The 144,179-nt window shown below is 46.7% G+C and overlaps 1 protein-coding gene across 5 annotated transcripts; it reads left to right on the top strand.

The window, feature by feature from the left end:
• Positions 1 to 26,944: 26,944 nt before the first annotated feature.
• Positions 26,945 to 143,132, top strand: Ablim3 (actin binding LIM protein family member 3). 5 transcript variants are annotated; one of them, XM_028890128.2, is made up of 24 exons: positions 27,148 to 27,563; positions 70,032 to 70,169; positions 84,036 to 84,219; positions 85,921 to 86,033; positions 92,049 to 92,175; positions 96,073 to 96,166; positions 102,162 to 102,249; positions 117,452 to 117,510; positions 119,885 to 119,956; positions 121,910 to 122,071; positions 123,644 to 123,667; positions 124,093 to 124,222; positions 124,926 to 125,024; positions 126,847 to 126,894; positions 129,546 to 129,680; positions 130,241 to 130,305; positions 132,123 to 132,270; positions 134,668 to 134,697; positions 135,187 to 135,245; positions 136,108 to 136,168; positions 136,972 to 136,979; positions 137,475 to 137,546; positions 137,987 to 137,995; positions 141,134 to 143,132. In XM_028890128.2, the coding sequence occupies exons 1-24, from the start codon at positions 27,551 to 27,553 to the stop codon at positions 141,245 to 141,247; spliced, it is 2,052 nt and encodes a 683-aa protein (XP_028745961.1). In that variant the 5' UTR covers positions 27,148 to 27,550; the 3' UTR covers positions 141,248 to 143,132. The 5 variants fall into 5 exon arrangements, with proteins under 5 accessions (XP_028745956.1, XP_037053061.1, XP_028745958.1 ...); XM_028890123.2 differs by lacking the exons at positions 121,910 to 122,071; positions 123,644 to 123,667; positions 137,987 to 137,995 and adding an exon at positions 26,945 to 27,113 and having other exon boundaries at positions 27,464 to 27,563; positions 137,475 to 137,554; XM_037197166.1 differs by lacking the exons at positions 121,910 to 122,071; positions 123,644 to 123,667; positions 126,847 to 126,894; positions 137,987 to 137,995 and adding an exon at positions 26,945 to 27,113 and having other exon boundaries at positions 27,464 to 27,563; positions 137,475 to 137,554.
• Positions 143,133 to 144,179: the final 1,047 nt, after the last annotated feature.

Here is a 144,179-nt window from a genome sequence, read left to right as displayed (position 1 = left end):
TCTGCCTCTGGAGTGCTAGGATTAAAGGCGTGTGCTACCACTGCCTAACCTCTATGTTTAATATTGTGGCTGTCCTGTCTCTGACCCCAGATAAGTTTATTAGCATGCACAATATTTCGGGGAACACAATACCACCACATTTCCCCTTTTTTGTCTAAAATTTTAAAAAAAAGCTTATAACTAATACAAGAAAAACTATCCAATAAGTATATACAATATACATAGTCAAGAATTACATTAACGATATCTAGTCCATTAACATTTGACAGACTCAGATAAAAAACTCCATTATATATATTAACAATGTCCAGTCCAGTAACATTTAATAAACTCAAACAAAAAATTCTCATTACTTACCCTATTTAAAACAAGTAGTTCCTTTTTAAAAGTAGATTCAAAAATTGACCTTTTTATCTTATCATATTCGTATTCTCTCTTTTTCCTTTTCATAATAGGTTCAGTAATCTTCCGTTTTGTCATTTTTATATCTTCCCCTTTTTCTTTTTAGAGTAGATTCAGTGATCTACCAATTTATCCTATTATTTCTTTATCTTTTTTTCTCAGAGTCAATGATCTACCTCATATCTATATTCTCTTCTTTTTCCTTTTTTTAAAAAAAAAAAAAAAACCTCTGAATCTAATCTCCATGTTAAGCTTTTTTCCTGACCATTAACAATTAACAACTTGTAACTAACCATTGTAAACAATGACAATATCCAAAACTCATTAAACAACAAAATAGCACCCACCCCCACCTCTTGGGAATGTGGGCGTCGTGTTCTTAAAATTACTTCCTACTTTCTGGAAGTGAAGACATCTTTAGGGGATCCTGAAAAGAAAATTTTGGGTTAATTGTCAAGTCCTGTATCATTTGTCCAGTCACTGCATAATGAGAAAGTGCAGGGCTTGTTTCAAGTCCTTGCTAGAGGAGTCTGTCAGGCTGGATCATCTCAGCTAGCCATCTCAAAATTGTCCTGAGTAGTTTGTAGTCCAGAGTCAATCTTTCCGTGGTGTTAATCGGCTTAATGGCTTTACCATAGTCCATGTGGAATCATCGTTGTGGGATCCTGTCATCTTTTTGAAGATTTCGAAGTCACTGTTAGGTGTGGTCATGGTTCCCTGAAGACTTTTTTTTTTTTTTTTTTTTTTTTTTTTTGCCTCCTCTGTGGTTTGGACTAATCACAGTCTGATAAATGTCTGTCTCTCAGAACCACGAACATTCTTTTCTAGAACAGAAAATCTTCACAGCAATTTCTCCCCACGATTTGTCTTGCCAAACTTTTCCAAACTGGCCTTTGCCAATATTTTCTTGTAACACAATGGTCCTGGCAATTCTTCTCTGAACCAGCAGCAGTAAATAAACCCTTCATCCCAGGTAGCAGTATCACCTCAGTCACCAACACAATGAGAAGAAGCCAGCAACTCAGAGCAGCAGCCGCTGCCTCCATGGTTCCATGGCCACTGTTTGTAGTTTGTCCCTAGGCGAAACTTCTCCTTAGCAAGCCTCCTAGGCTGGCCTCAAATTGGGGATCCTCCTGCCTCTGCCTCCTTCAGTAAATCCAATGGGCCTGCACCACCACAATCAGCCTAGTGTAGCTCCTGCCTGAGCCGGGCACGCAAGGCCACAGGCAAGCAGCTTTTTTGTGAATTCATACTACAAACGTTGGGTGCCAACTTGTGGTTTGAAAGAAAATGGCCCCTAAAGGGAGTGGCACTATTAGGAGGTGTGGCTTTATTAAAGTAGGTATGGCCTTGTTAGAGGAAGTGTGTCACTGTGGAGGTGGACTTTGAGGTCTCATGTACGTTCAAGCCACGCCCAGTGTCTGAGACCACATCATGTTGCCTGCAAGCCAAGATGTAGAACACTCGGCTATTTCTCCAGCACCCCGTCTGCCTGAATGCCACCATGTCCCACCATGATGACAATGGACTAAACCTCTGAAAATGTAAGCCATCCCAATTACATGTTTTTCCTTTATACAAGTTGCTGTGGTCATGGTGTCTCTTCACAGCAGTAGAAACCCTAACAAGATGTAGTACCTCTTTGGATACGCAGGCAATCAGGAGAATGCAGTTGGCACATGAGCTGAACTCACAAATGAGACAGAAAAAAATATGGGCTGAGTACAAACAGGAGAAGAGAGATTAATGACAGATCCAAAGACCTTAATAAGTCACTCAGTACATGCGTGGGCACTGTTTCCTGAGCAAACTCTTAGGCTTAATTCTAATTCTATTGCTGTAGAGGGCCAAAAGTGTTTGTGCACACAGATAAGCACGGGAGAAACCAGGAAAGTTAAATACACAGGTATCCTTCAAAGGAAGGAGATGTTTAACCTTTCCCTCCTGGAATCTGGAAATGGATGGAGTTTACAACTTGGTAATCCTCTGCTACCTGTTGAGCCACGCCCCACCCACATCCCCCAGAAGAATATGTTTGTTTACCCAGACCCTTTCCCCTAAAACCTTGAGTATTGCTTCTGGACCATAAAACTCATCCTTGTGAGTGACATCACTTGCGATTTACAATAGTAAAGTGACTTCTCAACAGTAAAGTCACTTCTCATTGTCTTAGGACCGGACCAATCTGACAACCAGGGACATTATGTTTACCTTGGTCATTCCCCCCAGACCCTTGAGCATTGTTTCTAAGTCAACAAGAATCCATCTTACCGACGAAGCTATGTGTACTTTATAAAGAGCTTCCGTATAAACATGTCTTAAGCTTTACTATACTCAAGGACCGAGTTAATTGTTATCAGAAAACTTTTCTCCAAAATTGTGCTGTGCTTAAATACGGCAAAAATAAACTGGTGGTCAGACTCTCAAAGTCCCAGCCCAGCACAGGTACCTAAAAGAGGGCTAAACCAAGTTTCATTCTTGTCTCTTCACAGATCATTTCCTTGACTGCTGTAAAACCTGCAGGAACCTCCACATACTCCAAGCCAAAACTTCACAAAATCTTAGGTGAGGGTCCAAATTCAACCTTGCATGGATATTGAATCTCTGTCCTGGCACTAGACAGACTGTTGAGAGAAGCCATGTGGACCCACATCATCCTAGGAACCTGGGTGTCAGACAAGCTGTGCCATTGGAGGGGGGGGGCTGTATTTGATGCCATAAGACCATACAGGAGGGGAGCTTCATCCTACAGAAGCCAGTATTTGCTGGGTACCAAAATCAGATGAGGAGAGAGACAGAGACAGAGAAATGAGAGGGAGACAAAAGAAGAAATGCAGACCAATTTCCCTGATGAATATATATTTAAAAATTCTCAGTGATGCTCTTGTGAATTATATTTAAAAATATATTTAAAAGATCATAGACCATGACCAAGTTTGATTCATCCCAAGGATACACGGTAGTTACCAAGCGATACATGCAATATAGCAAAAAGGGCAGAAATCACATGATTATCTCAATAAACACAGAAAGTTATTTGACAAAGCATAATGTTGTAAAAGCCCTGTAGAAACTAGAAGTGAACGGAATGTGGCTCAGCACAATAAAGCTATAGCCAAAGTATATTAACGGAGAAAAACTGAATAATGTTTCCTAAAATCAAATACATGTTAAGGTGCCCATTCTCATTTCTATTGTTCAATATAGAATAGTGGTTAGAGTCTTTAGTAGAGCAATAAGAGAGAAATAAATAAAGAGAATTCAAATAGCAAATGGAGAAGTCAAGTCTTCAGATGACAGGTTCCTACACATAAAAGAACCCAGTACTGGGGCTGGAGAAATGGTTCATTGGTTAAGAGCACTGGCTGCTCTTCCAGAGGACCCAGGTTCAATTTCCAGTACCAACATGGCAGCTCACAATTGTCTGTAATTTCAGTTCCAGGAGTTGAGACACCTTCACACAGATAAACTTGCAGGCAAAACACCAATTTATATAAAATAAAAATAAATAAATCATTTTTGAAAGTTAGCCAGCAGCAGCAACAAAGACCTATGGAACCATGAAGTCGTTAGAACAGCTACATAAAGGATCCCAATAGTGCCATCAGAATACTCTTAGATCAGCTAAACACTTTCAAAAAAAAAAGTAGCAAAATACAAAATCAACATACAGAAATCCACAGCATTTCTACAAACCAATAGTGAGTTTGCTGAGAAAAAAAATCCCATGCACAATAACTTTTTAAAAATACACGGAAATAAACCTAGCCAAGGAGGTGAAAAATTTCTACAGTGAAAACCTGAAGACACTGAATAAAGAAATTGAAGAACCAACTAGAAGATAAAAGATCACCTTCATTCGTGGACTGCCAGAATCAATACTATAAAAAAAAAAACACTTTAATACCAAAACTCATCTATAGATTCAATGCAATTTCCATCAAAATTCCAAGGACATACTTACATTCTTTTTTTTTTTTTTTTTTTTTTTTTTTTTTTTTTTTTTGGTTTTTCGAGACAGGGTTTCTCTATGTAGCTTTGTGCCTTTCCTGGATCTCACTCTGTAGACCAGGCTGGCCTTGAACTCACAGAGATCCGCCTGCCTCTGCCTCCCAAGTGCTGGGATTAAAGGCATGCGTCACCACCACCCGCCCGGCCCATACTTACATTCTTAACAGAAAACTTTTAAAATTCTAAAATCCACATGGAAGCAGGGGAGGGAGATAAATAGCCAAAGCAATTTTGGCTTTGAGCACAAAGAATCATTTTCTAAGCATCCAAATATCTGATTTCTAACTATACTACAAAATCATAGTAACAAAAATAGCATGGTACTGTCATAAAATAGACACACAGACCAATGGACCCCAAAATAAACCCATATACTGTAGCCACTGTGATGGCCATTCTTGTTTGTCAAATTGACTACATCTATAATTAACTAAAACCCAAAATGGGAAGACACACCTGTCAGAGATTTTTACTTTGAAGGGGAAAATCCACTTCTAATCTGGATCTTTGAGGTGGGAAGATAAACTTTTAATCCAGCTCTTTTAAGGTGGGAAGACTCATCTCTAATCTGGGCCACACCTTCTATGGGCAGCCTATATAAGGATATGGAAGAAGGAAGCTCTTGCTCTTTGCCTGCTTGTTCTCGCCTCACCAGCAAGACCGTTCCTTCACTGGCATTAGAGTCTAGTCCTTTGGGGTTCCAGTGTTCACTAAAGATCAGCTGAGACATACATTCTCAAGGACTGAACAATTACTGGATTCTTGGACCTTCCATTCACAGGCAGCCATTGTTGTACTAACTGGACTACAAGCTGTGAACCATTCTAATAAATCCCCTTTCTACATATATAAAGAGATGCATTCTACAAGTTCTGTTACTATAGAGAACCCTGACTAATACAGCCAACTGAATTTTTAAAGGTGTCAAAACACACTCTTCAGAACATGGTACTAACAAAGATGGATATCAGCAAACAAAATAGTAAAACTCAGTCTATACCTCTCACTTTGCACAAAAATCAGTTCAAAGTGGATCAAAGAATTGTATGTAGATTTGAAACCTTGAAACTGCTAGAGGAAAACACTTAGATGCAAGGACTTTCTGAAAGGGGTTTTAATAACTTAAGAAATAGTTCTAAGAACTAGCATAAGAGAATATGTTAAATTAAGATTACACAGAAAAGGAAAGCATAAGCTGAGTATCTAATTTAGTGTTCTATTGCTATGAAAAGGCATCATGACCCAGGCAACTTAGAGAGGATAGCTTCAGAGGTTAGTCCATGATCATCATGGTGGGGAGCATGGCAACAGATAGGCAGGGATAGAGCTGGAGCAGCAGCTGAGAGCTTTACATCATGATCCATAGGCAGGAGGGAGAGGGCAAATGAAACTGAGCTTGGCATGGTCTTTTGAAACCTCAAATCCCACCACCTCTAGTGACACGCCTCCTTCAACAAGGCCACACCTCCTAATCCTTCCTAAACAGTTCAACTAGGAACCAAATATTCAACTATATGAGCCTAAAGAGTGTCATTATTAGTCATACCACCACACAGAATGAAAAGGCTGTCTGTAGACTGTGGGAAAGATATCAGGCAGGAGATTAACACCTAGATGTAAAGAAGTGAATGGCATTCTGCAGAGAAGAGATACAAACTGTCAATAAGTACTTGAAAGGATGTTCAACATGCTTAGCCATTAAGTAAATGAAAATTAAAACTGCTTTGAAGGTCCACCTCACCCCAGTCAAAATGGCTATGATAAAAATAAAGAAAAGAAAAAAAGAAATGCCAGTGAGGATGTAGAGAAGGAGGGATCCTTATTCATTGCTGTTGGCAATGTAAACCCAAGCAGCCACAATGGAGATCAGTGTGGAGGTTCTAACAAAACTAAAACTAAGACTACCATGTGCCTCAGCTGTAACACTTCTAGGTACATGCCCAAAGAACTGGAAGTCAACCTACCAATACTTAAAAATCCATGTTTATTGCTGAACTGTTCATAATCTCTAAGAAATGGCAACAGCCTAAATTTTTGCCTACCAATGAGTGGATAAAGAAAATATGGTACATTGTGGAAGCCCACAGAGGCTTCCTAGTGAGAACTTATTCACGACCAGAGAATCTGAACTTGCTTTGCCCAGCAGGCCTGGATAAGGAGAGGATTTGGCCATGGGCATGTTTACCAGGTGTTTGGAAGAGTCTGCATTTGGCTGTATGGTGTGCTTTAATCTTGCAAGGGGGAGGTCTTTTGCCTCTCCCCTTGGCATATTATAAAAAGACCTTTTCAATAAAGAATGAGGCTGTTGGGCATTGACTCCTGAAGCTATCCTGTGTTTCTGTCTTTCTTCTCATCGGCTAGATCTCTCTTTCTATCTGATATTTCCTCATTCCTCTCTCCTCCACCTAAGAACCCTTCAAAAAGTGGGAGCAGGTCAGAGCTCATCTCCCCACAGACCCCCACAGTACATATGTATACAATGGTATCATATTCAGCCATAGGAAAACAAAATCACTACCTCTGCAGGAAAACGGATACATTAAATTAAGAGAAGTAAGTCAGACCCACAAAGATAAATATTACATACTTTTCTGATAATGTGGATTCTAGGTTTAAATTTGTGTGTGTGTGTGTGTGTGTGTGTGTGTGTGTGTGTGTGTGTGTTATGAAAGTAAAAGGGGAGGAAGAGAGCTTAAAGGAGGGGAGCAGAGAAAAAAGGAGGACTAATAGAATATACGTGACATAAAAGTAGGATGGGGAACTACTTGGGGGAAAGAAGATGTGCACAAAAGAGGCCAATGAACAGAGAAGGAATAAATACAAGGTCTAGTGAACCTATGTGTGAAGACGCCATGGTGAAACATTACATTATCAGGAACTTGTTTGTAATATACCTTCAATAACCTTTTAATTCTCCCTCGCATGTGAGTGTGTGTGTGTGTGTGTGTGTGTGTGTGTGTGTGTGTGTGTGTGTGTGTGTGTGTGCAGGAGTGTGCATTCCATAAAGTGGGGAGGTCAGAGGACAGTTTGGGTACTAGTTCCCTTCCACCTCATTGGAGACAGGATTTCTGTTGTTCTGCTGTGTGCACCACACTAGCTGGTCTGTGAACTCCCAAGTATTCTCCTGCCTCTGTCCACCATCCCTCCACTAGCAGTGCTGGGATTATGGACACACACACCACTATGTTCAGCTTTTACAGGAGTTCCTGAGACTCGAACTCAGACCTTCATGCTTGCATGGCAAGTGGTTTTCTCAGTCATATTCCAGAACCTACTCTTCCCATTTCAGCATGAGCTATAGTTAATACTTCTTTCTCTTTTGCTGTCCTCTCTTTTTTCCTGAGACTAGCTAGAATTTTATGAGTTACTTTATTTATAGAAGTTTATAAATTATTTCTTCTTCTGCCTTCCTGTTCTCTATTTTATTGACTTCTACTCTTACCTTTATTTCTTTATATCTTCTTGCTTTGTATTTAATCGTTTTTGATGTTTCTAAAGCTGGTAGATAAGTTTATTGTTATAAGATTTTTCTCCTTTCATAAGTATTAATACTACATATTTTCTCCAGGCTATTCTTTGGCTATAATCAAACCAATTTTATAGATTGTGGTTTTACTCCTCAGTGTAAAAAAAGACCTTGAATTTCCTTTATGTTTTCACCTTTGCTTTATATAGTATTTATAAGTGTAGGATTTTTATTGTCTAATTATTTGGAGTTTTCCCTCTGTCATTCCCTCATTCACCTCTGGTTTAATGGTCAGAGCATATGCTTTGCATTGCTTCATTCTTTATAAAGTGGAGAAAGTTGATTTCATAGTCTGGAATATTATTTCTCATGGTATGTACTACATATATACTTGAAAAGGATCACATTTGGTGAATGCTAACAATAACCTTTAGGTTTGCACCCAAGTTGGTTGAAGGTACCTTCAGAGCCCTTAGATTTTTCTTTGGGACTCACACAACCTTAAATATGTATGCAATTAATAACCATACTTAGGAATACAGAAAACAGAGCTGAGATGATTGGAGAAACCCATAACTGTGTTTGGAGACACCAGCATTCATTGCTAGAATGAGTAGCTAAGGAAGAAAACGGAGTAAAAGCAGAACTCAACTCAACCCACATTTCTCCTTTGTCAATATCACATTATTACCATTATCACAGGCGCGTTGCCCCCTTCGTGTAGAGTTGACTAGGGTTTGCACACTCCTGTGTCTACAAGGGGCAAGCCAGCAATGCACAAGTGAAGTCACCTGGGTGACAATCTGCTTTAGAGAGCTGGAAGAGGCATATCCATGTTACAAAGTATGAGATACGCCTAATCCAAGGATCGGCCCCCCCCCTCAGTTTTTAGGGGGAAATGACCTAGAATAAAACTAGACCTTTCAATTTCTCATGAAAACCAGGAATCTACACCTGCAAGTGAAAAATCCTAATTCCTGACATTGGAAAGGTAACTCAGAATGGAATTGAAAACTAAGAGGGCTGATGCCTAAGTGCAAACAAAGTCGCCTACAGGCCAGGTCTTAATGGCCTTTGCTTTACAATGGCTCCTCCCCTTCAAGATCCCACAGTCTAATTAACAGAATGAGATACACATCTAGACTCTCTGGGTTAAATGAGCATGCAGTTATATCCACTGAAAGATGAGGGCAAAGGATGTGCTTTCTTTTCTGTTCCAACAAGCGTGCCTGCATCGCCTAAGTAAAATACACCAGCCATTTCTCTAGTATAGAGGTCCATCAGGGAACCAACAGACAAATTCCTGCTCTCAGACGGTGAAAGTAACAAGCAAATGGGGTATGCTGAGTTACAGGTGATGAGTAATATTTTTATAAACATAGTTGGAGTGTATTACATGAAGAGCCCTTGGGTAAAGTTAGTCAAGGGTCCTGCCGTAGCTGGGTGACTTTAGCCTTGTCATTCCAGAAGGGGGCAGCAGAGAGCAAGATTGCTGGCACCTGGACAAGCGAGCCCGCTGCCAAGGCAGGAGGTCTGCTGTCAGGGGCTGTTAGGTCAGGTGCTACAACTCTGTTAAGGGGACTTGGCCGGGCTCAGCAACGCCAGGCTGCTAGCAACCATCCCACCCCAGACTAGTACCTGCTATTGACTGCTCAGCTGCAGGGCATGTTCGAAGCCTGTTAAGAATAAGAAAACAAGGTAAGGAAGGCTGGAAGTAGGCCCTGCAAGGCTGAGGCAGGAGGATAATGAGTTTGAGGCCAGATATGTAGCAAACCCCTATTGAAAGAAGTAGAAGAAGAAGGACATGGAAGAAGAGGAAGAGGAAGAGGAGGAGGGGAGGGGAGAGAAGGCAGCTCAGAATGCATAGAAAGAGCCAGGGGTATAGTAGGAGGCAAGTCGTGGAGTATGTGGTTTATGAAATGTGGTTGTCTATGTTCCGGGCACTGGCTTTCACTCTGAGGGAACCGTGGACCACTTTGGCAATCTTAGCAGAAGACTGATGGATCTGATGCACGTTTCACAAGGAATCACTCTGGTTGCTCTGAGGAAAGTGATTGTGGGTAGAGGGGGCGCAAAGGTGGAAGTCACTGGCCCTGACTCGGGCTGTAGTGGTAGCAATGGGTTAGTAAGACGTCACAGAAAGATCCAGCAGTGAGGATGCAGGGTAGACTGCACCGGGGTGTGAAAGACGCCAGAGCATCCAGAGCGGTTTGAAACATTTCAGCCTCAGCACTGAGAAAGACGGAGCTGCAGTTAACTGAGATGGGAGAAGCTGGGAGCGGGGCTGGCTTAGCTGAGGGGAGGGTGAAGAGTGGACACGTCAACGCCAAGTCTACTGGGTGTCCCAATGGAGAGACTGAGTCCATGGTGCAGACGTCACAAGGAAGACACGGACTGAAAATGTAAATGTGGGATTCAAAGAGCAGAGAAGGATCCTGGGAATACAAAAAGGAAGCCAGTCCTTCTGATTGGGATGAAGGGTGGAGTTGCAGCAGCAGGCAGGTGAGGAGAACATTCCAGATGAGGGAATTACTACAGTAAGTGGCGGGGCAGGAGGCTGGAGGCATGGTTGGGGAAGGCCGGCAGAGTCCAGAGGAGCTGTAGGCTTGGGTTTTAAAGGCAGTTAGGCAGAAATAAACCAGTCCTTAGCGCCAATCCCCCACCTGATGCTTTCAGCTGCCATCTACTTGGCACACATCTATGGGGCACCTGCAGGACGGTTCTGCTCCAGATGCTGATAATAAAAGCGCTTATTGAACACTGTGCATGCAATAAAAAGAAGAAGACTTCCTTTATTCCTTGCACCACACTCTGAACGAAGAGTCTCCCCAGTGGAAAGGTGAGAAAACCAAGAGGCAGTGTTTTCCCGTCCTCTTAGCCAACGGGGGAGAACCGAGTCAGAATCCGAACCTGACAGTGTGACCCTGGGGCCTTTGTCCCGAACACTCTTCTTCACTGCTGGGACCGCTTAACCCGGCCAGGCATCTGCCAGGTGCGGGCCAGCAGCCAGTTGGAATACTGTGGGGTGAAGAGCCTGCTGCCAGCTCGGTTTTCAGGACACACCCTCCTCAGAGGTCAGCTGAGGAGCCAGCAGCAGCTGTTCCCGGAGGAAAGGTGGCTGCTGACCAAGGCAGAGGTCACCGAGCCTCACCCAGAAGGGCCAGTTGCTCCTTCGAAACTGTCGGCTCCCCATTGTTTGGCTCCACGAGTGAAGCAGGGTGAAAGGATGGACAACTGACGTTCTTCACAGGAGTAAGCATTAAAGTGGCCTTCAGCAGCAGCATATCTGACCTTCCTCTCCTCTTCCTCTTGCATACCCATTTAAAGATAGAGAAACTGAGGCCCATACTTTTAGGCAATGTCTGTATGAGAACATGTATCTGAGGACTTGGTTCGGCATCCTTGGTTCACAACACACTAACACTATATGATCCATGTTAAAGATTAGGCTCCCCACAGCAGGCTGAGGTAGTAGATTTGTGTGTGTGTGTGTGTGTGTGTGTGTGTGTGTGTGTGTGTGTGTGTGTCTGCATATGTCAAGTTCATGGCCCCAGCCCAGGACTGACACTCCCTAAAACTCCCAGGCAAAGGAATTTCTCTTCAGTTCAGCTCAACTTCCAGAGGAATTTAGGACTCAGGCCTCAGACTCAGCAAAGGGGACAGGGAGGAGGGACCTGATGGCCAGTAAGTCCACCTGGGTGTCCTTCCCCAAGGGGCGTTCACACCTGGGCCCCGGGAGGCTATGTGAGGAGACTAACCGACTGCATCATCATGGAAACAGTGAGGGTGAGGGATGAAAATGCCCGTTGAGATGGAGCGGTTGTCTGCCTGTGAGAAACAAGTGGGTGTCGAGAATAAAGAAAGGAATCCAAAGATAAGACACATTATGTAAAGAGAAAGAGGAGGAGGAGAAAGGAAGAAGCTGGCAGTACCATGGAGTCAGGATGAACCCATTTATGGAAAAGTATATGTACATATGTGATGTGCACAGGAGGCTTCCTCGGCCTGACAGCTGACATGCATCTGTTCCCTCCAAGAATGCCACGGGGACCCCCTCCTCTGCTAGAAGAGGGCCTGGCAGATAGAATGGGCAACACCCCACCTCTCACAACTGTGCAAGGAACTGGGGCCAGGATGGTGTTATTGTCAACTCTGTATCACCATGGAAACAAGTTTCTGGGCTTGTCTGGGAAGGATTATCCAGATTGGGTTAAGTCAGGTGGGAAGACCCACCCTAGAGGTAAGACCGTTCTCACTTGTAGCAGGAATCTTAAAGGTACTTATTAATAAAATCAAACCCGAGACGAGTTATTGGGGTCCATGCTGGTAGATCAGAGAGACAGAACAAGCCACAGCTATCTCACCTCGCCGGATCCTCAGCTGGTCTTGTCTCCTCAGACTGGAGGCCTCTGAGTCCTCATCCGGAATGGGTCTCAGCTGAATTACTGCTCAAAAGCCTGAATGCTTAACCAGTCAAATGCTTCTCGTTTCTGGTCCTCACGCCTTATATATCTTTTTGCTTTCTACCACCACTCCCTGGGATTAAAGGCTGGCTTTCTGGGATTAAAGGCGTGTGTCACCATGCTTGGCTATTTCCAATGTGGCCTTGAACTCACAGAGATCCAGAGGGATTTCTATCTCTGGAATGCTAGGATTAAAGGTGTGAGTGCCACCATTTTCTAGCCTTTGTATCTAGTGGCTGTCTGTTCTCTGACCCCAGATAAATTTATTAAGGTACACAATATTTTGGGGAACACAATACCACCACACTCACTGGCTGGAGTCTTGGACTGAATCAAAAGGAGAATGGAACAGGAACCCTCAGCCTGTCCTTTCTGACTGCAGATGTTCTGTGACCAGCTGCTTCACGCTCCTGCCGCCATAATGGACAGTACCCTTGAACTATGAGAAGAACAAAGCACACCTTGTTCCTTAAGTTGCTTCTTGTCAGATAGCTTGTCTCAACAATGAGAAAAGTAACCAAGACAGTCAGGGTTGAGAAGAGACACTGTCTTTCTTTTTTTTTTTTTAGCACTCTGTATTATCTGTAGCTTTTGCAAAGTGATTTTTTTGTGAATGTGTCATTACAGACATTACGTAAGGGGGTGGGGCAGTTATCACTAACTAAGGACCGAGGGTCAAAAGAGCTCTTAGAGGGGAGGCCAGTGTCTCCTAGGCTACTACAACCCAGCAGGCAAGCACTGCCCCCCACTGACACCCCCTACCTCCCATCCTACCCCCCATCAGAAGCACAATATCCAGTGTCTGGGAAAGAAGAGGAAGTCCCATGATACTGTGTATCCCACAGCAAGTGGGCTCCAGTAACTGCAGAGTCCATATTCTTCCTGCCCTTCTTGTTGCTGTGATAAAATGCCATGACCAAAAGCAAGGAGTTTATTCAGGCTTATGATTCCAGAAGAAGAGTCCATAACGGAAGAAGGGGCATGGGCAGCAGGCAGCTGGAACAGGCAGCTGAGAGATCACATCTCCATCCTCAGAGAGCAAACTGGAAATGCAGCAAGACTATAAACCTGCAAAGTCCACTCCCAGGGACATACTTCCTCCTGCAAGGTTCCACCTCCTAAAGGTCACATAACCTTCCCAAATAACGCCACCAACTAGGACCAAGTATTGAAATACCTGATCCTGGGTGGGGAGGAGGCATTCCTCATTCAAACCACCATACATGCCATAGTCTCCTGTGGGCTGGCACAGACCCCTGCCCAGAGGGGCTCTATGGAAAGATCTCAGGGAAATACCTCCATCTTCCTCCATGAATGTCACCAGATATGGTCATACTATCGTCTTCCTGGTCACAGACCTCCTTTCAGTTGTGTTCTCTGTAGAACCAGGCTTTTAGAGAGCCCTTCCCCATCCTCCTCAAAGGTACACTCCCCCAACACAGGCTACCCAAGAGCGGATGGGGGAACATAACACAGATGATACAGAGGGACACACCCTTCCAACCTGACTCCCACCCTGAGCTTAGCTCTGTCTTCTGGCCTGCATAGAAAAACCAACAAGATCAACCGTTGGCCAATAGGATAGCAAACATTTTATCCCCAGTCCGTAGGCTCTGAATACTGTGTTACACTGGTCGTTAAGTCTGAGGTCAAAGTTCCCCCTCCAAACCCTGGCTCTGTCAGTTTCAAGCAACATTCTTTTACAGGTAAATATAACTATATGACAAATATGATTTATCATCAGTATTATTTTGGATGGGGATAATTAAAAGGTTTGTCTTACAGAAAAGCTACAGAGATTCAGAAAGGTTCACAAGTGCTTGAGTTTTGTTGCTCAAAGCTTGTACACGTGTGGGGGGGCAGTATGGCAGGTTTCAGGGGTTGCCTGTGCATCTAGAATGGGCAAGAGAATGAGGAGGAAAGGGTGCCCAGGTGAGCAGAAGGTGCCTGCAGCTAGAACGGAGATAAAATCGACTTCAACAGGGAAGGCTGCAGGGAAGTGCATCCAGGTCAAAGCAGACCTGCCTGTCCTCAGAGAACCAGGAAGAAGGTCCCTTCCCATTGCCTCAGACCTAGATCAACTTACCTGCTTCTCTCCTCATGCCCTTGAACTGTCTGTCATTTTCCACAGATGACTTTTGCAAGTTATTTACCTCATAAGCAAAAAAAAAAAAAAAAAAAAAAAGTGATGCTATGTACTCAGGACTTATCATTATGCCATTAGGCTTCATTCACCTATTTTTTTATGATAAGAAATGTCCTGGTGTCTATCTTACCTTGGGTGTTTTTAGTGATAAATTTCTGTGGATGACCTTGAGCAAATCAAGCATTTCTCTTTCAGCTTCTGGCCCTCTCCTTTAGTTCCTTCACACCTCTGCTTTTCTTTGGAAGGCCTTTGGCCAACTCCTTCAGGGAGTTGTGTGCCCAGATCCTCATCCAGGAGTTCAGGTGTGTGAGATCGGAGACACGGCTTAAGTGCCCAGTGCTCTCCATGTTTCGCTCATTATCTTCTGGTGTAGCATCCACCAGCCAAGGTCCTACCAGCATGCTTCAAGCAGCACTCGGGGCTGGCTGCACTCCTGGATCATTTGGGCAGGTTTAGCCAACACACGGATCCCAGAGCTGACTCTCATGTGGAGAATCAGAACCTCTGACACTAAGATCCTGGGAATGTTCCAGTGCTTCCTAGGAAACTCTGATGAGCATCTGTATTGGCAAGCACCCCCATGTGGTTCTTCTTACAGACTTGAGAGGGCAAGGTAACAATTCCCAGCTCTTGGATTTGTTTCCGACTCTTCTAATCCACACTGCTTAATTAAGAACTTCGCCAACAGGGGGCAGCATGGGCAGAGCAATTGGGCTTCAGAGATTTACTTCATTGTGATCCTTTTCATTCCTGCTAGCAACAGTTATCACAAAAAAAAAAAAAAAAAAAAAAAAAAAAAAAAAAAAAAAAAACCCCACCATTGACTGCACAGAGCTGCCAGTTTGGGAAGCGTCTCCAAAGTCACAATTTGTTCCATCCTTCACCATGCCTTCAAAGCAGGTGTCCCCACTGTGGTGTTAGTGGGGAGGAAATCTATGGTCTGAGAGATGTCTGATGACTTCTCTAAGATTTTATGTCCAATAATGGCAAGACAGGAGTCACATAGATTCTGGGAGGGGTTTGGCTGAAATAGGAACCACACGCGGATGCTTCACCGTGTAAAACTTAGAAGACAGAGGATTGGAGAGCTAGCCCCCAATCGGTAAAGTATTTGCCTTAGAAGTATGAGACTATGACTTTGCTCCCCAGAACCCATACAAGATAAAAACAGGAATGTAACCCCCAAGGTTGGGGTAAGATATGTGTTATTTGGGGCTCACTGACCAGCCAGCCTAGGCTACTGGGATAGTTTCCAGCCAATGAAAGAACTTGTCTCTAAATAAATAAATAAATAAATAAATAAATAAATAAATAATAAATAAATAAATGATAAATAATAAATAAATAAATGAACCAGAAACACAAACCTCACCTTTAGAAGCTTGGCTCATTAAGGAAGTCTGAGTGCTTTTAACCTGCACAGAGCCACGTTCCTATGAAGATCAGGCATATCCACACACTGTACAGTCAACAGACGTGAGAGCTGGTGAGAGGGACCCAGGTAAACGCCACAGACTATCTCTCTGTTCTTAAAGCACATTTGCTTTAAGGTCTCAAGCCTAAAAGAGAAAACAAGCTACCTGGGGTCTTATCAGAATGCAGGCTGCATCTGGAGGGCTGAGCCAGGGCCCACTGCACTTTTTAGCTAGCTCCTCTGGGCTAAGCCAGCAGGAGGGCCACGACCTACACCCCGTCCAGCCTCTGCCCTTCCTCTGCATGAGTGGAGGCCCCCAGTCAGGATGATGTGAACGGCGGAGCTGTGGACCGCTTGCTTCTAGACCTCTGCCCACTGGGGATAGCTCTAATAGACACATCGCTCTTCCGAGCTCATCACTTTATACTCCCCTGAAGAAGCTGTGATAATACCAACGTTGCAGGCTCCTAAATTTTGAGTCACTAATCCCAAATGTGATGGACGTGCAATGTATGCAGCCTTTGCTTGGAGCAAAGTAGGGGTTGGTTGTTTGTTTGGGTTTTCTTCAGTACATGAGACAGGAGTACACAAGTTGCCAAGGACTCCCATTGACCAGCATAGCACCCACAAGAACGCTCTGCTCACAATGGCACAGCTGTAGAGAAACCCTGCTGCATTCTGGGCAACTCACACCCAGCAACATCGTTGGCACCTGGGTTAAAGAGATTTTAAAATATTGTCCCAGATCCCGGGTAAGAGAAAGATGGCAGGCAAGCCATCTGAAATGGGAGCCACAGAGGCCTCCTGCTTTCCATGAGGCAGGGCAATGGAGCGGTTGAGGGCCAAGTGACTAGGCCGCCTCAGCCGCCAACAATCTGAATGGAATTGGATGTGTTCCCCCACAATCTCTCAGCCTTTATTTTCTCAGACACCAAACGACTGAGTCTCTGAGCAAGCGCTGTTTCAAAAAGCCAAATGCGTGAGTTTGGCTGGGTTCTCTAGCAAGGGCTGCTCACTCAGAGAAAATGAGAGGTCCTTGATTCACACCCTAATTCTCTTGATGTTTTAAAATGTACTTGTTGACACTTTCATACAGGTATATGGTGGCTTTTGATCATATCCACTGCCCCAGTTAACAACTTCTTCCCAAGTCCCTCTCCTGCTTTTATCATAATTCCCTTTAAAATCCAATGCAAACTATGCCTTTTAAATGTTGGCTACGGAGATGATTGAGTCAGTAAAGTGCTTGTCACATAAGCTTGGAGTCCTGAGTTTGGATCCTAGCACCCAAGTAAAAGCTGGCCTCCTAGTCCCAGGGCAGGGAAGATGGAGGAGATAGATGGATTGCAGGAGGTCATTGGCCAGCCAGACTAACCAGACACATGAGCTCCAGGTTTCAAAATGCAATGGAAAACAATTGAGGAAGACACCAGTGTTAACTCCCGCCCTCCATATGCTTGTACACACACACACACACACACACACACACACACAAGAGAAGAGAGAAGAAGAGAAGAGAGAAGAGAGAAAGAAGAAGAGAAACAACACAAGTGTGGATTAAGGCATGAATATTAGGGATTAATGTTACTTGGAGCATCTTCTGGCACAACCAGACTTGCATTGATATATTTTACTTTGTATCATTATAGGGGAGACAACCATGATATGAGCTAAGATATTTGATTTTCTGTCTCAGGCTTAGTGTCTCCGTGTGAAAAATAAACAGTAATAACCTCTATCCCACAGGCCTCCCGAGAAAATTAAAATCCAATGAGATAATGGATGCAAGGCCTTTTGCACAGTGCTGAGCTCTGTATAAAAGGAGGCTTTTTATGCTCTTGGCCTTCGGCCCCCAGATCAACACCTGACCAGTTACCTCTCTGCAGACAAGAGGAAGAGGAGACAGTACTGAAATCTGAACCTGACCTGAGACCAAGCTGACCCAGCTTCTTTCTACTGGACAGAAATTCGGGACTTCGGCCATCTCCACCTCTGTTCCACGGGAAGAACAAGGGGGTTGGAAATGAATATTGCATGTTCTTCAGCACAGCCATGTCGTCAGATTCATAACGCACCCCAGTGACTGGATACCCAGTGTTTTTTGCTCTACCACCAAGCCAAAGACACTAAAAAAGATGGCAAAGCTGAAGGTTATTTGAAGAGCAAATAATGATGAGGACTTAAACTCACGCGCGCGCGCGCGCACACACACACACACACACACACACACACGCACACACACGCACGCACGCACGCACACAACCTTTGACTACATTTTGCATCAAGGATTCCACATTACCGTGCACCAGAGACCATGCTTCTTCATATTCCATTTTTTATGAGAAAGAAAAAGAAACAGGAAACATCCAAACTAGTATCAGGACAGGTTTCAAGAAGGTAAGTTCCATCATATATCTGTTTATACTTTATAACACAGGGAAAGCTTGGAGCTGAGAAGAACCATCTCATCCAATCCCTTCATCTTCCAGATGAGCAAACTGGGGCACCTGGATTAAAGTAACTGATCCCATCCTTCAACCTGCAGTGACTGATTTGGGAATCCCGGCATAGATCGCTCGTTCCTGTTTGGCGAGGAGACTACACTCCCAGCATGTAGGGCTAGAAGGAAACTCAGAGTTCTACCCTAAACTGTTAAAACTCACATTTTCATTCAAGTAGTGATTACTAGCCTTTACCACATGCCAGGCACCGTCCTCAGTACTTGGGCTAAAGGGGAGACGGGGAACCTCCTTTTATGTCTGAGTGTACAACCCAGTCCACAAACAAGCGCAAATTGTACAAGATGGCTTCAGATAGCTATGGCCGAGAAAGAAGGACAAGTTAGAGAGGGTCTCCAGGAGGCAATATTTACTAGACATGAGACTTGATGGAGCCGGGCGGTGGTGGTGCACGCCTTTAATCCCAGCACTGGGGAGGCAGAGCCAGGTGGATCTCTGTGAGTTCAAGGCCAGCCTGGACTACCAAGTGAGTTCCAGGAAAAGGTGCAAAGCTACACAGAGAAACCCTGTCTTGAAAAACCAAAACCAAAAACAAAAAAAAGAAAGAAAGAAAGAAAAAAGGAGACTTGATGGATAAGAAGCCACTGGTGGTGTGGCATTTGGAGGAAGAAGGGGCTGGGGAAGGGCATGTCCTAGTTAGGGTTTCTATTGCTGCAGTGAAACGCCATGACCAAAAAGCAACTTGGGGAAAAAAGGGTTTATTCAGCTTACATTTCCACATTGCTGTTTATCACCAGGCAGGAACACAAGGCAGGAAACCGGGAGGCAGGAGCTGATGCAGAGGCCATGGAGGAATGCTGCTTACTGACCTGTTCCTCATGGCTTGCTCAGTCTGCTTTCTTATAGAACCCAGGACCACCAGCCCAGGGATGATGGAACCATCTATCATGGGCTGGGCCCTCCCCCATGGATCACTGATTGAGAAAATGCCTTACAGCTGGATCTCATAGAGGCATTTCCTCAACTAGCTCATGTCAAATTGACACACAAAACCCTCAGTAACGGACTGCTACCAGGAAGTGTAAGCGACAATAAACTCTTCCTCCCATGTTACTTTTGGGTATGGTATTTTATGGCAGCAGTAGAAATCCTAAGACATCATCTCTCCAGCCCCCTCCAATTCTTTCTACATTACAACTAATGCCGCTGTGACACTTCTCCTTTGTGCACTTTTGTGAGGGTTCCTCTCAGAATGATGGAAGACTTGACTCTGAATGCAGTTACCCAAAGGAAACTGAGTCAGCTGTGGACATTTCTCAGCACCTAGTGATTGCCTGGACTTGGGAGACCCATCCTCCTTATCATTGCGGCCATCACAGCCTCACCACATGACATCCCCCACCGCTTTGCAATCCTGTACAAGAAAGAACCACTGGACGACCTCTCAGGTTCACAGTTCTTACCTCCTACAACTCTGTGGCTCCGTGAGTTAAGCCTGTGGGGTTCTCTCACCATCAGAGGTTTGATTCCCTTGCAGAGGTCACACGGCACATCTCTGTGTGTCTCAGCACACCAAGATCACAACGTGCCATTCCCTTGAGAGGAATGCATGTTAAGGGTGTTCCTAGGAACATAACTAGCGCATGCATAATCACTGGCTTCTGTGGTCCCTTTGTTCATGCTGTCTTAGAGACTCCATTGCTGTGAAGAGACACCATGACCACAGCAACTCTTACAACGGAAAACATTTAATTGGGTCCTTACAGTTCAGAGATTCAGCCCATTGTCATCATGGTGGGACATGACAGTGTGCAGGTAGACACGGTCCTAGAGAAGGAGCTAAGAACTCTTCATCTTTCATTTGCAGGCAACAGGAAGTGAACTGAAATACTGGGCAGTATCTTGAGCCTAGGAAACCTCAAAGCCCACCCCCACAGTGACATACTTCCTCCAGTAAGGCCACACCTTCTAATAGTGCCACTTCCTATTGTGTGAGCTTATGGGGGCCAATTACATTCAAACTACCACACATGCCCTTCTTGGGGTCTCACTTTGGCAATTCTGTGGTAATCCTGGGCCTGAAGAGTTAATCTATAGTGATATGGGACAAAAGTGGCCACACGAACTTTGCATATACTTTAATTTACAAGACATACTTCTCATTTTACTCCTGGATTAACCCTGAGACACACCTCATAGTATAACACAATGGAATAAATACTGTTGTTCATTGCACTTGAATAGACCAAGACAAAAATAATTCACTGCTTTCCCAGGGTTAGATAGCTAAGAAATAAAGGAGAACCCACAACCCATAGGTTCTGAGTCCTTATTCTTTCTTCTTCTACAGGACAGCATTGGTCTTCTACTGCAGTGTAGGAGTGGAGACCCATTTGTAACCCTAAGTGATTAGGGGAGACATGCATCCTCAGCAGCTAAAGGTCTTAGCAGAAGACTTCATCCAGAAACAGAACTTAGATCCTAAAGAGCAGCCAAGTGGATGAAGAGGAAGAGAGTAAATTTGGAGAAGAGGGCGTAGTAACTAATTAACTGAACTCTGAGGAGCAATGGAGAAGTCCGTGTGGTGTGGGAAATGTTGACCCCTCTAACTGAGGACAACTGGGCAGGCTACCTACTTCAGCCCTTGAATCAGGACTAAGAGGATGAGGCGGCTCTGGCTGGGCAGACATGGGAGAAGAGCAAACCAAGTATGAGAGAAGAGGGAACAGGGCTCCCGAGGGGATGGACACATCCACTGAAAGTCCTGGGCGGTCAGTGTTAAAGGCACTCCAAGGAGGCGTTCAGGAGAAATGTGGGGCTCGAGGAGATCCTGAGGGCATGCCAGCTGGGGCGGGCCCTGCCAGCAGGAGAGCTGAAGGCAGGAGAGATACTGAGTAAAAAGCAAGACTTGCTCAACCTCTAACCTGGAGGGCTAGAGTAGAACGCTCTGATGTTCCTTCAGGTCCTACCTACGGGGAAACTGAGCCACAGACAGTTGGCAAGGGAACGACAGGACTGACCGTGCTCAGTGCTCAGGTCTCCCTAGTGTTTGTCCCCCAGGTGGCTGTACCCCAGCTCCTGCCTTCTGCTAAAAGAGCAGACAGCAGGAAGGAGCATCACACCATGGATGGGCACACCCGCAAGACCTCAGCAGAATCCTGCCGTGGGGACTTCTGCCTGAAGCTTCCCACGTGGTCACCCCCAATTCTCTGATCTAAAGGCCAGCCCTTTGTTTCCCCCCACCTCCCCCAGAAGCATTGCAAACATCTTGGAAACTACTTTGATTATTTTTTTTTTCAACGTTTCTCCACAAAACAATGTAAGGAACAGGAGGAAAAGCATGGCTGTTCCAGCCAGGACAACAAGGCCAAGGCCTGCCAATTCCACAGAGGTTTAGGCATCTCCTGGGGTGAGAGGAAGAGGACAAGGCTGGGGGAGGGGACTTACCCGGAGCTAGGAAGCAGTAGACAGAACACTGTCTCCTGAGGGAGTTGATTTGCCCAGGGCCTGGGTCTCAGCAGAGACCTAGGGGATTAAAGATTGCCCACATGACCTTGGAAAATGGTCAGATCTGCCTAGCTCCAACCAACGACTCTCCACTAAGTGTCCACTAACACTCAGAGCCAATATCAGGCCTCAGGAGCCCTCTGGTACGATCGTCCTGTTATAAATCTGGAGAGCCGGGCCTGTGAGTGTCACCCAACGAGTCATCTAGATTGCTCCAAGGCGAATAAGTAATAAACAGTTACCTGGGACTGGCTCTGGACCAAACTGTATTTTTGGTTCCTGTAGGTGCTCACAATGAGGTAAGTCTTGCTGAAGTCTTTATGTGTGAGGAACCTATGGGTTTGAGGTTTGGCCTAATGCCACACAGCTAGAAATAATAGACAGAACTGGCCTCCAGACCATCTTATCCCACTATCTCTGCCTCTTCACCACCTTCAGCATGAAGGCTGAACCAGAACTCTGGCCTCCCTCACCAGTAGAACCACTTGGGTCCCAGGCCCCTTAGTTCTGAGAGTGTGGCTCATCATGACCATCTATATTCTTCTCGGTTCTTTCACATGAAGCCATTAGGCCCATCAGTGATGTCCAGCTTTGCCTTCTCTCTGGTCTGTGGCCTTTGGCTCTGTAGTGGTTTGAATAAAAATGGCCCCACCAGCCCATAGAGAGGGGCACTATTAGGAGGTGTGGTCTTATTGGAGGAAGCGTGTCACTGGGGGTGGGCTTTGATGTTTCAGAAGCTCAAGCCAGGCCTAGCGGTTGACTGTCTCTTCCTGCGGTCTGCAGATCCAGATGTAGAGCTCTCAGCTACCTCTCTAGCACCATGTCTGCCTGCATGCTGCCCATGCTTCCTGCCATGGATGATAATGGACTGAATCTTCTCTGAAACTGTAAGCTGCCCCAGTTAAATGCTTTCCTTTCTAAGAGTTGCTGTGGTCATGGTGCCTCTTCACAGCAAGAGAACACTGACTGAGACAGGCTCCTCAGCTCTATGTACTTTACCTCCCCCCAGCTCCAAGCAACTCAGACTGCCCTTTCTCCTCCAGCCTGAGTCTCTTGACTGGGATGCTGCTCCTTGCTTGCCTTACAGATGGTGATCACAGGTCTGTCACTCATCAACATGATGTGTTCTCCCCTGTGACTCTGCATCGGGGTGTCTCTTGGCTGAATAGATGCTCAGTTAAAGGCTGTTAAAGCAATGAATTAAAACAAGTGCCTACCAAAATCTCTTCTGTGTAGAACTTACACGACTAATTTTGTTAACCTTACATAATCCAGAAACGTTCATTCCTCTGAGGACTGGTGGTTGGGAAAGCATCCATCTGGGCCTTTTTATGTGCATTACAGATATACAATCACACAGTTGCCACTCAGTGTCAGCAGGGGATGGGTTAAGAATGCTCATAACCCTGGCTGTATAAGCCCTTTATATATGATGTCATAATGTGTACATATAACTCTTACACACCATCCAGTGTGCTTTCAGTAATCTTCAGATTACATATAAAACCCAATACAAGCCAATGCTCTATAAGTAGTTTTACATGTAAGGAATAGTGACAAGAAATGCCTAGATATATTCAATACAAATGCAATATACTTTTTCAAGTATTTCCCACCTGGAGTTGGCTGAATCTCAGGTAGAGAATACCAGCTGCACGTGTGTGTGGTATCTACATAGGATCCATTTGTGGTGTAATAATGTAATCACTTCATGTGATATTATCTGTATTCTATATCTTACTATATGGTACATATAATATATGTGTCCACAAAGAATATTCCAGATACATTTTTCTGCAGCTTTCCTTTTCTCATTTAATCCCATACTTCCAAACCAGGTCCCCTTTGCTCTATATGTTAACTGCACATGATGTTTCAGAAGTAAGAGTAGAATTTCCCACTCTTAGTGAGGTACTCCCACAAGCAGAGGGGGCCACTGCTATATTACGAGCAGCCCTCCCGTGGTTCTTATGCTTGCATCAAGGTAACGGTGAATGAGCACACACACAGTCACCAACGACCAGCACTGGCACCAGAACAGGAGACAGGAGTAGGCAGATACGGCAGAGAGGAGTGTGGGATGAGGGGCGGAGCAAGATGGACACAAAGAAAAGTTAGGGGTTCGGACTGTGTTATTTATCAGCAATGCATGGGGAAAGGGTGTGGGCAGAAGGTAAGCGAGAGGAGAGACATGACAGACATGACTCTGGTTAGGTTCAGGAGGTCAAAAAAGGTGAGCACCTGGGAGGAGAAGCCACATCGTAGGCAGCCCCACAACAGCCTCAGAGGCCAAGGCAATGGCCAGAGGTGAAGCTTGCCCCAACTGGCATCCTTTTCCCTGAAATGAAGGCAGAAAGACAGTCTTCCAGCGATTTTTGTCGCAGGGCTTTCCAACAAGTGGGAGTCTGTTTCCGAGTGGGACTTGTTTATGTCCATCTGGAGCCTCAAAGTTCAAAACAAACTTCCAAACAAAGAGCTTCCCCACTCTATAGCTGTCGCCCCTGGGCTCTGGACCAGAGGGAGCCGTGGCTCCGTTTTTTCTGATGACTTCCACAGCCGCAGTTCGCCGCCCCCACTTCCTCCTGTGTCTTTCCTGCTACCTCCGATTGTTGTGGACATCCTCATAGGAACAGCTTTGGGGCCCTTTTAAAAAACCCTTTCTTCCTAGCTTTAGAACCATGAAGAGAAGAAAACAATATTGTTTCCCTCATGGAAGCTTCTTGGGTCTTTTAGAGGGGTCCATGGTCCAAGGGTCCGGATTTATCAACCTCCAGCAGGATATGCTGTTGAAAGAATCCCTGAGTAGAAGAACCAGTCGTTTAAACTCGTGTCATTGAAAAACTCTATGGCATGAAAAGGTTCAACAGGAGGAGGCTGTCTAGGAAATGACAGGATTGTCACTGAGCACAGCCAGAAGCAAAGATGGCACTAACGATTAGTCTACAATGCACCTTCATGCATCCCACTATTTTATGCAGTAATCCAAAAGGTAGCGACTGCCAGTGTACCCATTATACAGATGAAGGAGTTGACACTCGTAGAGGCTGAGTATCTTGTCTGAGGTGGCGCAGCTAGGAAATGATGGAGCTGGGAGAGTCAATCATCTGTGCTAAAGACAGTCCCTGAGCTCCCAACCAGACCACTAGTAATTAGGCCTTCCTAATCTATGCTTTGCATAGTTAACTGCCATTTTTTTCTCTCTTGTCCCCAGTGGGGCTGATGCTCTGGGAGTATAGAGGACTTGTCTGCCCCCCCATGACCACTGTGCCCCTCCAGAACTGGCACAAGGCTGGCACAGAATAAACATTCTATATTGCTACTATTGAGTGACGGCATGGAAAGGCATGTATACCATTTTTTTTTATTTGACTTTGCTCTATAATCTGAAATCTTTTCATTGAAGTTTCGAATGACAATAAATGGAACTAGTTTGATTGTTTTTATGCATCTTGTTTACCAGAACTTTCTCCATCAGGGGTGTGAGGCGGGGAAGAATATAACTTTTCTCCAATAATTAGAACCTAGTAAGATAATTTGGGATTGAGTAAGGAATCCTGTTCTAGATCTATAGGGGTCTCCAGAGAGATCTTTGAGAAGAACTTAATAGTTTATTAATCACTTACTATGTTTTCAATGCTATTCCAGGCCTCTGCCCTTTTCAACACAATGATATATCCAAAAATCCCTTGGTGTACCTATTGAAGTGCTTAATAAGGGAACCAGCCCAGAGCCTAGATGTCTATACTTCTGCAAGTCTATACTGCTGTGTGAAGGCTGGAGCTATTTTCACCCCACCTCAATGGAAAGGATAACCACAAGACACTATCAAAGTGTGTTTGGAATCCACTGATACCCAAAAATTGATTTAGATTTATCTAAAGATTCTGCAGCTACTGCCTTGCCTTGGGTTTAGGGCCACATCCACAGTCCCGGCTGTGGCAGGCACAAACATTCTATTTATCTAAAAGGTGTCTTTCCTCCTGGCTAAGAAGGTGGCAATCTCACCCTCCCCAGAGACCCCAGACTCAAGTGCGCATGCAGTTATTCCCACATAGAACTTCTGGTTAGCCCAGATGGATCTGGGTCTACCAACCAGATGCTGGGCCCTAGAACCGAGAATATTCAGTTTCCGGAGCCCATACATGCCCTAGCCAGAGTCACTCTATGGACTGGGTTGATATACACATTCTTCTAATTTGGTTTTTTGTTACAGTTTGATAAGCATAAATTTGACTGAGCTGATGACAGAGACAGCAGTCATGGGAATGTAAAGAGTCCCACCTTATTTTGGTAAGTTGTCACCCAAAAAATATTCAAAAAATAGCCATGGATAACTGATGGCCAAAAAAAGTAATAATAACTTAGAGACGAGCTAGTCAATTATGCAAAAACTAAAGTGACCTAATGTCATGAGGCCATGTACCTGCTGCCTTCCTCACATGTGAGAGAGCTTCCAGTGAAAGTGCCTAGACCTTCCACAATTAGGGTTGTGTCATATTAGGGCCACTTGCCCTAATACCTACTTGCCAGGCCCTGGTGGAGAAGGTCTACTGAGAAGACCCATTTTTTTTTCCCCATGGGTTCACTAACATTTCTAGTGAGACAGAGGAGGTAGGTAATTATAACAAATTAATCCAGTGATCTCGGGAATCAAGAGAGTAACGGGGGGAGAGGGTGGGCACGAGTTAAAAGGATAACGGCAACCCCCCCCCCCCCCCGGCATCTCATTCCCTGGTCCAGCTGCCACATGCTCCAGTTCAGTAGGGACCTGCCCCAAACCAAATTGCACCCACCTTGTCCTGTGCTGAGATGGGAGATCTCCTCCCTCAAAGTCAGTCTCTCCTTCTAAGTCCCTCCCAATGGTAACTTTCCTTTTCTGTATCGATTCATCCCTTAGACCCAGGTCCACCACCCCGTATTGGCCTCAGGGCATCAAGAGTCTGTGTTTTTGTTTTTTTTTTTGTTTTTTGTTTTTTTTTTCTCCCCCCCCCACCACCACCCCCAGCACCCAGGCAGAAGCCCTGCAGGGCGGAGCCTCGGACACACGCCGGCGCGTCCAGCAGGTGGCAGCAGCGAGCGGCCGCGCCCCCCGCGCTGCCAAGCCGTAAGCCCACATCATGGATGGCGAGCTCTCAGGTTTCGCCTGGCTCGCCCTGGCATCCCAGGACCCGGACGACCAGCGGGATCCATGAGCCGCTCTCAGGGGCCAGGGCAGGGGCCTCTGGCTCCCAAAGCTGGCCAAGAGGTGGGTCCCGGGGCGGGTCGCTGTTCCGGAGGCCGGGCGGGGACGTTCTGCCCCCGCCCTTGCCTCCCTGTGGTCCACACCCCCTTCGGGCTCCGCAGCCTGCCGGCTGGGATAACGCGAGGTGCGCGCGAGCCGGCGCTGCCAGCCCCGCTACTGCTCGGGGTTCGGGTCCCAGGTTCCGGGGACGGGGCACCCGAGTCCTCCTCGCCTGCCCCTCCTCCCTGTTCACCTGCCCGGCTCGTCCACTCGCCTTCAAGGCCAGCGGCTCCAGCCCAGACGGAGAGGGGCCAGCAGGGGGAGAGCGCACCTGAGGATACACAGCTGGTTCTGCCCTGCCTTTTCACCCCTAGGTGATGAGTGAGGCCAGGAGAACGCAAGATTTAAAAAGCAACCGGGGCCTCCGTATTGAATGAAAGACCCAGAGCAAAGGCGTCACCATGAACACGAGCAGTAAGTGGATCCTCCTCTCCTTTGCCATGGGAACAGGGGTGGGGGCGGGAGGTTCAGGAGCCTGCGCCCCGGCTGCCTGGAAAGAGGAAGGAAGCCGGTATCTGCGGGGACACCTGACCCTGGACTCCGTCCTTTGGGTGCCTTCGGAGCGCCCTGGCACAGGGAGAGAGCTTTGGGGGTCTGCCTTTTCCTGATGATTTTGCTAATGTTTAGTCGGCGGCGTCACTTGCCTCTGTCGGGAAAACTGCCGTCTCTTAGCTATGCCTGGAAAGGCCTAGGAAGCAGCAGTGTGGCCATTGTCTGACTGTGGGGGGCTCCCAGGAGACCTCCATGCCCACATCTGGAAATCCATGGAGGCCCTGCTTGTCCCGGGAAGAGCAGGGAGGCCGTGGGCGGGCCTGGGCGAACCTGGGATAGCAAAGAGCAATTTGATAAACAAATCCTCATGAAGCCACCTTTGGGTCTGGAGGAAAGATGCAGCTTCTGTTCCCTCAGTGGTCCAGGATGATTGCCCACCTACCTGGAGGCTGCTTAGCCTACAGGAGAATGAAAGGAAGTGATAAGCCCTTTGAGCAACAGCCCTGGTAATGGCAGAGGCAGTAACTGCCCTGCAGAGTCTGGACCAGACATTTTGCTCCTGGTTTGGGCCCTAGCTACCATGAAATGCTCTCAGTAACCCAGGAAGGGACAAGCTACCTCCAATAATGTCCTCTCTGACCATAGGCTCTGGCTGGGTTACTGGGACCTGGGCAATACCTTAGGAGGACATAACTGAGTTCACATGTCACTGTCCTGCTCTCTTGTCAACGTGCTTGCTGGGGTCCCCCCAGTCCCAACTAGGACTGTTGAAGCAGAGCACTCCTGTATACATTCCCATTTGGGGGTTCTGACTTTGGGGGAATAGTCCCAACTCTGCCTCTCGGATTGCTCAGCTGTGAGACCGGGAGGGTTGAATCAGAGACCCTTCTGATCTAAGAACTGACAAGTTCTTTCTACAAAAGCCAGAGCTTAGCAGTAAGGACAGGGTGAGTGGGCCAGCACCTAAGTGACACTGTGTCCAGCCTAGCCCCCTGCCTCCTGACCCTCCCTCCACTGCCGGGCCTTGGCGTAGAGAAGAGGAAGGACAAAGCAGAGCCACTTGGGATGGAAATGAAATGTATTTATTTACTACGTATTTGCGTGACTCACGGCTCTCTCGTCTTCCTTTGTGTATGACATCGCTCTGCTAAGTGAGTGAGGCCGGGCTCCCTCTCCGTCTGCGAGCCAAAGAATTTTCCTCTTAGCTGCCAGGCTGACATACATGATGGCGCTGGCTTCGCACCAGACTTGGGGAGGGGGTGGGGGCAGGTCCTGTCTAACCTGTCACTGGAGGGCCGTATGTTTGCATCTGCGTACTTCCAGAAAAATTAAGGTGTGGATTGCCTGCCACTCCTTACTCTATCGAGAGGGGGGGGGTTATTTATGGGAGTCTTTCCCGGTAACTGATAGACAAGGAACTAAGAAAGGCAATAAGAAACTGACTCTGCCTTTTTCAGTGTCTAGAATCCTGAGAAATGTTTCTCCTGTTAGCAGCACTATTTCAGACTAAAGACAAAAAAAAAAAAAAAAAAAAAAAAAAAAAAAAAAAAAAAAAAAAAAAAAAACAGATTTTCCTTCATTCTGTCCTTCCTTCTCTCAAAATAATGATGGTCAATGTAGTTAAATGTTGTACATGACACAGACTTGGGGGAATGCCATTTTTCTAATTAGGGAGTATTAAGCTTTCAAGGGTCCTGGGAAATAGGCAATGAAATGACCAGGACAGCCTTGGGAGCCCCAAACACCCGGGAGGGAGGAATACTCGGGAGCTGGAGAACCCTGTGGGGAGACTCGGACTCAGAGTCTGAGAACTGGACTTCATGATGGAGCAAAGAGAACCAGCAAAGAAAACCTATAGATGGAGAGAATATAAATCAGTCCTCACAGGAGTCACAGGGCCACAGGGCCACAGAGGCAGAGTGTTGGCAAGAGGCCCTCGGCTAGTCTGATGGGATGAAAAATGTTCCCCTTTGTGTTGTGAAATTGCCTCATTCACAGAGCTCTCAGAGTGCTTCACTTCCAGTGAAGGGGTCCTCACCAGTTACTAAGCTGGACACTTCTGCTGGCTCCCCACAGGGTCTCCCACAGAAGCTGGGAGATTGCTCCAGCTCTGTAGATGAGACCTTGCTATTAATATCAGGTCGTTCCAAGTCATTTAGTTAATTGTTGGATTGCAAAAGGTCCTGGGGTGTGAACTGTATTTGACAGTGGGTCCTACTCCTAATCAGTGGTTCAAGTGGTTCAGGGGCCAACATGAAAGTTCGCGCAAACCATCCCTTACCGCTCAACTCCTAATCTGTTCACCTGGAGAACACAGGACTGTGGTCTGGAGGCAACTGTAAGAGCAGCTAGAGCCAGGAAATTGTGGCACATGACCTGTAAACCCAGATTTCTGGTGACTGAAGGAGGAGGACTTCCCTAAGTTCAAAGCCAGCCTAGGCTACCTGGTAAGTTCCAGGTCAGCCTGAATTACAAAGTGAGAGTCTGTCAAGAAGAAGAATAAGAAGAGAGAGAGAGAGAGAGAGAGAGAGAGAGAGAGAGAGAGAGAGAGAGAGAGAATTGGTCGGGCTCACCCTGCATCAGAGGGTTCCCAGTTCAGTTCGTCTTTTTCCTCTTAGTAACTATGTGATATTCAGCATGTTGTTTCATCTGCAAAAAATCAGACTGGAGTGAAAGTCTGTGTTAAAATTTTGTGTGAACTACTTAGAGACGTACTTCTCTGTGGGCACAGCTGTCATCATGTCAGCAAAGGTGATCAGCCCGCCATCTTTCCTCTGGTGTCGCCCCTTAACCACGAATTGAGGAACATACCTGAAGGGTAGATTGGGAGGACTAAGTGGAATGACAAGGAAATGCTTTATACACATGTCTGAGTTACGTTTATTAATAAGAAAGTTGTTTCTCACATGGCAGTGCTCAGCCAATCATTGCTCAGTGTGGATTTCAGCATTATCCGGATCCTTGCTTCTGACAAGGCATTGGGAAGAAGGTGATTGCAGGGCTGGGGGATGGACCTAAAGGGTGCAACAGGTGGGGCTCTGCCCTCAGGGCCAATGAGGGAAGAGGGAGGGGCCGCCTAGAGCAGGACTTCTTAAACTTTTCCGCTCACAGTCTCTTTTTACCCAAAAGTATTCCCACAGCCCCAGGTGTATACATATGTAAAATAGTTGTAGAAATTAAATATTGGGGGCCGAAGAGATGGCTCAGCAGTTGCTACTCTTGCAGATTTTGAACCCCAGCATTCAAGTGTCCTCTTCTAGTCCCTGTGGGCAACAGGTATGCATGTGTTACACACACATATATGTGGGCACCAGGCATGCATGCGTTGTACACACATACATGAAGGCAAAACACTCATACACATACAACCATAAAATAAATAAATCTAAAAATGATTTCAAAAGGAGTCAAATTTTTGCTGATAATATATTGTAAATTTATTTTGAGACAATTCCTTGATAGATAAATACTATAAATTTACTACATATTGAAGACTAAAATAAATTTGCATACTGCCATGATACAATTGTTTATTTTTACATAATTAATTAAATCTTGGTTGAATATTTGATACATCAGGGTGTAGAATATTTTCAGCATTTTTCAATAATAATCAATTTTCGAACATAATCAATGTTTTGGTTTTATAATCAATTCTGAAACACCACCTCACATAAATACACAGTACGAAATGGCAGAGATAGGTTTAGGGCCATTTCAGAAGTTGCTAGAAAATCTGTTCTAATCCCAAGCCAAAATTTATTTAACAATTTCTCATGAAAGTAAAGTCAACAACTCAGATAGCAATTTTTAAAAGCAAATGTTCTGCCGGGCAGTGGTGGTGAATGCAGGGGGATCTCTGTGAGTTCAAGACCAGCGTGGTCTACAGAGTGAGTTCCAGGACAGCCAGGACTACACAGAGAAACCCTGTCTCAAAAAAAAAAAAATGTTTTAACATAATGCAATCCAAAAAATACTAATTTGGTAGTTACATACTGAGGGATGATAGTAAAACAGTATAAAAGCCTTTGTTTTCCACGATTAAACTATTATGTTTCTATAAGAAATTTCTTAACATGCAACAGTTTCAAATCCGAGTGACAGGCTGTGTTTGGGGCAGTGTTCTTGGCGCCTGTGTGGTGTGATAGCACTCTCGGTGAAGAGACAGGGCACAGTGAGGTCATGTGACGTAGCACAGCCCAGACCTGCCAGAAACACCGCCATTCATCACCTAGTTGACTTGAAATTCGTCTTTGTCCGCTGAGCAGCACCCAGAAACCTTTCACCATTGCCAAACTTTCCACGCCCCCTGCGTTGTTGCCCAACCCTATCTAAGTTGTAACACAGTTTCAAAGTTGTATCTAGAGGAGAGACAAGGTTTCAAGGCCACGAGTAGGCCCAGGCTTCTATGGCCGGCTCCCTGGTCTACCCTTTCTTTCCTCCTACACATTACCAATCTAATTCCAGGCATCATTTGTCTCCCACCTCACGGAGGCATCTCCTAACTGGTCTGTCCCATCGCCTCGGTCATTCCCCCATATTAACTTTTTGCAGTATTTCATGCAATCCAGCACCACCCCTTCTCTATAGACTATACAATTCCTGTCCTTTTTGGGGGGCGGGGAATGAGACAATGTCTCTCTTTGTAGCCCTGGTTGTCCTGGAAGTTGCTTTGTAGACCAGGCTGGCCTCACACTCACCTAGATCCACCTGCCTCTGTCTCCTGAGTGCTGGGATGAAAGGCGTGCACCATCACCACCCAGCTCTGTGTCCTTCTGTTTGCTTCTTTTGTCCCTCTGAGAGCCCTCTCCTGTGACCCTCAATGTCCAGTAGGTCCTCTCCACATCACACCAGCCCCTCTGCCCACTCCCACGCTTCACCCAGCTGGCCTCTCCACCCTCCAAAGCTGCCAAGCTCTCCTCAGAACTCTGTGCTAGCTAACATCTCCATGGAGGATGTTCATAGTCTCAAAGCTTATTCTCTGTCATTCTTTACTCATGCTTGTGGTCCCTACATGGGACCCACCTCTGCAAATACCTAATTCCGCATGGGCTGTGACATGTAACCTGTGGCAGTGACCTATGCTGGGGTTTTCATGTGACTGTCACAGCCTAGAGTCGTGTATAACATCCATCAGCCGTGCATGCTCAAACAACAATAATCTTTTGTTGTCTGTTGAAGTTCTTGTGTTGATACCAGGAGTTCCAAGACTGGAGGAAACTGAGTTGACCCCAGTGTGCTTGAGGACCTGGACACCAGAGTCAGTTCCATGTCCTATAAAATGTCATATTACTCACTGGATGAGAGCTCCCAGAGCTCCTGAAGGCTCTGCTTCCCTACATGCAAAACTTAGGCATGGGTCGTCCTCAAGGTGGAATGAGCATCCTGCACACCACAGACAGTGCCCTCCATGCACTTTCTCAGGGCTTGGCACGCTACCAAAATTACTTTTTCTGAGTAGACTTTCCTTTGTTGGAAAGGGTATTCAGAAATTGTTTAACCCCACAGGAGTGTTACTGGCAGGGAGAAACTGAGCTTTGAAGTATAGATTCCTGGATTCAAATTCAAAATTATCATGTACTCTGTGATCTCAGACATAACAGATTATATCTAGAATGTGATCGGTAAGATACAGACAATCAGGGTTCTTGAAAGAACCAAATGAAATGCTCAGGGGTGTTGGATCTCAGTGAATGGAGATGAATCTGAAGCTGGTCATTGAGTAAAGCAAGGTTCTGAATGGATGGTGCCATAGCAGCCAAGCTCTTAGCTTGACATCAGACTGTTTCATCATTACAATAGCCAGTGTGGGGTTTTATATATCAATGAGCCATAGCCTTCAGGAAGATTATTAACCTGGCATTGTATTTGACTTAAGCTACAAAGGGCAGTTAGGAAGTGAGAGTCCTATGTGGTTGACACACGTTGTCGTGGTTCAGGAAAGGTACAAGGCCAGAGTTTATTGGTGGTTACAGGATAGAAATAGGGGAAAGAGCCATTAGAAAATAGACCATGTGACCTGCCACCTTCTTGTAGTGTGGGGTTAAAAAAAAAAAAAACCAGCTGGGCTTCTGGCAGAGGACAGAGGGGTAATGTATAGTAAGTTTAAGAAAAACCATCTTCACAAATGTGTAGGAAACATGCAGAAAAATAAAAAGAATCAGCGACGGCCCAGGGCTGGGAGGCTAGTTATGGCAACCATTCCACAAGCCCATCATGATGACCCCTGGCCTGAAGCACAGGAGGACGGAGCTTCAGCTAGGTGCTGGGTAGGCAAGCTCCTGAGTTCTAGAATAGTAGCCAGGGGAATGAACACCATTCTGCCCTCTCTGGGATCACCCCAGTGGCTCAGTCCCACCGACGCCATAGGACAAGAAAGGCAGTTGACAGGACCTATAACAGCCACCATCCCACAGCCAGACAGGGCTCAAAGCAGGCTGAGAAGAGAGGCAAGAGACAAGGGAAGTCAGTGTAGACACCAGCATAAGGAGAAAGATGTCCTTCCTCTGCGCAGGCCACTGCCTGCATCAAGTGTCCTGAGCCTTCAAGAGAAGGAGCCATTCCCAACACAAATGCGGTAGGATGCCACTCAAGAAATTCCAGACTTGGTGGGGGAAAGTGTTCCAAATAATGAAGCGTTTGTTGATAATGATTACCCGAGGGGGCCTAGAGGAATAACATAAATAAACCATTTTTTAAAATCATCCAAAATAACAGCACACATCTCTGAAAATCTCAGTGTGATTTCAAGAGCACTTGGATTATATAAAGGAAGTGATATCAGCTCTGAGTCCGGACTTCCCTGTCTGGCAAATGTTTCATCTTGCTGAGATAGCATCTGCTGTAGTGAACGGTCAACCCCTGGCTCTCACCCAGCATTCACCAGATTCCATTGTAAATGAACAGAAAACAACCAGAAGTGTGTAAGTGCCTTCAACTCAGGGTAGTTGGCAGATTAAACTGTCATCCTGTAGTTCTTAAGGGAAAACTGAACTGGAAATCGTTGAGTTGAAACCCATCCCTACTCTTACTTGCCATATGCGTGTGTAAGTAAAGTGCCCCCTTTCTACCCCAGTTTCCCTTCTTGGATGATGATAAAGGGATGTGGAGTATTAATAAGACTTCTCATGGAGTTGTTGAGGATAAATGAATCTGGGAGCTAGACAGATGGTTCAATGATGAAGAGCACTTGTTGCTCTCATAGAGGATCTGGGTTCCGTTCCCAGCACCCACGTGGTGGTTCACAAGCATCCTTAACTCCAGTTCTAGAGGATCTGATGCCTTCTTCTGACCTCTGAGGGCACAATGTGTATATACATACATGCAGCTAAAATACTCATATGCATAAAATAAAATAAATCTTTTCAAAAGTAATAAATACATCTGTAGTTGTAAATTGCTTAAAGTGATGTCTAGCACATACCAAGGGATTATAAAATGAGTAAAAAGAGCATATTACTCACTAGGGTTCCCATGCCAAGTGTTACATGCTGAGTGTTTTGAACAGAAATGTGTTGCTTTACAGTTCATGAGGCTACAAGTTCAACGTCAAGGTTTTACCCCAGCAAATTCCCGCTGATGATCTGAGACTCCCAATGTCCCCTGGCCTGTGTCTAGCCATCTTCTTCTTTCTCTTCAGATCTTCCAACTCTCTCTGTGTGTGTGTGTGTGTGTGTGTGTGTGTGTGTGTGTGTGTGTGTATGTGTGTGTGTCCAGATTACTCCTCTTGGTAAGGACACAAGTCACACTGGATTAGGACCACCCTCATGGCCCCATTTTTAACTTGATTATCTATATAAAGGCTATCTGCAAATCAGGTCATATTCTGAGAAACCAGGTCTTGATATCTCCAGGTCTGAATCAGGATGGAGGACACAGGTCAGTCCCCAGCACCCTGTCTGTTAGGGCAAAGCTCTGAAAAGGAGGCATTCCCTGTGCATAGGTTTCTCCAAACACAGAGCCGCCAGAGCTGTCATAGGATGTTGACAGGTAATAGGAGCTGCTAGTGTCGCCCACGTTTTCTCTCCAGTGTTGAGGCTTAAACACTCATTTTGCCGTTCCTGGCCAGAACGAGAGGTCTAGAAATAGAGCTCAGTTGGCAGAGTGCTTGGCTAGATGCAACAGGCTCTGGGTTGGGTCCCCAGTATAAACTGGGGGTGAAGGCATGCACCTGTAATCACAACACTCAAGAGGTGGAAGAAGGAGGATCAAAGGTTCAAGGTTATCCTCGGCTACATAGCCACCAAGGCCAGCCTGAGCTACCTGTGATTCTGTCTTAGGATGGGAGAGAGGAGAAGGAAGGGAGGGAGGGATGGACGGACGGACGGACAGACGGAAGAAGGAAGGGAAAGAGAGAAGAAACAGGAGTGAGAACTTCATACAAAGGAAGACCACAGGTGGCTTATCATGTTCACACTCAGTTTGCTGAACACACATCACATACCCACTCAGGACATTATACAACTATGGTGTTCAATAGTGTAAAGGAATTTACAGGCATGGTCTTGGTTTCCAGCTTGCCTGGCTCCTGGTAATGTCCAAAAAGGGAATCAAAACTGGATCATGTATACACTCAATTATTTGCTAAAAACTAGGTCTGCACCAAGCATGATTCTGGTAACAGACAATAAATATAACCAGTGTGGCTCACTGTCCTGGACCATGCAGATGGGCCAGCATGCTGTGTTTGCCCTGTACTGAATGTTCAATAAATTTGAATTATTAGATAACTCAAACATTGGGATTTCTAGTTTAATCTTAAAAACAAAACTAGAGCCTAGGTGGTGGCAGTGCACACTTTTAATCCCAGCACTCAGGAGGCAGAGACATGTCTGAGTTCAAGGCCAGCCTGGTCTACAGAGCGAGTTCCAGGACAGCCAAGACTACATAGAGAAACCCTGTCTCAAAACAAAACAAAACAAAAAAACAAGATCCCAAAGTTCTGTTCCCCACCCCCTGCAACATGGCCACAGTCAGTAGGATTTATATTCTAAGTATACTGTATGTACACAAGTTTCTTTAGTCCCTAATCCCTATTAATAAAAATTTTTATGTTGTGTTGCCAGTAAGACACTTGAATTTTTATAGCCCAGTCTAGTAGATGATCCGTGTAGCATCAAATGTGGAGAAGTGCATCTTCCCATGGAGAAACTGCAGCTCATCCATGATGCTTATGGGAGAATGTCCTGCCTGGAGTTGGTGGCTGATCAACCTACCTTCTACTACCAGGTATTAAAGTCCCCTTGAAGGGAACAGACCCCACTGTGGGTCCTTATTTCCTTAGCTGTCCTACTCCCAAAGGGTGGATATCTTCTCCTGTGTTTGTTGGAAAGCAGGGTGCCCTGTCCCCTGGAGGTCAGCGTTAGCTTCCAGGGAACGTGGTGGTAGGCAGTATGGCCAAGAGCAAAGGAGACCATTTTTAGATCAATGGTCCCCAGTGCTTGAAACAAGGCATTCTTCGAGGCTTCTCTGATGGCTGTTCCAATTTTGTTGTGACATAGAAAACACGCCTGGTCCATCTAAGGGCATCCAGTCACAGTAGGAGTTCTGTGTCAGCTCAGGAAGACAACTGCCTGGGACTGAGTGCTGAGAGGTCACAGCAGGGATCTCACATAGCTACCTGGGGCAGGCTTTCTAGAATAGAACTTCCTCCCCTTCCCCTGGGGACGCCCACAGAAAGCCAAGCACAGCACCTGTTACACGCAGCTGCTCAAAAGACATCTAATGGATGAATTGGTTAATGAAAAGCCCATGTTCTCGGCGAAGCTCTTTGATAAAGATGCATGATTGTGCCCCTTCTTAGTTGAATGCTCCCATCCTCGACCACCATAACTCCAATATCAAGGAAGGAGAGGCCTCCTTGAGGTGGGCTGGTCTTAGGCTCATGGGGAGGCACTGAGCACTGTGTGCTGCTGGTGTATTCGATTTAGGCTGGGGGGACCTGAAGAAATCAAGTCACTGCTCTGCAGAACCCTGCTTAGGCTCTACCTACAGACCCATCGTGTTCAGCAAGGACAGTGACAACCATGTGCTCAGGAAGAAGTGGCCAAGCAGTGGAAGATGCAGAACCTGCTGGGGAGCAGGAAGATCCTAGACACAGCAGCATCACATATTGGTCCATGCCTGCCTGAGAGTGCAGCTAACCCCTCAGACATCTCAGTAAGGGCACAAACCAGACAAAGAGCACACACAGGCAGGCTCCCCGTTGTGGTGGGTCGCTGGGGACGGGATACTGCTTCTGCACCAGTGACCAGCCCCACCCCCCTCCTGTGTGTGGCCAACTCCCACTCCACGCCGGCAGAATCTTTCAGAGCCGTTTACTTGCACCTGCTTGATTTTGTGCAAAGCAAAGGTCTTTCTCCACGGGCTGTCGTCTCTTGCCCTCACCAGCAGAGCCAATGAGATGACTGCTCTGAGTCGTCTAATGACACAGTTGATCTATTTTAAGCACCTGAAGCGTACTCCACCGAGTGCCAATCTTCCTGCTGCGAGCCACGCTCAGCATGCAGGAGCAGGGGCTGCCTGAGGTCTGCTCCTGCATTTTAAGATCCGGGAAACCGCCCAGGAATCCTGGCTCTGCCGTCCGAAGGTAGACTAAGGCATCCGCTGAATTATGTTATTTTCACAGTCAGCATGGAAGCATTGCCTCTGATGTTAGGATTATGTGGCACAGGCACCTCAGGTGACCATAAATCCTCCCTTTCAAAGGGCACACACAGAGCTGGGACTGTCACACACATGAGAAGAGGAGACCTGGGAGGCAGCATTTATGGAACACCGAAAAGCCCAACCTCCCTCAGAGATGCCTCCTCCTCCCACTCCTCCCAAGCAAGGCATTCTTTTCTAACTGTCACTTGAGTATTTCCTGCATATTACTTGATTGAATCCTTACAACACTCCCCTGAGTTCTGTATCTAAGAAAGGCCCCACATTATGAGACCGTTCTCACCGCTCCTCACAGACAGATCTAGCACAGTCCATACCGATTACGTCCATTAGCTCATTGACTTCCTTTCTGTCTCTTGTCCCCTTTGAAAACTCCCATGATGGCTGAGTGACAGATCCTGCCTGCTTTGTTCTGCTTCATCCTGGGTTCCAAATTCAGCGTCCGATGAGTGCTGCCTGGGCCGGCGAATGTAGAACACAGGTCCGTGGCTTCCCATGTACTAACCCCCTGAGTCCTCACAAGATTCTTGGGTGGTAGATACCATATACTAGTAAAAAAGAAAAAAAAAAAAAAACTGGCTCGGGCAGAAGACAGCTGGCTCCGAATCCCAGATTTGAAACAGGTGACGGAGACTTGAATAAATATATGAGAAGAGAAACTTAATATCCTTAGTTTGCATAAAAAGAAGCTGAAGTCCACAAGTAAATCACCTGAACAAGGTTCCACAAGCTGGGAAGCAGCCATGCAGGTGTCAAACCATGGCTATCTGGCTGAGGCCACCTCTTCCACCTTCCTGTCCCTCCTCGGCCACCATCTTTCCCTGTTTTCTGAGCTGGGAGCCCCAGGGAACACATGGATTGGATGTTAGTCTTGCAGTTGGATGTCCCAGCACTATTTGCTCAAATCCCCAATCTATAGGGCAGTAATGTTCCAGGCAGCGGAGATACACAGGACAGAGATCCCAAGCAAAGATTATTTTCATCCAGCGTCTCCAAGGCACAGGCACTGGGGACTGGTACTATGAGGGAAGCCTTCAGGTTTGGAGGGATGAGAGGTATGATGAAGACAAGCCAAAGTCCTTTGAAAGGCCTGGGAATGTACCATTCAATCTAGACCTCAAGGAGATGAACACACGTGCATCAGGTCAAGAAGGGGCAGCATCGCGTGACTTATTTGGTTATTCTAATTGGCAAGCATCCCCACAACTCCTTATTGTACAACTCCTGAGTCCTGGGCCTTTGGCTGGAAACTGTGATGTAGAACAACGTAAAAGGACATGAGCATTTAGGGAAGGGTCAGGGACACCAGCCGTTGTGTGCATACAGTAGGAAACGTCAGTTGATACATGGGGTGAAACAAGGCTGGAGGGCTGGTGAGAGTCAGGTCTTGGAGAGTTTTGGGTGCCAGCTCAGGAGTATGTGTTACAGTCTACAGTCAATGAGGCGACATGAGAGGTTTTGAGCTAAGTAGTGACCTGACAGAGGCTGTAAATTATTTAGGGAGAACTCATTGCATTTCTTAACTGATACACTGCAGAGCCCAGGGGTTGGCAACTTGCAACAGTACAAGCGACTTCTGGGAGGGAGATCCTGGGACTGCGGGGAGGTGGTGGCACTGTTGCCCACCATACATGACTGTCCGCATCACTACTCTTGTGCCCACCAGCGGATCTGATATCTGATTCTGCTTTCTGACACTGTGCAAACTGAGAAACTTTAAAAACTAGGTCACTGACCCCATCGAGAAGCCTAGATAGAAGTCAGTGCTGGAGCGCCACAGTCAGACAGGTAGCCTGGGTTCAGATTCCAGCTGGGTCCTCTGCTTGCTGCTGGCCTCGTCACCTACAGTGACTCCCTTTATCTCTCCCTGCCCACACTTCAGTTTCCTCTCTAGACAGGAGTAAGAGGGCAGTGAAAGAATGGGTGTGGGATACTTAGCATAGTGCCCAGCACATAGAAAACACTCACAAAGATAGACAGCGAGAACGCAATGAACTACAGTTGAGTGTGCTGGGAGAAGTCCCTTTAAATGTGTGACATAATCATCACATTGTACTATTGTGAACGTCATTCATTCTCTTGGGAAAGGGGATCAGAAGCATATATTGATAACCTGAGACTTAATTGTTTTAATTGTTAGCTGGTAGCTAAGGACTTTATCACATGTTAGATCCCATTCTGAACACTCCCCATAAATAGTTTTTGTTTTTATTTTTAATTGCAGTCATGAGTCAGAGGTCATGTCGATTTTTTTTTTTTTTTTTTTTTTTTGGTTTTTTGGTTTTCCAGACAGGGTTTCTCTGTGTGTACTCCTGGCTATCCTGGAACTCACTCTGTGGACCAGCTTGCCTCAAACCCACAGAGATCTGCCTGCCTCTGCCTCCCAAGTGCTGGGATTAAAGGCGGCGCCGCCATTACCTAGTCACATTGATTTTTAAGGTGAATTGCTCTCTTCATTAAGGTTACTGAATTGAGATGATGATATAGGGACACCAGTGGCCATTTTATCTAACAAAAGTGGGAAAAAATAAAATCATAGCTGTGACCATATAGAATAATCCACGAGTCCATTCACACCTGAAGCCAAAGCTACCTCCCACCCCAGATCTTCCTATGGTAAGACACCCCAGATCTTCCTATGGTAAGACACCCCAGATCTTCCTATCATAAGACACCCCAGATCTTCCTATCATAAGACACCCCAGATCTTCCTATGGTAAGACACCCCAGATCTTCCTATCATAAGACACCCCAGATCTTCCTATCATAAGACACCCCACATCTTCCTATGGTAAGACACCCCAGATCTTCCTATCATAAGACACCCCAGATCTTCCTATGGTAAGACACCCCAGATCTTCCTATGGTAAGACACCCCAGATCTTCCTATTATAAGACACCCCAGATCTTCCTATAGTAAGAAACAACAAGTTCTATTTTACTTCAACTGCTTGCAGCTAGGTCCTGTAATCTACACTTGAGCAGATTTCAAACAAGGAAAGGGGTTATAAGCTGTGTGTTTCACTCTTAACTATTCCCATTTTTTATCACATGCCTACCCATCTTCAGAATAAGACAGTCTTCTATACTACAGTTCTCATCCCTTAAAGTGACTTTATGCTTTCTCCTAAAGTCTATTTCATTTGAATATTTTGATTCAAACCTTTTTCTGGCTACAACTCATTTTCTGTAGGTCAGCGCGGTTTGCTAATACATTCTCTAGTGCTGCTCTTAAATCCAAAGCTCCTTGAGAACAGGGGCATGTGTCAGTCAGCTGTGAGGCTACTTGCTACCCATCTGCAGCCCCAGACCATAGAGAGACCAGGGAATAGCTTCCAGAGCTTGAGAGAATGCCTGTGCATGCTGAACTTCAGATGCACGGCATCTGTCAGTGCATGTGTTGGGGGGAAATTCAACTTGACAGTGAGCTACGAGCAGATACCACATAAATGGAGTACTAATACAGAGAGGTTCAGAAATGGTTTGACATTAAAAGGGAGTCCCCAGGGAACCTGAATATGGCTGCATACATGTGCGTGGTTGGAGATTTGAAACTTGTATGCAGGATATCCACAATAAAAAGTTAAAAAAAAAAAAAACAACTCGGTATGTATGTTGGCACATACCTTTAATCTTAGGATTTGGGAGGCAGAGGCAGGTGGATCTCTGTAAGATGGAGGCCAACCTGGTCTACAGAGTGAGTTCTATGACAGTCAGAGTTACACAATACCCTGTGTCTGAGTCACTGTTCTACTGCTGTGCAGAGACACCGTGACCAAGGCAACTCTTAGAAAAGAAAGCATTGAATTGGGGGCTGGCTTACAGTTTCAGGGGCTTAGTTCATTATCATCATGGCAGGGAGCATGGCAGCTTGCAGGCGGGTGTTAGAGCAGTAGTTGAGAGCTTCATCTTGATCCACAGGCAGAAAGAGAAAGATCTGGAATTAGCATGGGCTTTTGAAACCTCAAAGTCTACCCCCAATGACACACTTCCTCCAACAAGGTCACACCTCCTAATCCTTCTAATCCTATCAAGAAGTTTCACTCCCTGGGAACTGAGCATTCAAATATATAAGTGAGCCTATGGGTGGGGGGTTACATTCTTATTCAAACCACACACCCTATCTCAAAAATAAATGCCAAAAATGAAATTAAAGGATGTAAAAGACACAAAGAATAAACAAAAAGAAAGCTAAAAGATAAAATAAGGTTAAAGGAGTCCTTACAGTTGACAAGTCAATCCATCCCTGCTGCTATTACACAACCTTTGTTAATCAATATGTAAAAATTGATTTAAAATATATCACAGACCTAAAGGAAATAAAAGCTAAAATCATAAGACTTCTACAAGAATATATAGGTCAAGTATGTTATGACTCTAAAGTAGGCCATGACTCCCTTGACCACTAAAATCAGTAAAAGCAGGTAATAACCCAAACAACACATCCCAAAAGAATAAAGCTAAGTGGCCAACAGACTCCTGAAAAGGGACTCAGCATCATTAGTTTCTGGTGAAATACAGTTCAAAATGTCTGTGTACACCACCCAGGAGGCTGGCATCTCTCATACGTTATTGGTAGAAATGCAAATGGCACAAGAACTTTAGGAAACTGCATGGGGGGGGTAGTGGTGGTGCACGCCCTTAATCCCAGCACTTGGGAGGCAGACCCAGGCGGATCTCTGTGAGTTCGAGGCCAGCCTGGTCTATGGAGTGAGATCCAGGACAGGCACCAAAGCTACACAGAGAAACCTTGTCTCAAAAAAAACAAAGAAAGGAAGAAGGAAGGAAGGAAGGAAGGAAGAAGAAGGAAGGAAGGAAGGAAGGAAGGAAGAAGGAAGAGGAAAAAAATAAAAGTGCATGGGAGTGTCATAAAACTTCAGAATACACCTACCTGTGATCTAGCAACACCTTTCTTAGCTGTGGACTCACAAATGATGAAAACATAGATCTGCACGAAGATTTATGCAAGAATGTTCCTGGCATCTCCATTCATAATAGCCCAGAGCTAAAAGCAACACAAATGGCTGTCTGCACACAGCTAGCTAAGCAGACTGGGATCCATTCATACAATGGATTATCGCTTGCTAAGAAAGATCCAACCTGGTGATACACGCCACCACATGAAATAGTGGTAGAAGCTGGTGAATAGAGAAGTCAGACATAAGAGTATAAACTGTCTGACTCTGTTTATATGAAGTTCAAGAGCAGACAAAATTAATCACAGTTGGCAGAAATCATAACAGGGAACAGGCCAGATTAATCAACGTAGGCAGAAATCAGAACAGAGATGTCGCAATCCGTTTAAACGCTTGCCTCGAAAGCCAGAAGACTTAAGTTTAGATGTCAGCGTTCATGTGTTCAAAAAGGAAGAAGAAAAAGCCAGGCCCAACTGCACACATTTGCAATCCCAGCACTGGGGAGACAGAGACAGGAGGATCCCTGGGACTCAATGAACAGCCAGTCTAGTCAAATCGGTGAGCTCCGGGGGCCGTGAGAGAGAGCCTGTCTAAAAACCTAAGGTGGATGTCAGCAGAGGAAGACACCAACACCAGCATTTGGCCTCTGCATTCATGTGTACACACATGCACATGTTTACCTGCCTGCATATGCTTGCACATCCATGAACACATGCACACAGAACAACACACCCATAAAGAAATCATAACAGAGTTCGGTTTGATCAGGAAAAGAGTGACTTAATTGCAAAAGGTCACAATAAATTATCAGAAGAGAGGGAAATGCACTTTACCTCAATTATGACCTTGTTTGTGCAGTTACCAATACTCTTTGTAGGATCTATGTGTTTAGAAATAAAAGTTGTTCACGGTTTCAGTGTGCCAAATGGCTATCCCCTTAGAATCAGATCTTAAAAGCAGAACTGACTTCCAATCTCAGCTGTCCTGCTGAGACCGGCCTCTGAGGCTGGGATTTTCATCAGGCTCATCCTGTCTGCCTGCTTGGCTTAAAGGGCTAGTTCAACCAGGATACCTGTAGAAGTATCGTTGGTTGATAGGCAGACCTGTAAGCATTGTATATTTCAAAAGGCACCTCTCCAATATATTTGTACAACTCTCCATGGCGCTGATATCCCAACCACACTGGCCTCCTGCACGTGAGCATGTCCTCTCCAGCCTCAGGTCCCTCCAGCAGGCTTACTCCTGCCCCTGATCTACCGCTGACTCAATTCCATCTTTGTAGCCTGGCTGGAATACTTCCCCTCCCCTGTTCCTCATGGCCTCCATTCTGCTCGCCCCTTTTTGTAAATGTCCGCTTATTCACTTACTGCAGATCTTTCCCATATAATTATCAACTCCCAATGCCCAGGAAACACAACTGTCTCCCCAGCCCCCAGCACATAGAAATTACCCAGTCAATATTGATAAATTTTGCCAATGTGCATGAGCTTTAGCCATGAACTTTGTCATCTAATTGCGCTCAGAACTTCCTACTTGAGGCCAGGTCCCCACTGGGGTTTGGTGGGTGTCAGAAAAGTGACACCAGAATAAATGTCACTTGAGAAAAGCTTTTTGTGTCTGTCAAGGGACTCTGAGAAATCTTTAGGACACCTTGACCTTGGGAAGACTGAGACATGTTCCATGTATATCTGTGCTGCATGGCTCCTCTGTTGGCCTATGGCCGGGAGTCCTACATGAGTCCACAGGTGAAGAATCTAAAACAGGAAGAGACTGACCATGTGTGACTGGAGAATTGTCCCCATCTCCAGTCTCGTCATCCCAAGCCTGGCGACGCGCCAGGGGTAAGTGGCAGGAGTCCATGACCATATTCATGTTTTTATCCAGGATCCTTAAGTCCCCTGACCTATTATGGGGCCTCACCACCGTCATCTCTTCACTCCGTATCTGTTCATCAGACTACCTTTTTGTCTTGTGTTGTCTGGATCTGATGCCACCACCTTCCCTGAGGCCATTTCTCCGCTTGACTAAATCCAGGTCCAGAGATTGCCTTCAAACCCGGAGCAGCCGGGCATCGCCCCACAACCAACCTGCCCAGGATGCCCTCAGATGCCTCCAGACCTGCAGCTAGAATGAGCAATGCCGATTTAGATTACCTCAGCATCTGTGACACCAGCACTATGGGGAAAATCCTCCTTAGCTGGTAGCAAAGTCCACAGCTGGGTGTAAACATAAATAATGCTTTGGAGAACCTCTGAGGGCTTTGAACTGGAGGAGAAGCTCACCCTCTTCCCGCCCACTTGCCCCTTAAGCACACTCCACTTGTCTCCGTGGCTGTCCCCCTCAAAATGCATATTCTTTCCAACAACACGTATTGTCAATAAACCCTTTATGTGAGTGCGATTTGGGGCTTCTCCGTTAGTCATCCGAGAATCCGTCCTGTGCCAGTGAGTTTGGGCCTCTGGCCTACATGTTAATTATTGTACCAGAATTCCTGGAGTTGACTCTGGGGACAGGATGCCTCTTTAGCTAGGAGGGAGTCGTTCTGGTAGGGCTTGTTATGGCTGTTAATCTGGCTTAGAGAGGCTCGGCAAGTGAACGTGTTGGTGTGCCTTAATGGTGTTTTCCCCTTTCTTGTCTGAATGAGCCACTTCACTGGGGTTTGGGAAGCAAGGGGCAATGAATTTCTTGGGCTTTCTTGACCTTAATATTGCCAGTAATTGGCTTTGCTACCAATAGTGCCAGGAAAATTCTCCAACATTTTACAGGGCAGGATGACAGGAAGGAGTAGACCTAAATGTACGTTTTATGTAAGAAAGTAGCTGGCTACATGTATGAGGGCTGGGCTGGTATCGGGCACATGGCTACAGTACCCTACACCTCAGTCTGCTCAGCCACGGAACTGGTGGGGTGACCCTCTCCTTGCCTGCTTCTTGGGCCAGAGCCAATCATATGACACAAAACGTAAAGCCTTGTATTGACCTCTGATACTAAGCAGGTACCTTCTTCCCTTGGCTACTTAAGAGAAAGAGAGCCAGCAAAGATCTGAATTGATTTTTTTTTTTATTAGTTCTGGTTATTTGTAGTGTTTCTCTTACCCATGAAAGTCTAGAACAACTCTGCCCACAAGCCAAGCACAAAGCAAACCCGAGTTTATTTGTGTTACAGGTGAAGGGAGAAAGCGTCAGTTCACTATGATCTAATGTAATTACATACCACCGACCTCATTTCAAGTATTTTATAGTATTTCTGGGCCGTGCCACTGCTCACACATCCCAGTGTCTCATTTGGAAAGCATAGTGTCTCTTACTAAATGAAAATAAAATGGTCTCAGGATGGTATCCATAGGGTGGAGGCTTAGCTGCTTCCCTTTGTGTCTGGAAGGGCAGCCAGCAAGCCAGACCGAAGAGAAAGAGCCCTTTCTTCGTGTCTGTCAGAGCAGGTGACTTGTCTTGGCCGACAGGCTCAGAATGTCACCCTTCAGCTCCTTTTACAGCTCCCAGGTGATGATGCTGTCACCAGGACTCACCAGCGTTTGCTTGGGGAAGAACACGCTGTAACCCTCTCGGGAGGACTCACATTTTCGTTGTACCTTTCCTCTTGCTTGGCTCTCAGCAGCTTCCTGAGGCTGTTGTCTACTGATTGGCTCACCTGTCACAGGCAGTCCAGTGGGTTAGGTATGACCTCTCCCTGCTGAAAGCTGTCAGCCTCTGTGTGCTCTCCTACATGTGGAGCCAGGTGACCTAGAAGGACCTCCGATGTGCCTCTTTAGGAGTGGGGATCTGCCAGTGTGCAGAGGAAGCCAGATGCCAAGGAAAGAAGGAAGGAAGTCCAGGGTGGGTACCAGATGAAAGCAGGTCTGATATGAAGCTAAGGAGGCCAACAAGAGCCAGGAGCTGGATCAGCATGGCCTAAAGGCTATGGCAAGGTGTCTAGCTGTGTCTCGGGATAGAGTGAAGCCACTGGGTAGTAGTCAGTGCCCCTGGATGGTAGTCAGAGGTGAGTGTCATTGGATTCGGATTTTCAAAGCATCAGATTGGCTGCTGTGCACAGAATGAGTTGGAAGAAGCCAATTAGGACTTGGGATCCCCCAGGCTAGGGTTGGGCTGAGGGTAGATGGGGTAAATGCCTCCTAAGCCAGGGCCATTGGATGGCCTTGATTCCCTGGTAGCTATTTTTTAAGATTTTACTTATTTTTATTTTATGTATATGAGTGTTTTGCCAAGTGTGTGTGTGTGTGTGTGTGTGTGTGTGTGTGTGTGTGTGTGCATGCCTGTTGCTCAGAGAAGTCAGAAAAGGATATTGGATTTCCTGAAACTGTAGTTACAGCTGGTTGTGAGCTACCCTGTGTGTTGTGGTGCTGGGAACTGAACCCAGGTTCTCTGCAATAGCCATCTCTCCAGCCCACCTTAATAGCTTTTGTACCGTCCATGCCACTTAAAGGAATGATTTGGACTCTATTAAATAGTTCATTAGAGATGCCATAATGCACTGCTGTATACTGGGTGGGCACAAATCACCGACAGTTATTTCCTCACAATTGTGGACATAGAAGTCCCTGGGTGGGTTCAGGCAGGGATGGTTGCTATTGAGGCCCTCTGTGTGACTTGCAGGTAACTACTCCTACACATGCATTCATGACCATTGGTGAAGCCTGTGTCTTTACTTCCTCTTATCAGGACACCGGCCATGTTGGATTAGAGCCTACCTCGTGACTTCATTTTAACTTAATCTTCTTCTCAAAACTCTGAGATGCTAGTGTTTAGAGATTCAGTCTATGAATGGGGTCGGGAGGCGGGGTGCATCATGATTCAGCCCTTGGGCAGTCCCTCCTGATGTAGATAACCTTTAGTATTTCTATTCTCCCTCCCCAACCTCCCCTCCCAGCCTGTAACCACACTGTGCACAGTGAAGGTTGTGTAACACTTTGATGGATTTCATTTGGGTTTTGGTCTTCCACCCAAATGGTGGTGCGATTGTTATTATAACCATGGGGATTTCCTGCGCTGGTTACTGCTTTGGAACAAATCTGTTACATTTTACTTTCTCTGTGGCCTCAAGAAACACTTGCTCTAGGAAACAGCTGTCAGGTCCATCCCTGAGGGGAAAAAAAACTCTTTACCTCCTCATCTAATGTGTGGGTGTTTCCAGATGTTGGTTGTATGTCCACAGGAACACTGCAGGGCTACCCACAGTCCCTCCTCAAATGCCGTACAGTCCGATGGCCAGCTGAGAGAAGCGCATAAATCACTGTACTGCGTGTGAAGTGCGCCGGAGGGCAGAGGTTTTCCAAGCGTCATCCTCAGGGTCTCAACACTGGCATCATGTAGGAATTGGCTAGAGTGAGGCATGTTCTCGGCGCTTGTCCTAGAGCAGCTGAACCAGAAGCCGCAGGGTGGAGCCTTGCGATCTGAGTTTTGACAAGACATCCAGGAATTCAGATGCCTGCTCAAGCTGGACGGCATAGCTTAGCCCCAAGAAACTCGTGCCATGAGATTTCAAAGAAAAATAGCTCATGTGTGGAGTGGGGACGAAAGGAAAACCCGAGACTATTTCTAGAAATGTGGCGCATATGAGAAAGGCCTCGAAGAGTGGGTAGGATTTTTATATTTATATGGAGAAGATCATATTTACTACAGTTGCCATCTGCATGTTTATGTATTTCTTTTGACAAAAGTAATTAGCAGCCTGGACTCTAACTAGAAAGATCTGCTAGCTGTCCCTTGCTTGCGTTTTAACTGGCTCACTCTGCATGGAGGCTTCCGCCAACATATGCTCCATTCTAGAACTGGCGATTGCAGTCGGGGGCACGTGGCTGGAGGCTTGCCCCCGTTCCCAACACAGCTTGAACTGGAGGTAGGGATTCTAGCTCTGTATCTGAGACAGCGCCGTTCAAAGCGTCTTTGAATCTCACAGTGGGAAGGAACTGCCAAAGTTATCTAGTCATTTAACCCAGCTAAATAACCTCTGAGTCGGCCTTGAAGGATGGATGACATCAGGACACAGTGTAGACACGTACCTATTTTGCCAGACCGTTGAATGACTCCACAGAACTGTGGACACACCATGGCCTGAGGACCGGTTCTGATCTACCTCCTGTCTTCACAGGCACAGTTTGCTTGGAATACAAGCGTGCCTGCTCACTGATATGTTGGGCCATGGCTGTTATGTCCTATCATAGCACAAGTTCCTAATCCTCTCTAAGTGACCAAAACCCAGTACAGACTACTTCAAGTGTCCCTTGGTTCCTCCATCTTTGAAGTCCAGGATGGAAAACTGTGGCTTGAGATCCTCTGTGGGACAGTGGCTGAGTCGTGTCTATACCTCCTACTGTGGGGCTTCTCCCTGGTCACCCATCCAGCTGGACTCTCCAGGCTCCCCCACCCATGTACGTTCTGCTCCACCCAGGCCCCTCTGCAGAGTGCAGGTGTCTCTTCCGCTGTCCCGTGAACCCTAGACTTGGAGTCAAAAGTCCTGAGTTTGCTACTAAACAGCAAAAATATGAGATGGCAGGATACAGTGGCAATCAAAACAAAATCCTGGATGAATATAAGGGGTTGCTTTTATCCTCTTAGAATCAAAGCATATTTAAGCTGGCAAGAAGACTAACGTTTATCCCATCCTCATAATCTGAGTGAAAGAAAAGATCCATAAATGTGTTTTAGTTGGCTCATATTATATTCTTTTTTATTTTTGTTTGTTTGGTACTTGAGCCAAAATATTTAAAAAGAAAAAAAAACTGGTAGTTTTACTTTAAAATCCAAGTTTCCAATTTCACTGAACCTGTGTCCCCACAGGGTAGGGATCAGTTGAGAGCAAGTAGGGGCATGCCTCTGGGACAACAACCTGCTTCTCCCTTTATCTTGTCCCAGCCCCATCGCTCACTGTCCCCTTTAGCACTGAGTTCACGCTTCTTGACTTGATGTAATTGTGCATCTGCTAACCAGCGATCTGGCCTCTCACCCTGTAAACTTTATGTGCTCACAGCCTCAACCACACTTAGGAAGCATACTACCCTGAGAGGCCACCTGTGTCGTCACAGGGCGTCTCTGACTTGGGGACAGTTTTCTTCCCATGATCAACCTACTTAGCATGCCAAAATGCTGTGGCTTACCACAAGTCTTTCAAATATTGAAGGGTTGGGAACAAAGTATTCAAGATGGTGGTCTGTTTACCCTGCCTGATGGGAGTATGTTTGTTCCCACCTCCCATCTTTATGAATGAACCCCCAACATGATTTAAGATGGAGTATATTTTTTGACATCAAGTTTAGTGTTGACTGAAATCTCAACTTTCACATTCGATTTTATTTTTCTTTCATTTTATTTTGGGGGTTGGTTTTGGTTTGGGGGGAGTTTGTTGGTTTTTTTTTGTTTGTTTGCTTTGATTTGTTTTTGTTTGTTTGTTTGTTTGTTTGTTTTGAGACAGGGTCTCACTATATAACTGTCTATTCTGGAATTCACTATGAAGACCAGGCTGGCCTCAAACTCCCAGAGATCCACCTGCCTCTGCCTCCCAGTGCTGGGGCTGAAAGTGTGCGCCACTATACCCAGATAACTTTCACATTCTGAAGAACAAGAACTCGCACACTTTTTCTATAATGAACTGTATGATAAATACCTTGGGCTTTGCAGGTCGTGTGGTCTCTGCTGCTATTGTAATGTGAAAGCCGCCATCAACGATACATCAGTGAATACATCAGGCATGGTTATTGTGACACTTAATCTTGAGGTCAACTTTATTGGACTTGGAGAAGCCTAGATTAATAAAAAACACACCATTGGGCGTGTCTGTGAGAGGATTTCCAGAGAGGGTTAAGTAAGAGTGAAAGACCCACCCTGCATGTGAGCCGCACCATCCAATAGATGGGATGAGAAAGCCAGATACATGTTGCTTCCTGGCTATCACGAGCCAGTCAGCCTCCTCCACCACAGGCTTCTACCACCATAATGTTCTGCCTCACTGCAAGCACACACAGCAATGGACAGAGTGAACCATGGACCCAAACCTCTGAAATCAGAAGCCAAAAACAAGCCCTTTCTTCCTTAAGGTGTTTTAGGTAGTGGTTTGTCACAAGCAGTGAATGGTCTGACTTACACAACTGTGTCCCGTGGAATTGTTCACAAAGACAGACAGGTGTTGGTTTCATGCTATGGAATCATTCAGTAGACCCACAAAATCCGGGTTTGGGGCAGTGTCCCAATGCAATCCAGCTTTTATGGGTTAGCTTAAATGGAACATTTCCAAATAGTTTGCCATGATTCATTTGTGGGATTTTATCTCTCTAGCATCAAGACTCACATAGTACAACTTTTTCATTGATGTTGCAGGATCCCTCAGAGTCTCTGAGACCAGCTGAGATGTCCAGAAAGTCAACATGATTTGTAAACTGACCTCAAGTTACTTTCCTCCCCATCCCCTCAGGAGTATACAGTAGAGGCTTCCAGAGTCAGTGTGTCGCGCGATCACCTTTCTGACAGCTAATGGATGCCCTTCTGTTTTTTTTTTTTTTTTCAATTCCTCAAGTATGATTGCTCATATAATAAGTATTTATATATACAGCTGATGTGGACAAAAGCTCTTTGGCATTCATAAGAAAATTTAATTGTACAGAGGAGTCCCGGAACCTAAACTTTCCAGAAAAGCTGACATGGTAGGATCCTGACTACACTTTCCCTAGGCTGCAAAACTCTGGTCAATGTCTGGTGTGGCCTTCCAGGTGCCCTCAACAAGAATATCACTTTCTCTTAGGCAGGAGCTAGGCTGATCACTGTGTTTCCTGTTTGCACATGGTTGGGCACTAAGCAGGCTTGTTTCATTTTTTAAAATCTTTATTGTACGTGTGCCGGGTGTTATGCTTGGCATTGAGACTAGAGAGCTGAGTTCAAAAGTACCCTCTGCCTTTGGTATTGGAGAAGAGTCTTTGAGAGACATAGAGAGCAAACAAATAATTATCTGAGTCCCTGCTGAGAATACCATCGAGAGAGAGTTCCTAGGACTACAAGAACCAATGACACAGAGTTGACATTGCTGAGGGGAGTTGGTAGACAGCATTTGCCCTGAGAATTGTGGGACGGAGAAGTTCTATCTAAAACAGGATTTCTTAACTTTGAAGTTCTATCTAAAACAGGATTTCTTACTTTGACCCTTACAAACATCTTAGACCAGATAGTTCCATGTTAAGAGGAGAAAGAGGAATTGCCCTGTGCGTTATAGAATGGTTACTAGTGTGAGGTGTCAATAACATGTCTGCACACACCACAGTTTTGACAACCAAACATGTCTCTGGGTGTTGCCAAATAACCCTGGCTGGGAGTTGTCCCTAGCTGAGAGCTGGTGATCTAGAAGAGGGTTATGGTTGGAAGGCCACTATGGTGAGTGATGCTCATGTTTGAAACGGCCGCAATGGAGAGGAAGCTGACCTGGAGAGATACGGAGGTCATCTATCTGTATTCAGCTTGATAGTGGGTAGACAATGGAGGAGACTAGGAGGTGGCAAGGGATGACTTTCGTTTGCATAAATGACACTAATATAAGCTGACTATGAGGCCTCAAGGTCCAGGGCTTAAAATACATGACAGTGGGGGGAGACGCCTTTGCCCTTCTCTCTACCAGCATAACTACCTGAGTTATTCATCTTTGCCTGGTAAGGGATGGCTACAATAACACACCCAAAATATGCTTTCTAAAAGAAATGACAAGTTTATGGGTATAAGGATAACCCATTGGGAGTCAGCTTAATACTAGGCCGGTTTAGCAAAGTAATAGTAGTAGGTTCTCCCTTCGGACCTATGACCTGTCAAGCCCCGGGTTCTCAGTGCATCTCTCAAACCTCATCAGAGAAGCTTCCTTTAGCAGACGGAGATTAACACAGAGATCTGCAGCTGGTCAAGGATAAGACAAAGAAGAAGAGACTGTGAAGTTCTCAGCCCGAAATAGGACATCTGTATCATATCTCCCTCCTTCCAGGGCTCAGGGATCCTTGCAGAAGAGGGGACAGGAAGGGACTCAGAGCCAGAGGCAGTGGATGGATGTCAGGAAACACTGTTCTTCCCAGACATGACAGGGACGTCCCACGTATGAACTCACAGCAGTCGTGACAGCAGGGACAAGACATGCAAAAGCTCAAACCAGACGAGAGACAGGAGGCAGCCATGGAGTGTCACCTCTGGCTGAGAAGCCGTGGGTAATTGATAGCTAACAGGAAAGGGGGAGTTAGGTTTCTTTAAGGATGTAGGTCAGCCACACTCCAGTGGAAGGCCACATAGCCAAGAGTGTACATGTAGCACAAACTGAACCCAATGGTTATGTTTTTTTAAGGAGCACATCAAGTTGGGTAGGTATAGAATGAAGAGCTAGTTCTTGGAGGATTTGGAGAAGGAAGTAAATATGCTCAAAATACAATGTATGAACTTCTCAATGCATTAATAAAAATAACTTAAAATAGGAAAAGAAATGATAACTTTGGAGAAGAAAAACCATCTGCTGTGGCTGAGAGAGTGAAGTGTGTATTTAATCTAACAGCAGCGGGACAGTATTTCAATGCCAGTTGATTTTTTTCAAACATTCATGAAAGTTGGCAAACATACTGCAGAAATATACTTTGTAATACCCAGGAGGAGGCTGGCACATTATCTGATAACACTATTTGTGTTCTCGCCTTAGCGCTGCGGAATGCTTAGCTTTCCTTTCTAGTTACGAACTCAAGGGTTCTCATCTTTGGGTGAGCAAAGGGATGTCCAGGGGAGTTTGTTTAGAGTGTGACATCTGGGGTGGAGCCCCACCATTGTATTTTAACAATCCCCAGCCCACCTTCGGGAATTCCACAGCAGATGGTCAGCTGACCACTTTGAGAAATGTCTTGCAGTGAAAAGTGCCTTGGAGGAAACTGTTGTGATTCCTATCCATCATTATCCTCTGCTCTGGGACAAGTTTATATCTCCCAGCACTCCTGTTTCTATCCAGAGCTGTTCTGACAAGTTTTCTCTACTGTCTAGATGTGCCCAGACCATAGTCCCCCGGGTTCTGTACAGTGCTTGTGGCAACAGATGCTGGGTCCTAGCTAGACTGGCCTTAACAATCTAGACATATTTATTTTATGTCACAGAAAGCAAAAGGAGGTTCAAAGGAGCTCACTGAAGGTTCTTAGGTCCCCAGATGGTTTCTAAAGTGGCTTAAAATTCAACATGAGCGCACAGTTCCACCATCGAATATGGATAACAATACACACTGGAGAAAACCTTCCCAGGACCCCATTCTAACCACTTAACCTCCAAAAGATTTCTCTGGTGTCTCATTGGCCAGTAGTTCATCATATGTCTTTTGCCTAAATCAACCCATTGGCAAAGGAAAAAAGTTACTAGGATTCATTTTCACCAGTCAGGATTCCCTCCCCAAGATGAATAGGGATTACCACCTTCTCTGAAAGCCATGTCTCCTCTGAAGAGTCTAGTAAGAAAGAAGTTCAAGAAGCAAAAGGGAGAACTGGCTGTGGAGAAGGCAGGTGCTGGGTCTCCTTCCTCTCCTATGAGACCTTCTCCATCCTTCCCCAGACTAGAGCCAGAGTCAAAGGCAAGCAGGAGTTGGGTCTACTTGGACCATCCCATATCTTCAGTTAAGCTATGGGTCATGTTATCTCATTACACACACACACACACACACACACACACACACACACACACTAGTGACCCTAAAGTACCTACTCAATTTAAATTGATGGCAAGCTATAGTTTGGATGGAAAACTAAGTATGAGGACATAGCTTAGCTATCTCCAAAGGACAAACCCCAACTCAAACTTACATCTTTCTAGAGCAGGGGAAGAGGGTAGACTATACCATATTGGTTTGTATAATCAGAAAGTTCAGACACACAATAGCTCTAGGCCCGTAAAGATCCACAGACTCCAATAAGGCACCCAGACACCTGTTCACACTCAGCTCTGAGGCCGTCTCCAAGAGGCGGCCCTCAGACTGTCTCCTACTGGCTCAGTAAGGCAGGCACCTTCCCCGAGAGCTCCTCCAGAAAAAGAAAAAAAAAAGTCAGGAGGGTTAGGTCATGTGCCTGCCATTAGCCTAGCAAGGGGCTAGCACCCTCTGGATGGGCCAGGTCCTGACTGCTTGGCCATTGTGTCCTGGGACAGTGTCGATCCTACCCATATTCTGTGGAATGGCTTCTCACAGCAAAGAGATTCCATTGCCAGAAGAAGCTGTGAACAGACGCTGAGCATGCAAAACAACAGATGTCCACTATAGTTATGGGTGAAAAAAGCTGTTCCCAGGGTACTATACCCAGACTAAGCCACCATCGAGAGCCTCTTGTTCACACACACAGAGATCAAACATTTCCTGCATATTGTAAAAATTAAATTTGAAAGTTGAAATGATCATTTGTTGCCCAGATTAAAATGGGAGCTTTTGTCCGTTGGTGTAGTAAAATCTTTCTATTGTTTTCCTCATAAATGATACCTAAAAGTTTTCTCTCTCTCTTTCCTCTATTGCCTTTTGATCTTTTTCTTGGCTGCTTATCAGGTCTTGACTTCTTGGTCCCACAAATCAAGGACCAGCAACCTATTAATAACTATAAAAAATGGCCTTTTCTTTCCAAGGGCCAGCAAGATGGCTCAGCAGGGAAAGGAATTTGCCCTGCAAGCCTGGTGGTCTGAGTTCTATCCTCAGTACCCACGTAAAGACAGAAGGAGAGAAACAACTCCACAGCTTTTCCTCCGACCACATGCTCTCTATGACACCTGTGCCTTGGGACACATACATACATGCACACACACACACACACACACACACACACACACACACACACACACACTAATTAGTTAAATATTTTAATTTCTATCATTCATTTTCTTTTCTTTCTTAGTTAGAATAATCATGCCACATAAGTACAAAGTTCTACCGTAGAGGGTAGCTACTTAGTGATGTGTTTCAATCAGTCATTCTCCTGACAAATATGAAGTGAGTGCCTGCTGTACCTGGTACTAGATCAGCGGTTCTCAACCTTCCTAGTGCTGTGGCCCTTTAATACAGTTCTTCCCGTTGTGGTGACCCCCAACCATAAAATTATTTCATTGCTACTTCACAACTATAATTTTGCTACTGTTATGAATCACAGTGTAAATATCTGGTATGCAGGATATCTGATGTGCAAGCCCTGTGAAGAGGTCATTCAACACTCAAAGAGGTTGAGAACTGATGTACCAGATGACCCACTAGAGACAAAATCATCACCACCGTCATCACCACCAACATCATCATCACCACCGTCATCATCACCACCATCATAATCACTATCACCATCACCACCATCATTATCATATATACCTTACTGTAGCCTGGAACTTCCCGTGGGGTAAAAAGTATGTTCATCTTTATAGTTCCTCAGTGTTTAACTTTCAATAATAGCGTCATAGTTATGATTATTGTGGCAAGCTTTCTGTTGCATGTTCTGATTCTTTCAAAAATCCTGGAGTAAATATTATTATTCCATCTTACAAAATAGAAACCAAGACTCATGACATATCACTCACAGCCTGTGAGAGACAAAGCCTACATATGAGCCCTGATCTGACAGGTTCTGTAGCCTAGTCTCTCTCCACACTTGCCCAGTAGGAAATGGAAACTGGCTTCTGTTTTCCTGTACAGGTTAAAGTTTGGATGCACTACCTCACATGCAAAACCTAGGCTTCAGACTTGGAGCTATGACTGTTTGAGTGAGGATAAGCCTTTAAGGCCTGCTCCTGGTAGCCAAATGCTCCTAACCACAGGCAGATATCCTGTGAGGCTTCAATTAGCTCCAATTCCATGTGTCTCCAATCTCATAACCCTCTCTGAAGGACCTTGGATTTCAGGCTCTTTATTGGAAAAATTATGAAGCTAGATCTAAACCAGATGTCAAATAGAACAATCTAGAATAAGGAAAACACTCTACTTCTGTATTGTCCAGGATGGCAGCTTAGTAGTCTGTGTAGTTATTGAGCACTTGAACTGTCTAATATAACTCAGAACTGAAGGTTAAATCCTTCTTGTTTTGTTGTATTTGTTTGTTTGTTTGTTGTTGTTTGAGACAGGGTTTTTCCGTATAGCTCTGTCTGTCCTGGAACTCACTCTGTAGACCAGGCTGGCCTCAAACTCAGTGATCTGTCTACTGTGCCTCCTAAGTGCTGGAATTAAAGATGTGTGCCACCACCGCCTGGCTTGAATGACAAATCTTAATGAATTTTCATTTAAATGACCACATGACCAATGCTTCCTACCACATTAGACAGCCTATAGCTAGAATCATCTCTGTCTCTCTTCCTGCCTCTGACAGACCATTATCAGATCTTGAAATCAATTTATTTGGCAGCAGACAGCATTTTTTTTAAAAAATGGAATAAAATAACAGGATGGAATAGAACAGAAAAGAAAAAGAAAATGTGAGTATATATTATTTGTGCTAGGCTTTCATAGTGATACCTTGCTTCATAAATTTATATCCTGAGTCTTTGTGTAAAAGAAAATTTTTCCAGTGGGTCACAGCCCAAAAGAAGTTAGAAAATTGCTTCCTGGCCCTGAGTAATGTCTTTGAAACCTTGAGAATATCAAGCTTATATGGTGCATCCTCCTCCAGCCCGGAGCTCTGCAGGACCTCATTGCAGGAATAGTCTGTCCCTCTAGGTCCTACAGGCATGTGAACAGCATGTGGCTTGTCTCAGATAGTAATTGAAAGTGACTTGGTGGTCATCTGCCTATATGGATGCTGAGATCCAAGATGATGACCTACAGGCAGAGTTTCATTTTCACAGACAGGTCCTCTTTAGGATTGGCAGATTTTTTTTTCCATGACCAAAGTCCCCGGGACCCAGTAGTTTCCCCCCACTTTGGGTAGCTAGTCTCTTCAGTTTGGGTACCTTGGTTCAGTTTTGCCATCCACATCATCTGCCCCTGAAGGTACCGTGTGTTACAACCCGTACTAGCTATATGGCTATATATTCAATTATCTAGAATCTGAAAGAAAGCTGGGAGATCCCAGAATGAAGCTATTAACTTTATAGGTAGGAAAACAAGCACCCAGAAAAAGGGAAGGGAAGTCCTAAGACTTCCCAAAGAGTGAAGTGTGGAGGAACAGGTTCTCTCGCAAGGAAGACAGAGGAACGATGGAGGAAGGGGGAGTGGAAGGAGACAGGAGGGGATAAGAAAGCAGAGGCTGGGAGGGGAGTTGGAGATGGTTAGCACCCTCATAGCCTGGGCGGGGGGAGGCCTGCAGCTAGGTCGGGCGTCTGTGGAGCAGTACAGAGAGGAGATTCTTGTGAATATCATGGAGGTCATGAGGAGAGCATTGCAGGACTCTGAGCATTTGGGCCAGGACTTGCCACCCCCAAGAGAGCCTCAAGAAACCCCAAATATCTGAGAGAGCTTAAAGTAACTTCCGTAATTCCATAACTTGTGCCCTGCCCTCAGATAGAACGTTCCTGGCCTGAAACCCAGGGTTTCCCCCATGTTTCCCTCGGGTCTGACGTAGCCAGCATGATGAGGACCACAGGTGGCTTCTTCCCTTCTCAAGGGTGCATCTGTAAAGGGAGAGGTGTGGCTCGGGTGAGGCAGGAGCAGATTGGGGTGAACATGACCTATTTCGACTGCCATGGCTCTGAGTCCAGCTACCTGGCTTCTCAGCTAGGATCTGAACCCCGAGCCTTCGAGTGCCTACAGTTCCAGAGAGAGACTGATCATGGCTAAGGAAAAGGGAAGAGCGGGGAGCCATGGTGATCTGTAAGACCTTAAACTCAAACACCAGGCCACCAAATAAGGCATGTCTGGGAGGTGCATCCAACCAAGCAACAATTGGTCCAGGAAAATTCCCTGAATAACTACCAGGACAGTATTTGCAATGTATTTGCAATCTATGTTGGGGCAGAAGGGAGGAACTTAGAAACCTCTAGGTATTTCTAGAAAATTAGATGTTTCTCTGTCCCTCCACTCTAATGAGAAAACCTCTGAATGCAGGGGAACCAGTTTGCTGGCTGATATTCCCGGGATTTCTCTACAGTGCCTGGGAGCTGGATGGCCTGCCAGGGTCTCAGGAAACAAACATTGTCTAAATATCGAAGCCTCTGGCTCAAGGGCCAGGGCACCGAGTCCTTCAGCACAAAGTCAGCTGCTAACTCCTGAATGCCTCCATTTTCCAACATGGTTCCCGGAAACCCAACAAAACCCGAACGCTATTTTTTTTTTTTCAGATAAGCAATGAAGTGATCCTGGAAACCGGGGCCCGCCAGGCTAGAGTGAGACAGCCACATTCTCCTTGTTGAGGATGCCCAGGCAGTTCTGACATCCTGATGATTCAGCAGGGAAAAGAGCTCTTCCTTTTCTTTGGGGTGCTCTGCACAGGAGATACTGCTGAGGACACCCCACCAAAGAGGGGGACAAAAGAGAAGGGTGGGCCTCTCCTGGACCTACTGATGCCTAGCACACTCAGCTCCAGCCTTTCTCTGGGTGGTGACTTCAGTCACATTAATTATCCCCTGTGGGCCTTGGAATTCCCTGCGGTGTCTGTCTCGTGGGTGGTTGTGAGAATTAAACGATATGATGGCCGATATGATGACTGTAAAGCGCTTAGCGCGGGTTTGGCACGTGATGATTGCACAATTAATGTTAGCCACTTTATGCACTTTCTGGGCTTCGCCGTGTTACTCACTGGGTGCTTGTGAAGGAGATGAGGGATAAGAGAGCTGGGGTTGATTGATGGGAGCCCTCTCCAAAATAGAAAGAAAAAAAAAAAAAAGAAAAAGGCTGGCAGAGACCTAATACAGTCTCCCTTTCTCCACCCATCTCCCTTGCCTGTTCCCAGCCATGCTTACACAGCTTTGGATAGCGGGGTTGGTAAAACCCCATAGCCAAGATGGCCAAGCAATATCTTTGAAGCGCTGAAAGCTGGCGCCTTCCCTCCATTCAGTGAACAAGGCCTCGGGGTCAGGAAGGGCCGCAGAAAGCAGGGCCGACTGAGAAGTTTCCTGGCTTTAGAATTTCCAAAGCCTGTGCCTTCAGAAGAACAGAAGGGCTTTTGCCGCCACTTCATATGGTCAACACAAAGCGTAAATTAGGGAGGACAGAGAGAACTCCTATTTCGCGGAGCTAGCGGGATTATTCCTCTGCCTGGGGGCAGGGAGGGGGCTCAGTGGACAAGAAAGGAAAAGGCACATCTAAACGGAGTCCTTAGACGGGAACCCAGCGCCAGCCTCAGGATAGAGCCCATGGACACAGGCACAGTCAACAGCAGACAGGGTGGGAGGGGAGGCAGGAAGGGGTAGTGACTCAAACAGGGTTTCCACTTATAGCAAAAGAGAAACAGATGTATATATATAGAGAGAGACCTAATTCAAGTCGAGCCAGGGGGAACCTGTGAGAAATCAGTGTGTCCCTGAGTGTGTGGCGGCCACTTGTGCCTCCTCGCTCACGATGCTCACTGCCATGAAGCCCATTTCGTGTCGGACCCATGTCCTTCTGCTGTAGCTGTCTGGGGCAGCAGCTGGCAGGCGCGGGCAACCTGTCTGGCCAAGAGCTTGCTGCTCTGACATATGTAGCAACAACACTCTCTGGAAGAAGGCGGCCGTGACTGGGAAGCGTGCTGGTGAGCCTGGCAGCAGGGCTGCAGAGGGCATTCCATTACCTTCCAAGAGGCCTCGTGTGTATCAGCCCGTGCTCTCAACCTGCTGATGTGGGAAACTACAGCCAGGCCAGGGCCATCTTTAGGGAGACCTGGGGAACGGAGAGACTCATACCTCCACCCGGCTAGAGATGCCAGCCCCTACAGAGTATGTCTCTCCTGAGGATCAGCATGCACACCTGACAAGCTCTCTCGGCCGGTGCCAGGGAAACTGCTCAGGGCTGAAGTTCTCTGGCCTGAGAACAGTCATCATGGCTTCTTCGTCCTCTGGTAAGGGTCCTGGATGGCATGAGCATGAGTCCTACTCTGTTCTCTCGGATCCTCTAGTTATCGTTTCTGGATCTTTTCTAAATGGCTCTTAGGTAAATAAATGGTCATGGTCCGAGGAAGCTAGATGTCCTTGCAGCTGCCCATCCCCAGTGCTCCTCCAGAAAAGCCTCTGCCCACAGACCACCGCTGTGGTCAGAGCATGGGTCTCAGAGTCAGACTGGCTGGCCTTTTATTAACGGTGCGACCTTGAGTATGTAGCCTCGTCCGCTGTCCCACAGTATCGTCACCCATAAAATAAGGGGAGTGGTGTTCCTCCTTGAGTGACGGAAACTCCTTGGGAGGACACGTGCAGCTTCTTGAGCTCACTTCCTGACAAAGAGGAACCCCTCTGAATTTTGTCTATTTCCCTAGCAAACTCTAATTCTGTTTACCCTCCTGCTTCACCCTAGGCTTCTCAATCTTGGAAACTGACCCTGGCCACCCATGCAGCACCAGACCTCAGTGTGGTCATTGGCTTAGGATCTTAGGATAAGCTCGCCCTTTGTAAACTCTCTATCTTCCTATGACCTGGGCTCTGGGCCAGCCCAGCTGACCTCTGGGTTTGCCTACTCTGGTCCGGTTGCTCTAAAACAGACATCCCTGCACTCTGAGGCAAACCTCCATGATTTGTGCAAGTTTGACAACCCCCTCTCCTCCAGGGCTCAGCTTATTCATTTGTTCAGTGGTTCCATGAATCAGTTCGGTCCTTCTTTTATTCATTCATCAAATGAGAAGGAAATGGCAGCATGGTGAGATGAACATGTACTACATGCTTGGTGCTGAGGGTAAACAGGTAGACAGAAGCGTGGTCCTCGCCCTCCTGGGGGCTCCCAAGCAGCTCCCAAGCCAGTGCATATGTATGACCTCTCAGCCCCTTTCTGCTCCAAAGGTCTGAGCATTGTTGTCAGGCACAGACATGGCCTTCTGAGGTCACCAAAACCCCAAAATCACTCACTTATTCTAAATAAGTTCATGCTACCAAAACCCACTCTCTCTTTGGGAACAACAGGTGTGCTCAAAATACATAGCACCGATTTATCTTGTCTCATTCCCGCAGCAGGAAGTGCCCAATTCATACATTCTTCTGCAGCCCACAGAGAGCCTTAAACAGAGAGCCCCAGAGAAGGATGAGGTTGCTCAAAATGGCTAGTGGTCAGCAACCAATAGCTTTATTTTGACAGCCACCAGGAAGGGACAGAAAGGAACCCTTGCTGGATTTGCCCAGCCATAGATTAGAGAACTGTCTGAGCAAGGTTCAGTGGCTGGCTGACAGGGGTAATTTCAGAAGAATTTCTACAATGGATTCAAGATAAGGTCTTTGAAATTGTGGTTTTTTGTTTTTGTTTTTGGTTTTTTTTTTTTTTTGAGCCTAAATAATTTGTCAAAGAGAACCCTGAGCACAATTAAAGTTACTAAATACAAATGCTGAGTTATTCCCATTCTAAAGATAAGGAAATTGAGGGCTCAGTTTTACAACTTGCTCAGTCACACAGCAATCAAGTTAGAAGGCTAATCCAAAGCCCAGCCCATGCCAGCATACAAACGTGCTTTTCTTCTTCTAGTGCAGAGATTAGTGTCTCTCTGGGTTCGGCTTAGGAAGCTAGACCATGCCAATAGGACTGTTTCAACTCTGAAATCAAACCCAACATCCCACCGTGCGTTACCAGATTCATTCCTGTGCAAACCTCCTTTAACTTTTCATACCGCCGCTTTGTGCCGACAAAGTGCCAGAATCCGCACTTGGGTCTCCTTGGTACTTAGCTAGTACTTGAGAACACACTCGGGGTACTTTAGGTCCTAATGAAGTCAGCACGCTGCATGTGGCAGCTGCTGTACCCTGCACCCTGCCTAGGTGTGCATTTCTCTGGGCCCCGGGCCATCGCCAGCTCATTGCTGAAGCAGTGGCTTCTCTGCTGGATGTTTCACCTTGCAACCAGAAACTCTGCTGTTTTTATTACACGTCTAGCCAATTATTCAAGCTGTTAGGCTGTCTCCCAGTCAGTTTAGTTGCTCTTTTAATTATACTCCAGCACAGCATAGGTGCCTCTACTTTTTAAAGAGTATTCTAAAGACACTCTATTAAAAATATGAGAACACTTTTATCTCCAAGGTCAAGAGACCCTTGGGGAGAAGGAAGGAAAGATTGTACAGGTGGCCCTTGGGTAGAAAGAACATAACTTCACTTGTAATGCTTACAAGTGAAACTGTGCCATTATCTGCTTTTAAAGAGACTAATAAATCTGATAACATAAAACAGAGTCTAGTTTAGATGTAAGACCATTTAGCAGAGGAGATTGAGGGTGGAAGAAGAGAAACCCAGGAGCAGACCACAAAGGCAAAACCATTTGTTAATTAGAGCAAGCCTTATAAATCATGTTGTCTTAAGATCCGTGGTGGCCAAGAACAGAGCTGAGACTGGAGAAGTCATATGATTTATCCAAAATTAGAAAACTAGGTACCAACAGAGAGGGAAACAAAACCCAGGTCACTCCCAGCCCTCTCAGAGAAAGGCTCATGAAGGTGTAAAAAGATAGCCAGGGAGGAAACACAGGTGCGGAATCAGATGCTCAGTCAGACTCATTGGAAACAAGCAGATGCTGGGGAGGACGGAGTGGGGGGACCCTCAAACACAGTGGGTGGGGACGTAAATTAGTGAAGCCACTATACAAATCAGCACGGAGGTTCCTAGAGAGCTAAAATTAGAACTGTCATGATCCAGCCATACTTCTCATGGGTATGAACTTGAAGGGATCTAAGTAGACATACAACAGACATGTCTGCACACCACTCTTCATTAAATGACTCTTCTCCAGAGCCAAGTTAAAGAATCAACCTAGCTGCCTATCAACAGATGAATGGGTAAAGAAAATGTGAGATATATACACAATAAAGGTTTTTTTCAGCCACAAAATAGAAGAAATTATGTCATTTGCATATATACGTATATATGATTTTTTTTTTTTTTTTTTGGTTTTTTCGAGACAGGGTTTCTCTGTGTAGCTTTGCGCCTTTCCTGGAACTCACTCAGTAGTCCAGGCTGGCCTCGAACTCACAATGATCCACCTGGCTCTGCCTCCCGAGTCCTGGGATTAAAGGCGTGCGCCACCACCGCCCGGCTTGATTTTTTAAAATGTGTATGTCCCTTCGTACATATCTGTGTGCCACATGCATGGCATGCCCCTGGACACCAGAAGAGGGCATCAGATTCTGTGGAACTGGAGTTACAGATGGTTGCGGGCTACCTATAGGTGTTGGAAATGGAACCCTGGTCCTCTGGAAGAGCAGCCAGTGCTCCTAACCCCTGAGCTCTCTCTCCAGCCCAAGAAAATCAGTGCTTTCTACACAGCTCAGAATCTTGTTTCGAGACCAAATTTAGGATGTGTGGGGGTGTGTATAATTGGTCCCAATTACAAATTGTTTAACAACTTTAAAACTTTGGGGGATAAAAAAAGTGAATAATATGGGCCAGGTGTGGTGGTGCACACCTTTAATACCAGCACTCAGGAGACAGAGGCGAGAGGATCTCTGTGAGTTCTAGACTAACCTCTAGACTTGATAGAGAGATTCTATCTCCGGGGATGGGGAGAGAGAGAGAGAGAGAGAGAGAGAGAGAGAGAGAGAGAGAGAGAGAGAGAGAGAATAGTTTATGTCAAAGGTGCTATCTGTGAGATAATTTATATGCTCTGTTTTTGTAGTACTAGAATATTTACTGTCCAATATGGTAGCCACTGGCCACATATGGCTACTTATATGTAAGCTTATATTAATTAAAATCAAGTTTAACTCAAAATTCAGTTTCTCAGTCTTGCTAGTCAGATTTCAAATGTCCAGCAGCTGCCTACGGCTGGTGACTAGTATACCGAACAATGCAGATATGAACAGTGCGGGTGGAGGCTGTTTCTGCCAGCCCACCCGGCATGCACCACTAGACAGCACTTTCTAAGGGCTGGCAACAGCGATGACTCTCCCCTAAATAATGCAAAAAGACGCCAGAGGTGCCCTGGAAGCATGTCGAGAACATGTCACATAATAATCTATATTGCCTACACTTGACAGTGCCATGCATGGGTTATATCACAAGTAAAGAGAACTGCTGTCCGGTAAGGCTTTCTACCACCCTTAAATAGTGCCCTCACACCTGAGGTAGTCTGGAAATCTCTATGTGAATCAACTTGGAATCTAAAAGACCTTTACCCATGAGATAAATGTGGTAAGTCATGTGAGTGCACCTCACTACTTTATAGGTTTGAAAAGGTGGTGGGGGAATGGAGATAACCAGGAGAAAATGAACAAGTCGGATCTCAGCATTTGGAGTGTGGGAGAGTTCAGTGACGGAGCTTGTTGGGCACATATGTGCAAAGCCCCAGGTTCTGTCTGCTGGCATCACAACTAAAATCAGAATCCAAATAAATAAGCATTTCACAGGAGCTACACATCGCGGAGAGAGGGGGAACATGTTTCCCACACATCCCCATACACATCTACACAAAGAATAAGGTTAGGTTAATTTCCTAATCTAATTAGCCGAAAATACAAAATCTCACTGCTAATAAGATCGCTGTCAAGGCAGGTGCATATGTGGCCTATCTCAGCCCAGCATCCCTGACCCCCCAGAGTTCTTGTTGACACTCTCTAGTATTTAAAAAAAAAAAAATCTTAGCATACCTGTAAGATTAAGTCACACTACCCTTTTATAATCAGCCTCTATCAGCAACCTGGAAGAACTCTCACAGGGGTGCATTAATGTCTGCTAATGATCTACTTAGAAGCATCACACACTCCTGGGGCTTTGGCCACACACAGCATCCTCATGGCAGCATCCTCATCCTGGAGGTGGGATGGAGGACAGAGTAGTTTCAGCTCACAATGACCTGTTCTCCTCATCTACCCACCACCCACCCACCCACCCCCGCCCTCTAATTTTATCTCTTTTGATCAGGCTCAAGACTGAATTCTGATGGAGGATCATGCCTACAAATCTACTTCCCTAAGTTAGAAAAAAATTAATTGACCTTGCATGGTGGCTCTTGAACTATAAGACAGATTGAATAAAAAGTCATAGATGAGCACGTGTGCTGCTGGTCTGGTGGGAACTTGAGAGTCTTCCAAGCTTTCCTCACTGATGGGGATGGCTGTACTGTTTGTTCTTATTTCGTTTTCAGGCTCGCAGCTTTGCTTGCCTTGGCAGTGGTATACCACCATGCTGCTCATATGAGCACGATTTATATTTTCTCACAAGCCGGAGAGGAGGAGGGAGTGTAGTATTTTCTAGGGGACTCTGAGCAGAAATTAGAAAAGAAAGAAAATGTATTGGACTAAAGGGAATGCTTCATGAAATATTCTAGGTGAGGAGAATTGTTTTGAGCTGTGGAGACATGACTGATGGTCATGATTCCAGTCAACATTTCCAGGACAGACACAGATACACACACACACACACACACACACACACACACACACACACACACACACACACACATATGCATGGGTGCATATAGAGACCAGAAGAGGATGTCAGATTCAGAGATGTCAGCTGAAGCTACTGGAAGTTGTGAGCTGCCTGGTGTGGGTGAAGCAAGTACTCCTAACCATTGAGTCATTTCTCAGCCTTTGGCAAGGCAGTTAATGCATTTTTTCCGTGTTAACTCATTTAAATGAGTTAATGATTTCTTTACCTGGCTAATAAAGGCATTTCTTTGATTTATCTTTTCTGTCTTCAATTTAAGACAGAAAAGAAAAAAATGACTAATGGAGAGAAAGATTATGAAATTGAGCCAGGCATCTTGGTGATACTATAATCTTAGCACTTGAGAGGCAGAGTCAGGAAAATTATGAGTTCAAGGCCAGTGAAACTGACTTTTTATGATATTTTTCTTCCACCTTAGCTACAAATTCTCAGAATCCAGTTTCAGGCATAAGCAACCAGGCCATTGCTCTGCAGCACAGTCTTAATTCGGGACACCTGTAAGTAGGAAAGAATTAGAAACGCTGTTCTCTTGTCTTGAAGAAGAGAAGAGAGGATAAGATGAGTTGAAGAGATCATAGACCTCCTGACCATGAAGCTAGCTTGAGGATGATGTGGGTAACACCAGATTTAGTTAGGGAAAATATCAGGTGCCAGATGGAGCAGATAGGACAGTCTTGGTTGTGCTGCACTAAGTCTTGGAGCCATGGCAACAAAGATTTGTTCTTGCTCATAAGGGATGCTTATGCAAGGATCCAGGCTCCAGCATCTTGGGCATCATCAAGATCTCCTTTACTCATAGCTAGGTGAAGAGAAAGGCAATATGCAAATCGAACACTGGCTCCTTGAGGGAATGAATGCACACAATTTCCATTCAGATTCCAATGCCAAACAAGTCACCATGTACACTCCTTCATGTGCCTAGAAAGCATTCAAATGCCAGTGAACAGACAATCACATAGGTTAAGAACCTTGAAAGGATGTGCTCTTTAGATGCCCTCTGTAGTTCAAGAGTCCAAGCAAACTTATTATAATCCATGAAGTCCACATGCCTAAGTGGTGTTTTCAGAACAAGTGTGAACCTGCTAACAGAGTGTGAGCAGATGGTTTTTAACTGTGTCTCTAATTTTGAGTGAAAATAAAGAAACTGAATAATGTTTCATAAAAGACCACTAAGGCTACTACAAGAAATGCAAAGTTACTTCATCAGGTTGCATCAGATGGCTATAAATATCATTTCAACCCTGAGGTCTTGTGATCTAGGCAGGTACCTATTATTCAATTCCAAGATTTTAGGGTGGTTAAACTAACTACATCTCATGAAAAGTAGATGTCAAAAGTAATTGTGAGCAGGTCTAAACAGGAGATTAATAGTGAATAGATCTCTCCAGCACCATCCTATAAACTGACATTTTTCCTGTCACAACCACTTGCTCCCAAATAACCAACATAGAGTTTTAATATTAATTCTAAATGCTTGGACAATAGCTCAGGCTTATTACTAACTAGCTCTTACATTTTTTTATTTAAGGAAGTTTTTTTTATTTGTTTTACATACCAACCACAGATCCCCCTCTCATCTTTACTCCTGCTCCCCTGAACTTCCTCCCAACCACCCACCACCCACCCTCTCCTCTGAAAGGGTAAGACCTCCCATAGGGAGTCAGCAAAGCCTGGTATATTCAGTTGAGGCAGGACCAAGCCCCTCCTCCCCTGCATCAAGACTGAGCAAGACATTCCAGCGTAGATAATGGGCTCCAAAAAGCCAGCTCATACACCAGGGATAGATCCTGACCCCACTTCCAGGGGCCCCTCTACACAACTGTCTCCTGTATACAGCAGGCCTAGTTTGGTCCTATGTAGGCTCCACAGCTGTTGATCTATAGATCTTACATTTTAAGTTAACCCATATTCCTTATTTATGCTCTGCCATGTGGCAGTACCTTTATTAGCATGGCACGTTCATCTCCTGCTCCCTCTGTGTCTGGCTGGAGACTCTTGATTCTGCCTTCCTCCTTCCCATTTTTCTTAGTTTGGTTACCCTGCCTATATTTCCTACCTGGCTACTGGCCAATCAGCATTTTATTAAACCAATTCAAGTGACAAATCTTTACAGCATACAAGAGGATTATTCCACAACACCGCCCAATGTTGACAGTGGCACTTCGAATAGATATGTTGTATAAAACCGCTAACGCATTGTTACAGCCATTTCAGAAATCATTGGAAATTCTGCCTCAATCCAAAGTCAAAACTGATTTAACAATTTCCTTATGGGACTCAAGTGAACAGCTCAAACAGCAGTTTTTGAAATCAGGCATGCTAACACCATACGACCCAATGATACATTTATTTGCTACTTACGTACTCAGACCTGAGCGTCGAAAAGTAGCAGAAGTCTTTGTTTTTCCATAATTAAACTATTAGGTGTCTCTGAGAGGAGAAAACCTTGTAGATCTGTAAACCACTGTAGTTCAGAACACATAGTGGTCTCAAGTCTGCGCCAAGGTGACTGAGGCAGTGCCCCTTAGCACTGCATCCAGTGAAGGCATGAGCAGCGGAAAGTGCCCATAGCGTCTTCAAAACCGAGGCTGCGGGAAAGTCCCACAATGCAACACAGGTGAGCGCTGCCAGGAACAGTTCGACTCGCAACACATTTGATTTCATGTTCATCTTTTTAGCTGCGTATTCAGAAATCTTTTAATCATGCCAGATTTTTTTTTCTTTTTTGGCAATCCTCCCCGGTTCTGTTACATGACCCCATATGAGGCTTTGACCCACAGTTTCAGGAACTGGGCTATACAGGAACAACAGAAAGTATAGTATAGGAAACGCAGAATGAGTAACATGCCTTTGTTATCATTGTCAAGTATCTGTACTATGCACGACAGGATCCGCTTCCCGAGACTGGCCGTGCAGTGGGTTTGTTTACGGCCATATCACACACGTGACTGACACCTCCATCTAAAGCATCACTCCACCAGAGCAGCATCCGGCAATAGGGCCTTTCCATCTCCCATCTGATGCCAAGGGTCCCTTGTCAGGGATCTGACCTTGGCCCGGACCTTATGCAGACCTTATGGCTGCATTCTCTTTCCTCTTTCATTTCTCTCTGTTCAGCAATTTGGCTTCTATTGCTGCAAGGAAGGGCTGGGTGCACGCCTGAGTCTTTGCCTGTTGGAGGAGGCTCATGGGCTCATCTCAGTGCCACTCAGTGCTACCTAAGTTCGGCACATCAGTCTGCTGAGGACTTTTGTTTGATGAGGGGATAATTTCCACCCTTCCTGCTTTTTTATTCTTCTAGTTAAGATTATGATACCTTATGAGTGACTTTTCAAAGAATTAGAACTTCCTAGACAGTGATCTCTTGTTTCTTTTTATTACAGTCCCTTACCAGCAGAGTCCTTACAGTCCCCGGGGCAGCTCCAATGTCATCCAGTGCTACCGCTGCGGAGAAACCTGCAAAGGGGAAGTGGTCCGCGTCCACAACAACCACTTCCACATCAGGTGTTTCACCTGTCAAGGTAGGAGGCCCTGTGGCAGCTCCCTTCTCGGATTCTTGGCTGCTCCCTGCCAGCACATGCTCAGGGACGGGAATAACAAATGGTTGAGATAGCTGTAGAGGCCAGCACTTTCTTCTGAGAATTCACTCTCAAGCGGTGTGGAGCCCAGGGGAATGTTTGAGTGAGATTGGAGCTGGAGGGGTGGATGTGAGGGTAAAGAGGGGGTCCTGGCCACCTCAGAGAAACAGGGGCCGGCCAGGAGAAAAGGACAATTCTTTAGGCCGACTCCTACATCTGAAAAGACTTCTGCTTGTGACTATCAGTAAATTGAAGAGTGAATGATAGTTTAAGCTATCACGGGTAAACCCAGTCTGGCTTTGAGAGGTGCAAGCTGTTCCGAGACAGTATGGCAGTCCTCAACAGAGAAGCCTAACGGAAGAAAAGATTTGCCGTGACTTTCGCAGGGTCTGTCATTTGGAAACAGATGTTCTGTTGCTACAGCTTTACCCACATAGAGCTGACTCACAGTGTCCTACATCCTACGCCAAGGCTAGCTCACCGTTTCCAAACAGAAAGGATCACTGCGGCAGGAAGGGAGAGGGACTCATCAGAAAGAGTCCTGTCGCCCACAAGCCATACCCCCCTCCAGGGTACTGACAAACACCTCTCCTGATGTACCCCCATCTCTGCCTCCAGGCAGCCAAATCCACAAAGCAGCCGTTGTCATGGTGGACTGCTTGTGAATTTGACCTAAAACCTGTGACTTGCATCTGTTCATCTGGAGTTTGTGTTCTGAAAGTTGGATGTGTGTTTTCTGTTCGCTGTTCCTGTGACTGCCCTTCCGATACTTGTATCCAGGTCTTCCCAAGACAAATTATATCCCAGGTCATCAAATTGAGCCTCATCTGAAATGGCTCCTACTGTGTCATTATCCTGAGGCTTCCTCTTTGGTCCATTCTAGGTTGTCAATATTAGTCTTAACTCATGATCCCCAGAATATGTCACAGTTCTCAAGGTGGGACAAATACAGCAAGCACTATGTTTCTGTCAATGGGACTCACACTGACTTGATTTCTTAAGGACTCAATTCTTACCATTAACTTATATTGAATTTATGGTCAATGGAAACTTCCAGATCTCTTCTTATCAATAATTACCTCCAGTCTCATCTATCTGCGATTGGCTTCCCTTGCCACAGAAAAGAATCCTAAATTCCTTTCTTTATGCTCCAATTGGGCTTTCCATTGAGCAGTATGTATTTCATGTTCTCCAATTTGTTTATAGAAGCATATATAGGATATGTCTTAATGTGTGCGGTTTAAATTTTATATTTATATTAAGAATTGGGAAATCCTTTTGTACAGTTGAGCTATACAAGTATTTTGGTGAGTGACTATTTCAACATCTCAGAAATTGGGACAGGACAGAAAGTAAAAGCAATAAAGATGTCATAAGGGAGGGATGTGTAGCTCTGCAATTAATTTTCTGAAGAGAGCAGTTACTTTTTGCTCACAACAAAATGTAACCTTGGGCCAGTGCCTGCACGTGGCTTCTCACTTCCAGCAGGCTGGCCTGGCCTCCTGCATGTGATGGCGTCAGATCTCCGAGCACAAGAGGATACCCTTCAGTAATCAAGACCTTTCACACCCCAGCTTGGCCCATACTTGTTAATGTCCTACTATTGACAAAGCAAGCCAAGAGCCAAGCCAGACTCAAGCTCCTGGAGAAACTTTGCCTCTTGTGGGGAAATCTGAAGCCTCGGATCTCAAGGGTGTGAATGCAGAGAAGGGAATCATTTGGCCTGCCGACAATCCCCACAAGGCGGTTATAGAGTCTCCTTTGATGGAGATTTTAAGGAGGAAAATAGGCCATTATTTTTTCTGAATATTTCTAGGTCAGCTGCTTGGTGGTAAAACAAATGATAGGATTTGGGTTTCCTTCACTAACAAGGAAGGACATTCGTTGCCTTCAATAGGCTCCTCGTTTACAATTCTAAAATGTCTACACATGCCTCTTGCAACTCTTCCAACATGCTGTACTGTGCTGAGATAAAAGGAAGGAATCTGCAGAGGTCAGAAACAGTCAGGGGAGTTGCTGGAAGAACAGCCAGTGCCAGATTTCATCCCCATGGTTTGTGCAAAGCCTTGGAGACGTCAAGCTTACGTGGATCATGGAGAAAAACAGACCATGCGAGAGCCACCAAAGCTGGGATATAATAGACCACTCAGCAGAGGCCCTGCAGAGGGCCTACTCGAAGTGCATGATGGGAAAATGGCTCTCAAAAGCAAAGAGGATGGCAAGGAAGCTTGCCTGCTGGGTGCAAGGGACTAAAACTTCTCTGCAGCTGTTGAGAATCCATCCTTTACATGATTCATGGGTGAGACTCATACTGTGTATACATTTTATGAGTCAAAGTATATTTTTAGTTTCTATGAATAATTTTATTTTCAATATGCCATGGCTAGAAATGAAAACCCAACAGGTCCCAACAAAGCGAGGTTGAAAAGCATTAATAAACACACAGACACACACACACACACACACACAAAAAAAAAAAAAAAAAAAACACTAGGGCAAGGTGGTGCATGAAACTTCACAGAGGAGGGGGTTGACCAAAAATAAAAGAAGTGTTAAATGAAAAATAAAAATCTTATAATGGAAAAAAATCTAAACAACCCAAAATCTCACCAACAGTTGTTGAGCCGCCTGGCACCTGAGAGGTGGAGGCTTCAGACACCAGACCAGAAACAAAACAACTACAAAATAAAACAAAAATCCAAAATGGGAGGGCGGAGGCAGAAAAACTAGGGATTGGAGGTCATCCTCAGCTACACTAAGTCTGGGGCCAGCCTTGGGTATGTGAGCCTCTCAGAAGGCACCTTCAGATGAGGGAATTAGATGCTGCTCTGCAGGGTTTACAGAATGCCTTCCCTAGAGATTCAGGAATCCTTGGGGATTGGTTCATTGTGAGACATATCACCTTGATAACCAGATTCTGAGCCTCCTTAACGCTTCTAGAACTTCGAGGAGCCAGGGGTTATGGTTTGTCGCAGGAAGACTCTCATCTGGACCCACACTCTGGCACTAGTAAAAGCAACTGTGCTTGCTGACCAGCAAGGAGGTCTTCTTGGATGGATGGAGAGGTCCCTGGCTCTCCATCCTTATTGCAGGCACTCAGGGTAAAATGACTAGTAAAAGGTAGGGCCAGTGGCTGAGTTGGGTAGGATAAGACAAGGGCTCAAAGATGCGAATTGGCTAGTTGAGCAAGGTTGGACTGGATAAAATAGGGTGCATGCTCAGTGGTGCCCTTCTGCTTTGGCTCGTGCTCCTACCATTAGAACTAAGTCTCAGCTTGCTCCTCCAGGTTGAGTCTGGTGGCCAGGACCTTCCTTGCAAGGCTCCTCGTCAGGGTAGGGGTCCACTCTGAAGTGTGTCTTCAGCACCTAGTTCTGTTCTAAGGTGGTATCAGTGACTCAATGTGAAGGCACTTCCATCTTGACTGTAGCTCAGTTCAGCTCAGTTCAGGTGTTTTCCAGCGTCAGTGATTCAAAACGAAGTTTCACACTTGACAAAATAGTAAAAGCAAATAATGATCCTTTTGGAAGGAACCCAGCTTTTATGCCAGATTTCAAAGAATTAACATAGAAAAAAATGAGTAAGTCAGAGACAAAAAGAAATGCAAATCATGGAGGAAGCAGAAACAACGGAGAGTAGAGTATGTATTGGAATATACATTAGCTAAAAGTGTATAATAAAACTGCAGGAAAATATAAAGGAATCGGCCTACATACATCACAGTGAAAGCTCAGATCATCAAGATAAAGAGGTGATCTCAAAAGCAACCAGAAATAAAAGACAGAGCATCTGCAAATGAATGGTAAACAGAATGACAGTTGACACTTTAATATCAACAAACAAACGGGAAAACAGTAGGATGCTTGTTCATGTTTTGGAGAAGAAAAAAAAACTTGTCAAAGCAGGATTATGTATTCATAAAAAAACATTTTTCTAGAACAAAGGCAACCCCACATATAACATCATACTTACTGGTGAAAAGACTGAATTTTTCTTTATAAGATAAAGAACGAGATAGGAATGTCTGATGTCACCACTAACGCTCAACGATACACTGGGTGAGGCAAGAAAATTAAATTTAAAAAAGTATGTAAGTTGAGAAGAAAGGATAAAAACGGCTTCTATTGCAGATAACATGATTTCATGTATAGCCAAACCTATGTAATACATAAAAAAAAAACTATTAAAACTGATAAATAAAAATGTTTCAGAACACAAGATCAATATTCCAACCATTTGTGTGTTTGTGCACTGGTAATGAACAATCGGAAAATAAATTTCAGAGAGCTAGGGATGTAATAGCCCAGCGGTAGAGCACTTGCCTAGCATACACAGGTCCTGAGTTCAAGTCCCAGCACTGCTAAAAATAAAATAAAACTGAGGAAACAATCCCAGGGGCTGGTGACATGGCTCAGTGGGTCAAGGCACTTGCCAACGAATCTGCCAATTTGAGTTCAATCCCCGGAACCCACATGGTGGAAAGAGAGAATTGATTCCATAAGTTGTTCTCTGGCCTCCACACATCAACTATGTCATACACACCCACACACATACAACACACAATAAATACAGTTTTTAAAAATTCTTCTTACAAATAAATATAACAACACATAAAAATTATGACAGCTAGAAACTGCTACAGCAAACAGACAGCCATCCCATCTTCATGAATTAGACCATAATGCTGCTAAGAAAGCTCGAGGTCAGTTGGGTCAACATAGTATAATGTCTAGTCACCTCCAGTTCTCATAACAATACCACAGACTGGGTGGCTTGAAAATAGAAATGTATTTTTGACATTTCTGAAAAAATGAATACTACAAAATCGGGATGTGTTGGGTTCCAATGAGATCTCCTCCTGGTTTGCAGATAGCCACCATAGCAACAGTATCTCTACATGGTAGAGAGAAGGTGGAAGGGGAGGGAAAGAGAGAGGGAGAGGCAGAGGGAGAGGGGGAGGGGGAGGGAGGGAGAGAGAGAGATCCTTATAAGGGAACTAATGCCACAACTTACAGGCCTCTACTCTCAAGACCTCATCTAAACCTAAACCTAATTATCTTATGACAACCACATCCCCAAATACCATCAGAGTCGGGGGTAAAGCTTCAGCATATGCATTTCAAGATAGCATAAATCAGTCCATAAAATTCATATCAATTTACAAAGAGCAAACTATGAAAAAGAACACTGAGGACCCAACATTTCTCACTTTTAAAACTTGCTACAAATAAAGCTAATAAACATGCAGTGTGGTGCATGCACAGGGATTGACATACCAATCAATAAAATAGAATCAAGTGTCCAGAAATAAACCTTTATATTTATGGCCAGTTTATTTTCAACAAGGGTGCCAGGATAATTCAATCGGGGAAAAAAAAGAATTTTTCTATAAATGGTTCCAGGAAAACTGATTATTCACAGACAGAAAAGAAAGACAGAAAATAGACTGTTTCTTACAAACATAAAAATTAACTCAAAATGGTTCAAAGACAAACAAATGAGTTAAACTGTAAAATTTTAAAGAGAAAATAGATAAGTAAATTGTTGTGACCTTGAGCAGGGCACCAGCTTCTCAGATAACATGAAAAGGAGATTCAGCAAAGGAAAAACAGGCCAATTAAACATCATCAAAGCTTTATTTTTTTTTTTCTTTTTTGAGACAAGGTCTCATTTTATAGCCCTGGCTAACCTATAACTCCCTATCTATACAAGGCTGACCTCGAACTCACAGAGATCCACCTGCCTCTGCCTCCCAAGAGCCAGGATTAAAGGAGTATGGTACCATGCCTGGACTAAATACACTCTTAAGAATGTGAACAGATAACAGCCCAAATGGAATAAAATATTTACTCATCAGATATCTGATCAAACACTTACTCATCCTCAGTGGATCAAACTCACTCCCAAATGTAGGCAATTTTCACTTTATAATTAAAAAAAAAAAAAGATAACCCAGTTTCAAAATGGGCAAAGGAAATGACATTTCTCCAAAGAAGTTATGCAAATATCCATAAACACATAAAAATGCTCAGTAGCATTAGAATTCAAAGACAGCAAATCAAACCACAAGGCACACAAGTTCCCATACACAAGGATGGCTAAAATCAGAAAAGCCCAATATAAGTGTTGAGGAGGATGTAGACACATTGCGACCCTTGTGTGTTGGGAATATAAACAATTGTGCTGTCTTAGAGACGTCTGGCAGTTCCTCAGAAGATTAAGCATAGAATTCAAAATTCTAGTTCTAGGTGGTTTTTCATTTTAAGAAAAAATGAAAACAGAGTCTGAGGAGAGGAGTGTCAAGAGTGAATACTGGATCCCCAAACCATGTAAAATGCAATTAATCCAAGTGATGGTGAGAGGAGAAGTGGAGACAGGTGGATTCCTAGGAGCTCGGAAACCAGCTAGCCTGCCGTGTGGAAAAGCTGCAGGCCAAACAGAAGTTAGAAGGCAATTAAGAACCAACAGCCAAGGTTGTCCTTTGACCTCTACACCTGTGCCATAGACGCTGGTACCTACATCCCCCACATACACAAATGCAAACACATGCACATATACAAAAAAAAAAGAAGTAAAAATATTTCCACACAAAGCATTATACATGATGTTCATAGCAGTCCTACTCATAGTAGTTGAAAAGGGAATTATCATATAGCCATCAGCTGATGAACTGATAAATAAAATAGATTCTGTCTATACAATCGAATATTATTCATCAATAAACGGAATGAAATACATTCTCCAATGTAAACAAACCTTTGAAACATGTGGGAAACCCATCACAAATATGTATTTCAAACTACATACATGAAATACTCAGAATAAGCAAGATTACTGGTTGGAAGAGGTTGTGGAAATGTAAGTACTGATATTAATGGTATTATAGTGTATTTTGGATGTGCTGAAAATACCAAATATACTAAAGTATATGAAATATGGCTGAGTATACATTTTAAATAGTTGGATTTTATAGCATGGAATTGTATGTCATTGAGACTACTCAAAGAACATTTTTAGACAAAAGCTGAATTTTATTTCCACAGACCCTCATTAAATGAAATTTTGGAGTGTGTTATATAGGCAGAAGGAAAAAGACCCCAAGATGGAAGAAATGAGATATAAGATGCAATGATCAGCAAAATCTTAATGGAAAATAGAAAATGCTTAGCAGTGATGAGAGATAAAGATATGATGTATAAAATACTTATATTAGAAATGTTAAGTGACCGGGTGGTGGTGGCACATGCCTTTAATCCCAGCACTCAGGAGGCAGAGCCAGGTGGATCTCTGTGAGTTCAAGGCCAGCCTGGGCTACAGAGTGAGATCCAGGACAGGCACCAAAACAACACAGAGAAACCCTGTCTCAAAAAGCAGAGAGAGAGAGAGAGAGAGAGAGAGAGAGAGAGAGAGAGAGAGAGAGAGAGAGAGAGAGAGAGAGAGAGAGAGAAAGGTTAAGTGGTGCTCAGAAAAAAAGCATAGAGCCTTAAATAGTCATAACAGAAAAGAAGTTTGAACACTAGTGCACCAAATACCCCATTTTACAAGTTTGAAAAGCAGAGTGAGGTTGAGGGAAACAAGAGGAAGGAAATGGTAGACACCACTGGAAACCACAGAAGAACAAAGCCAAAGAGAGCTCTTTCCAAATACAAGTTAAATGGACAAAGTGACTGAAAACCATCTAAGGAGAAAGAAGAAGTATGCGCATGGACAAGGTTAAAGAAGAAAGGTACTGCGAGAGCCGTTGTAGTGAAGCCACAACATGTTAGCAACAGTTCAGAATAATAGATTTGAAAACTTGGGTAAAAAAATTAATCCTGTCAAAGTGAAACTTACTAAACCTTAGCTTTAAAAAATGTTAAAAGCTGAGTGGTCCTGTAGCTCCCCCCAAGAAATTGAACACTGGATCTGTAGCTGAAACTCTTTTGCAAAAGGAAAGGAGGGTCAGCAGCAAAGAACTGGATAAGTAGACTATCTTAATTTTCAAACCTCCAATAAAGTGATGTATCAAGACAGTGGTAGTCAATAGCCAATTCTACCCATGTCCTCACCCCAGACCTCTGATGAAATGATGTATCAAGACAGTGGTAATCAATAGCCAATTCTACCCCCACACCCTGATGAAGTGATGTGTCAAGACAGTGGTAGTCAATAGCCTATTTTACCCACGCCCCCACCCCAAACCATTAAAGTGTAATGAACCAAACATCTACTGGCACTTCTAGACTTAACTATCAAGCCACAGAAGTGTAAGGTGGGGAGCAGGTTAATCAGTGCCACAAGGTACAGCCATCGAAACCCAAACTCTAGGGAACTTCAGATGAAAGGAGGCCCGCTGAAGAGATGGCTCAGTGGTTAAGAGCACTTGTTCTTGTAGACCAGGATTCGCTTCCTAACGCCTGTACAACCATCTGTAACTCCAGTTCCAGGGGATCTGATGCTCTCTTCTCACCTCTGAGGGCACTAGGCATGCACGTGGTATACAGGCATACATGCAGGCAGAACACTCATACATACAAAATCAAATAAATGCACCTAAAAATATAAATTTAAGATCGCTATGCCATACTGGATAAACTATAGATTCAAAGCAATTCTAGTGCATTCCATAAAGTCTCCCATGGAAACTAGGAGTCTGTTAAAATTGAAATCTTGGCAAAAGGTCTGTGATTGTCCACATCCCTGAAGAACAGCAGCAAAGTCAAGAGCCTGTCCGGCCAGCTATCACTGCTTATTGTTAGTGTGGAAGTTATTGACACACAGGGCCTTGGAATTAGGCTGGTTAGATAGGCCAGCAGAACTGAATATAGAACCAGAACAAAGAGCATAAGGAAACAGATCTGTTGCTGATCAGTAGAGAACAATTAAGCTGCTTCATAAACAGCACAGGCATGATTAACTATCCATGTGGGGGAAATTGAATCCCTACTGTATATTCCTCACTAATGTTGATTCCAGATGGGTGGACTGCAGCCATATGAAAAGCAACACAACTAAACGTCTAGAAAACAACATCGAGGCATCCTTTCAGGATTTCAGAGTAGAGAAGCGTTTCTTAAATGAGGTACAGAGCATTCAAGCCATAAAGAAAACAATGGTAAATTAACAACATAAAAACTGAGGTTGTGCACCAGAGTCTCAATGATAAAGCTCATGGCTGAGCATCTTACAGACACGTGTTGCTCTGAATAATTTTAACTGTTAATTTGTCACAATAGAGAATCACCTCAGAAGGAGATCACAGTGAGAAATTGTCTAGGTCAGGTTAGCTTGTGGATATGTCTATGGGGGTTTGTCTTGATTGTTAATTGAGGGAGGTAAACCCACCCTGGGGTAGGTAGAGACACCATTTCTCGGATGGACCCAGGACTGGATAAGAGTGGAGAAAACTCACTGAATACTCAGTCCAGGCTATTAAGCACAAGCAAGCTGGGAAAGGCAGGTGTATTTATTCTCTCTGCTCTTGACTGTGGATGTGATTATGGACATGCTGTTGCTTGAGCGCCTGGCTTGACTTCTCTACAATGACGGACTGGAACCTGGACCTGTAAGCTAAATAAACCCTTTCTCACTCCCCCGTAAAAACAACTGAGGATGTGACGTCATCGGAAAACACAAAGCGAGAGGACTGGAACTGCAGGTGTTAACAGTGACAGTGAAGAGGATCCGCTCCTAAGAGATAAAAAACACCACTAAAAGCTTCAATGGGTGGACGATTTTAGCCTTTTACCGTGCAGGAAATACAAATGGCCCATAAACATATGAAAATGTTCTCAAATTCACTAATCATCGGGAAAAAGAAATTTAAAGTCACACTCTGGTATCATTTCCCATGTATCGTGTTGACAAATCAGGTCTCTCCAAGTATTGGTGGTAATGAGGATCTATGGGATCGACTGGTGGGAACATCAATTAAGAAAAAGAGGGGAAAAAAACTAGAAGAGAGATAGCGATGCTCAGTAGCAGCATTTTTATAGGAGCAGCACTTGCCAAAGCTATGGATCTCAGCCGTGGGACAGCCTCTGCAGCTGCGTCCGCCCCACTTGACCTAAGTACCCAGCCCCCAGAGACTGTGCAAGCACAGAAGGGTACGTGCGAAGGGGTCCAGCAATGTCAAGCTCAGACACAGGCTATACTCAATGATCTGTTATGTGTGGACATATCATAAACGGTAAATCTATAAAGAAAAGCAAAAGGATAATAAACACCCAATCAGGGACCGTGTGGGAAAGGGGCACTAGCAGGGAGCCACAGACAGGTTCCTCGGGTGCTGAGAATGTCCTGATTCAGAGACTTGGTAGAGGTGTGTGGACATATGTTTCAATTATTCTTTAAACTGTGCAGATGTATTTTTCTGTGTGTTACATATTTCACAATTAAAATATTTCAAATGTTGAATTAGATTGACCTCCAGGCCCTTCTAACTATAAGCTTGAAATTTTATAAAATCTAGTCTTGAACGTCTTGATTGCTCTGGCAGAATCCTAGACTCGCACACCTGGTATTTCCATAGTAACAAGCTAGCCCCCTCATCTCACAAAGGAGCTACAGAGAAGGGAGGGAACTTTTAAATTAGGCAACACTTGAGATGTAGACAAGGACCATCGACCAAAGTCCAGCGACCTGCAAAATAGTACATTTTTCTTTGGCATATGCTATGGCTGTGCGTGAGATCTACTTCCAGGTAGTGTGTTCACAGCTAGCATTCATCTGCATTTTCAACAAGCAGTTCTAAGTGTGTGGGAATCTATCTTTCTTACTGCCTAGCCATATGACCTGCTTTGGCTTTGTTTTTATCTTTGAGTGAGTGAGTGAGTGTGTGTGTGTGTGTGTGTGTGTGTGAGAGAGAGAGAGAGAGAGAGAGAGAGGGGGAGGGGAAAGTGTGTGTGTGTCCACAAGTAGAGGTCAGAGGTCAGAGGACAACCTCACTTCCTCTCTTGTTCATTGCTGCATACTCCAGGCCAGCTCTCTATACCTCACATCTCACTGTAAGAGTGCTGGGATTATAAATGTGCTCCACCCGGCCGGCTTTACATGGGTTCTGAGTATCCAAACTCAGGTCCTCACAGCCAGGTAGCAGCGGCTTTACCCATTCATCTCCCCAGCCCCAAGTGGTTGTTTTTTAATCATTAGACTTTTATGTGTGGTGTGTGGTGTGGTGTGTGCATGCGTAACGGCTACCCAGATGTACGTATCCTCATAAGTTCTTCATGTAGCATGTGCCATGTGTGAGGCTCCGCCTGGCCTCATGCATATCTGCTGTCCTGCTCCTGTTTGCTCCTTGCCTCCCATCCCTGCTCCCTACTGTATTTCCAGGAGTCCCTAAGATTCTTATCCACTTTTACATCCTTCCTACCAGAAACTTCCTCCTCAAGCTCCTTGGAGGAAATGAAGGAACTGATTGTTCCTAGTTTTCTCATGGCCTCCTGGTTTTTCTCCACTGGGAGAGATGCCTCTGGAGGTGGAGTTGGCAGAGAAAACAAAGGAGAAAAAAAAAAAGAAGGGAAAAAACAGGAGCTGTTTCCAATGAGGTAGTAGGCCATGACCCAACTAATTCCATGAAGCAATTGATCTACCACCTGCATGCCCAGAACAGCCTGTGCTCTCTGCCTGTGCCTGCTCCCAAGGCCAGGTATTGTTTGAGAGGATGAATTTTCATGGTGCCTGAAAGCTGAGCCCTTCCTGGCCTCCAGTCACCATGGTCTCCACCATCCACCCTGCAAGACTCCATACCGAATTCAAAATGCTCAGACACACGGGCGGCAAGCCCCAAGTTCTGCTGGTGGACCCACAGGAGGTCAGTTCTAAAATTTCAGCCTCTTCAGTTTGTACAGAAGTAAACTGAGGCCCCAGAAAGGAGAGGGCCCAGTTCACGGTCATCCAGAGACTCAGTGGCAGGGATGAGACTAGAGCCGGGTGATCTAATTCCTAGATCAGCCCACCCCCCACTGCCTGTTAAGCCTGCTGCCAGCCTACAGAAGTGAGCAAACACTGGCAAGATATGTTTGCTCTCGACTTTCCAGCCTGGCTTCTCTTGCAGAACTCTCAGTAATGAAATAGTATTTGCTGAGCTGATGTCACCCATTACAAGCTGGCTCCACAGATCAACAGGCTTGGAAACTATTGTGTTGGTTTCCCTACCACTGACCTGGCTGGAGAGAGCTGCCTTGTAAATGCCAAAATCCTCAGGGAACCCGTGTCAAAGACCAGAGTACCTGTTGGGTGCTGTACAGAGAGCCGTAACTCTTTAGGCTAGTTGTATTATCATCCAGCCCTTTCCACCCAAAGACAGCCTGTGTGGAAAGCCAAGCTACCAGACAGTCTCCAGATAGGTGCAGACAAGGGGGGCCATAAGATACAGGACCCAAGGGGCTTTCCAGTTACCTTCCTTTGATTCCTGGCTGACCCATTCTGGTTTTAGCTGAACTGGTACAGCTTACTGTGGTTCCATTGTCTCTGGGACTCTTTTCGTTTCCATGGGAGAAACAGCCTCTTTCCATAGCTTGTTGCGGTCATTTCATGAATTAACTTCCTATGGGCAAGCTTATTCCCACACAGCAGATTCCTCTGGTGGACCTTGCTCCCCTGCCATAAATTCAGTTGTTTGGATACCTATGAATTCACCTGTTTTTCTCTTACCAAACGCTCTTTATTTCTACACAATGCCAGGCTGGAGAAAGCTTCCCAATCAATATCAGCTTGATATCTGAGTCCCGTGACCAAAGTGTGTGTTGTTTTCAGCAACAGTGTGTAGCCATCAAGTTCTGGTGGATAGCCAAGAGTAATAATGGCAAAGCCCGCATTGTCTTGTAGCCTCTGGGATATCTCACCTCCCCCCCCCCCCCCACCCCAGCACCAACCAACAGCCCAGGAGCTATCCCACACGTGCGAAACGTGAACTTGTTAAACTGGACCGCTGCCTTCCTCCTAGTGGGCCGAAACCATCTTTTCCTGTGTGACTTCCCTTCACTCCCTCAGACTCCGCTGTGTCCCAGTCCCACCCCATACAGCTGTGGCTGGCAACTTCCTGCCTCTGTGCTCTGCTGCATTCCATGTTCGCTTGGATCCCACCTGAGCCAAGGATCCTCCCATAGTCCCTCTCTCCACACTGACAGGGTTTCTTTCTTCCCCCCTCCCTCCCCCGCCCCTGCTGTCTGTACCCACCCCATCACCCCATCACCCCATCACCCATAATGCATGGCATCTTCTCTCTGTAGACACGTTTACCTCTCTGCAGTTCAGGGATTGTGTATTTTGCATCCATGTCTGGGAACAGACCAACCCTGCTGATTGGCTGCAGCAAGAACCAACCAGATACCTCACATTTCCCATCCCATTGCCAAACCAGATTATCTCCTGTTAAGGATGTGGAGCCTGCGGTCTCCACATTGCTCGTGACCTGGTGGGAAGTCAAGCACAGAGCAAGCCCCTAGATTTTTCAATGAGTGATTCTTTCTCAGGTTCATGATACCAACAGCTGTGTGGCATGTCATGAGTCCTAGGGCCTTGAAATACAGGACATTGGAGTACTGTACAGTGTCCATGATCTCTGGGGAATATACATCAGAATCAGCTGAGCAGAGTGCAAATCCAGCCCTGGCTTCTGGGAATCCAAACCAGGCTTAGGCATCTACCTCTGAAGAGCTCCATACGATTCTAATGCAGGTGACCCAAAGGCCCATGAGCTCTGACATGCCACCACCCCATGGCTCCTAATGACAACGTCAGACACCAGCCTTGCCCCTGGTAAGGATCTTCTGCTTGCAAATTCTCCCTGGACTCAACCTGCACTGTGTCTTCCTTTGTTTCTGCAAGTGTGTGGTTGCGGCCTGGCCCAGTCGGGCTTCTTCTTCAAGAACCAGGAGTACATCTGCACCCAGGACTACCAGCAGCTGTATGGCACCCGCTGTGACAGCTGTCGGGACTTCATCACGGGTGAGGTCATCTCCGCTCTGGGCCGCACCTACCACCCTAAGTGCTTCGTGTGCAGTTTGTGCAGGTGAGTGTCCCAGGGTACCGGGGGGCCCTCTGTGTAGGCCCTGGGGAAGAGGAAGACATGGCCTTTCCCAGGCAGCTCAGGAACATAGAGGCCTTATACGAGGCTCTGGATTTCTAGAAACTTGAGGGTGGACTGCTCTGGTAGGGCTGTGGTTTTCCAAACATCTGGCAGCTAGATAATGTCTTGTCATGTGCAGTCTTATGTAAAAGCACTAGTGTGTCCTATGGTGACATCAGGGTAAGTTTCCAAATGCCATGCTCAGCAGCATTCCATTGCCCCTCAAAAGGCTTCCATGGAAACCACTGAGTTCCCTGCCCCACATAAGTCAGGCTGGAAGCCAAGTATCTATCTGGCCCAGGCTTCCACACTGTCATCCTCAGGTACCACGGGATGTCCCTGGATAGCCTTCCTTCATCATCTCAGCAATATCTCTTGCTGATAGAATGACCCTAGTACGTAAGTGTGAGCCAGTATAACGGAGGTCAAAAGCCTCCTCTGTGTAAGCCTTGGTAACGGAGGCCAAATCCGCTGCAGCCTCACTGGCTTTCATGGAGGGGACCGATGGGGGGGGTATGCAGAGACCTGCGTCCAGCGGCTGGCCCGCAGTGTACCTGCTCTTCCCACCGTGACGGTCATCCGACCCCTCTCGGGACAGCTCCTCTCGGCCTGCCTCCCTGCCAGGCAGCTCAGCCATGTGTTAACTTAGCAATGTGCACTAAGGCTCTGCTGCATGCCAAGCAACACATTAAGGAGATGGGAACAAAATGAAGGAGACCTCAGCCCTGCCCGCAAACGTGTTAAAATTTAATGGCCGTCTCTGATTGAGTCGTAAGCAAAATACGATTTGAGTGCATGTGCATTTTTATTTGGGAAAAAGAAAGTCTTGATTAATTATTTTTCCCTATAAAGTAACCACTGGTTTGTTGCCAAATAGAGTAACCAGTTAGCATTTCTGACTGATAGTTGTGTAAAAAAAAAAAAGGAATAACGAATCGGGACGGTGAGGATCTAGCTACCCAAATTCCCACCCCAGAATTCCCTCCACTGCCCCATGTGGCGGATAAAAAAAAACAGTGGGACCACTTGTGGGGGTTAAGCTGGGAGGCACGGGACAGGTACCCCATACCACATGAGCAAAAGCCGCCATTCAGCATTGGTGGCGGTGCTGGGGATCTGTGTGTAGTTTATCATTCTGCTGGGTGGGCAGATGTGTGAGCTTGAGACCCCCTTGCTTGGCTGGAGAAACAGAACAACCACAAAGGAGGAGGTGGAAATGTTGTGTGGGGACTGATAAGCTTTTCATCAGGAAGAGGGTTTTAAGAACTGTCTAGAGAGCGAAAAGGAGAAATTGGCGAGTTTGGGGCCCAAATGGTCTCTCGATATGGGGAGGGGAATAGGACAAACTCTGTGAGGAGGGGTTTCCTCTCTCCCTGTTACAGCTGGGGAGCATGAGCTCACAGCCACAGGATGACTTGCCACTGTCACGTGATATAAATAGCCCAACAAATGGTCCAGTTCTGGCCCCCTGGATCCCGAGTGCTTTATCGAGTCTATTACTCTGAATGGCACTTGCCTTGTCTGATGCTCTAGAGAGCAAGCTGCATGTCTTAGAGAAGAGCCAAGCACATGCTTTGGCAGTCACTGGTAGCCACAGGATCTTCAGATCAGGAGAAACCGACTCTCTGCCTCATTTCCTTGCAGGAAGCCTTTCCCTATTGGAGATAAGGTGACCTTCAGTGGTAAAGAATGTGTATGCCAGACATGCTCCCAGTCCATGACCAGCAGTAAGCCAATCAAGATCCGTGGACCAAGCCGTGAGTTCTCCCCATAGACACCTCTCTGTTTATGAGCACTGTTTCTCCCAAGGACTCTGTCCTGGAGGGAAGTGGGGGAGGTTCCCACCCTGGATGGATACTGAAGCATGACCCAGTTGGCATACAGCCCCAACACAAGCTCCACAGCACAATTCGGGGAAGACGAGCTACCTAGCTTTAAGCAGTGATAGCCAGAACCACCTACCGGCTGCTTGAGTAGATCTTTTCCAGGAGGAGCTGGGTTCCTGGTCCTAGGCACCGAGGGTACTGCAACATGGTCAGTCGAGTGTTTTGTTACCAGTAGTTCTCAATTTTTAGAAGCTCCACTAAGCATTTACAGTTAAATCTCGTGAAAGAAGTCAGGAGTGCCCTGGGAATAAGCCCCAAGGGCTATGCTGGTGCCTCACAGAGTGTGTTTCTGGGCCGCTATGTCAGCCTTGTGGATCATCAGCTTGTGAAAAGACGTATTTCTGGGCTCATCTTGAACCAGTGGGAAGAGAATCTGGATGGCATCATTCTGTGTGAGCCTTGTGGGTGCTTCCTTAGCTGTTCCTTAGATTAAGAATGACATCTAGTCATGAGAAAGGCATCCGCCATGCCATAATAGTGGTGTTTTATCAAGCCACAGATTTGAGGGGGAAGGACAGGTTGAGAGTGTGCCTTCCAGCAGCCCTACTCCACAGAAGTCCATCCGCTCAAGTGTGTGTCATGGCCAGATGTTTAAATCACTGTTCCTGGATGTCCTTGTAGAGTTGTGAACTGCATGCACCCACCAGTACACACAGACCCAGCCCCCTGGGCCTCCTAAACCACATTGAGTTCCAGTGATCTCTCATGTCATATGACACTCTGGCTGGCCCCATCAAGAGAATCAATGAAAACCCATTAAGCCTCCTATGCTGCATTCCTGTGTGGGTACAGAGGCAGTCAGCCATGGCACCAGCACAGTCAGCATGCTGGAGATGCATCACACCAAGGAGGGTGAGCCAAGAAGACTCTACGTCAGCAGCCCTCAGCTCCCAGGGGCTCCATTACAGTCTGCCTAGCCATGATGAGCTGATGGGGGAGGCAATGAATGGGCTCCCCCTCTCCCCCCCCTTCCTTTTAGTGGAGTCTGATCTGTTCCTGGGATGTGATGTTCAGGGCTCTTCCTCCAGTGCCCTTGATGATACTCAAGAACAATCTATTGCTCTGGCCAGGTTTCACCTCAAGGTGGCTGAGTGTGCACACAGCTCTCCTTCATAACTCCTTGAACTCATGTCCCCTTGACAAAAAGACTGGAGAGCAGGATAAGGGCTGGAGCCCAATGGCTTATGCCTCTTGGAAGCCCAGAGACCAGTCCCATGTGTGAAGAACAGAGGGAAGCAAGCTTGAGTTGAGAGGCTGCCAACCTTCTGCAGGAGACAAAGTGATCTGGTAGCCTCCCTGAGACTTGATTTACCCAGCTATGAAAACAGAACGGGGTTGCCTTCTCATCCTCGAAGGGATGTCGTAAAAAGCAGCTGCGTTCCTGAACAGGGATCAAGTTAGCATGACTGATTAGATACACCTTAAAATGAATACAAATCAGAGAATTAACCAAAGAGGGAGATTCACCCTGAATGTGGGCCGCATTGCCCTTTAGGCTGGAGAGGCAAATGGCCCACTGTAAGGAGCTAAAACATTCAAAGCCATGAGCCAAAATGATTCCTTTTTCCTTTACATTGTTTTTTTCTGGTATTTGGTTACAGCAATGAGAAAAGTTTGATGTAGAAAGCTCACCAAAGAAGCATTGAGAATAAGATCCCTGAGTTCACTGTTAATTCCTCGGGTGCACTGTGTATTTCTTTGTGCACTGGGGGTCTCTCATTCAAGGAGTAGACTTTCTCAACTGAGTGAAAGTCTAATCTGGGAACAAATTCTAGAAGAGACTTTTTTAGAAGAGAGATTCTAAAATGTCTCTACCATAATTTTGCAGATCAGGATAGTAAGAAAAATGAGGGAACGTTAAAAGAGGAAAAAAAGAAAGAAAGAACAAGCGAGCATTTGAATAGTGTCCAGGGGAACCAAGGTCTTTGGCTTATCTCAGAAATAAAGGTATCCATCCATGGATCCACAAGAGCATCTTTCTTTGGAGTATTTTCCCCCAAGATGAACCCTGACTGGACTGCAAATGCAAAGGCATCCTGACTAGAGGGCTTAGAGAACGTCTCCTGAGCTCCCACAGAATAGAGAGAACTAAAGCCAGATCCGAAAGATGGAGAAAAGCCTACCAGGGGGAAGGAACTGGAAAAATAACAGTCTTTTTTCAAGCTATAAGAGTCTGAAGTTTCCTCTCTGTAGGGTGCATATATTCTGGAAAAGCAAGAATGTTTACTCAGAGGAAAATAGTCGTGAACTGTCAAGAGGGAACAATTGTGTTATCATAAGAAAAGAAATGCCTCCTCATGGGTCTCATAAAGAAGAATCAATACCAGGAGAACCATCAGCACCAGCATTATCACCACCACAATCACCACAATCACCATCATGGTCATTGCCATAACTAGCACAGGTACCATCCCTAGCAACTCCTCCATCCCCACTAATCCACCATCATGTGTATTCCCTCACCATTTCCAGCATTTTTTCTATGGTCAGGCATTGCAATAAATGAACAGTCAGTATCTCATTTAATCATTACAAGTCTATGAAGGTAATAAGAGTAATTGTTTGAGAAATAAGAAAACCGAGGCTTAAAGATTGACTTTTCCAAAGTAACGCTGATGTTAAGGCGTGAGATCTGGCTCTAAGACTATCCCCTTAACACCCTCTGTCAAAAGCATGTCTTTCTAAATGGAGAGGCCCTGTCTTCCTAGGCTGGTGGCCTAAAGCAAGGGGAGTAACTTACTGTGCCTCCCAAAGCCCACTGGCCTGCGCTGACCTAAATGGAATGGATGATGTAGGCAAGAAGACTAAAAATGGCTGCAAGGGATCTCTAGGGGCTTGGCTAATAAAGTGAGAGGTTGCAGAGGAACAGGTGGGGGCCCTGTGTTTTCCGCCAGCTGAAGACTGTAATTTTGGATCGAGAGGAATGGACAGCTGGCTCAGCAAAAAAAAAAAAAAAAAAAAAAAAAAAAAAAAAAAAAAAAAAAAAAACAAGGATAGGGAGTGCCTCTCCCAACCCTGCTTATGGCATCAGACCCACGGGCTCCCAGAGGGGTGTGCCCACCAGTGGACAAGACTGGAAGAAGGAAAAGGGAGGAGAAGTCCCAGAAAACAGGACGCCAGTACAATGGAAGACCAGCAGAGGAACGTGGTAAGAAAAGCCACAAATGAAGGGCATCCCAGAACCCTCGAAAGGAAGAAGCAGGGCTTCCCTACCAAGAATTACTCAGGCTCCAGAGCAGAGATTTGGCAACACATGGGATATGGGTGAAAAACACAAGAATGTGAGAGAGAACAACCACTTGTGCGAGGCCTGCGTTATAATGTTATTATAATAAAGTTGTCCTGACCTGGTTGTAGGGAAGACATTGAGAAGAGTAACTGAGGCTGCCGATGACTCTTGCCTGGGCCGGCTTCTCACTACTCACGCTACGCTCTCAGCCCAGCCTCCAGCCATTCCACTCCACCAGCTCCCAACTGTGTGTAGCTCAGAGTGCCAAATTCATCTCAGGTGTGTCCCTGTCGCTTCAAGAAATGGTACTTTTACTGGAATGGAATGCCCATTTCCGCAAACAGCCAGCTACCAAGGAAGCCCTATGGAAGAGTCAGAGAGCCGTGTTAACGGCTAATATGATGCCTGCCACATGGAGTTCTCAAGTGAATGTGGATGACCACATCAAGTGAAATGTAAGGCATGAGGGATGAGAGAGAGAGACAGACCATGGCTGCCTTTAGTTATTTGAAGGAACTGTCATGAAGGAAATGAGAAGATTGTTAATGGATACATAGAATAGAAGTGTGACAGGGTCAGGCCCTAGCTCCACAGAAGGTAGACATCCTTGACAATCATGCCTGTCCCAACGTGGCACAAACTAACTCAAGAAGGGCTGAGCCTTTGGCATGTGATAAAGCATGAAACAGGCACCACCTGTCTGGCTGGGAAACTTGGCCTAGTGCTCTGTGAACTTGGGGCCCCTCTGTAATTGTTAGGTCCTCTTAAGGAGCCACAGACACGCAAGTGTCATATTTGTGACCTAGAAAGTGTGACCGGAGGCTGTCCGTCTATACACAGAGGAGACACCTAACCTACCAAAGCCATTGAAACCTGCAATTTTATTTTGTTTTTGTTAGGGTTTTACTTGGGGCGGGGGGGGGGGGGGGCTGGGCGCTACAGGGAGACTTACGTACTGATTCCAGAAAAGTGAACGGGAAAGAGATAAATCTCCAAACTCCTTGTCCTCTAGCCTATCTGAAGGCTTAAAGCATTTTGCAGTTGGAGACCTTCCTGCCCCAGCTAATGCTCAGGGATGTTAGAAAGGTACTCGGCAGCCAAGTGTTCGGTATTGTAGGAATTGACTCTGCAAATGGTTCAAGTCCCAGATGCTCCCCACAGCCTTCAAAACACACCACCCACCCTTCCTAGACACACCATCTCCTCTTCCAGGACCAGATTAAGGACTGTCCAGCCAGGCTCCCCCAGGTCTATATATGGCTTCTCCTCTTATGCTCCAAAGTGTGTGTGTGTGTGTGTGTGTGTGTGTGTGTGTGTGTGTGTGTGTGTGTGTGTGTGTGTGTGTGTGTGTGTGTGTGTGTGTGTGTGTGTTATAATGTCAATAAGGAGGTTTGACCTCTGATAAACTTTGCCCTGGTGACCATTTTCCTCTTCTCAAGTGGACCATCTGATCAACAAGGCCTGAATTCCAAGCATTTCCCGAGGACCTTGGATGCTGGCTGCATTTCCTGCCCCTCCCCACCCCTCTCTACATCCACTGAACAATAGACAGACCAGAGACCACTGGGCTCCAGCCGACTTTCTGTCCCAGCGATGATTTCAGGGTGACAGTGACCGGGAGTGAAAAATCTATTTCTGGTTTGGGACAGCCTTTTCGGACTCTGATCGTTTCATGCTGGGGAATTTACACGGTAAATTCTTCCCTCCTTTGCCTGAGCACGGTGAGATCCAGTCGTTCGTGTTTTCTTCAGCAAATACCCTTTGAGTTCCCACTCTGTGCCTAGCACCAGGCGAGGCCAGAAAATAGACTTAGCACAGAACACAAGTGTGGCCTCTCACTGGTTACTCGTTTCCTGGTTGTGGTGAAATACTTGATAAGCAGCCATTTAATACGGGAAGATTTCTTTTGGCGCATGGCTCAGAGAATATAGTTCATTATGTCAGGGGAGACATGGCAGCGGGCGTGAGTGACAGCCGAGGCAGTGGCCACGCCCACACATCTCAGCAGACCGAACGGCAGAGAAAGAGAATGCAGGCACCGGACAGCTAGCTTTCTCCTTTTCTCTTTTTTTTTACCTAGTCCAGGATCCCAGCCCACAGGGTGGTGCCCGTCACACTCAGGGCAGCGTCTCCCTCCGTCAATTCAAACTCGATGGAAATACCCTCGCATCCGAATGTGTGCCTCCATAGGGTTCTATATCCAGTCAGCTTGACCGAGCAGAGTAACCTTGCCTAAAGAGGAATGGAAAGATGCCGCCTGTCTCCAGAAACGGGGCTTCTCAAATGCTACCATGCAGAGATCGTGGTGAAGTTCCGTGGTCTAGATGGGGGCTGCGATGGGGCAATATTCGAGCTCCTAGGTGGTGCAGATAGGTCAGGCACTGGGTGATGAACGGGAGAAAGCCTGGACAAATGGTGGCCATGGTGAGCAATGAGGGGAGCTCGTTCCTTCCTCCTCACTCCACGGTCCTTTGTCCTCAGGCCGGAGCTCTGGCAACCTTTCCTCTTGCCTGGTAGTGTCTCTGGGTCCTGGCAGTACCAGGGTGGCCACCCGTGGGGAAAAAAAAAATGGCCTCCAAGGACGGGTTCCCTTGGCATGGGATGACGGCAGGAAGTCAAAGGGACCCAAGATGTTCTGCTTCCTTTTGTCTTTTCAGACTGTGCTGGATGCAAAGAGGAGATCAAGCACGGCCAGTCGCTCCTGGCCCTGGACAAGCAGTGGCATGTCAGCTGTTTCAAATGCCAGACTTGCAGTGTCATCCTGACGGGGGAGTACATTAGCAAGTGAGTCTCTCGCCCTCTCCCCACCTGGGCTCCCTGGGCCTCTACATCCTAGAAGGCCTGTCCCACTGTCCTCGCCCGAATCTCCATCACCACCCTTCATCACAGCCATTGGAAGCCACACTGGCCACACTGGCCACTCTCCCAGCCTCCTTCTACCTTCAGGCCTTCTTCCCATGTGGTAATCTCCCATGATGCACTGGTGGTCCTCCCCTGTGGCCGCTTCCCTTCCTTCCCTATCCCTCCAACTCAGAGGTGGCTTCACGCTGTCTCTCCCCACCCCCATTCCTCCATGCCTACCCTCAGACTGCTCCGTTTCTTACCCAGGCTACCAGCATTTATAATTATATATAATAACGCGTGTGTTTTAATAATGTGTATGTGTTAAATGGTTTACCATTTACTGAGCTTTCACTATGTACAAAGAACTAACAAACAGCTTTGGATGGCTTATGACATAAGACCTCCAATGGTCAGGCACGGCACACGCCTTTGATCCCAGTACTAAGCAGCAGAGACATGTGGATCTCTGTGAGTTCAAGGCCGGCCTAGTCTACATAGTGAGTTCCAGGACAGCCAGAGTTATAATCGAGAGACCATGTCTCCAAAGTCTCCAAAATAAAAACAACAAAACAAAACAAAAAACCTCTCGTGGTACAGATACTCACAGGAGTAAGAAGCTTGCCCAGTGACAGTTTTACCCTCCCCCCCCCCCCGGCTGTGGACTTTGATTTAGATATTGCTCTGTCCCTGGCATTTAACACAATGCCTGACTCCAAGTCAGTACAGTTACAGCATGGGTTTAACTGAGATAGGAGGAGATGGTAGATAAATAAAATTATCAGATGAGAGGACTCAACCTCAGGGACAGGCACATGGAAGCTTTGGACAAGTTCTAGTGACCACACATGTATATATTCAGATCCCCAAAGGCAACTGTGAGCAACGACCCTCAGCACTGGGACACTTTCCGATCCCAGATACTTGCCCTGCCCCATGACTAGCCCAAGGCCAGGAGACGGTGAACTTGTAGCGCTACAGTGCGCGGGGTGTTTGCTGTGGAGTCACATTCAATAAGGGAGACAGGCTGTAGACAGGAGGGATCAGGACACCAGGGGTTGGTGGGGGGAAACTGTGAATTATGAGTGTCCATCATGGATGACCAAAAGCCCAATGCAACACACTGAAAAGCAACAACTGGGGTCGTTTGACTCAGACATGGGAAGGTCACAGGTGTATTAGCTCCCTAGAGATGTCGTCAAAAGAGTCTCTCTCCTCCCCTACTCGCTTCTTCTCTCTCCATCCTTCCCTCCCTCCTCTGCTTTTCTCTCTATTAGATTTATTCCCAGGCAGATGAAATAGCAAAGAAAACCACCAATGGTGCCTGGGTCTTGATCATCGGTTCAGCAAGCCTAGCAAAAAGCGAGGCCTTTCTACTGAGGCTGCTGCACAAGATCCGTGGCTGCCTCTGACGTAGCTGCCTTGTTTCACCTGCCCATTCCTGCTCAAACACTAACCGGGAGGGCCCAACCCTAAGGCAGGCCCTGGTTGACGCTTAGAGAACTGACGTAGGAAAGGATGGCCTCCAAAGGACAAGTCCAGGAAGAGGAGGTAGCTGCCGGCCAGATATACCCACCTGTGCCCAAGGTGCAAAAAGAGGGCTATGGATAGTCAGAGAAAGGAAGGGTCCCTTCTAACTAGCTGCCAGTGGCATCTGGAGTCTGTGAGAGCCTCGTGGAAGGTTTGAGCTGAGCCTTGAAGGAGTGGGTAAGATTCAAAATAGAAAGTCAAGCTTGGAGGCAGAATCCTAGCCCATCCAGGGCAGAAGGGTGAGCATGGGTTAAACACTGCCATCCTCTTTGGGAATGCAGTGTGGACACAAGTGAAGCAGCATGCCAGGCTGCAGAGGTGAGCTGAAGTCAAGTCTCTGAAAGCCCGGGATGCCATGCCAGTAGGTGTTAGACATTCCTCTCGAAGCATGCTGGGTAAGGAATGTCTGTGGGACATTGCCAGCCAAGAGTCATTGGTCCTAAGTTAGAATTCTCTGGAGCAGTGAGGGCTTGCACAGAACTCTGGAGCCCCAGCCTAGACTACCTCCCTCCCTGGGTGTCTGCAGTCTGACTCTGGGCCACTCACCTGCTGCAGCAGAATGGTAGGAGTCATGAAGCTATTACAGATGCTCAAGGCAGAAATCCTCCTGCCTGTGTGACCTTGGCCACAACAGCTCTGCGTCTTACTTTGCTCATTGGTGAAAACAGGGCTAATAAGATGACTCCAGAGCTCTATGTTCCATATCTAATAAGGACACGGTTAATGTGTCCTTTCCCATCTGCCTCTGTTTATAATTGTGTCTATTTCCAGTTCCCTAAGGTGTCCCCAACCCAGGAATCCAAGTGAAGTTGTGTTAGCATCTTTCTCCAGAGGACATTTTTTTTTTCTTTGCGCAGTTACCCACACTTACATCCACAGAGCAAGAACTTGGTTAGAGGTCAGGGAAGTTGAAAGAGTCAGGGAGGTTTCCTGGGCTCACCGATGATGATGACGAGTGCTGTTTTAACTTCAGATAATGCTAACCACCTTGCTACCTCGCAGAGCTCTGGGTGGAGATAGATAAATAGCATGCCTGCTCTTGAGGTCTATCTGTGTCCAAGCCCTGTCACCCTCCACCCAAAGGTGGGACAAGTCTCCTTGAGGACTCTCACAGCTACTGTGGTGGCAGTGAGCCAGGCACTGACTAAACCCTAGTGTACTGAGCCCATCTCCTCCAGCCCTCATGAAAATGTGGGGAGAAGCCAGACCACCTGGGTTTTGAGCCTCAAGTGTAAGCAGGTCCTGGGTGACCTGGGGAAGTTACTTACCTATTCACACTTGGGCTTGCTCATTCACACCCTGGGAAATTAATAGTACTGACCTCCCTGGGCTGCCATAAGCCGTAAATGAAGTGACCCATGCACATCACTATCAAAGTAAGAAATGTCAGCTATTAGCTGTAGAGGACAGGATAATGAGCCGTTAGCAGGGCTGCTGAGAGAACTCAGCGGATAGACACTTACCTCACGGGACTGTGCGGCACCTGAGTTCAATCCTAAGATTGATCCCTGGAACTCATGTAAAAGTGGAAAGAGAGAGCCAACTCCACAGTTACCCTGACATCCACGTGCCTACTATGGGATCTCTCTCTCTCTCTCTCTCTCTCTCTCTCTCTCTCTCTCTCTCTCACACACACACACACACACACACACACACACACACACACACACACACACACACACAGCAATCTGACCTCTGTCCACTGAGTCCAAGTACTGGATAGACACAGCGTATAAACAGTGCTCATGGGAGACTTCTTCATAGGTACTGGTCCATCAGCTCAGCCAAGCCGTTCTCTCAGTTATGGATAAAAATTTTTGGTTGAAGAAGGAACTCTTAAGGGTCTGTGTGAAACTGATCACATTCTTACACCCTAGAAGGGAAACCAAGACGGGCTAGAAGAAAAGGGGAGACATTACCCTTATGCTTTTTGAGAATGTTGTAGCATGTACAAGCATTATATTTTCTACAGGGAACAAAATGAGTGTTAAATTGTGTCTTAAATGATTTTTCAAAAGAGTCCTTTGAGGAAAGGTAAGTAGGTGGGTCTGGATAACTCATGGGGAAGGGGAGGGAAAAAGAGAAGACATCCAAAGTGACAGCCCAGAACAGTGGCTCCATCAGTGCTTAGGGACCTCACCGGATGCAGATTCCCTGGATTCCCTTTACCTGTAGAGCTGAGAGGCAGTTTAATTTTGAAAAGCATTCCCAAGCTCCCAGTCTTGGCCAGTCATCACAGACCAGGTCCTGGCCAAGGACATCCTCCCCACTCTATTAACTTTTTCCCCCTATGTGAACTTCCTCTTGCAGGGATGGTGTTCCATACTGCGAGTCTGACTACCACTCCCAGTTTGGCATTAAATGTGAGACATGTGACCGGTACATCAGCGGCAGGGTCTTGGAGGTAAGTCTGAGTAACCACGTGTGAGCAGGATGGCCTGTGACTCCAAAAAACTCATCACCGAAGAAGAGAAAGTCACCCCATGCCCTTTTTTCCATTGTTTCAACCTCCCAGAGTCAGCTTACTGCATGGCCCTGACCAGATAACCTTGCCAAGATCTGAGCATCCCCAAAATAGAATGTGGACAAAATAATTCTTCGTTCAGAAACCACTGTGCTGGGAAAATCAGTTGCTTCTTTGGGTTCAGACTCAGACAGATTTCTAAGGAGTAACAATTAGGATTTTCCTCCTGGCTCTGCCTCAGGATGGAAGCCCTTTTTTGCGTTTTAACTGTTTGGTAATGTGCTAATTTAAGATCCAGCTTTGTCTAGCAGCTTGCTCTCTAAGCCCTTCTCTGGCTGGTCCATCGTCATGGCAACAGCAGCTCTCCCCAGCCTCTGATGCGCAGCTCTCTCTGCCAGTGACAGACAACCTACAGCCCCTTGCTGAGTCCTTGGCCTTCCTAGCCTTTCTTTCCACACCCTGTGGGGCTGGATGCTACCTGTCCATACTTTGGGGCCATCTACTATGAGGAGCTCGGTGTAAAGGAAAAATAATAGCCTAAGGATAGGGACAATTGAGTTGTGGCATATCTCTACTGCTAATTCATACTCCTATTCGTGGTGAGGATCTTTGCATCTGTAGGTCTCGGTTTTGCATCTAACAGTGGCTAAGGAATGGCAGGCTGGTTCAGCTACTGTAGGCAATATTAGTGCTGCCAGTTGCTTGTGGTTACCATGAGGACTAAGTTGAAAAAGATTCTACAGTCACATGTGGGCTCAGCAGGAGAGCATAGGAATCAGGACAGGCCTGTGTGAGGGGATGCGCTGAAGCAGAGCTCTAGGGATGATGAGGTCAGTATATGAAAAGCAAGGGGGCAGAACAGGGAAAAAGGCCAGCATGGCTTTGAAAATTGAGGGTGGGAATGCAAACTGTGTCACAGAAGGCCTATTTCATGGGACTTTGTACATCTTGTTTAAGAGCTTGGGTTTTATAGTAAGTGTAGAAGGAAGCCCTCGGAGAACTTTAAAAAGGAGCAGCGTGATAAGATGGCATGTTTTTAAAAACTACACTGGATATGATATGCAAAATTAACTGTAGGGAGTCGGAGAGCATCAGATAAACAAATGCAGGGACTTACTAAATGATTAAGCATCTCTAAGGACCAGTGAAGAGTGCCAGGCAGAGGAAAAGGAATACACACAGGAAAGGTGGCTGGGCCCAGGTTTCCAAGGGTGTCGGATACAAGAATAAAGAGTCTATGTATGATACACTGGGCACTGGGGAGTTGTGGGGAGACCGAGCAGGGCTGACCTGATTAGAGCTACACCACGGAGAAGATAGCGTGGTGTTCACTGGAGGAAACTAGAAGAGAAGCCATCAGGGAGCCACTGCGCGCCGAGGGCATCCACCTTTGTCTCCAGCACCATGGAAGCTGGAATTCAACAGCTCAGCCACCATGGGGCAACTTGAGAATTTGGGGACTGGGGAAGAAGAAGCCCAAGTTGTCCCAAAGTGTTGAGTCTGGGTGACAAGAAGCTTAGTATGGCATCTGTGGAACTGGAGGTGGAAGAGAAGCCAGGTGATCCAGGCAGAATCATGGAGAGCGTTTGAGATGGGGTGTGATTGGAATGCCAGGAAGGTTTCAAGAGGACAGACAGGAACATAGGTCAAAGCCCAGAAGCAAAGCCTCGACCTGGAGAAGGCTAGCCCTCAGAAATGAATAATAGCACAATGAGAGTAGTCAGGTTTTCCGAGACAGAGGAGAGAGATTGGCAGACTGGGCTAGCACCAGCCTTGGGAAACGGTTGCCTGTGGGTGGTACAAAGAGATAGGAGTTATTCTAAGAGGAGAGACAATCAAGGATATAGGAGGAGGGTTGGGGAGGCGGCTCCGTTGGTAAAGTGTTTGCCTTTGAAACACGAGGACCTGAGTTTGGTCCCCAGAACATGTACTAAAAAGTCAGGTGCAATGGTTCATACTTGGTAGTCCCAGTGCTGGGGAAGTAAGGATGGGCAGTTCCCTGGGGCTCACTGGTCAGCCAGCCAAGCCTTCGTGGCAAGTTTCAAGCCAGTGAGAGACCCTGTCTCCAAAGTCAAGGTGAAATGGTTACGATGGCTCAGGTTAAGAGCACTGGCTGCTCTTCCGGAGGATCCAGGCTTAATTCCCAGCACCCATATGGCAGCTCACAACCATCTGTAACTCCAGTTCCAGGGGATCTGGTGTCTTCTTCTGGCCTCTGTGGGTACCAGGCATGAAAATGATGGCCAGATATACATGAAGGCCAAGTAGTCATACGCACAAAATAAAACTATTTTAAAAAAATGGACAGCTCCTGAGGATTGATAGCTAAGACTCCCCTCTGGCCTTCATAAGCATGTGCACACACATGAGCCTGCACACAAAGGTAGACCTGTATGCGCATGTGCACACAGGATGTGAGAGGAAAACTGAGGACAGTGTAAAAGATGGAGCTTCAGGAAACATGGCAGGTCAGTCGGAATGTTGGTCAGAATTAGAGAAGTTAAGGGAGAAGGGGGCTGGGAAAGGCTGGTGTGTGTGGTGACAGTTTGCCTTAAATAGGAATTGCTGGCTGCTTTTGCATAAATGAGGAAGAAGCACCCAGCAAGTTGTAGAGCCGGTGGGGTGGAGGCCACTCAAGCTGGCTTTTCTTTCAAGAGAAGAACCTTGATGCACACTGGGCTGCGGCTGGCAAGGTTTTCTAGAGGCTGCTTTTTCTTAAGCAGAGCTATTGTTTCTCGCTGGGGCAGTCTCTCCCTTCCAGGCAGCTGTAACTGGGTTCCCGTTGACCCCATTTGTACCAACTCCTTCAGCCTGTTGGACTTGCTGACTTTTTTTTTTCTTTTGAGCTGGGAAAGACATTTAGCAATCAACTATCCCAGCCTCCTTGTTTTACAGATGAAAAAAGGGGACACCCAAGACAAGTGGTGCCTTTCCAAAGGCAGAGACAGAGATGGAGTCTGTGACTCCAGCCTTCTGGATCCTACAGTGGTGCCTAAGGCTCTCAGATATTCAGGGGGTGGGAGAAAAAAATCATGAATTTGAATTCTAATTTTACCACATCTAGCCAAGAAATCTTAAGCAAGTTAGTTTCTGGTCAGTCTTTGTCAATAGTGAAGACTGTCATTTCATTCCTAATGGATATGTTAAGCAGGACTTTGTTCAGTTGGAAGGCAGAAGCTACACTCAAATCATGGGGGCTGAAAAGGACATGTATCCATTCCCATAATAAGAGTGTAGGCGTCATTCTGGCTTTAAACACAGCTGGAGAATGGGGCTGATTAAGATCACTTGAATCTTTGACCATCTTGGCTCTGCATTCTTTTGCATTGCCTTTATTCTGAAAAGGATTCTGCCTTGTGGTTGGGGTATTGGACACCAGTTGCTCAGGCTTATATCCTACCAGCCACATCATGGTGGATAACAAACTTTCATTCTTAATGGCTCAGCAAACATCTGGGGGCTCTCTGGATAACTTCAGGCCCATCCCTGAGCCCACTGTGCCCATAGAGTTGGAATCAGCTTATTGGTGGGGCTAACACAATATAACCATATGGCCTGATGGCGGGTGGTCCAACTGAGCAAAGCTTAGTGCTATTTCTGGAAGATGGGAAAGGATGCTGGCTAGGCAGTAATTGCCCAGTACAGGGCTAGCACATTTCCAGTATACTGCAGACACTTAAAACTGTTTCTTATCTTCTCATTCCGACATTCCCGTTCTCTTCTGAGGCCATCTCATGACTCCTTCTTCCGGGTCAGAACTCACTATGCTGAGTGTCAGCCTTCCTATGTCCTCGGCAAAAAGAACCACAGCCTGCTCTTGCTCCACATCAGACCTTGGCCGCCATTCTCGGTGCTCTCCAATATGGCCTCCTTTGGGAGTACCAACTCTTTGCCACTTTTCTTCACTGCTTTCCTGACTTCAGCTTGGGAGTAAAATAGCTCACTGCATCTCTCTGCCTTTGTTCCTTTATGCTGGGTAAAGTCTGCCCTGGCAATCTCCCTTCTCTCCCATTGTTTTCTGAACCATCCAGGACCAAGGTTGCTGAGACAGACATGACGTCTCTTTCGTCTGGGGCAGGGTGGTGGGGTGTGACATTTAAGAAGATGTGCGCTTCAGTATTGTGAAGCCACTGTTGCCATGATGGGGGAAAAAATCAGGGCCAAAAAAAGGACCTATAATTGAAATGATGAGGATACACAGTAGGAAGAGGCTACTAATTAAGCTGATTATCCTTGTCATGGTACTAGAGGATCAGTCCCACGACTTCCTTGCTTGGGAAAATAGCAGGTTCTTTCTAAAGTTTGAGTACAGCTTACTCGGTTGACAACAAGGACATTTTCTCACTGGTGGGAGCCACATAAACAACCAAGAATGGAGAAGGGGGACATTGAAGATTGTTTTGCTTTTGTAAGAATCTGCCCTTTTCACATTCTTGCTAAGTTTTGAGATAAAAGAGTTTCTCCTGTTCCCAAGAACCCCACCCCTAAGATTGTTTGGAAGTAAGATTTCTTTACATAGTTGTGATTTTTCATGACCCCCAATAGTCACCCATTTACCTCATCCCTCCCCTAAAAATACCTGTCCTGACATGGAAAAAAAAATCATTCAAAACATGCTTCACCTCCCACCCCAGCCTCTGTGCTACCCTTCCCATATGTCAATTCTAGATCTTGATCTGTCACCGAAGGGCCCTTGCACATCAGGTCTTCTGGGACAGGATTCTAGCATCTAATGCAGAAGTAAGATGGGGGGTGAGGGGAGGAGCTGACGCTGCTACCTGTTTCCAGGGGAGACCTTCAAACACAACTTTCTCAAAAACCATTTCTCCCCCGCCCCAAAAAAAGATGTATACTCATTTCTATTTTCAAATGAAATAACGGTAGGGAAGAAAAGTGGGGAAAAGGAATGGACTTCCCAAAGCCAGGTTAGAGTAGGCCAGGCTCAGGCTAAGAGATCCAGGTGCAGTCATCCAGCCTAGGTATTAGGAGCTCCCCAGCGGGTCCTGCTCTCACATAACATAGTTTATACACTGAGCCCATTTGAAAAAAAAAAAAAAACTGTCCTTCTTAAGCTATTCTCATAAATTTTGCTGTGTTTGTAAACCTTGAACACCCAGCCTTACCTAATACTTTAATCTGTCTGTACATTGACTCACTTAGCAGACAACTGCTACAACGTAACAGGAAACACAGAGTCACTTGCCAATTGAAGACAACCCAAGAGAAGTCTCATTCTAGCCAAGTTTTCTTGTTAGTGAAGACTCTAAGCCTCATGCTTGTTCTCATTCTTAGATGAGTGTGTTTTCAATAATGCTGCAGATGCATGGACTCGAAACTGGTGTATCTTCCTTGGTGAAGTCAAAATTCAAACAGGGTTGAAAAGGATCTCTCTTCCTCCTCTCCTCTCCTCTCCTCTCCTCTCCTCTCCTCTCCTCTCCTCTCCTCCTCTCCTCTCCTCCTCTCCCTTTCCCTCTCCTCTTCTCTTCTCTTTCATTATCCTGGGACAATGTTATGAAATCTCAAGTTCATATACTAACACTTATAGTCACCTTCATTTTCACTAGTGTTAGGCCACACACACACACACACACACACACACACACACACACACACACACACTTGGGAACAGGCTGGCAGTCCTCAAAACAACATTTCCTTTGGGCAATGAGGAGATGGGGAATGGTGACCTCTGATTGCCCTGCACATATCCAGGGAAATCCCCTGAGCTTCCACCAGGACCCATGAAGGAATCACCAAGCTCTCTGGATGGACTCTCATATAGTTGTGGATGCCCCCGGGAAGCCTCCTCACCAACAACAGGGCCATGGAGAGAGTCACCAACACCACCAGTGTACTCAGGAAGTGTTCACCCACCAGCCCCTACTGGACAGTAGCCTCAGTTCTGATGTTCTGCTTCATATCCTGATTCCCACAGGCAGGAGGGAAACACTACCACCCCACCTGTGCCAGATGTGTACGCTGCCACCAGATGTTCACTGAAGGGGAGGAGATGTATCTCACAGGTAAGCAAATCTGACCCTCGAAGGCGTTCTGATAGGCTCATGGCTGGAAAGGTGATAACCCCGTTCCATTGCAGTGTTATTGTTGCGGTTGGCTCGTCTTCAAGATTGCAATTAATTCTCTCCTCTCTGGGTGGATGAGGAAAGTTGCCCGAGTGACTAATATGAACTGACATGTAATCTGCCTTCCATCCCCGTGTGCCTGCACCGGCTGCTGCACTGGCCTGCTTCCCTGGCAATATTCTCAGCAAATTCCTCTGGCTCCACCTGGGGGTGGGAGGTTGAGCTGTACAAGGCCAAGGAGTCAGAGAACCTCGAGGGAGGGTGGAGGTGGGGGATGCCCAGGCTACTGAGTCCACACGGTTTCTACCTGTTCTGTTCCATTCCATTGCAACTCCCCGCATCTCAGATCGTCATAGGAGGCCATTGCTCAGGGCTCCCAGGGTGGAAGCCACAGGTGGCTTCCCCTCCCAGAGTTAGGCCTTCTGTCCCAGGATTCCTGTCTCAGCCACCCAGTTATCTTCAGATTCCACTCATCCATCTGCCCTTTGTCCAGCCCCTCATCCCAGTACGTCACGGTGCTCTTGGCTCTGCTCTTCTGAAAGGCCTTTCAGGCCCCTCCCATCCCACTGATTGGATAAAAATGACTTCAGCTTCTCATCTGGGGCCTTCTCACCAAGGCACCAAACCTTGTTTCTGGACTTGAACTACCTACGCTGCCAAAGCAACTTCATGTTCGCAGTTACTTCTGGGGCCCCTAACGTGAAAGCCCTGTCTCATCACAACCCCACAGCCCAAGGCAGGAACTAGGGGTTACTCAATGATCACATGAATGACTGTCAGCCATGACAAATGATGTTAAGGGGAGGGTACGGTGGGAGGCATGCCAGGCGTGGTCCCCTACAGAAGGGCCAAGAGCAGAGCTCCTGGTGAGTGGCGGTTAACTGGTGTGCTCATTTCTCTTTATAGCCCTGTTACCAATACACTTGACAAGAGCAACTTCAAGAGAGAAAGATTTCGTTTTGCTCAAAGGGCTTTCAGCCCACCGTGGCAAGGAAAGGGCTCATAGCCGTGGACTTTGTGATGTACGCTATTTCTATCGCGGTGAACGGGGAAGCAGGGAGCCAGCGAGGCCTGAACCAGGGTGCAGGCTAGAACTCTCAAAGGCCCGCTTGTAGTGATCTACTTCTGCCCACCAGGTCCCACCTCTTAAAGGTGCCTCCGCCTCCCACGGCACCCAGCTGAGAAATGAGCATTCCCAGTTTGAGCCTATGGTAGACATTTGAGATTTAAAACATAACAGCTGATCCCTCGGTCTGTTCAGGCTGCAAACGAACTAACATAGATGGCGGCTCATAAATGATAGAAATGTATTATTGCTCAGAGTTCTGGAGGCTGGCAAGTCCAAGATCAAGGTGCCTACAGGTTAACTGTCTTGGTGATGGCATACTTTCATACCGATGCTACCTTCTTGCTGGATCCTGACATGAGGGTATTGATCTCAGCCATACACATTCTGCTCCCATGACGTAGTCATTTCCCCAAAGCCCCCTCCTCCTAACATTGTTACATGAGAGTGGTGGGTTCAGTGGGGCCAGTGTTAAGGCTGAGAGGCAAGGAGAAGGCCAACAACTCTTAGACAAGCCAGGGAGAACCAAGTCCAAGCAAAGTACAAGAGGCTGTGGGGACTCCGAAAGGAAGAGATTGAATTCTGAGTGATACTGAGAATGTCTAGGGTGTTGACCGAGGCACTATGATTAGCCTTGCCGAGAAGGCTCACATGGGCTCTTGGTGAGGAGTGGGAATCCTTCAAGGTTCCCCCCAGAAAATAATCCTGAGTCCAGAGGCCAGTTGCAGGGAGTGGTCTTCTTTGGAATTTTGTCCTTACCACAGATGTTCAAGCTGTGCTTTGCCCTCTGTCCCTACAGCAGAGTTTCTGAACCTCAACACTGTTGAGATCTAGGGCTAGGTAATTCTTCAGTATAAGAATTGTCGGGGGCTGGAGAGATGGCTCAGAGGTTAAGAGCACTGACTATTCTTCCAGAGGTCCTGAGTTCAATTCCCAGCAACCACATGGTGGTTCACAACCATCTGTAATGAGATAGGGTGTCCACTTCTATATACATAATAAATAAATAAATCTTTTTTAAAAAAAAGAATTGTCTTGTACATCTGGTCCCTGTCGCTCCCCATGAGCACCAGCATCCTCCACGATCCTGAGCGATTCCTGCATCAGGACCCTGTGTTACAAGTCTTAGCGAGCCAGCCACCGCTAGGGTGTGAATTTTACACTTGACCCTCTGCTGTGCAGTGTTCCTTTCAACTTCTCAGCCTCCTGGGGTTGAACCTGCCCTCGCACCCACGTTCCCATCCATGCACTGCTGAGCAGTCAGCATCTTCACCTTCCTGCTCAAATTCCAAATCCTTTCCCCTTGGCTACCTGGGCCTAGACTGCTTCCAACTGAGTCCTGGCACTATTGCCTACTAACTTGTTTACCTTCGACAAACCCCTTAACTCTCTGGACCTTGATTGTCTGTCTAACCTGCATGATAGACTTCAAGCTGCGCCTTAAGATACAAGTGTCGTCAATTTCGGATCAAAGAAAGCCCTCTGTTCGTTCACTTCTATATCTACTGAGGCCTCGCATGGGTCCAGTAGGGTTCTAACAGCTGGAGAGGCAGGAAGGAGCAGCAGAGACAAAGGCCCTGCCCTCAGGGAGTTCCCAGCCATGAGTTAGGAACTTTGACGACCCAACTTCCCACCGATGCTGAGGGAGTTAAGCAATAAAGTCAAGCCAACAGCTCGGTGATTGTGAGAGAAAATGTACCGTAGAACTCAGGGCAGAAATGCCTCCAGGAGGTGGGAGATATTCTTGGTAATGAAGAAGAGCTGTCGCCTTCTCATTAATTATCCCCATCCTTACCCTTCTGGCTCCTAGGAGAGTGGGAGTAATTGCAGAGTAAGAGGACCTGCCTCAAGGGATGCTGAGTGATCTGGAATGAGGGGGCTTGGGCCATGGGTGCTAGAGTCATAAATGATTCTGGTTATGGGTGGCATGTGTGGGTGGCAGGCAGCAGGAGTTTCAGTTACCGCTGGGAGCTGAGCCTAGAATACCCTCGCAGAGTAATCGCACCAGGACCCAAGAAATGGCAGTACAGGGGTGGGATGAGCCCGCAGAGAGCTGGGAGTCCTGAGTTCAGGTGCCAGCTCTTCCACTAATGGGTTTTGATCTGGAGGAGTGACTCCCTCTCTGGGTCTCTCCCTTCCCTTGTCAAGCGAGGCTGGCATCAATCTCTCATTGATCCAGTCCAGTGAAGGTCACACGACTCCAGGCTCTCTATTGCATGCCAAGCACTCTGCTTGGAGATGAGCAAGGCAGGCATGCTCAGTGCCCTGCTGGAGTTTCCTGTCAGAAAGGAGAGACTGGCATTAATCAAAGAGAAGCAACAATACCAATAACGAAGGGGGGAAAGAGCTCTGAGGAGAAAGTTTGGGGACAACGGGAATGTATCAGGAGGCTAAGAAGCCAGAGGAGGCGCCTCTGAAGAAAGGACATGTCACCCCAGGATCCCGAGCATGAGTAACGGGGAGGGGTGATGAAGAAGAGAGGAACGTGGTGGAGGTAGTGTGGATAGCAGGCCCAAAGTCTCCAGGTGGAAGGAAGCATCCCACGGAGGGGAAACTGAGGCAGCCCATATACATGGTGCAAAAAGGACAGACGTACACACCTCAGGAACACTGGGGGACAGAAGGAACTGGAAGGTGCCGAGAGCCCTTGCAGCAAGGTGTGGAGGTGAAGCGGGGCCAGAGACACAGACCATCAGGGCCCACGGTTATGGACCCAGCCTCGGGGTTGTGTAGCAGGACAGGCCGGTTCTGGTAGATGACCCCTGGTGTATCTTTGGTTCGCGACTTTGTGTTTTGCTCACGGTGCCATGGCTTTCTGATGGGCTCTGCTTGGGAGATGTCTGTCCAGGGGACTTCTGAGGCCCCCGGGGGACTTCTGAGGCCCCCGGGAGACTGCAGCCAGTTTCCTTTTCTTTGTTTTAAGTTCTGCTGCGCGTTCTGTCTTTCGGCTGTTTCCATAAAGAGGCCAGACTTCTAATCTGTTTGTTATCCAAACCCTTCATTTGGGCTTCCCCCTAGGAAATTAGGTCACTGGTTTTAGTGCAGCAGAATAAAGCTGAAGTACTTCAAGTTCAGAGCAGAACTGAAAGTCACAAAGGCCAAAGTTGCTGCAGACGTGGCCTTTGTGCTGGACTCTAAATGTTGTACATGCACTCTCCTTCTAAATATGCCTCCGTCCAAGAAAACGGAGTGTAGTCTGTATCCAGCCTTCCAGCTGCACCACGGGTCACTGCCCTCCCCATTCCATGGATCTGAGGCAGTGAACACTGGGCTGCACAAGGTCAGCTCTTACCATTTGCCTAGTCGATGAATTCGGTTTGAAATCCTGGGACAGACCTACACTGCTAACAAAAGTGCTGTAGCGAAGTATGAGTCCCGCCAGGGTTAAACTCGAGAAGCAGTGGTCATCACGGGTCTACCCACCACTTCAGCACGCGCGCCGTCCAGTATGGTACTGAGTCTTCAGGGCTCTGCCCCATTCTGTCCATTGAAGTGGAGGCGTCACTAGCAAGCTGTGGAAAGAGAGAGTTTGGAGACAACCGGAAGGTGTTCTGATCTGTTCTAACCAGGTGGTCTAAAAACATTTCCATTGGCATTTTCCGGAAGGACTTGGGATTAGGGAATTTACAACACTTGATTAGTGTGTCTACTAGGGTTTCTTCAAAGCATTTTGCTTTACCTGTTACAAAAGTGTGTGTGTGTGTGTGTGCGCGCGCGCGCGCGCGCGCGCGCGCGCGCATTAGGAAACAGCCCCCAGTGACCTTCCTCAGACACTATCCAGCTTTGTTTGTTGTTTGTTTTGTCAGTGGAAGGAGAGGCAACTGAGCAACACTGTATGTGAAGCTCAAAGGGCAGCTTTCGGGAACTGGTTCTCTCCTTGTTGAGGCAGGGCTCTTTTCTATGAACTTCAATGTATACTCCAGGTTAGCAGGGCCATAAACGTCTAGGTGATTCTCCTGTCTCCGCTCTCCATTCCACCTTAGGAGTCTTGGGATTGCAGATGTGCGCCCTGAGTGCATCCAACTGTTTTTTTAATGGGGATTTCAGGCAACGAAGTCAGGCTGTTGGGTTTGTGAGCACTTTTTCCTGCTCTGCCATCTCCCTCGCACCCACATTGGGTTTCGAGTCAGGGTCTCTCATGGGCCTAGAACTGGCCAAGTAAGGGAAGGTGCCAGGCCATCGAGCTCCAGGAATCAGCCTTTTGCCGCCTCTCCGGCACTGGGATTACAAGTGTAAACCACCGTGCCTGGATTTTCCACACGGGTTCTGGGGATCGAACTCAGGTCCTGCTAACACAGCAAACGCCTTGCCAGCTGAGGCAGCTCCCCAGACCCTTTCTTACCAAACTCTTACCTGGAGGTTCACAGCAGGCTTTCTGAACACTGTGCACCTCCTGAAATTGCTTGCCAGATTTCACATGCAGAAGTCCCTCTAGAAAGAAGGGTCTGTTGTGTCTTTCACCGGATTTTGAGCAAAGCCATGACCCAAAAATAAAGCGAAGAGCCTCCGTTCTGTGTTTAACGCAAACCCCACAGATCCCGGGGCTGCCGTGGGGGGTTTACGTCAAGCCTTCTCTGTAGAGCCGAGGCTATTTCAGACGACATTCTTTTTAGTTCAGATGATACAAGGACCTGGTAGTGGGAGGCACGTCCTGGCAGAGCAGGAGGTGCTACTGATGTTCGGCAAAGGCCTCCTTTTCCTGACCGGTCACTACGCCAGGTGCACCAGGCCAGCAGTTGTCCCACTGAGGGCCTGCAGTTGTCGCAGAGGATAGCATACCAGCCCACATTCTTGATCTTCCAATCCTCTGCAGCCACCCTTGCTGAGGCACAGTTGCCAAAGGGGTTGCTACCGTTTCCGCACATCAAGGTTATTATCCCTTTCAGTTGGATCTCTCTAGTGACAGTTTAGGTTGTAGGAGTTGTGCTTAAAAACTTTCAAACGTATGTTTCCCCAATCCTGCTATATAATTTTAGATTTTCCAAACATCTTATTCTTTTACCAAATTGCTATTTCCTCAAGTCTGCCTGTACTAAGCACATTTCATTTTAAATAGAGTGTATTTTAATTTTTGATGAGCTGCCTCTTTTTTTTCTCTTCAAGCTTTTAAGGGTTACCTAACATCTTGAATCACAGAAAACAGTGATACAGATACAGTGTTGTATCTGAGGCTTGTATGTCCAAAGTCTGTTTCCAGCTTATTCCGATCAGGTCACCACAAACTCAAAGTGATGTGGCCATTTTCTCACCAGTTACATGTCACATCTGCTTCACGGCCAATTTGTTCATGTTGGTCAAAATTAGGTCCAGAGCAGCAATTTTTCCAGTTGCTTCCTCTATGTTCTAAGAAACAAAATTGCCTTCAGGGCAAGTCAGGAATGTGTCAGATACTCAAGTCTGAGTTTAAGGAGAGGTTTTATTAGTCTGGACTTTTCAGGTGGCAGAAACTCAACTCCAGCCACTGTGGGCAGAAGGGGAGTGATTGATAGGCTGACAAGACCATGAAGCATCTAGAAGCAGCCTTGTTGAGGGGCCCCTGAGTGTCCCCAAGCCTGTCTCCTCTCTGCATCTTTTTGCAATGGCCTCATACTCTCCTGCTCTGGGCATGGAGCCATGTGGTGGGAAGGAGGATGTAGCCAGCCTCTAGCCAGCAGCTGTGCAGAGAGGTGCCGTTCCCATCTGAGGAGTCCCAGAGAGGTTCTGATGACCTCACGTGGGCAAATGCCAGGCCCACGCCAGGCTGGAAAGATAAAGGTGAACAGACGGCTAAGACGCCCAAGCTCCTGGGACCTCGGCTTCACCACCACACAGATCTGCTATGAGGAGTAACTACAGAGTGTGGGCTCGGTGCACAGCCAGGTACTGCTGGCTCTGCCAGTCGGAGCTCATGACGAACCCCTCGGAGTGGCTGTGCCCTAGGGTGCCACCCATTCATCAGTGCCAGGTTGTGTCAATATTACCATCATGACATTAAGAGCACGCTGAGAAGGTCAGGAGATAACTCGGTGAATGAGAGCACTTGCTATACAGGCCTGAGGACCTGGGTTGGAATCCCCAGCACCCGCGTCAAAAGCCAGACAGGTGCATGTGCCTGTAACCCCAGCATAAGGGAGTGCAGACAGTCAGATCCCTGGAGCTCACTGCCACCCTAGCTGAAACAGTGAGAGATGCTATCTGTCTCAAGGGAATAAGGCAGAGAAGATAGAAGATATCCAGTGTCCTCTTCTGGCCTCTACATGTGCACATGCATGGGTATGCATACCCACATACTCACATGCACCTGCCCCAACACACACACCCCACACACATACCCACAAAAAAGGGGGGAAAAAGAAAGGAGGCAAAGAACACTTAAAAGGCTGAGACAGGCAAATCATGAATTCAAGGCTACCTTGGGCTAAATAGCAAGATCTTGTCTAAAAAAAAAAAATTGAATTAAATTAAAAAAAAAAAGACAGACACAAAGGAAAGCTTAAATTGGGCTCTGCATATTTTCTCGGTGCTAACTACCTTTATATTATCATTATTGTTTTTATTCAGATACTGATGTTGACAAGGGGCCCTTGAGTATGCAGCCTGAGGCCAGGCCCAGGCACACTCTAAATGTGTTATAATAATGTTGGGGAGAGGAGAGGAGATAGCTCATTGGCTAAGAGAACTTCCTGTGCAAGCATCTGAATTTGAATCCCCAGCATCCACATTAAAAGCTGGGCATGGCCGGGTGGTGGATGCGCACGCCTTTAATCCCAGCACTCGGGAGGCAGAGCCAGGCAGATCTCTGTGAGTTCGAGGCCAGCCTGGGCTACCAAGTGAGTTCCAGGAAAGGCGCAAAGCTACACAGAGAAACCCTGTCTCGAGAAAAATAAATAAATAAATAAATAAATAAATAAATAAATAAATAAGTAAATAAGTAAGTAAATAAATAAAAGCTGGGCATGGTTGGGGAACAGAACTCAGGAGCTTGCTGGCCAGCCAACCTCACTTACTCAGTGAGCTTCTCATTTGGTGAGAGACCCTGTCTCAAAGGAGTGAGACAAAGAATGACAAAGGAAGATACCTAACATCCTTATCTGACACAGGAAGATACCTAACATCCTTATCTGACACAGGAAGATACCTAACATCCTTATCTGGCCCTTACATGGACCCATGCACACACACATACTCACATGCATGCCCCACATACCACACACACACACACACACACACACACACACACACACACACACACACTAATAATAATAATAATAATAATAAAATAATAATAATAGTAATAGTAATAGGGGCTAGAGAGATGGCTCAGTGGTTAGCAGCACTTGTTGTCCTTACAGATGATTTGATTCCCAGCTCCCACATGGTGGCTCACAACCATCTGTAATTCCATTTTCAAGGGACCCAATGCCCTCTTTTGTCCTTCATATGTATCATGCATACACATGGTACACATACTTACATGCAAGCAAAATACTCATGCACATAAAAAAAAATAATAATAAATATTTTTTTGCCCTGTCTATACTATGTACCCGTTGGACCCACCTCATGCTCAAGGTCTCTTATAGGCTTCTCATAGCATCAATAAAGTCTCACAAGAAAAATAATAATAATAATAGGGGAAAATGTGAATACCAATTGCTTGGCATATCCTAAGCATTCAGATCATTCTCATTACTGTCCGCGTCCCCTGAATTACTGGACCCTCAGTCCTGCTTTGTTCTTTGTCCCTTCCTGCTTGATGCCGTCCATGGTAACCAGGTTTGTGGTTGCCAGACATTTTTTCTCCCTCTGCCTCTTGGTTGAGCAAGCCTCAAGACTGCTTCCTCGTGCCAAGAGGGTTCAGGGGCAGCCACACCAGGCTTCTGTTCAGAAACGTCACCTGTGTAGCCAGACATTTGTCTCTGTGTCCTTCTACTTGTTTTGGGGGAGACAGAAGCAGACATATACTCACCCCGGATAGGGAACTGAAGACAGACTCAAGTATGGATACCACAAAAGTATAAGTTGCTGAACCAATGAGCTTTATTGGGGTTACTTACAGGAGTGTGGGTGAGCAGTTACTCACAGTAGCAGAAATGACTCGAAGATGGCTGCATCACCAAAAGCCTCACCAGCATGAGTGACATCATCACCAGCATGAGTGACAGCTCACAAAAGCTGGGACCCTGGAGCATACTGCACAGCCTACAGGCAGCTCAGCTGGTTGAAGACTGTGTCTTCCCGGTGGCTCTGGCCTGAACCTCTTCCAGGGAACTTGGCTTGTCTATGAGTATCTTCCAGCAGCCCTTGCAGATTATATAAGCTTGGGGAGAGAGAAACGTGTTAAGTCTGATCAGTTTTAGGGACTTCCTGGAGCCATGGAGGTTTTGCTTCCTGTCATTAAGAGCTTGCCTCCAAAAATGGACTGTTTTCACAACACCCTGCAGCCAGCCTCTCAGCTGCTGTCCTCTGCCTTACCCAGGCCTTGCTCCTGGGAGTCAAGGAAAAAACCTTCTCCTCCAGTCTCTCTCTAAGTCCTTTCAGCTTACCCAGACTAGTTAGCCCCTAGCACATGATGTTTGCATGGGAGAGAGGAGATAATATTAACAATAAAAATTTATGCATAATGCCTACTATAAACAGATATCATTCCAGTGTTCTCTCTCTCTCTCTCTCTCTCTCTCTCTCTGTGTGTGTGTGTGTGTGTGTGTGTGTGTGTGTGTGTGTGTGTGTATGTGTTCATTAATCCTTATAACAAACCTACAAGGTGGACATTGTCAATCCCCACTCTGCAGATGGGAAATAAAGGCACAGAGCAGGACTGAGTTGCTCTGGACAGTGCAACCAGCGAAACCACAAGCAGCATAACCAGGCCTCAAGCCTCATGGGATATCGCATTAAATAATGCATCCAGTGCCCGATGCCTGGGGAAGACCCCTGACATCCAGGATGATGGCAGTGGTGATAGTGTTGTACACTAAAGCCCAGGGAAGAGCTTGCTCATCCCCGCCCACAGACTCTGCACCCTCAGGGAAAGAGAAACAGTGAAGTGCCCTATAGTCTGCAGAAGTAGTCCACCTCCTCTGGGTTATGGGGCAGGGGTTTTCCTTTCTCTTGAGATAAAAATTCACACAACATCTAAGCAACCATTTTAAAATATATACTTAGGAAGATTTTAGTCCATTCACAATGCTGTACAGCCATCATCTGTGTGTCTCTATCTCACCCCAAAAGAAATCCCCTGTGAGCAGTTGTCTACTCGCTCACACCTACTACAAGCGTCTGGTATCCACTAATGTGCTTTGTGTCTACAGACTCCCCTCTACAGTGTATTCTGCATGTGGGTATGTGCACATGAGTATGAATGTCGGAGAAGGCCAGCTGATCTCCTGAAGCTGGAGTTAGGGCGATGAACTGCCTGTGTGTGCTCTAGGAACTAAATTCGAGTCCTCCGGTAGAGCAGCAAGTGCTCTTAGCCACAGAGCCGTCTCTCTGGCCCTGGATAAAGGTTGTTGTTAACGGAGCAACTCCAAGGTCATTGCTGGGTCATGTCACAGAGGCAGTGCTGCTGCCATGGAGGCAGAATGCCGAGCAACCTCACCCTGCTGTGGTCATGAGCAATCGGGAGAAGAAACCTGTTGAGGCAGAATTCCCTGCAGAATCAGAAACCTGAAACTCAGTCACCTTCATCACCAAGTGAGAAGGGCTGTAAGTTAGATACTGGGAGGATTATGGCAACCCACAGAGTCTAAAAACATTCCGATTCGAAAATGTTGACACAGTGCTGACCCAGAATTCGGACTCGCTGGGCATTTGGAAAGACAACCACACCAGATCCAGTCCTGACATTTTCAAAGGGGCGCTGGCAGAATGAATGTAAAGGTCCAGCAGAGAGGAGGGTGGGATCCTAGCATCCTGTCAGCCCCAGATGTTGCAGGTCTGGGACGTGCTTACCTAGTCCTGCTGGTTCTGCTGAGCATCGAAGCAGGCCTGATACTTGCTGGATTTGGGTTTCTATCTCAAGTCAGCTGATTGTCCTATAACCTTCACAATAGGTTTCAACCACAGAACCTGGGACTGTGGGTGACAGTCTCTGAGAGTAAGAAAGAGTGACTTGGTGCATCAGGAGTCCAAACAAAACATGTCCCATTCTTGTAAGATGTTAGAGTTCTGTCTTGGACCACTAGGTTCCCTGTCCCATAGCATTCTTAAAAATTAACTTGGAGTGCTGTGTTGTATTTAACCATCTGGCTCTCATCTTTAGAGCCATAAAGTCACCTGGAGAGCTGTCGGGTCTGTTTCTCAGCCCCACCTCCAAGAAATTGGTATCAGAGGCTCAGCATGGGGACCTAAGAATCTACACCAGGTTATGAGAATAGTTCTCCACACAGGTCATCCGTTGAACAACTCACTACCTAGTGAATGCTCTTCTACTCAGTCTAGAATTGTAGCTGTCAAAATCAGAGGCTGGCTTCCTCTGTTTTCCCAAATCTCCAGCTTAGAGAATCTAGCTGGCCTAACATCAATATCTTGCTTCTTTTTGAAAGCTTTATTATTGTTGTTGTTGTGTTAGTTTATCTGTGTATGTGTGTATGTGTGTCGACTTTCCACATGCACATGTAGTCAGAGGACAACTTGTCAGAGCTGGTTCTCTCCTACCACGTAGGTCCTGAGGATCAGACTCAGGTCAACGGGTTTGGTGGCAATCATCTTTACAGGCTGAATCATCTCATCAGCCCATGCTTCTCTAGTCATTCACTCAGCAAGCATTTGTTGAGACTCTTTGGTCCTTGTAGACACATAGATAGGAATCTCTCTTCATAGAATTTGCATTCTCATAGGGAACATTGGACAGGTCAAATGCTTATTTTATGAATATAGAAAAAAACTATTAATGTAGAAACAAGATCTTCGAGGAGTGAGATGGCTGTTTAAAAATCTGTCAGTGTGATTGACAATATGATGAGTCCCTTACTCAATATTGATGCTGAGCACATTCCTATCTGGTGTATATTTGAAAATTTGTGGAGGACGGGAGCTCATTAGCAAGTGAGCAAGAACATTCAATTCATGAAAGTTGGTTTTCCTTCCCTGGAATGTTCGCCCTAAGTTCTTATTGCAAATCTAATGAAAGCCTCCTCCCTCAGAGACCACTGAAATGCACACAGACATGGTTGAGCCTCCCATTCCACCTTCTCTCCCAGAGTGAAGATGCTGTCTTAGGGACTAATTTCTATTGTCCTCCCTTCTCTGATTGCCACCCTCCTCAGGGTGCCTTTCACACTATAACTGTGAAAATACCAAGGTAGGATCCAACCAGTCATTTACATGGACCAATCACTGTGTTGGGGGAAAAAAAGATAATCATGTTCTTCCCACTTGTCTTAGTTAGGGTTGCTATTGCTATGGTGAAACACCTTGACCAAAAGCAACTTGGGGAGGAAAGGGTTTATTTCACTCACAGTAAAACAGTTCGCTCCATAAAACAGTTCATCATCAAAAGCATTGAGGGCAGGAACTCAAACAGGGTAGGGTGGAGCCAGGAGCTGATGAGGGGTGCTTCTTACTGGCTTGCTCAACCTGCTTATAGAACCCAGGACCACTAGCCCGGGGATGGCACCACCCACAAAGGGTTGGGCTTTCTCTCACATCAATCACCAATCAAGAAAATGCCCTATAGGATTCCACTCACAGCCTGATCCCATGGAGACATTTTCTCAATTGAGGTTCCCTCTTCCCAAATGACTCCAGCCTGTGTCAAATTGACCCCAAACTAGCCAGCACACTAGGTGTTTTCTTTCTGTTGAGGTCATGCTATTGATCTGATAACCAGGGATATAAATGCTCAGGAGACCATAATTTCATACACGTCTTCATGGAAAAAAAAATCACTTTTTCTTATGTTTATCTGAGTTTATTGCTAGCTACCAGCAATCCCCACCCCCTTTTTATTATTTGCTTTTCTATATATGATATTCTAGCAACTCTGGCAACTTTTTCATTTTTTTTTTGTTTTTTGTTTTTTTGTTTTTTGAGACAGGATTTCTCTGTGTAGCTTTGCGCCTTTTCCTGGAACTCACTGTAGTCCAGGCTGCTCGACTCACAGAGATCCGCTGCTTGCTCGATACTGATTAAAGGCGTGTGCCACCACCGCCCCGGCAACTTTTTCATTTTTAATTACATCTTCCTCCTGTCTTTTGAATCTTCTTCTTCCCTCTCAGTTCATAGATAAACATGCTTTCTTGTATGCAGAGTAAAGCGAACAACCATGTGTGGCTCAGTTTTATTTCCGATCAGATAAGTCAATGTTGTGGAGTAAGAGAGACATTTTAGTCTGAACCCACACATTTCTGTCATTCCCCCCACCAGCCTGGACTGTCAGCCTGATTCACCTTTCCCATTGGTCTTCCACTCAATTGCATGACCTCATCAGACCTTCATGTCTACCTCAAGCATTTCCTACAGTGACCTGGAACATGTGTTTCCTGCCATAGCCACAGTGGTAAACAACTCCTGGTGGACTCAGGAGCAACTCAGAGAGGAACCGGAAATGTTCTCTGTAATTTAAACTCCCAGAAGGAAAGCTCACAACCCACAGCTTGCTTGAGAGCAGACACACCCTGTGATCACTGGCTCCGAGCCTCAGACCCAGAGTCCCTCTACTGGACTTAATAACCATTGCATTTTACTTTAGACAGAACTAAACTCCTCTTGAATAATTAAAAACATCTGAGAATACCATGCGATAAGAAATGGGGGGGGGTCTTGTACCACAAAAAACAAAACCAGCCCTAGAATAAGAATTTTGGAAATGAAAATAATCTCTGAGACCACGTGTTACCTTAGTGTTTATTCAGATGAAGAGACTGGACCCAGAGAGAGAGGGGCTCTATTAGGGGCTGAGTAGAGAAGAGACCTTTGGACTCCAGATGTGGAGCTGATTCTCTCTCCTCTCCTGCAGATCCGGTTATCTGATTCACGCCACACCCCTGTGCTCTCACTGATATTTCAGTCTTAAGGGCTCCAGGCAACAGCCTGGAAAGCATAACCTAGAAACAAAGTCAGACAAACAAATGCCATCTGGGTGCTCAGGAATGGAGCCATTTGCTGGCCCCTTTCCTTTTCGAGCTGGGTACCAGAGGGGTGGCTCCAGGGGGGATAATATGTTCCTATTTTTTTCCCTTCTAATCCAGGACACCTGTCCCTTCTTTGGGGAATGCGCAACATTCGAGGCTTTGCAGCATGTGACCAACCACCTGTTGTTCATGCCTTTCCAAATTGGCCTCTTAGGTCTGGAGCCAGCCAAGTGGACTCCCACCCATTATAAAACATGGGTATTAGCAACATGCGCGTACTAAGTTTGACGGGGCTGGAGTCTCTGAGGAATTATCAGGTCAAGACCATGCTCCCCATCAGAATATACATCATGGCACCTCCTCCCCTTAAATTCAATAGCTCTGATAAAGTCCTAATTCTCTCATGAGTCTTTGAAGAGAAAAGAAAGCTGAGGTTAACCATGGCTGGTCATCTTCTTTCGCCCCCAACTGCCCGTCATCCATTCAACAAATATTTACTGGCCACCTGCTGTGTGTCACTCACTAGTAGCTGTCTGGTCATCTTTTCACCCTGCAAACCCATGGACTTCCACGAAAGGCAAACCCTATACAGATGCTGTGGGAGGCAGACCCACGGATAAAGCTCAGTCCTTTCAACGGAAGGTGCTGTTGAGATACTCAGGGTGGCAAATTCATGCGCTAATATGACATAAGACTGTCTATGCCAAGAGACCTTAGAGAACTATGGAGCCCAGAGGAGGGAAAAGTCACCTCCAGCCGGCAGGTAAGAAAGTTCACAAGGATGCCATGTGAACTGCGAGAAATGAGTAGGATGTAGACACCCTGGAAATGCATATGTGTAGTCAGATTGGCGTACCAGTGGCTCTCCAAGACAACGGGGCGCTGAGAGAGCCGTGAGACACAAAGAAGTCCTCCTGACTGGCGTGTGTGCAGAGTATACATGCTGTCACTGAGATGAAGTAGGGATTCTGGTCACTGGTAGCTTTGAGAAGTCTAAGTCTTTGTCATTTTCCTGGCCCCTTAGGTTCTGAGGTTTGGCACCCAATCTGCAAGCAGGCAGCCAGGGCAGAGAAGAAGCTCAAGGTAAGAGGCGTGGTCCTCCATGCTGCGTTCCGCCACAGGTTGGGAAAGCTCCGCCTCAGTGCAGAGCATGCCAGCTCCCAAATGTGTGTCCATGTCTGCGGGCTCCCTAATGGGAAGAGTTGCTTTATGGGGCTTGGGGTGCATTAGGATTTTGTATATGAGAGAATCTTGAAAACAATAAGTGACTTGATGCATGGGAAATTTTTAAGCGTGTCTAGGGTGGGCAAGATTATAACCATACCAATGCTGGCCAAAATGGCAGCCAATCTGAGGCACTGATGGCCATGCTTTTTTTCCCCTAGCCTAGGGTTATTTATTAATAATTATAGTTACTATCATCTCAGTAATTGACAGTTTGCAGCATGTCTTCTTAGCTCCGCTCTGGCTGGATTCCTCTAACCCCCTGTGGCAGATGGGGCAAGACATTGTATCTCTCTGCTTTGCCTGTGAGGAAAATCGAGTCTATAGAGAGTGATTTGACAGCAAGGATGCAACCAGGCATCCGATGCAGAGTGTTGTCCCCAGGCTCACAGCAGACCAGCTGAGACCCTGGTCCCTCAGAATTGCTTCGCTCTGACAAATGCCAGGAAGGCCTGTGAATCTGGGTCCCTGGTAGTAAAAAGGGGGGCGGGGGATACCGAGGCTGCAGGGAGAGCTTGAGTTCCTGGATTCTTTATGCTGCACAGAGGCTCCTAAGATGTGTGTTAGGGGTGGGGGAGCAATATTTGAGCTCTCACATGCCTTTATATTCTCGTCCCTGCTGTCGACTTGACCCCTTAAGCGTCTCTTACCTTACTTGCTAGAATCCTCTCAACAAAAAAAAAAAACCACAGGTGCACAATTTCTGATCAGCTAATTAACCCTTCCCCTTTGCCCTTTCACCCATTTAATGAGAGAACTGGTCCTGTTGATATGTGATTTCTTCGGATCATATGTGAATCCCCGGCCCTGTACTTTCTAAGGCTTGCCCCATTTAAAGTACAAGAAGACCCAGCTCTTATTCTTCTCAATTTCCTCTCTGGAGAATTTCCCAAACTTGAATTCTTCTTTAAAACCCTGACATTTTTTGCTACGTCTGTGTGCCACCTCTTTATATCAGTACCCATTCCTTTTTTTTTTTTTTTCTTTCCTTTAAAGCAACTCAACTCCTTTTCATTTAGCTGAACTTATTTTAAAATGAAGCTTGAAGTTGCCATGTACGAAGGAGTAACACTGGCTGGAAACAAAATCAATTCAATGATAATGAAATAGATATTGAAAATAAGTCTTAAAAATGCTAGCTAGTGTTGCTGGCACACTCTTTAATTCAAAGGGGGAAATTAAGTGTTGTTGGGACAGCTGTCGAAATGTGTTAGCACCAAATCAAGAGCCCTCCTCCAGCTAATCAGGAGGCTTGAAACCAAACATTCCACTTCATCACTGTGGCATGTGTGTCATCAGAATGTTCCCACCTTTGTCACGTTCCCAGATCCACCTCTAGTTCTCATTCATGGTTTGGTGAAGCGCCATTCTCTAGCTCCACTCAGAATGCTTCCAGATGGAATGGAAACTGAGCAGTCCTCAGGCACACCTGTTTTCCTTTTGCACATCAGGAATCTGAGATCGCTAAAACCACATGTATCTCCCAGTGGTCCTTGATTCAACCTGGACTGTCCCATCACCACACATGGCTACACTCTGAGATGCCCAGAGAGAACATCACACTGTTGGGGGCTGGGAGGCTGGTAATCTACCATGGCCACTGTGCAGAGGCAGATAATGTTTTAAGGTTTTTCACTTAAGTTGATGTCAGTTTGCCAAGGGTCCACTGCAAAGAATCGGCATATTGTGCAAGTAGGCGAGCTTCCATTTGCTTCTGCGTTGCTTACTAAGCTACCAAGGACTGAAAACGAAGCAGTTTTATTCATTTAAAATAAATACATGATTGGCTGAGATAATGAAGTTTTATGAACAACTTTCTATTTAAAATGATGGCTACAGCCGGGCGGTGGTCGTCGCACGCCTTTAATCCCAGCACTCAGGAGGCAGAGGCAGGTGGATCTCTGTGAGTTCGAGGCCAAGCTGGGCTACCAAGTGAGTTCCAGGAAAAGGTGCAAAGCTACACAGAGAAACCCTGTCTCGAAAAAAAACAACAAACAAAAAAAAAATGATGGCTACAGATAACTAGAAAATAAATTCATCTTCTGTCTAGCCTGAAGTTCCAGGCCTGCTGGACCCCATTCACATACAGACACTGGTTGACAGGGCAGAGCGGCAACAGAGGTAGCCAGAGTACTTCAACTATAGTCCCCTCCGAGCTGCGTTCTCTGCCTGTTTTCTCCCTACTGAGCCTGAACTTCTGCTTCTCACCCCTCTGTCTTCATCTTTCCCACAGCATCGACGGACATCTGAAACTTCCATCTCACCCCCTGGATCCAGCATTGGGTCGCCTAACCGAGTCATCTGCGTATGTATCACTCCCTAGCAGCTATAGGGCTTTGTTTACCCCCGACCCAGCACCTGAAATGTTTTGAAAGCCCATTTGGACCGCCCCTGTCTTATTCTAGGTGGCATACCAGATCTTAAGGATACAGAAGGGTGTGGGGAGGACATGGACCTTGTTCTCAGACACACAATCTAGTAAACCAAGAGCCGAGGGGACAGTGTAGAGTTCAAGGAGCATGAGACAGTGTGATGATGAAAGAAACCTTCCTGCATTCTAAAATCAATTCCAGGTGCCCCCTTCCCCATTCCTTCCCAGAGACCAAGCAAGAGGTCAGTGAGGCAGGTGGAGATGGGATAATGTTGGTATATAGGTAGTGGGGTGTGATAAAGAGGCAGAAGGGAGAAGTTTCAAAATACAAAAAAAAGGGGGGGCCACAAAGCTAAAAGAAACCTTTCTAAACATGTGAGAAGGCCAGAAACAAAGTAGACCACTTGCATGTGTCTAAGCTCCCATCTTCAGAACCATTCACCTAAGCAGAAGTGACAGAGTTCAGCTAGATGAGATGACCTCGGGTCCTGTGGCAATGCATGTGTTCATTCCGTGTATACTGAGCTTTCTCTCGGTGATAAGTACTGCTGTTCTGTCCTGGGGAGATGGTGATGGACAGATCTGGGGCCCTCCCATAACACGGGACATACAGGTCGTGAATAGTCAGTTGTAACTATGACACGGAGCAGGAGATAAAGGCTCTGTGCACCCTTAGGATGCTACCGATGAAGGAAGAGACCTGACCCTCCAGAGCCAGGTGAGAAAAGACCTCCCAGAGGAAGAAATACTGACTAACAGAAGGAAGGAAGCCGAGGGAGGTGGGCGGCAGTGCCTGGGAGGGGTGAGGAAAGCAGCATGGCTGTCCACAGGGCAGAGGAGCCAAGACCAAGAATGTGGGGGTATTTGACAACAAAGAACTCACCCCAGGAGAAAGGCTCCACACAGAATCCTCAAACCTGCCAGGCCAAGGTGGGCTTTGACACCACGGCAAAGTCATTCAGATTCACATCGGGCTTCTTCTTTGATCCCAGACAATGCCCATCGATGGCACTATCTCCTGTCCTTTCTTCCCTTGGACAAGAGAAAATACGAAGAGTTATTGCTGTGACTTCGATATGGGTCAATACTGCCACATGGCTGTCACAGAAAACAAGTTACATTTTCCTTTCTTTTTTTATGGTACTGGGATTAACTCCGGGGCGTTATCCATGCCATACAACTGTTGAGCCCATAAGCTATTGCGCCTCAACCCCAGGTCAAGACAAGTTGCTGTGATCACAGGCTGCACTCACTGCAGAGTCCCAGCTAGAACATGAGAGAAAATAGGCCCCTGGCGTGGAGAACGGCACCGGTCACAGCAGGATCAGAGAGGTTCATTTGGGGATCTACCATATGAGAAAGTTATTGGCAAGCATAAGCTCGTCCCCAGAAGGGAGTTACCAAGATGGCTGCCACTAGGGACATCTTTGCGTTGTGGGGTTTAGCAGCAGTCATCATCCAGGAGCGGAGTTCAGACTGCAGTCTGTGACACCAGTTATGGCACATTTGTGCCTCAGTTTCCACATCTAAAAGATTGCATGTGTACTTCCTTCAGGGAAGTTTGCGGTATTTAGCGGGGACCATTCTGGTAAAGCCTGGGGCCCCACATCTAAAAGATAGCATTTATACTTCCCTCATAGAGGTATTGTGGTATTTATCGGGGACCACTCTAGTAAAGCCGGGGGGCCTCACAAACAATATTGTTCAGTACGTGACCTTTGGGACCGTTCTTGTTCTAACATCTACAGCTCTTCTCTTCATGCCTAATAGTGTTTTTAGTAGCAGCTGGAGATGCTTGGTCCTCTCGTGCCTTGTTTTGGTTCTCCCTCTTTCCTCTGTTCCCTCTTACCTTTCTTCTTCTTTCCTGTCCATTTCCCTCTTCCCCAGGCTAAAGTGGATAATGAGATCCTTAATTACAAAGACCTGGCAGCTCTTCCCAAGGTTAAGTCCATCTACGAGGTGCAACGCCCTGACCTCATTTCCTACGAGCCTCATTCCAGATACACCTCCGACGAGATGCTGGAGAGATGTGGCTATGGAGAGGTATTGCATCTTGCCCTCTCTGAGACTCTGGAAAGAGCCAAGGTGCTGCTAGGGTCCCCAGCCAGCGCTCTTATAGACAGCTTGGCCACCACAGTATTGGCCCCCAGACTCTTCTAATCTGGAATTTATAGCCAACTTGTAAACACCAAGAGCTTTCATCCAAAAATCTGGCTTTAAATAAGACATTAAGTGTGTATTCCCATCATCTAATGGTGAGTGGCAGCATACCCTGTCGACAGGACTAGGCTCTCCATTCTTCCCGTCCCCACCATGCCCTGCTGAACCAGCATGCAAGCTGAGAACATAGAGCTACTCATTACTTGGGCTGCTGCTTTTCTTACAGCAGCAGAATCTTGCTAATACTCAAGCCCATGTCTCTGATACCATACATACCAGGCTCAAAGGACAGTGACATTCCTAAACCCTGGTTAGGCGTGTTCTCTCCACTTTGAACCTTACTGAAAACCTCATGCTCAGAACAGGACACATATTTATGAAGATGCAGCATCAGACAACTTAGAAACCATTATATGGCTATTGGATTCTAGGGAGAATTCTCTGGAGAAGGCGGAGATAGCTATCACAGAATAGGTCCTGACCAGCCATGTTCCAAGAGACTTCTCACCCTTGAGCTATAACAGTGTGCAAGCCCTTGAGTTATAACAATGTGCAGCAGGCTCCCGGGTACCCAGCTCCACCGCTCACGAGTGTGTGTCCTTGGACAGCAACAGGGTAACCAATAGGGGTTGGGTTCCATTGGTTGCAGAGTCCAGTGCTGAGAGTCTCTGAGTTCTGGCTCCTAAAATGGCCCTGGAAAAGTGAATCAAGTATTTGCAGACTCCAATTCCAAAACTCGAGAGCAGGACCCCTGGGTCGGAGCCAACCCCCAGATGGTTTGGGTTCGCTCACAGTGTCATTCAGAAATGTAAATTAGCTGTCACCATGTAAATGTTAGGCGATTCCACAGAAGAATCTACATGTCTTACTTGCCTTAGAAATTAAAAATCTGGTCCAGGTTGAGTAGACATTCCAACATGGCTCTGGTCACAGCTGAAAACAGCAGCCCGGCTCAGTGGACTAGGTCTCCAGCTTGCAATACCCCTTATCATGCGAGCCTCCCAATTTACAGCAGTGGCCTGGTCCTTGCTTAGCCCTTAATTAGAATACTGCTGCTCCCCAAGGCTTTGTCTTCCTGAACCACAAAGGAGATGTGAGCCAGGAGAGAGATGGGGGAGAGAGTTGAGAACATAGCTCTGAGCTTGAAGGAAGGGAACCTGGGTCCAGATCAAGACTAGCCATTTCCTGAGAGGCCTAGCGTGGCCCTGAGCTCTCTCACTATTATTAGGAAGGGGGAATCATTATCCCCAGAACTTCTGCCCCTTTCCAGCAGTTCTGACAGTCTAGAATTCCAAGTGAGGTGTCATCTGGAAAGGGTCCTCGGGGGCAGCTGCAGACTCTCTCCTTATCACCATTTTACCATTTAACCGTGTTCTGTGCCTTCTAACCGTGTTCTGTGCCTTCCTCTCTACCTTCGCTCCCTCCATGGCTGCCTTCAAATTCTCCGCTTTTAAAGTCGCTGGGACGTTATCTCCTTACTCCCAGGTAATTCACCTGACATACAATGTGTTTTTAAACTATATGAAAAGTGGTGTTTCTTTATGATGACCAAGAAGGGCTCCCTGGTCACCCCTCCCCTACACCACAGGGGCCTGACCTCCCCACCCAAAATGTTTCCCCCAACCAAGGAATGACATGAAGGATGGGAGTGGCTGGGGAAAAAAATCCCACGTGCCTGTCAGACTCCTTTGTGTCCCCGGAATCCCTAGTGAGACTCCAGAAACTGCGCATGGATTCTAGCCAAGGGCTGGGAATGGTGCATGAAGGCCTGGGAACTCTCTCCCACCCTCCTCAGGTTGTATGACTCAAGCCTGAGTTCCTAGAATTCTGGATTCCATAGCATGCCCCAGCTGCCTACTAAAAGACTTGCACACCACAGGCCTTCCTCACAGTCCCACCTCCTCCCCCAGGACATCTATGAGAACCTGGACCTCCGGCAGAGACGGGCCTCCAGCCCGGGATACATCGATTCCCCCACCTACAGTCGGCAAGGCATGTCTCCCACCTTCTCCCGCTCACCTCATCACTACTACCGTTCAGGTAAGGCAAAGGAAGCCCCCAAAGAGTCAGGACCATGTGGTCACTTCGTGTCCCTGAGCTGCAGGGACAATAGACACTTTCCACAGCAGCATGGCTTTCTGGGAGCCTATGGCCACTCTGATGACCTGGCGGGCCTGACTGAGTCCCTAAGACGGGTGTGTGACGCTGAGAAGCAGCAGGGATGTGGGGAGGGGACCACCAGGAGAGGGAATGTCAGGCAGTCCAGTGACCCTGGTTAGGGGCAGACTCCTCTAACTCACCCTTCAGCCTCTACACCCACAGCAAGAAACACATAGCATCCGGGTTGGGGGGGGGGGGGCTGGTCTTCACCTGAGGGCCCAGGGCCCACTCAACCAGTTCAAGTATACACAGTCACCCTGAGGTAAGGGGAGTCACAAGTGTTGGAATGGAGAAAAGGGGAAACCGAGGGAGGAGCCTAAGCGGGGCGGGGTGGGAGGAGAAGCAGGTAAAGCTATCTTCTTGGCCGACTCAGACTTGGGGGTCAAATGAGGTCAAGCTTGTTTCTGCCGACATGGTGCATGAACGCACACAAGCTGCTTCCACTCCGGAGCTGAGCACGCTGGGACATCCACCCCACCTCTGCTGCCGTGGCCTCACTGCTTCCTCCGGTGCTACCTTGTTTTTAATGCCTGTTTTCTCGACGCTTCTGTTCTTTCTGGGGACCACTGCCTGCATGCTCCAGGGCCTGAGAGTGGCCGGAGTTCTCCATACCATAGCCAGTTAGATGTGAGGTCCTCCACTCCAACCTCTTACCAGGCTCCCAAGCACTTTCACATCCCAGGTAGGCACTGCCAGCTGGCTGTTCCCAGCATGCCTGCATGCTTGTTCCACGGGGCGGGTGCCAGATGCCTGAAATGCTTGATGCTGCACAAGCACTGAGGAGAAGTCCGTTCCTGGGGGGGTGGGGCCCTTCCCTAACCAGTCATCCATGCTAACTCACCTTCCAGCCCCAACATGCCTATGGGCTTTGGTCTATTCTCCATGTAACCAACCTTGATCAGGACCACAAGGAGGGGCAAGGGAAGAGAAGGCTCAGAGAGCTCACATGAAATGCCCAAGAGTTGGCCTTTTACATTGCTGATTAAAGGCATTAATTACATTACATTGCAGAGTAAAGGCAAAATGGCGAAGGGTGTTTGCCTCAGGGTTCTTTAACTTGAACCGTGATCCCATTGCCTGTAAGCTGGTGGTCTGGGGCCCATCCTCGGCTTCTCTGGGCAGCCAGGTAGTATTCTGGACCCTGAGGTTGCAATTGAGCTCACTCAAGCCTGGATCTCACCTTCAGAGTGAGGACAGTACTTAAATGTATTGAGAGAACCAGCTGACCAGTTAGCTCAGCTGTTAGTATGGATAGAGATGGTTGCATGAATTAAAAAAAAAAGTTAAAAGGTGATTGAAGGTGATAATAACTCTCTACTGATATACTTTATATTATAATAGATAATATAAACAGGAAAAAAAAAACACCCAGAGCATTGTGCAAGAGTTACCAGAGGAGGGGAGGTTGTGCTAGGTGAGGTGGGGAGACTTTTTGGAGGAAGTGCCTTTAAAGTTAGTGATGTGACAATCCTGGGCGAAACAGCGGAAATAAAGTCGGAGTACCTAGAGGAGGTGAGAGGAAGCCAGCAGCCTGCCTCGTAGGTGTGGCCTCCTGGGAAATCCCACCATGAATGTTTTAGTTTGCTTTCTGTTCCGGTGATAAAGACCATGACCAAAAGCAACTAAGAGGAGAAAAGGGTTTATTTACAGGTTATGGTCAATCATGGAGGAACTCAAGGCAGGAACTCAAGGCAGAAACCTAGAGGCAGGAACGGAAGCAGAGCCCATGGAGGACTGCCGCTCACTAGCCTGCTCTAAAAGCTCATCCAGCTTACTTTTTTATACTACACAATAGCATTTGCCCAGGGCTGGCACTGCCTACAATGGTCTGGGTCCCCCAACATCAATCATTAATTAATTAAAGGCCCCCTACAGACTTGCCTGCAGGCGAGTCCGATGGAGATAATGTCTCAACCGGACTTCCCTCTTCCCAGGTGATACTGCCTTGTGTCAAGTTGACAAAACCTAACAAGCACACTGAGTTACAGTGGAGCCAGATCTAGATCCCATCTTCCAGCTTTTCAACCCCCACCCACTCACCCTCAAGAGCTGATCCTGCTGTTTGACCCACACTATCCCAATAGCTTTTGAGAGGCCCAGTGTGTCTGGTTCTGCAAGGTAGACAAGGCCAAAACTCTGCAGCTTCCTGAGGACTTCTGCATGGAGTGAGGTGGAGCCACCAGGGGGGGAAGCAGTGCTCACTTCCTGCACCAAGCCCTGCTTAGCATTCTCCCACCTCTTGCATGCCCATCATTTAGCCCACCTCCCTTTCCACAGTACCATTTGTATGCATCTGCCCTCTCCGCTGCTCTACCTGGAACCTATCGGGTGAGAGTAAAGTTCAACTTTGGAATAGGAAGCCGGCCTGGGGGAAGGTAGTGACCCCTTGGAAAAAGTTGCTGACTGGCTCTCTCTTCTCAGATCAACTGACCAAGTGCTGTCTCCTCCCCTGTCTCTCCCCTCTCTCTCTCTTCTCCCCACTGTTCCTTCCTGGTCTCTGGCAGCTGGAGAAAGTAACATCTACCGAAAACCCCCGATCTACAAACGGCATGGTATGGTCAGAGGCAGACAGAGCTTGGCCAAACACAGAGGGGGAGTATGACCAATGCAGATGGCTCTGCACGGGTTCCCAGGAATGAGACGATGCAAGACCATGGCATAGTCCTTCTTGCTACCCCCCAATCAATCGGGGTGACTTTGGGTGTCCATGTCATTTCAAAAGAGCAAGAAATTATTCATGCCCCCTAAATCCTTTCTTGACACCTCCCAAACCTACCTTGCCTGCTCTTGACTGCTCTAAATTCTGTGATCAGAGCAATCCTGAAAAAATGCCTGAGCCCTTATGAGAGCTGAACTCAAAATGCTGATAATTCCAATTGTTCATTAGAATTGTGTGAGATGCATAGAGTCCTATACTGAATCCGAGGCCTCTGCTTTAAGCTTTGCTGAGTGTAGATGGAAGCTCATAGATGAGAAAGGAACAGGAAATCACTTCCTCTTTTCATATTTTGTTTCCCTAATGCTGGAGATCAAACCTGGGGCCTTGTGCATGCTAGACAAGCACCCTACCGCTCAGCTACCTCCCTGGCCCCTCATTAATTCATTTCTTTGATGTTTTTTAAAAAAGGGTCTGTGGAACATCTGTTCCTTGGAAACTCATTTTAAAAGGGCAGACTCATTGGCTTCCTTCATGACCCAGACTCCTTAAAATTAGAGTCACTGAATGCACAGCTCAGGAGTCTTCTCTTAGAAGTCTTAGAAGACTTAACGCATGATTCTGCCTGTACCCCAGTACCAACGTCGTCCATGCTGGGACCTCCTGCTCCTCACTACAAAGCACTCATTAAACCTCAGGTGAATGAGCACATCTTGCCCTTTGAGGAGGTAGACAGCAGCTGCTACCACAGCTGCTGGCGTTTGCTCACTGGTCTGGTTAGGTAACAGAGAGAAGCACAGGCTTGGATTCCAGCTTGGCGATGGTAGGAGCGATCCTGTACAGTGGACCCAGCTAATGAGATGGTGGAAGGGGCGGGGCCCACAGTGGCTCTGGGCACCAAAGACCCTGAATATTATTTTACAGTGGGGAGTGAGACAAAGTCTTGCTAAGAGGCTTGCCTTAAACTCACTGTGTGACCCCAGGTTGGCCTCCAACCCCTGGGTGTTCTCTCGACTGATGGGATTGCAGATAGGCACCACCATGTTCTGACTGAGATCCTGCTTTGGAACAGACATCTTCAGTTTTCAGAGCTGGTGGGGCAGAGACCCCACAGTGAGTTGTAAGCCTGTGGCTAGAAATGGAAGTGCTGACCCTCCCAAAGTTAGTTAGCCTTGGCATGCAGAAAAGGCCCCCCGAGACCCATGTTTCTTAGAACCCTTTAGGTTTTCCGAGAGGGTTCCAGAAGATACCACCAAAGCTGGTTCAGGAGTCCAGGATGAAGGTGGCTGCACCATTAAGAAATGTCAAAACAGTCAGGCAGTGGTGGCGCACACCTTTAATCCCAGCACTTGGGAGGCAGAGCCAAGCAGATCTCTGTGAGTTTGAGTTCAAGGCCAGCCTGGTCTACAGAGCAAGATCTGGGGCAGGCACCAAAACTACACAGAGAAACCCTGTCTCAAAAACTAAGAGAGAGAAAGAGAGAGAGAGAGAGAGAGAGAGAGAGAGAGAGAGAGAGAGAGAGAGAAAGAAAAAAAGAAAGAAAGAACGAAAAGTCAAAATGCCATCAACCAAAGGACTCAAAGGAGCAGATGCAGCAACAAGAGAGGAATGCCCAGTCCTGGGCTGAATGAAAGCCCGTTGATGCCAGGACCCTCTGCTCTGGTCCTTGGAACATAGATAGATCTTGTCCCTGCAGCCTCCCTGTAGTTCTCCCTCAAAAGCAGTTGGAGAGCCATGTTGGGTTCCCCAGCCCAGCTCTCTGTCCTGCCAGCCTGTCACCAGTCTATCCCACGGTCAAGGCACTGCCCTATAAACATTGTGTCTGGAGTGAGTATTTTGGTCACCTCTGTTACAGGATTACCTCAGAGGGAAGCGTGATGCCAGGCAGAACCTGGTCTACCCCACAATCCTGGTACTTAGAGAGAAGAAACTGAGGCAGAGGCGGGTAGGATTTACCCAGGATTGTGCTCAAATGAAGTGGCAGAGCTGGAAACGGACCCACTACTTTCCTCATTCCCTGTCCAGGGCCCCTTCCTTCAAGACATGCAGCCTCCTCAAACAGGACATGAAGACAGCTGACCTAACTCAACAAGTTTCTTGGCCCTGCCTAGCAATTCCTTCCTTAATGTAGTTCAAAGCCATGATAAAACAGGCTTCAAAGATGTCAGGAAGGAAAGGACCAAGCTCACCCAGAAACTTTGAGTTTCACTCTAAGGATATGGTTTTAAGCTGTACCATGAGAGTCCATGGACTGCGCTAAAAGAATCCCTAGTCTAGTCAATTCTGGTTTAAAAAAAAAAAAAAAAAAAAAAAAAAACTGGCTAGGTAGTCTTAATTAAGCCCTTCCCTTATCTGGCCTCAAATGTAAAATGAGGGGCTAGCCAGGGCTTTTCCAGCTCTGGTCTTCATGTCCCATGCTGTCTTACCAGAGACCTCTAACCTTAGGTTCCCTTGCCTCCTGGGGTAGAGCTTGACAGAGACGTAGAATGTAGGCTCCGAGCTGCGACACTCTGCCTTCTTGAAGTGCTGTCCTTGGGTCCTTTGCAGGTGATTTGTCCACGGCAACCAAGAGCAAAACAAGTGAAGACATCAGCCAGGCCTCCAAGTATAGTCCAGCCTACTCACCAGACCCCTACTATGCCTCGGAGTCCGAGTACTGGACCTACCACGGGTCCCCCAAAGGTAGTGTTATCATAGACAAGGCCAGAGCCCTACCATCTGTATCGGGGACAGTCACCCACTCTTCCACAGTCATTTTGCTGGGAGGGGATGTAAGTGATTCTTACTCCTTCTGCACCAGGTGTTAGTGCCAGCCCCAGACCCTAGGGTACACTGGGCAGCAAAGCACCAGGTTCCTGCTCTGGGAAGGAGACCTAGTGTTTAAAGAAGGAAGATATAAATCTACTAGATGCCGTGACTCCCCATCACACCCCAAGCTGTTCCTCTCTGTTGTCCAGAGGAGTTCCCATCAATATCCACTTTGATTCAACATTTGGCTTTACTAATCGAATCTCCTTTCTGAATAAAGTTTACCGAAATGCAGGGGTGACTTCATTACCTAAGAAGCCTCCATTTAGAGAAAAAGTATGACACAGATCAACCGTAACCAGAATAAGAGGGGGATCAGCAGCGGCAAGAGCAGTAGTGAGGATGGATGCCCACATGAAACTGGAGAATGGAGGGAGGGAGGAGCCGAGGGGCTGAGCAGAAAGTACGCACTAATCTTGCCTGTCCTTTGACAGTGCCCCGAGCTAGAAGGTTCTCATCTGGAGGAGAGGAAGAGGATTTTGACCGCAGCATGCACAAGGTGAGCAGGCTACATCATTGAACAAAATACTTAGACTTTTTTTTTTCATTTGTAAGTGACAGAAACCAAATTCAAACTCATCTCAGAAGAAATGCATCATTGTACCTACCTGAAAAATCAGATAGTAAGATTGGTTATGACCACATTCCAACTGCTCGAAATGAAAGTACTCTTAAAAAGTCTCCCTTGGTTTGTGGTGTTTGCCTCTGCATTGGCTTTATAGACAAACTGGTTTTTTTAATGTGTTTAGGAAGCAGATACCAGCATCCTTCCTTGCTAGTGAGACTACAAAGTGGCCCAGGCACTGTAAGAAAACAGATGAACAAGCTCCTCAAAACGTGAAATACAAAATTACCCTAGGACCCACGCAGCAATTCCATTTCTAGACATACAGATATGAAGACAAACATCCAGGCAACTAATGCCTCCATAGCAATGCTTAGCACAGTAGCCAAAGGTGAGACCACCCGGATGTCCATCCGTTCACAGATGGAGGAACACGATGTGGCATGTCCGTACTATCCGGTATGAGTTAGACATTAAAAGGAAAGGGGGGGACTGGAGAGAAGGCTCAGCTGGCAATGTTTACCATGCAAGCAAGAGGACCTGAGTTCAGATCCAGCACCTATGTGAAAGTCGTGCCTAGAAGTGCACATCTGTAACCCAGAGATGGTAAGAGAGGCAACAGAAACAGACAGGGCTCCGGAGTGCTCTAGCCTTCCAGTCCAGCCGAATCAGCAAATTTCAGAGACAGACCCTGTCTCAAGAAAGAAAAGTAAGGCCGGGCGTGGTGGCACACGCCTTTAATCCCAGCACTCGGGAGGCGGATCTCTGTGAGTTCCAGGCCAGCCTGGTCTACAAAGTGAGTTCCAGGACAGCTAGGGGAGCTGTTACACAGAGAAACACTGTCTCAAAAAACCAAAAACCAAGAAAGAAATACAAGTAAATAAAGTAGAGACTGACTGAGGAAGAAACTCAGTGTTGATTTCTGACCTCTACACACACACACACACAGGCCCCCGTGTGCACACGTACACAAACATGTGTACACATACACAAAAAGAGATGCAAAACTGATAAACACCTCCATACGAGTTAGCCTTGAAATGATAAAAGAAGTAAGGCATAAAAGCCCACGTAAGTCTGTTTGAACCATATGGAGGTGGGTTTTACACAGCATTGTAAATTTGCTAAATATCACGACATTGTTTACAATGGGTTAAAACAACTACAGTTAGAAAACAATGTGTTTTAAAAAATTGTATCTGTGCTGTTTTTTTTTTTATATATGATTACTCCTTAAACAATACAGCGTAAGAACTTCCACATGGTGCTTCCACTGTGCTAGTAAGTACTTGAGAGGTGACACAACATAGGAAGAAAGCATAGGCTGTATGCAAAGCCACACCACTTTCTATGTATGAGGATTTTCATAGCCCTGGAGTCAGGGAGAGTTCCTAAAACACACGCCCTGTGGCTGCTGAGCGATGACTAGGCTTCAGAACAGTTCATTTGTAGATTACAGTTTTCATTTCAAGTAAAATGGGGAGGTGGCTGCACATCATTGAACCAGTGACTGTGGGCAGTGTGGTCACTAGTTTAGACCTGCTTGGGGCACCCACCTCCAGAGCCTCACCCAGACCTCGGGATGGCTCAGAGGACAGAGATGAACTCACAGAGGAAAATCTGACAACCACAAGGAGGGAGAGTCCTGGCAGTGTCCGCAGAGGCTCCCATCAGGCCCAGGGGCTCAGTCGTTCCTGATCTTGCCCCGTTGCCCGCCCTCCACCTAACTTCATGCTCCTCCCCACCCCCAGCTCCAGAGTGGGATTGGCCGGCTGATTCTGAAGGAAGAGATGAAGGCACGGTCTAGCTCCTATGCGGACCCTTGGACCCCTCCACGGAGCTCCACCAGCAGCCGAGAGGCCCTGCACACCACTGGCTATGAGATGTCCCTCAATGGCTGTAAGCACTGCTCTGTCCTGGCGGCTCTTAGCAGCCTGCTTTGGGTCAGGCCCCCTGTGAGGCACCTCTTCTTCTTCCTCCCAGCAGGAGGAGCCTCACATCTTAGATAGGAAACTGAGGCACAGCAACCCAAGATCACTGAATTCATAGGAATGGATCTCCCTCTCCCTAGAATTGTGTTGGAACATAGCCAGCCCCCAGATACCATCTTTTGAGCTAATGAAGGGATCAGGAGAGGCTGGCTGGCCAGGAAGGTAGCCCCAGGCTCTCTCACCTTCCTGACTCCTTTATCATCCTCCTAGGCCTCTCCTGGGTGTGGAACACAGACTGGGCAGAGGGCTAGACAGGGCACCAAACGAAACCATGCTCTACTGAGTGATCACACCACACCTCTTGGGGCTATCTAAAGCCATGGTCTCTAATTAAGTTCACTGTGTATATAATATGACATCTGAATGGCTTACACATTCAGGGTCTCTTTTCTGGGGAGCTGAGCCTCCCAATCACTTAGAAGTAAAGCAGCAAAGGCTTTGTCAAGTGCCTCAACTTGAGACTTTCTCACAGAGCTCCTTCCTGTTCCTGGAGAGGAGCACCCGCTCCATCTGTCTCCTTCCTTTCTCACCTCTGTGGAGTTCAGGCCTGCTAGGAAGCCCTACCTCAAGACGCTGTTTGCTGGGCAACAGAAGGCATTGTTCGTTACAGGCCTGCGCTCCGGATCTTTGCAAATGTCGCTACTGGTCCTTACAATCCACACAGTGTAGGGAACACTCACTTCACACATGCTACCAGTAACATTAAGCCACTTGCCCAGAAAACCAGTAAGTGACTAAGCCAGGGTCAGACATGAGTTGGAGGGAACCTAAGGCCATGAGCTTGATTTTGGTGAGACCAAAGATGGCATGGGATGGTGATAAAGCCAGTTATATGGAAAGTTATGTATGGGTTAAGGACTGTGCTAAATATCTTAAGATTTAGTGTGTGTGTGTGTGTGTGTACACACGCATGTGCACTTGAGTGCAGGTGCTCATGGAGACCAGAGGCATTGCAGTTACTTGTGAGGCCCCTGATGTGGGTGCTGGGAACTGAACTTGGGTCCTCTACAATAGCAGTACATGCTCTTAACCACTGAGCATCTCTCCTGCCACTGTGTTCAGTATCTTACCATCTCGTGTCATGTTGTCTTAGGGTTACCATTGCTGTGATGAAACCCCATGACCACAAGCAAGTTGGGGAGGAAAGGGTTTATTAGGATTCCACATCATAGTCCATCACTGAAGGAAGTCAGGACAGGAACTCACGCAAGGAAGAAACCTGAAGGCAGAAGTCGATGCAGAGGTCATGGAAGGGTGCTGCTTACTGGCTTGCTCCTCATGGCTTTCTCACCCTGCTTTCTTATAGACCCAGGACCACCAGCCCAGGGGTGCATTACCCACAATGAGCTGGACCCTTCCTCATCAATCACTAATAAGAAAACATCCTCCAAGCTCGCCTACAGACATTCTTATGGAGGCATTTTTTCCACTGAGGCTCTCTTCCTTTCAGATGACTCTAGCTAGCCGGGCGGTGGTGGCGCACGCCTTTAATCCCAGCACTCGGAAGGCAGAGCCAGGCGAATCTCTGTGAGTTTGAGGCAGCTGGGTACAGTGAGTCCAGGAAGGCGCAAGCTGCACAGAGAAACCCTGTCTCGAAAAACAAAAAAACAAAAAACAAAAAAAAACAGATGACTCTAGCTTGTGTCAAGTTGATATAAAACTAGCCAGCACATATGTATTCTTCACAGTATTCCTACAAAGGACACACTGTCACTCCATCTTGCAAACAAGAAACTGAAGGGTGACGGCGTAAATTGTCTGACGCTAGCTAGAATCTATGAAGGGGAGAGAACCTATATGAACTGATGAGACTTTTCTGTCTAACCACTTGGGGCACTGTTTTCCATCTCTGGCTCTGCAAGGCACCAAGACTGCTTCAAATTCACGTGTTGACTAGGGGTGTAACTGAGTGGAAAAGAATGTGCCTAGCGTGCATGAGGCCCTGGCCCCCATCACCAGCACAATACACAAAAACACATATAAAAAGTCATACATATTTACATGCATGCACACATACGTACTACGTAGTCCAGCTACATCTATGCAACAGATATCTCAAAGAGCATGTGTTCCCTGCCAGGTACTAAGAATTGGGGCGGCAGTTGGGGGTTGGGGATCAGAAGGATGGTATTTAGATTCGACAATAGCAAACTGACTATTTAGAAATGAGTGCTGATTGAGCCCCCCCCCCCCCGCCACCAGCCAGAGCCTTTGAATATGAAGCCGGGTTTCTTTGTAAGCAATGAATATCTCCATATGCCAGTCTATACCCATGAGCACTGACATGGACTTTTCTTTCTCACAGCCCCTCGTTCGCACTACCTGGCTGACAGCGGTATGTTCTGCCTGCCCCACCATACGCCCCTGTGTCTTGTTAAGGACAGAGCTGTGGCAATACAGCTCCCCACAGCTCTATGGACAGCGTCCTAGCACAAATTAGTCCACCCATCGTCATTGTCAGACTCTGGGTCTCTACTTGCGGTTCCCCCAAAGAGAAGGAAAGGGCACGTCGCTTGTACCCACCTGGGAGCCTGTCTTTCTGGTTCTGAGCTTATCTCCAATTCCAAGGCCCGTGGCTAAAACACAGGCCTCTATCCTAAGAAGATAGATGTGCACAAGTCAAGGCCAGAGTGTATAAACAGGTGCTTCTGTTGGCCTAGAATTCTGCTGGAGAGGGGTTCCCCAAGACCGTCTGGAAAACTCCCAGAGAACTTGGTATCCCCTAGACCCCAGCACACTAGGTTAAGGGTAATATTAGTCAGATGTCCCCAGGGAGAGTGGCCTTGGCTCAGGGATCCTGACATTTCTTCTGGCTCCTTTTCAGATCCCCTCATCTCCAAATCTGCCTCACTGCCTGCTTACAGGAGAAATGGGCTGCACCGGGTAAGGGGGCTGTGCTGGGAGCCTCTGCCCCAGGTGCTAACATGCTAACCCTAGTAACGACCTGGGGGAGGGGCCTTGGGGTTGGAGGTGGGGTTGCTGAAAGTGGCGGTAACTTCCCCCCTCCCCTTTGGCCACCCAGTAGTCAAAGAGGCCCCATGGAGAGGCTGGTGAAGAACTCTGTACCACACACTGGCTTTACCAGCACCAACTAGCTTCACACCCGGGCCAGGTAGTCACTAATGTGAAACTCATCTTGTGGATGGAGCAATAAAGGCAAAAAGAAGGGAGGTACATACTTAAGTTCTCTCACCCCGTGAGAGGTGGAGCCAGGATTCAAGCTTTCTAGGCTCTTGGGCTGCTTATGAAACATCCATGTAAACAGTGAGCTCGTTCCGTGGCTTGCTCAGTTGAACTGACCAAGTGGTGGGGGCAGGACCCTGAGACCGATATTGAGTTTTAGACACCTAAGAGTCGCTGTTCCAGGATCTGGGGACCCTACAGTGAAGGTAGTCACTTTCCCCATGAGGCTCACAGAAGATGAACACTAAGTAAGAAAATGTAACAGCCAGATGGCCAGAAGTGCTAAGATGAAAAACAGCCAAGGGGGTAGAAAGACGAGGCGGCAGGAATAAATTTAAACAAAGGGCTATTCCACTGAATAAGTGGATCTGTACTGGTTGCCCACTGCATGCTGGGACTAAAATGCAGGAAGAGCACAGTGAGCTACATTTCCCTAAGATGAGACCGAGACTACTGAAAGAGCCCCCTGCCTCGGGCCTGGTCCACATTCTGGAGGTAGGCAAGTGCTTCTGGGAAGGAGCAGTGAGCTTCTCAGGCTAGCCCAGCTCTATGTTCTTTACAGACACCCAGCGCAGACCTCTTCCACTATGACAGCATGAACGCGGTCAACTGGGGCATGCGAGGTGAGCACTCCCCGTGGACCTGCAGGGGCCAGGCCCTCCCGAGACTTCCCAGAGACTCCGGATGGAGTGCTCATCACTGTTGCTTGACCTGCAACCCACTGCTACCGGTTCTGTCCCCAGGGTGGGCTCTGTCTAAACCCCGAGTTCCCTCTCCCTCATGCTTCCACTCTCTTCTTTTCCTACTCTTCCTTCATCCTCTCTAGTCCCCGACCTTGGGTGCGTTCCAGGCCATCTGTCCCAACCAGGCTCTCAGAGCATCTGAAAGTGCTGATTTCCCTGTAGTGCTGGGCTAACACTTCCAGTCAGACATGGTAGAGGGAAGCAATCGGAGCCAACTGCACATTGTTCCCAGAAAATTCTCCATGAGATTCATGCTCTCTGCCAGGAAAGCTCTCATGCCAGGCTCCACTGGCTGCTTGGAGTGGGCCCTGGCTTATGTGACCATAACACAGCCTCCATGATCTCCATCTCCTCGATGATGGAGATCATGTCTCCCCACCATGTCCACCCCATCCCCGGGGTTCCGTTGTCTCAGATTCCTCTTCCTCCTATTGCTCATAGTTCAAAGGCTACTTTCCTCATAAAGCCATCTCAAGAACAGCCAACCCCCACCTCCAGCCACCTACCATGCTCACACCAGCCTGGATGCTCCTCCATGGTGAACTCAGGAAGAGAGTTCTCATAGCTTAGAGCAGTCACTGCAAGGAGACCAGATCCATAGGCCACTGAGACAGAAGCCAGTGTCGTGATGATACAGCCCAGAGGTGGGTTCTGGTTGGGACATGTCTCTTTTCTCTTTGCAGAATACAAGGTAAAGAACACATAGACCCTGGGGTCTCCAGGATTCTGGGAACCACTACCTTGGGAGGCATCAAGAGGATGGCAGCCACCATCTATGCGGGGAAGAAGCATAGATGAACCACCTTTCAGGACTTCCATTGCCTCACCTTGGCCCATTGTCCTTGATTCTCCCCAAGTCTTCTCTAACCCTTTTCCTGTCCCTAAAGACTCTAGGACACCACAGGGGCCAACCGGGTAGCTGAACAGTCACCAACTACTAGACACATCCAGAAGGCCTTGGGCCCACATGAATGTCGAGTGCCACCCCCAAGCTTATCTTTAGCAATGTTAGGACACTCTGGGGACCATGCCAACCCAAGGAGGACAGACCCAGCCCTTCCTCCTGACTAAATGTCCAGCCCTAGTGGGTAGAAGAAGGAGCCCAGGCTCAAACTGCAGCTGGCAAAGACAAACTCACCCCACCCCCTCACCCAAGCTAGACATGCCCTCCCCCCTTTCTCCTTAGATCTACCCGTATGAGCTGCTACTGGTAACAACAAGAGGAAGAAACCGACTGCCAAAGGATGTGGACCGACTCGCTTAGAGGTATGTACAAGCATGTCCAAACTGGCTGACATTGCAGTGTGACCTTGTCATCTATAAAGTTCACACGCAAGAATTTCTTAAAAAAATTAAGAAAATTCTCCTAGCGTTTTAAGTAAGTTTACAGTTTTGTGTTAGGCTGCAATCAGAGCCATTTCGGGGCACAGGTTGAACATGCCTGCTGGCAATGGACCGCCCTAAGGAAGATCTGAAGCTTGGTGCGGGAGCAGAGACTTGAGCAACTGCTGTGCCATTTTGGGCTGCCCCCTCTTCAACTTAGTCCGTCCTGTGGTGCACAGCTGCCCCTGTCCCTCACCAGGGGCTGATGTTCTTGTCTGCAGAACAACAACTAGCTTTGGTCACTGCATACTCAGGGCTGTACTAAAGCCAGGGCTTGTGGTGGGTATGAGGAACGGGACAAGCTGCACTGCTTAGAGAACAGAAGTGTGAAGAAGTCCCAAGTTACACATCTGCATTCAGCTTCTGCCGTCACCAGGTGCCAACCCAGCTGAAGCTGTTTGAGTATGTGAGGCTAATGCTTCCCCCAAGCCTCCGAGAGAAGTAAATGAGGATATGCATCAAGCCCTGAGCAGAGCTTGGCAATGAGTCAAGGGTTAAGTGCTAGCTAGACATTAGGATACTGCTGTTCAAAGAATGTCACTAAGTCCTGCTTGGTTGACATCGGCTTGCAGGAAGAGGTAGGTAAGGTTTGGATGGAGAGGGAGGGAAGCGTCATGAGCAGTGGAAACAGTATAAATAGAAGTCCAGAGGGGCCCTGGGCATGGCACTGGGTAGTACAGATCACTTAGCATAGAGTGCCCATCTCAGGCTACCTCTGGCCTGGAACTTGAATTACCCAGTCCCCATGATGTGTCCTTCCTGCCTTTCCATGTCCTTTCCTAAATGCCCTGCCCATCCTGTGGCTGTCTCACGTCTTAGGGCCTTGCTCTAGAGATCACAGCACCCAAATCCTTCCCAAGGCCTCCCCTAGGATGGATCCCACGCCTGGTCCTCCAGCTTCCCCTGACCTTCATCAAGTGCAGTTCAACGCTCTCACTCTCGTGTATATCAATTCCTCTGCCCGACCCTGAGCCTCCTATGGGAAAGACTGTCTGTCCTGCACCACAGGACCTGGTTAGGAGAGATGTCAGAACACATCTGTGGCCTTGAATGCAGGCTTCCTAGCAAGGGGCTTTAGGGGGTCTGCGGGTGCTGAAAGGGACAGCTCCCAGCCATCTCAAGAGAGCCCACTTTAAGCATCTCCCTCCCCCAAGACGCAGGCCCCAGGAGCTCAAGTTTCCCAAGCATCAGAACCACCGGTGAGCTTTCATCACGCATGGTTCTCACCCCAGACCAGATAAATCGCACCCTGGGGAAGGAGCTCAGGTCCATCAATCCAGAGTGGGTTTTGAATCTCCCAGGAAGGTCTGAAATAGCCTCCGCACCAGCCCTAGACCCTGATGTGTGCTCAAGCAGCTCAGAGTACAGACATTTATTTATCCAACAAATACTTATCACAACTCTATTAAAGGGCTGGCAAGAGAGCTTAGCAGGTAGAAGTGCTGGCCCTGCAAGCCAGGAGACCTGAGTTCGATCCCTAGAAACCACGTAAAGGTGAAAGGAGAGAATGAGGTTTGCAATGTTGTCCCGCCCTCTACACATACTTTATGACATGTGCACACCCAGACACACATCATGTGCATGCACACAAAAGAATAGCAAATTAAGTTTTTAATGTAAACGTCCACTATAGGGGCTAAATGCTGTTCTATGTATTTACATGTGTCTGTGAACAAAACAGAGACCCTGGTCTCTCAGAGCTTGCATTCTTATGTGAGAAAACAGACGCCAAAGGACACGAATGAGAAACCAATGTTACAGTGTGCTAGCAGGTGATGAGGAGAAGGGTTAAGAGCCACAGGAGGTCTGGCCATGGGACTTGGAGTTAGGAGAAGGAAGCTGTGGTTACAAATAGACCGATGAGAGCAGGACCTCCCTACTGTATGGCATCTGAACACGTTATCCATGCGTTCGTGGGCACTTTCTGGGCAGAGGGAACCGCCAGTACTGAGGCTTCCATACAGGAGTGCACCTCATGGTAGAAGATCTCAAGAGGTGAGTGTGGCTGGGACCACAGAACACAGATGAGGATGGGGTTATCTGTTGGACCGATTCTCAGAAACTCACGTCTGCATGCACTCTGTGCTCTGGTTCACTCTTTCCATACCAATGAGGTAGATACTAGAACCGGCCCTTTTTCTAAAAGGTGAAACTGAGGCTTAGGAGGATTGCCCATTTGCCCAAGGATATACATCTATGTCTACCTAACTCTAAAAGCTGTGCTAAAAGCCAGGCAGTGGTGGCGCACGCCTTTAATCCCAGCACTCGGGAGGCAGAGGCAGGCGGATCTCTGTGAGTTCAAGGCCAGCCTGGTCTACAAAGTGAGTTCCAGGAAAGGCACAAAGCTACACAGAGAAACCCTGTCTCAGGGAAAAAAAAAACTGTGCTAAAATATTAGCTTACAGTGGCAGTAAGCCAACAAACTTGCTAATTCATATATGGCTGTATTCATAATTCTCACTGGGTGTCCTTCAATACCCAACTAAAGATACTAAATGCTCGGAGAACCCACAAAGCTTGCAGCCAAAAGATAGGCCATATATTTTCTTTTTAAATAAACTTTACTCTAAAGAAAAAAACAAAAACAAAAAAATAAAGAAAATTTAAAAAAAAAACACAGAAATTGATCAGACCAAGTATATACATCTCAGTGAATGTCTATAAAGTTAGAACAGCCATTCTGAAACTGTAGAGCTCCATGCTTCTCTTTTTCTAACTTGATTTTAAATTTCATTTTGAAAATTCTCAGGCTTCCGGTAAAGCTGTATGAATAGTAAAATGAACACCCACCTATCCTTCACCTAAATCTATCAGCTCCTAATATTTTGCTATATTTTAAATGTCGTATACTTCTCAGTCTAAAGTCTTTTGACATGAACCTTCAAGATTGCTGAGACTAGAGAAGAAGGGAAAATAAAGGAGATTGGGGACCTGCCATGAAATGCAGAACAGTGTTTGATCACATGACAAACTCATTTCCGTACAAGCAAAGGAAAGGGCATTCCAGAGGGTAGAGAAATATAAGCAGTGATTTTTTTCATTCTTCTGATGAGAAGCCTGCTAGGTCATCTGTAAAAATATTAGTAAGTGACAATACACCCTGAATCCTTGGGTGTACCTCTTTTTCTCTCAAAGGGGAGTTGGGTAGCGTTAATCACGCGTACTTATGGACACAGATACATGGAGCATGAAAGGTGAGGTCAACCAGAGTTTACAAATAGTGCTGGGAGGAAGTCAACAGCCACCTGAGCTGGAGGTAAGGGAAGCCTCTCCGGCCAGAGTACCTCCAGAGGCCCCCCAGGAGAAGCTCCACCTGCACCTCCATCCACTCAACACATGCCACACAGCTTCCTTGGCCTGACCCTGGGCCAGGCGCAGGGAACCCAGAGGGAAGTGCAGTGGCTGCTGCACCCACTACAGCTCACCTCCTCACGCTGTCTGTGTTCCCTCCACATCATCCAGCGCCACCTGTCCCAGGAGGAGTTCTACCAAGTCTTTGGCATGACCATCTCAGAGTTCGAGAGACTCGCCCTCTGGAAGAGGAATGAACTGAAGAAGCAAGCCCGGCTGTTCTAGGCGGAGGCTCTATACATATAGATGCATTTATATAAAGATGTATGTAAATCTCTATCCTGACGCGCGTTATAACCCTCTTGTATAATGGGACACAACATACTGCCTGCTTTCCTGTGCTGTCAGGCAAACCCACATCATCGAGGTATTTTTATGCTCCTTTACTTCTCTTTTCTAAGTACTGTGGGATCTGGGAAGGGATTTGAAGGGACTCCATCCTTTTACTGGGGATCCTTTTTATACTGGAACATCTGTCCCACCTCGAGTCCCCAAGGTCCAACTAACTCTCCTTTAAAAAGGTGCCTGGAAGAGTCTCTGCTCCCTGCTTCAGGACCTTCCCCCAGTCCCCACCCAGGGCTGACGCTGGCCACGCAGTGTTCACATACTGTGGTCACAGATGGGCCCTCCGGTGGAAGGTCCACGGTGATCCACCCAAATCAGTGAGCGCCTTTGAGGCCTCGCGAAGAATTTTCTCCATACCTCCCAATAGGAGCTAAGTGCTCTGTGGAGTGACGCAGTTTGATCTGTGGGCCTCAAATCCATTCCTTACATTAGTACAGAGTGGATGGGCCCCGGCCTCTCCTCAGCACAGCACCCCTCCCCTTCTGCCCTGGGTCCTGACCACTCCCTCATGCAAATCTAGAATTCATGATAGGAAAAGGAAAAAGGCATTTCCCTTCCCTCCACCACCCCCACTGGCTCCTCTCCCTGCCCGCAGCCTTCCCAGCACACATACCCCGCCCTTCCCCGTTTCTAGGAGAGGCCATTGCTGCAGCCTGTACTCTTCAGCCTTATTACAATCTATGTGCCTGATGATCTACACACCACAGGGCTAACGTTCCCACCATAGCTCCAGCGAGCATCCAAGACAGACACACTCACCACCCTGTGCAGGGAGACTAGACCACACCCTAAAGAATAATCTTGGCCTACGCTACTGGTCCCCAGATGGCGATGCATCCATGTTGGACCGACCCCCACTCATCCCACCCCCGGGGCTGCTACCGCATTGATTGCATCTCACAGGGGACGCTTTCAGAAGCATAAGGTGTTGAGGGGATTCCAGAGTGAGGCATTGACCGACACTGCCCATGCTTTACCCTGGTCGGCCTCAGGGACTGGACTCCTCTCCTGCTTTCTGCAGCGGGTGAAGACAGAACTTTCTCTCACCTCCACTACAGTGCTGAGCTGTTGACTGGTGGCCGCTCTTCCCTCTTGGAGATGCCTACGTCACACTATTTGTGTGTGGGGGGGGCGGGGAGTCACGGAGGCAAGATGGAGAAGTTTGCTCAAAAGGCGTGGTGATGTGGGATGGCGAGTGTAGAACTGGCTTTGGCAAACCCTTCCTGAGCACCTGTCGAATGCTGAGCACTGAGTGGGGGAGGGGGAGGAGCACTGGGATGACTCAAAGAGGGCCCTAGTTTCAGGGGCACGCCTAGTCATAGGAGACCTGGTAAGACGCGTACCAGATATAACGGATGCAAGGCAGAAAGTGATGGACGGAGGCCTGAGAAAGGATGTGTGACGTTGCTGAAGGTGTATGCAGCCGGTGCAGACCGAGGTAGCTTCTGGAAGAGATCACATGCAAGCAAAATCAAGAAGGATCTGAGGAATCTGTGACTTGGAAGGGTGACAGGGTGGAGGACCTAGAAAGGAAGCCTAACATACTCTCATTTAAAATGTCACCTCCCTGCAACTTCTCTTTTTGGCCAATGTCTTTCAACTTTCCTGACCCATTACTGACCCATTAGAAACGTCCCCAGCCAGATGCCATCACTGAAACTGCCTCCTTGTCACCGGTTAACGACTTGGGAGATGGAAGGACTTTTGTTATTGTTGTTGTTGGATATTTTTGTTTCCCATAAAAGCACATCATTTCAACCCAAAACCATGTCTGCTTGTTTCTTGTGTGAGGGGAAGTAGCAAATACCATGCACAAAAGCAGCTAAAGGTCAGGACTGGGGTGCGGCTCAGTCACTAAGGCTGTTTAAGGCAAAAAAAAAAAAAAAAAAAAAAAAAAACCTTCATTCACTGGTTCTCCACCTTCCTAATGCTGCGGCCCTTTAATACAGTTCCTCATGCTGTGGTGACCCCCCAACCATAAAATTACTTCATTACTACTTCACAACTGTCATTTTGCTACTGTTATGAATTGTCATGTAAATAGCTGATACACACGCCCCGCTGAGACCCCCAGGTTGAGAACCACTGCCTTGGTTCAATCCAAAGACCTTACAGAACTAAATTCAGAAGTAGTGGTGCCCTTTTGCAGCCTCAGTCCTGGGAAGGTGGGGACAGATGGACACCTGCAGCTCCTGTGCTTGCCAGGCCAGTCTAACTGGCAAGCCCTAAGTCCTCATGAGAGACCCTGCCTCATAAAACAAGGTGGACAGCATCTGAAGAACAACACCCGAGGCTGTCTTCTGGCCTTTCACATGAACCGTGGGCACATACACACAAACATACAAGGTCAGCACTATCTGGCTTATTCTCTGCAGGATGCAGGGTACCTGGAGAGAGCAGAGAGCAGATAAGACTATGTAATCAAAATGTAACTCTGTAAGAAGACTAATGTAATCAAAATAAGACTCTGTAATCAAAGGTAGTGTTAAAGGGCTAGGACTGTAGTTCCGTGGTAGAACCCTTGCCTCTTGTGCTGAAGGCTCTGGGTTCAATCCCTGGCACAGAAGAAGTTAAAAATAAATAAATAAAAAAGCCAGGTGGAGGTGGCACACACCTTTAATCCCAGCACTTGGGAGGCAGAGGCAGGCAGATCTCTGTGAGTTTAAGGCCATCTTGGTCTACAAAGCAAGTTCCAGGAAAGGCGTAAAGCTACACAGAGAAACCCTGTCTCGAAAAACCAAAAAAAAAAAAAAAAAAGTAGTGTTAAACACCATCAATGGATATAAAAAAAAAATAAAAAATAAAAAAAACA

The sequence above is a fragment of the Peromyscus leucopus genome, chromosome 19 (genome assembly GCF_004664715.2).
Source record: "Peromyscus leucopus breed LL Stock chromosome 19, UCI_PerLeu_2.1, whole genome shotgun sequence".
NCBI classification, from domain to species: Eukaryota; Metazoa; Chordata; class Mammalia; order Rodentia; family Cricetidae; genus Peromyscus; species Peromyscus leucopus.
This window is presented reverse-complemented; position numbering and strand designations above follow the sequence as displayed.

What these genes read in the sequence shown, in the direction of transcription:
- Ablim3 (XM_028890128.2), top strand. An exon ending in ACGGGGGAGTACATTAGCAA is followed by an intron (nt 92,176 to 96,072) that starts GTGAGTCTCTCG and finishes TTCCTCTTGCAG; the next exon opens with GGATGGTGTTCCATACTGCG. An exon ending in CAAGCACTTTCACATCCCAG is followed by an intron (nt 125,025 to 126,846) that starts GTAGGCACTGCC and finishes GGTCTCTGGCAG; the next exon opens with CTGGAGAAAGTAACATCTAC.